Raw genomic sequence first — 140,712 nt, 5'->3', positions numbered from 1 at the left:
TTAGCAAGCTTTGTAACGCCCCTTGATAACTCTCCCTTAGATGACCCTCTAAGTGAACAATTCTCACCTATTTGGTTCAGGCTTTGATCTTCTGGAGTTATAAGAGTTTGCTTTATATATAAGCCACTCCCTTCTCCCACTCTCTTGAACTGTTTTCCTCCACAAGGCAAATGCACAGTTGGTTGGCAACTGCCAGCAAATGACACCAATTGCCACCAAATTTCTAGCTCCTCAGAGCAGCTACCAGATCGCAAGAAAATTGTTCACATTTTCCAACCGTGTAGCTTCTGCTGCAGGCACGATCTTCACTGGTTCATGACCAGGCTCACTACTTTAAAATGGCAGCCTGTGGGGCACCTGGGTGGCTCAGTCAGTTAAGCGTCCCACTTCAGCTCAGGTCGTGATCTCATGGTTCGTGGGTTCAAGCCCCGGGTCGGGCTCTGTGCTGACAGCTCGGAGCCTGGAGCCTGCTTCCGATTGTGTGTCTCCCTCGCTTTCTGCCCCTGCCCCGCTGGTGCTCTGTCCCCCCTCTCTCTCAAATATAAATAAACAAAAAATTAAAAATAAATAAAAATAAAATGGCAGCCTGTAGAATGAAGGGAGTTGATCCTAGGCTCTGGATGATTTGAGATCAGGTGATGTCAGCAGTGGAGGTAGATCTCCATCTAGGGTTTCAGGAAAATGGCTGACACCTGACTACTTCATCATCAACCTTTTAAAGTTTTATCTGGGGAATTTATTTTCTTTTTTTTAAATAAAACATTGCCTTATGTTTAATTTTTTTTTTTTTTTTATGATTTTCTTTATTTTTGAGACAGAGAGAGACAGAGCATGAGCAGGGGAGGGGCAGAGAGAGAGACACAGAATCCCAAGCAGGCTCCAGGCTCTGAGCTGTCAGCACAGAGCCCGACACGGGGCTCGAACTCACGGACTGTGAGATCATAACCTGAGCCGAAGTCGGACGCTTAACCGACCGAGCCACCCAGGCGCCCCAAAACATTGCCTTATGTTTAAATGGACATATGACTTGTTTTATAGAAACATTTTGCATTTAGTAAGAACCGAATAACAACTTGCTGAAGGTTTGCTTAGATGAACACCCAACATGCAATATTTTTGAGGGATTTTGTCAAAATATAGTAAATTTAAACATAGTTTTAGAAATTCAAGTGCAGTAGAATCATCAAGAGACACTGTGAACTAATGTACATAGGTGTCTTTGTCCACTCAGTGATTATTATTGACAATACCTGAAATAATAAGATTTTAATTATGGTGCTAATTGTACTTTCTGGCTTACTGTTTTATTAGCATCAGTCTGGATGTCAGTATTAAAGACGTGTTTCATTTAAGTTCATAATGTCAGATTATTATGGGTTGTCTCAAAGTTAAAAACATTTCACCTATGATAGTATTTCCTTAGTAATTATTTTAAGAAGATATTTGTTTTTACTTTTGGGGAGTGAGAGAGCAGTTATTCATGTATACTGATCCTGTTGGGTAGTTTGTGGAAAAGAGTTATGTGGACAAGTAAGTTTGGGGGTGTATGCGTCTTTATTTTGGAAATACACGTGGTTTAATTTAGCATATCAGTCACAGAACTAAGTCTTAAAACATGTATCAGGTAGTTTCCCTGAATTATTCTACCCGGTTTTTAAGATATTTATCCTCCCCTGTCCTCCAGGAACTCCATGTTTTAGGTATATTTTAAGGATAGAATCCAATCTCATTCATCTTTTTCTTTTAATTAGTACCTGGTAGAAGGACCTAGTAAAAATTCCTGTGCATAAATCCTGTTTTGTAAATTAGTATCTATTTAGCATCTTTATGAAAACATCTCTTCTTTGTTACAATCTAATTTGCTCTCAAGTATACATTTAATCCAATGAATACTGAGTCATTTAGATGTTAGTTCACTAGAAATGATTTGAAGTGTCTAGTGGTAAAATTAAGAACTAATATAATTAGAGAGGGTGGAAAATGCCGGATCAGGAATCAGGATCTGGGTCCCAGCTCCCTGGGTTACTCACTTGGGGTAAGTGGCTTAACTTTCCAAAACAGCAATTTCTTCATTCTGGCTCTAAGAATATATGCATCAGGTTTGAATTTTAATATACAATATGGGTGTAAGGAATGTCACATTCTTTTGTTTCGCTAAATAAAATTTAATTTGTTCCAAGACCCCTTCCCCCAAGACAAGCAGGGAAGTAAACCACCACCATTACAGGGGGATCCCCACCTCCCAGTCCTCCAAGTTGTACAAAAGCCTGGAGTTCTTATGCAATCCATAAGATTAGCAGGGAGAAGCCTCTGTCTGTGCCCACAGTGGTCAGTGATGAAATGGTCATTGTCCAAGCTGGCTAATCCTTTGAAGGCTTGTTTGTGGTAGGTAGGAGTAGAGCATAGGAGTTTTTGCCCTGGCTGGACACCCTCCTACTTCAGGTCTCGCTTTCCTCAAGGCACGGCACCGCCTTGTCCCCTGAGAATGTGCCATATCCGGGAGCTTGGCAATCAGAGAGTTGAATGGATACAATTGCCCTGAGCCGTTCGTGTCGCACAGACCACAGTGGGCTGTACTGATGGATGCTAGGCGTGGATGTCGGGAAGGATGTAGATGGTTCCCTCCTCCCTGCTTTCCGCGCCCCACACAACCAGAGTGGAGGGAGAGGACATGTAAGCATTACTGGTTGGGCACTGGGTAGCTTCCATGTGCCTCCTGATGCCCTTTTCCATTCCCTGGTGGCCTGGAGCATAAGGTCGGGGAGCAAAGTAGTTTTTGAGGGAGGCTCGGTGTCTGTTGGCATTCTCTGCCTTCAATATGACATTTAGTTGTTTTGCTGTACTTGAAAGTAGCCCTGACTGTCAGACTCAGGCCAAGGAAAACCGCAGGCAAACACACTCCCACCTGGTATTTGTAAAAGGGACTAGAGTCTTTTGAAGAGAAAGTTGGGCATGTGTTGAATATTCAGTATTGACACGTCAAGGTCCTGCCGCGTTCCGAGAAGTACTCGTGGTCTCTTCGTTCCTCTGACATGCCTTCAGGAAGTTCCCCGGGGACACACAGCCTTAGGTTTGGGACAGCCCTCGCCTCTCCTCGCAGAAGCCGGGGGAGGAGCCCTCCAATGGTTTACTGGAGATTTGCTCTTGGGCTTTTAGGTCTGAAAGTTAGGCTTGTTATATTCACCACTTCGTTAAAAATGATTATAATTTCCTGTCGGTTTGCATTTACTTATTCTTTACCTAGCGTCAGATTATCTTCCGTGTCTTTAATGTTATTCATTTAAATACCCTTTAGAAGGCATGGTTGAGTGACAGGGACATATGATTTAATTTCATATCCCACCGTTAAAAAAAATCAACTATGTTACCATATACACACGTTTTATTCAAATGTCACCTTTTTACTGTGATAGTTTATGATATGAGACACTTTCCTTGAATGTGAAGGACCATCGTGGTAAGAATTTATATAATTGTGTATAGGGGTATATATCTCACGTGCTGATATTTCATACTTTCACAGTTCTTTCCTTAAAAATAAAAAAATATATATTTGTAATTATATAAATATAAGTTATATCATATGAATGTAAATTAAATTCAATTTTATTTTAGGGGCACCTGGGTGGGTCAGTCATGCACCTGACTCTTGATTTAGACTCAGGTCATGTTCTCATGGTTCATGAGTTTGAGCCCTGGGTTGGCGTTGCACTCTGCCCTGAGAGCACAGAGCCTGCTTGGGATTCTCTCTCTCTCCTCTCTGTCCCACCCCTGCTCACTCTCTCTCCCTCCCTCTCTCTCTCTCTCTCTCAAAATAAATAAACTTTGAATATACGTATGTATATTAAAGTTTTATTTCATAATTTTCCAGTTCTTAAAAATGTATTTCCGATTATGTAAATATAAGTTATGTAAACTGATTCATCTGTAGAAAGAACCGTGTAGTCCGACAGCTCCCAGCATGATCCCTGCCACTTGGTATTCGTGGTCTAGAGTGATCCCCTCCAAATGAGTGTGGACTGGACCTACTGACTTGCCCCTGAATGAAAAGAATAAGGCAAAACTGAGATGTTCCTTCTATACTTCAGTCATAAAAGACAGTGGCTTCTATTTTGCCGGTAGATTCTCTTCCTTGCTAGCTTGGATGAAGCAAGCTGGCACGTTCAAGAGGCCCATCTAAGGGCAACCTCCGTCCAGCAGCCTACAAGGAACTGGATCCTGTCGACGACCGATAGATGAGCTTGCAAGCAGGTCCTTTGTCTGTTGACCCCTGAGTCGACGGTGAACTTCCACCAAACACTTGACCGCAGCCTTGTGAAAGCTGCTGAGCTGGAGAACGAGTCCGGACTCCTAGAAACCGTGAGATACTAAGGCTGTGCTGTTTTATGCCGCTAAACTTTAGCATGATTTGTTACGCACCGGTTGATAACTGATACAGACTATATCTTCACCATCTGCTTACTCAGTTATAGTTTGCTTTGGACTTCCTGGAAGTGGTGGGACTAAGAGATACAGTCCTCCCAAACCCGGAGTCTTAACCCACAGACAGGGGCGTATGTCACTTGGGGGTATACTCGTACTGTCTTCACACTGATGTTCATAATGATAACACTGAATTATAGAAGTAAATACCGAAATCAGTGATGAGTGTAATTGAGAAGTAAGATCCATTTGAACTGCTTGAAATTCTGCTTAAAGGAGGAACATGTTATTTTTTTCATTTCAATTATTGTTTATGTAGATGCCAACAGAAAAATACTGTATTAATGAAATTTCAAAGATTATCTTTGTCTTAAACTTTCTTAAATACATCTTTGTCTTTACTATCACCCTTATTAGAGTTTTTGTTTGTTTTTAAGTTGTTAGTTAAATTCCAGTACAGTTAACACAACAGTGTCATATTATATTCTGGTGTATAATATAGTGATTCAGCACTTCCGTACGTTACCTGGCGCTCATCTCGACAAGAACACTTCTTAACCCCCATCGCCTGTTTTCCCCCTCCCCCCTCCCCCCCCCCCCGCCCACCTCCCCTCTGGTGACCATCAGTGTGTTCTCTATAGTTAAGAGTGTGTTTCTTAGTTTGCCTCTCTCTCTCTCTCTCTCCCCGCCCCCCCCACCTCTCCTCTTCCCCAACCCTTCTGCTCATTTGTTTTATTTCACAAATTCTACATATGAGTGAAATCACATGGATTTGTCTTTCTTTGACGGACTTATTTACCTTAGTGTAATACGCTCTAGCTCCATCCACAGTTCCGTTTTGCAAATGGCAAGATTTCATTCTTTTTCGTGGCTGAGTAATATTCCATTGTATATATCCACCACATTTTTATCCATTCATCAGTCGGTGGGCACCTGGGCTGCTTCCATACACTGGTCATCGTATGTAATGCTGCGGTAAACATCAGGGTACGTGTATACCTTCAAATCAGTAGTTTTCAATCCTTTGGGTAAATGCCGAGTAGTGTGATTACTGGATCATAGGGTAGTTATATTTTTACCTTTTGAGGAACCTCCGTACTGTTTTCCAGAGTGGCTGCACCAGTTGGCAAAAGGGGGAGCATTTTAGTTAATTATATATTCACATAAGTGGAATATTTTATATCCTGCCAGGTCTCCCTGATATATTTTGTTTTTCATAATTCTTAAATGAGAAATTCCTGAGAATATTCTTGCCAGTAGCAATATCGTGAGATGATACCAGAGGCAGTGAGAATGACATTCTTTTGTGACATGTCTAGTTATTTCTGGAAATAATTCAGTATTTGTGGCCTCATAAACCTTAAATTATGATACTTGGCAACTCCAGTATGATCTTAACCTATTAGCCCATGATATTTGGTTAAACTGAATTAAATAACTGCCAGGTATGGAGAATGTCTGACAAAACTGAACATGAATATGTAGGCACAAGAATATATAGGTCTGAAGAAAGAGTTACTTGCAGTGTCTCTTTACCTTTTAGAACAGATGTAAAGTTAACCTTGCATTTGGTGAAAAAAAAAAATGCAGTAAGAGTAAAGTGTTATAGAGAAGGCAGGGTTATTTACAAGAGACAAAAACTAATTAGCAAGGAATAAAAATGCATTAGGGTCATGGGGGATCAATTCAGAAGCAAATTTACCATTTGTGTGAATGTCTCTTTGGTGGCCAGCATTCCATAAATGCCGCACATAAACACATTCATTTTTAATGTTAAACAGTTCCAGAGTTATTTTAAAAAGATACTTTCTCAACACATGAAGAAGTTTAAAGTTACAGCGCTATGAAAATATCTCTTGGTAGATTCATGTGTTTATCATTTACTTTAAGGATGTTTGTGCCTACAGTTCTGTCTTTGTGAGCAGTATTTAGGTGGTCCAGACTGAGCATTCCATATCTATGGGAAATTCTCATGTGCTGAGGAAAATTCTCAAAAACGTTGACGTTAACCCAATCTTGGCATTTCTCCTTTCTGTGTAATTGAGCCGTTTTAGGGAATGAGTAGTCAGAATATCTTCTACTGTAATAAATGACATATCATACGATTATAGCTATAAATGGCAAGTAAAATTAATAAAACTGCCTTCTTTTTCTCTGAAAAGATTGGAGTTTATAGCAGTTCAGATTTTCTGTTTTCACACCACCCTCCTTTTCCTATTATTCTCTTACCATGTATGTTAGAAGTAACTTCTGTAATTTTTTGTTTAGTTTGAATAATTTCAATTTACCCGAAAGTTCTAAGAATTTTAAAAAAATTAAATTTTTTTTTTAACGTTTGCTTTTCAAGAGAGAAAGAGACAGCGCATGAGTGGGAGAGGGGCAGAGAGAGAGACACACACAGAATCCGAAGCAGGCTCCAGGCTGCAAGCTGTCAGCACAGAGCCCAGTGCGGGGCTCAAACCCACGAACTGTGAGATCATGACCTGAGCTGAAGTTGGACGCTTAACTGAGCCACCTAAGTGCCCCCGAAGAATTGAAAAAGTTCTTTTAATTGAGTATTAACATACTCAATTAACATGTTAATACAGTTAACATACAGTGTTATATTAGTTTCTGTGGATGGTATAGTAATTCACAGTTCTGTACATTTCTCAGAGCTCATCAAGTTACAAGAATTTTGAGAGCAAATTGTAGCTATGATACCAAATCACATCTGAAAACTTCAGTGTTTCCGCTGAATCATTTCACTAAATCAACGACACTCTTCAACATAGCCCAGCGTCACTATCCAAATCAAGAGATCAACGCTGATCCAGTACCACTGTCTAATCCACAGACCTCATTCAAATTTTTCCAACTATACCAACGATCTCTCCTTTCTGTTTTGGTGTATAGCCTAGTTCAGGGACTCACTGTGCATTTAATTGTCATATCGCTTTAGTGCCCTTCAGTCTGGAACGATTTCTCTCTTTCCCTGTTTTTCATGACCTGGCAGTTTTAAAGAGTGCAGGCCTTTCATTCTGGAGGAGCGTCTTCAGAGTGGCCCAGCCAATGTTTCTTTCATACCGGACTTGAGCTGTCCTGTTTTGGCAGTAAAACAGCATTAGTTACTTCTGCTCGTTAGTGGCTTGTATCAGGGGGCACACACTGGTAACCCTTCACTCCACTAGTCGTCATTAACCTTGATTCACTGGTCAAGTTGGTGTTAGCCATGTTTCCCCACCCAAGGTCATCATTCAGTTCCTTTGTAACTAGTAAGTATTTTGTAAGGATATGCTCTGAAATGATAATAATATCCATTGTCACCAATGTGCTGCATCAAAATCTGCCCACCAGCCTTGGCATCCATGGATGAGACCTGCCTGAATTAGCCACAATTTAATAGGTTCCAAATGGGCACCTTTCTATTTCTACTATTCCTTCCACATTAATTACTTGGCATTCTACTCTAAGGAAGAACTTTCTTTTCTTTCCCACTTTGTTTTTTTTCTCATTTGGTTATATTTGATGCTCAGATAATCTCAGATCTCTTTAGTGGAAATCTCTGCAAGCTGATTCTTGGGTTCTCTTGACCTATTCCCATCCTTCTTTGAGCATTAAAAAAAAAAAAAATCTGGGTGAAGATATCCCAGGATCATCCTCTATGTTCCCTACTCCAGCTTTGGGATCAGCCATTTCTCCAAGGTGTTTAGAAATAAAGGTCTGGGGGAAAAATGTGCTCACTGCTACTGAGATCTTCTTGCTTTTAATATTCTCAGTGGAGAGAGTGAAGGTATGAGTGTGTACACACACACAAACACACACACACACACACTCATATTTCTACTATGTCATATATATTGGAAAAAAATGCAAGTTCACATGGATGCCTTCAGTTGCATTTGAGAACCTTGGGGTTCTTTCTAGTCTTATCCTCTTCCATATTTATAAGCCCTGTGTCCAACAGTGAGAAAGGTGATTACCCCACATAGTTGTTTATTTGCTCACTTGCTTTCACAGTAACCAGTCTCCCTAATCTGCCAGTCACTGCTTCCTCGTCTGTCATCCCTGGGCTCTCGTGGTTTGTCCTCGATGACATCACCATGTCTGCGGCCACCACAGCTCTATAGCTTTCTAACTGATACGATTTAATGTGTATTATTTAAAAATAGAGTGTTGGGGCACCTGGGTGGCTCAGTTAAGTGTCCAACTCTTGATTTTGACTCAAGTCATGATCTCATAGTTTGTGGGTTCAAGCCCCTCATCGGGTTCCATGCTGTCAGTGCAGGTTCTCTCTCTCCCTCTGTGTGTCTCTGCACCTCCCCTGCTCTCTTGCATGTACTCTCTCAAATAAATACACTTAAAAAAAAAAAAAGTATTGGAAAATCACTGTAGATTTCCAAAGAATGATAAAACTGTCTTGGTTGGATGCCTGGCTAAATACCAAAAAAGCGTTTGATGATAGTGTATTCAACATCAACTTTCATAATCTCCCTAACAGATTTACTCTTATGAGCCAGAAAATATTCTACCTCGCTAATCAGATATTCTGTCATCCCCCCCCCCCCCATTTTTCTGTTTTGGGCTCTCAGGAGATAGATAGATAGATAGATAGATAGATAGATAGATAGAGATAGAGATATAAATGTGCTTAGAGTACTTCCGTCAGTCCTTCAAAATTCTTAAGGCTCCAAGACACCTTTGACTTCCATTCTTTATGTCAAATGAATCCTAATTTCTACCATGTTTCCTCATGGGAGGTATTTATACCATTCGTGTTGTTTGAAGGACTGTAAAACCCAAAAGAAAACCTAGAAATCAATTGGTCCAAACTATTAATGTATATAATACATAAATAATATATATAAACTACCAACTCCAGACGCTTCATAGTTACTGGAAATATAGTGAGGAGGCAAAGATAAAATGATTCTGAAGCGTGAATGTTTGGCCCCATGTTTCATAACAGGGTATGTCCAGTGGCCCTGGGTTTTCCAATTAACTCAATTCTCCCTCTGTCCACTGTACCGTCTGCTTTTATGCTTTTCTTGGATTCTCTCTGGTTTCTTAACCAGAGGTCATAAGCGAGTAGCCTGTGGCCATGTCAGGGCAGGAGACTTGTTTTGTTTGGTCTACACGTGCTCAGAGTTGTGCTTTGAATCATTTGCCAAAATCCGTAGATTTTACACGAAACTCAGAATGCGAGCTCCCCAAAATTAGATCAAGCGACGCTGGTCCTCCATCGGTGCATGACCACACCCAGCTGGAATCGATAACTGCTCACCACCTTCAGGTAGGTTGTAAAGTCTGCATTTAATTGCAGGCCCCACCACCACCTACGGCTTTATAGCCAGTCTGCTTTACTAACCTGGTGCTCCCTGCCCAGCCTTCTCTGGGGGCATCAGTTTGCAACTTCTGCTTTATACTCTTAAATCACCATGTTCCACACATTAGCTGCCGAACGGACTGCCAATACTTATGTGCTGTACAGCTTGTGAGAAATCTGTGAACTAATGTGTAACAACTTTTTAAATGTGAATCTTCCATAATAATCTATATAGTGATGGCAAAAATTGGATGGCAGTACTTGTAATAGTAAATTAAGTTATTAGTAGCAAGGCAGGTGTGATTCGTAATTAGCTTTGGTCCCTGGGAATTCCGTGTTTTGACTTACCTAGGTGCAATGCATGCTTTTCTCCCGTGTTTTCATGGGATTTGATTTTGCCACTCAAACTGTGTAATATTCGTGCATTTTGATTCCAGCCGTGTTCTCAGTCACATTTTCTGCTGGCCATTGGACTTCCTTTTGTATTACATTTTGCACAGTGTGTGAGATTCTCTGCTCAAACAAACCTAGTCAGAGTGCTTCAGTACGCTCCAAAGTGGTCTTTGTCTTTAAGGAGCTTTGAGTCCACTATTAACATTGAGTCCATCATTGCATTTTTTTTTTTTTTTTGGATAAGGGTCTCAAGGCTTCCTCTTGAAAGTTAGTTGTTTTCCAGACATCACAGGTAAATAGGTTTTAAAAGGGGCTCTCAGGTGATCTCTAGGATAACCTTAAATTAATGATGCATAGCCCAGATATTTTGTTACCTGCATTTATGTATGAACGAGCATGATACTCTGGAAGTTCACTTAAAATGAATCATGATATGAGCTGTTATTGAAGATTCTATCTGGAAGAACTGAGTATATAGCTCTCATCTACATGATCCATTTTTTTCTAAGCAAAAGGGGTTTTCGTAGATAAACCTCCACTGGATGGAATTTATTTGCATGTCTGCAGACAAGAATTAATTTTGTATTGCATCCAGTTTGCTACAATATGTAGAGTTGTAAAGTAGCTCCCATGGATAATGCATAGCTTTCCAGGGAATCACAAAATTTTCATTACAGTACTTACATTAACAAAGTACTATCTGCATTTTTCCCACTCTGTCCCTTTGCTTTCTTTCTAGGGATATTCAGAAAGTAACATTAACTTAATCAGTATCCTTTCCAAACTTTTCCTAAAAATGTGACTTTTCGAATGATAAGAATACATGTGGAGATAGAGACATTTCAGTTTTGAAATGTGGTGTGTGTTTCACTTGGTTTTACTTCATGAGGTTTTATCTAAACTCAAAACAAAATTTTTTTAAAAAGTGTTTATGAGTGATTTCTTATTATTTGGGTATGGATAATGCCAATGAAGGAAAAAAGAGCAAGATACATTTGCTTATTAGAGATCTAATTAAAAAAGAATTAACCACCTCTTACAAAGTTGAAACAATATGGAAATCCCCTTCTGCCAAAATATACTTGGCTCTTGCTAGTGGGGAATGCCTAAATATTTGAGTTTAAATATTTAAATTCCCTTTGGGCTTTGTCTTATGATAAAATCATATTGTCTGTTCATTGTGTTTCTCTATCTGTTGGTTTCTTCTCCTTCCAAACCCAAAGGGCATGTCTGTAAGGGTCTTGCCTCGTCCCTGAATGAATAACACATTTGTAATAAAAGGTTCTTTGTTAGAGGGTGGAGTCATTTCACAATGAAGGCATTGACATTAAGATGGTAGAATTTGTGAGCTTTTACATGAACAGAGACTTGCAGTGATTTTTAAAATCTCTGTAAAAATCTCTATAAAGTCCATGTAAATGCATTAGGGAATTTGACCAGGACAGTCTTATCGAAATGGTGATACCCGCTGAAATTACCTGGGAAACTTTCTAGTTTTGAGGCTTTCCTCCCTTGAAGCATTCATTTTATTTACAGCCTCGTCCAAGGGCCAACTGTATTTGAGCTCTGTTACTAGAATTTCATACTCCAGGGCCTGTTTTGTTGGGGTGCAAGCCCTCCGCTTTCCGTTATCTCCAAGAGCGTACCCTCTCCTTCATTATTCCACCCCATTACACACAGTAATTTGTCGTGTCTACGTTTTACCTCTTCAGAGTCAGATTCTTCCGCTCTGGACCTTCAGTAGCATCGACTAGATAAATCTTCCTTGCTTTTGTTTCTGCTAAGATCAGTAATTGTATTCGCTAGCTTAAATAGGCTGTTTGTTTTGTGGCATTCTGTCTGTGCTGCTTATATTTCTGTCCTGCTTTATTTTGCAAATCCCTAAAAATAAGAGAAACTAACTGGTAACCACATCATGTTAATATACTAAGACTAGAGGATTACTTTTCTTATTTCATAAGTGGATAAAATATATATATTATAGAAATAAATATACATGTATCTTAAAGTCTGTATATCCATCCATCCATCTAGTACATACATGTGAGTGTGTGTATACAAGTATTCATACATGTCATTTTACATGCCCTTTTGGAGATCACATCTTTGGCTATTTTCTTTTTCTAAAAATTGCTTTTTCTTACTATTACAATTCTGGAATCGACATTCTTGCAGGTATACATTTAGTAACATCATTAAACTAGTTCTTTGTTACAAGATTATCTCATGGGCTCTGATTCAAGTAAATAACTTTATAGCTGCTGTGAATGATTAAAAATGATGCTGCTTTGTAGTTGTAATTTGTAAGCATCGATGACAGTCGTATTCCGTAGCTCCTTTCCTAGAAAGAATTGACGAAGCACCTCTTTTGTCCTTTGCATCATGCTAGCATTGAGGTTTTCAGAGAGCTCTTTAAATTGTGATCTAAATAATCCATAGGCTCTGAAAAGACTTTTGTTGGTTTTCACCACTGCCCTGAGCCTTAGATGGCCCCCATGACCACTGTATAACTCAGCGATGAATCGTGAGAAAAGACAAGAAATCACAAAGTGTGATTTTAAGAGGAATCACCTTAAATTTCAACCTTAAACCTGAGCAGCCAGTGGATGGTGTTGGCTGCTTTCTTGTTCCTCAAATGTGCGTGGAACGCTTGTGCCTCAGGGCCTTTGCACTTTCTTCTCTTTCTCATATCTCATTTCCTCATGTTGTTCAGTCTTCAGCAAAATGTCAGAGTTTCCGTAGAGCCTTTCCTTGAACAATGGGTTTAAAATTACGTTCGCTCCTAATCACCTCTTATCACCATCCAACGTGTACTTTTTTTATTGGTTGGTCCTGTTTGTTTTCTGGCTCCCCTACTTGACTACAGGCTTCACAAGGCCAAGGACTGTTTGTATTTGGTTCATTTCTGGTTCTTCAGAGTCCAGAACAGAGCGTGGCATATAGTAAGCACTCAGTAAATACTTGTTAAGTAAATGAATCCTTCTTGAACTTTGTAGCTGTCAATCCGTACCAAAAATCACACCCAACTAAAAAGGACTAGACCAGTTCTTATGCCCATTTGGGGAATCTTTCTTCCTTCCATAAGAGAAACCCCAGTTCAACCTCAGGTTCTCAGTGGTGATCCAGAGAGTGAACTCTTCCCGGTGTTTCAAAAACCTGGTAGGAAATAGTTTGTAAACCATTGCAAAGATTAAATCTTCCCTCTTGCCCTACAGATCAGTATGAGTTTGAGGGGGAAGGTGTGGAATGGGATGTTGCAGGAAAGGTTTGTCAGACATAAATAGCTTTGGTTAATTAAAAATGGGAAAACAAATTGTATAACGGATGCCATTTATTTGACTTGAAACCACGTCTTTCAAACATTTGTCTGTGGCAAACACATTAAAAGCGTTTTTAGTGGTAAATATCTGAGAACTCTCATTTTATCTGTTCAATTCAAAATTTACATAGCAAGTATCTAACATGCCCCTCATGCAGTCTTAAAGTGCCATGGATCAATGATTCATTGGTTCTAGATTTCAAGTGGTTTACGATCTATTTAGAACAATAGAAGATATATACTGATAACATGTGATAAATACAAATACTACATCATAATTTCTTAAGTTTATTTATTTATCATGAGAGAGAGTGAGTGGGGGAGGCACAGGGGGAGAGGGAGAGAGAATCCCAAGCAAGCTCTGTACTGTCAGCACAAAGCCTGACATGGGGCTCGATCTCACAAACCAGGAGATCATGACCTGAGCCGAAGTCAAGAGTCAGACGCTTAACTGATTGAACTACCCAGGTGCCCCACTACCTCATAAATTTTACTTATTTTTTTATGTTGCATAAATATACATATATTTCATGTTGAGGTCATATATAAATATGTAAATTGTATATGTAATAAAATGCATCTCTGAACTATGATAGTACATAAAACCATGCACAGCAAATAGGGATGGATGAACAAGCATTTGGCTAATTTAAGTTTCTACCAGAGCATTCATCAACCAAACCAGTTTTCAAAGACCTTGCATATAATTTATTCTCTCTTTTGATCGTTCGGAATAGCCTCAGAACATTTTGACGCGCAGATTTGTATTTGTGAAGATAAACATCTAGTACGGTGAGCAAAGATCATTCTAGCGATTCTCACCTTGTGGTGACTTCAGTTCTGATAAGTGGAAGAGCACTGTAGAAACGCACTGCTAATCCTTCAGGTGAACCCCCTTTCTCCAAGTCAGCCAGGAATGTGTATCATCATGAGCAGATCTCTCAAAATCAGGCTCCCTGCCAAATTCCTACTCAGATAATTACATTTTATCTGTCTAAATCCCCTATGTTACTGCATTGGGATAAAGGCTTAATTTCCCATCCATTAATTTTCTTTCATTTTGTCTAAGAGGTGTTTGCATTTTTGTCATTCAGAAAACAATTCCAAGGAGTCCTTCTGAGCTTCCGGTGTGATCTTACAGACGGAAGCTTATGCAGATGGACATCTGTTCCCCTCGGGCCTTCCAGCATCCATAGCCCCCTTTCCTGGTGACGGCCCGAGAGCCCTAGAGAAACCTGCCATCCCCTCTCTCAGCCTGTGCTCTCAGGGGAGCCCGATCTGGGTGGTCATATGCACTGCTCGGCATTTTCCATCCCCCTGGCCTCAGTGATCGGCTCGGGGAACACAAGTGGCCTGATTCGGCTGGGTCTGACCTCAGCCATTCACTCAGTCCACCTTGAGCAATGGTGTGACAGTCACACAGGCTCTGGGGATGCAGTGGTGAACACAGAGTTGTCGCCCTCGTGGATCTCACAGCCTAGTGGGAAACGTTTTCTTTGGTGCAGAAGGTATTTCTCCGGGGCGAGAGGCGTTCTTTCCTTCTGCCTGACTTGGGGTGTGGGAAGCCAAGTCTGGAGTGGCTGGGACCAAACAGAGGGCGACACAAGGCAGAGGGGACAGAGAGACTTGAGTTCTGGACGCGTCACGTCCCCACGTCTGTTGTCATCTTTTGGGCCCTTGGAAGCCACAAGCCTGGATTTTCAGTGAGAGGATCTACTCAGTCCTCCTTTGAGGTTAACTAGGTTGTGACGGAATTTCTGCCACTCATAGCTGAAAACGTGCTCCTTGGCCACCTTCCAGTAATGTGATCAGGTACCCAGTCGTGGCAGGTGCGGCTCCCTGGGTCTCCGTGTGACAACAGTGAGGCAGACGCGAAAAGTCCATTCGTGGCTCCCAAACGGACTCTTGATGAGCGTGCCTGGCCTGAAAAAGAAAAGTTCCAGAGGACTTGTTTTAGGGTCGGCACCAGTAAATTTTGCTAGAATGAGTCAGGGACGCTCTGGGGTAGGTTACAACCCTTTACGACAGTTTTTGTTTGCCTACTTTGTTTTAAATTTCAAGCTACTTTTATTTTGGAGTTTTTGTTATGAGGCAATAGATAATTAATACCTATCTAGATAGGATTCATGTAAACTGCAATCTATATGTTCAACATTTTTTTTTAACGTTTATTCAGTTTTGAGAGACAGTGAACTAGTCGGGGAGGGGCAGAGAGAGAGGGAGACACAGAATCGGAAGCAGGCTCTAGGCTCTGAGATGTCAGCACAGAGCCCGACTCGGAACTCACGAACCGTGAGAGCATGACCTGAGCCGAAGTGGGACAGTCAACCGACTGAGCCACCGAGGCGCCCCCTCAACATTTTGAAACAGGTTGGCTCATGAAATCCAAATGAAACCTGAAGATACGCTGCTACAGGTGAAAAAGGCAAGTTGCAGTTGCAGACAATATAAGTAGACAGAGGTGGGTTTCAGTATTTTTTAAATAATTCATGACCAGTTTGAGCGTCTGACCAAAGCTGCGGCTGTCCGCTATTTAAACACCAATGCTGTCACGCGTTTCTATAAATTTGTAAGAATTCCAAAGTCTTCTCAAACCGGTCACGGCAGAGGGGAGAGAGAGACTGAGTTCTGGATGCCTCAGTAGCTGTAGGTGTTGTTCTTGTATCCTCTGTCTTTCCGTGTAGTTTTCTGTTCTGAACTGTGTCCACCATTCGCTCAACGTCCAGATACTTTGACGAGACGGCACAGCTTTCCTGCACCTGCTGCCGTCTCTCACATCTTCACTCTCACTGCCCTTCACATCTGTGCGGTCCCGCGCTTCCCGTCTCTTGCTCGCGTCCATACTGCTTCTGTGTCGTGTCAAACAGTAGCTAGTAAGCGAGCTGTAGGACCATCTCCTTCCAGCGTCCCAGCAGCCCTAACAGGCACGTGCCGCTGTTGCCCCCGTTTGACATCTAAGGAAACTGACCCTCAGGCGTCAGGTTACCCGTCGAAGCTCGGTTAATTAGGAAGCAGAAAAACGGGGTCTGGAACGTTTCTGCCCACTCCCGGGGTTTATCCTTCCATGGTTTTTGGATTCCAGCTTGGGCACTTTTCCTCCATTCCGTCCGTGGGCTTCTCAGTTCCCCGCTGGTGTCTGCTTCCATCCCCACGCGGACTCGGCCGTCGTGTCACCCTGCTTTTGAGCGTGCCCCCTGTGTCGTCGGCCTCCCCGGGAGAGGCTGCACACGCGCCACGGTCAGTTCTGCGACTGATTGTTGACTTGTGCCGCTTGACCGTGGAAAACACTCCTGCCCACGGGAAACTGCTGTGGAGGTCAGAGAGTACTGCCTTCCTGGGAGTGTCCAGGAGAAGAACATGCTGATGAGGAATGAAATCAGCTTTCCTGTCGTAAGGCTTTCTGTTCTCTAATGTGGCCACAAATACAGCAAAATGGGCAGATTTGAAAGACTGGCAGGGAGTGCTACCAGTTTTTGAAGCTCTTTTCCCCTGCTTACTGCGGGCTTACACCTGAGTGGTTGCGCTGGTTATCAGCAGACTGGCCGTCACTTGAAAAGAATTACTGCAAGGTCATAGAATTTTGAAGTTCAAAAATATGTTACAGATCAGCATTTCACTACTTAATGAGCGCTCTCTTAACGGCCATGACCGACTCTTTTGCATTCAACAGCCCAACATTTGAGTATTCAGAATATTCTATTACCATAAAGGAAAGGAGGACAACACTGTTACTAGGTCGTCAACTCCTCCTTCAATGCAGAACGACTCACAAAACTGTAGGGTCTTAGGGGCAGTTTGTTCCCAGGGCCCCTGGGCTCGTAATCCATGTGATCACCCCGTGGCCACGGTCAGGCCTAGAAGTAGGTATGAAGTGAGGTATCTCCTAAAGTCTCATGTCCTCTCAGACACCTCCCTCTCCAGTGGTTAGTTAGACCCGGTCTCCTTCCAGTCTCGCCCCAAATTAACTGCATTGTCCTTTTCTGTCCTAAATCCTGGCTTTAGTCCTTTCTCATTAATAAAGGATCAATACCTTCCTCAAATAAAAGTAGATAAGTTGCGGAGAGAGTGGGGAACCTGATGAATGGGGTGTTAGGGATTATGGAACACCTGTGCATCGAAGAAAGGTACCAAGTACCCAGAAAAGAAAAAGTCAAACACAAAATTCTCCGACCTTTCAGTGTTGCTTACTGTCCAGTCCTGGGCTTTTACTACACAGAGGAGGTGGTGGCCCATGCTGTCTCATTTGGCAAACCCTGATCGCTCTTTTTCTAGAGCTATGCTGTCCAGTATGGTAGCCACTTGCCATATGCGGCTGGTTATACGTAATCGAAATAAAACATTAATTCCCGGGGCGCTGGGTGGCGCAGTCGGTTAAGTGCCCGACTTCAGCCAGGTCACGATCTCGCGGTCCGTGAGTTCGAGCCCCGCGTCAGGCTCTGGGCTGATGGCTCGGAGCCTGGAGCCTGTTTCCGATTCTGTGTCTCCCTCTCTCTCTGCCCCTCCCCCGTTCATGCTCTGTCTCTCTCTGTCCCAAAAATAAATAAAAAACGTTGAAAACATTAATTCCCTCTGTTGCACTAGCCACGTTTCAAGTGCTCAGCAGCCACATATGATTAGTGGCTACCGTATTGGACGGCATGAGTCTGGGGTATTACCAGCATCTCCACAATTTCCATTATACAATGCTGTTCCAGTGTTTCTTTAGACCAGTGCTTCCCAGCTTTTAACATGCATAAAAATCACTTGGGGATCTTGTGAAAAGGAAGATTCCAGTTCAGTAGGTCTGCAGCATGGTTTGAGATTTTTTATTTCTGACGAGGTCCCCATGTTATAATGCTTTCGGTTCAGAGATCATAATTTGAGGAGCAGCTTTTTACATTACGCTGTAAGATCATCGTTCTTACACTCCTGCACACTTAAATCACCAGAAGCTTTAAAATCCTAATTGTCAGGGGCTCCTGGGTGGCTCAGTCAGTTATGTGTCTGACTTTGGCTCAGGTCTTGATCTTGTGGTTCACGAGTTCAAGCCCTACATCAGGCTGTGTGCTGACAGCTCGGAACCTGGAGCCTGGTTCAGATTCTGTGTCTGCCTCTCTCTCTGCCCCTCCCCCACGAGCACTGTCTGTCTCTCTCTCTCAAAGACAAACATTTAAAAATTAAAAAAAAAATCATAATGATCAGGCAGCATCTGAGATGAATTAAATCAGTCCCTGTGGATGGGAACCAGGCATCTACACTTTTGATGAGAACTCCCCAGATGAATCTGATGCGCAGCCCAGATTGAGAAGCAGGGTACTCAGCCTGCATCAGAATTACTGGAAGGGCTTGTTGAAACAAAGTTCCTACTTCCCGTCCCAAGTCCCTTTCAGTAGGTCCAGGAGGGAGCCAGATAATTTGCGTTTCTAATAAATGCACATGTGATACTTGTGCCGCTGGTCTGGGGCCGCTCTGGAGCCACAGCCTTGGTAACCGCAGCGTGGGCATTTCCTGGGAAGTCCTTAGAGGCACCAGATCTGCAGTCCTACCCCAGACCTATTCAAGTAGAATCTGCATTTCAGCCAAATTCTCCGGGTGATCTGAACACACGTTACTATTTGGGAGGCGCCGCTGTGAGGCACTAGGGAATGTCTTTAATTGCTAACTCAACTGATCAAGGCGTTTTGTACTTGCGGTAGAAGTCCTTAGTGAAGAGGCCGGATATAACGTAGTTCACCTGGCACGAGGCTACCTTGTGTGGTAGTTCCTAAAGTGCGCAGCGTCGCATGCCCAGGGTGCTTGGGAGAAACGTAAATCCTCAGGCCCCGTCACAGACGGTCTGGATCGGATCCACTGGGGCTGTGTGTCTTCCGAGCCCTCCAGATGTTTCTTATGTATGCTCGAGGATAAGGACCACTGGTGTAGCCACAAGGGTGGGCTTTGGAGCCAGATGGCCCTGGTTCAGATCCCAGAACCACTGCTGAAAAGTGGTGCCCTCTGATATGTTAATTATCTCCGGCTTCTCTTAGGAATGAGGATGAGGATAATAGGAGTACATCCCTTACAAGGTTATTCTATGCATTAAATGAGAAAATACATGAAAAGCTCCCTCTAGTGACTAGAAAACGTTAGCAGTTGTGGTGGCACGTGACCGGCTGTAGATATGTCTACCAGAGCCCCCAGACCGCCTTCAGAGGGAGGTGTTTGCGATTTTGATGCTGGCTCATGCCTGGAATGGTCATCAGCTCCTACGACCTTAGCTCAGGAGAACGAAGCCAACCTGACGGCTGTTGACATTTTCTGGGCTCTACTGCAAGGATGTGACATAGCTGCGAAGACAAAATCTTGCAGGACCCGGGGCCTGCACACTGCCCTTCTCCACCTGCAGGACCAGCCCCCCACCTCAGGCTGGCTTAGCTCTGCGTCATGGGCGGAGCTGTGTCGGGCTCCCAGGACGTGCCTCTTAGGTGCAGGGGTTGGGTTGTCCCCGCCTAACCTGAAGAACCAATGCTCCCTTTCCTCTAAGCCCACCCACCCAGGCAGTCTTGAAGTCCTGTACCATGAGCCGGCATTGGAGGACTGGTTGTGTGTGTGTGTGTGTGTGTGTGTGTGTGTGTCCTCCTCTTCCCACAACCGCCTTCTGTAAGGACAGGAAATACATTTGAGCTGAAAGAACATCTCCCTTCCTCTACCTGTCTTCCTCTTCCAGCTGTTCACTAAAGATGTTCAGTTTTTCCGGCTAGCTGCATAGCTGATTGAAAGCCTCCTGACAAAACTATTAAAATAATCCGCTCCTCTCTTTAGAGCATTTCTGTGGCCTGTTGCTCACTCCAGTTTTGGCTAAAAACCTTAAACTTGAATGAACTAAGTACACTGTCTTCTATTGTTTTCTAGCTACTCAGTTTGACAGAAATATGTCCTCCCCGCTGCCCCCCCCCCCCCAATAAAAGAACCATGGTAATATGCTTTTCTTTTCAGGCTTTTAAGCAAGTAAATCAAATGACCTCTACTCTTCTGAGTCTTTGTCAGTTGCATAACCTTCCCCATCCTTGATGTTATGTTTCTTTCTGTAGGGGTTTGAGTGATATTGTCCATTTGAGCATTCGAGCAGTGTCTCAAGAGCTCAAGAATGCATCTCATAAACTAAGTTAAACACTCCCAAGAAAGACTCACCACCACATGATAGATTAGAATTATGGAATTAAAAAAAAAGAATTATGGAATTTAGTTGGAATGTCAGAGCTTGGGATCCCAGGGAACCTTGTAAAATTGTCCATTTCATTAGTTCTCAAACTTTGGTGTGAGTCACCTAGGAGGTTTGTAAAAACACATGTTGCTAGATCACACTTCGGAATTCTTGATTTGGTAGGTCTGAGCTGATGGTTGAGAATTTGCGTTTCTACCAGATTCCCAGGGCTGCGGCTGGTGGTTCTGGGACCCCGCTTCAAGAACACTGACCTAGTTCAGTCTTCTTTCTTTAAGGAAAATACTTCTAGCCCCATTTTGCATATAAGACTGTGGAAGTAGAGAAAACACTACATATGCAATTTAACCAGAATGTAGAAGAAAAGGGGAATTTTTAGGTCTTGATTATCTCTTTGGGTTAGCTAGACAAACATCTGTAATGTCAGGGTCCTGGATTAAGTGTCTGGGGAAAATGAACCACTGTGAAAATTTCGACTTAACCTCAGCTGTGACTTAACCACTGGGAGGCATGCATTTGTTACTGAATTTCCTGAAAAAAAACTCATTTGATGGTTTTGCTTTAAATCGTCTCCAAAATGCTTTCGTTGATACTATTTTTTGTTAGATGGCACTAAAATCCTGTTCGCAGGACCTGTATAAGGAAACCAACGATCAGAGATGTTAAGTGATACTCTCCTAAACCACACAGTATGTAACGTCCTGAGGCAGAAAGAATACACAGGCTTCTTGACTGCGTTAAACAGCACTATTCAAGATGTATCTTGTAAACCAAATATGTCATTTTAAATTTCTAGGAGTGACTTCAAAAAGTAAAAACAAACAAGTGAAACGAATTTAGCAGTATATCTTATTTTAACCTGACATATGCAAAATATGACACCCCAAGTACGTAGCTCTATATGTGATTAGTAGGTCCTGTATCATACAGAATAGCTTGAGCAGGCTTGTTGGGAGACTCAGGTCAGGGAGGTTATTGCTCAAGGTCAAGATTGTAAGGGTCAGCGGCAGGTCTCGTTTCTTTAGAAATGTCCATGACTATTATGGTCTGTGGAGTATGTTTGTAACTCCCTTGTCAGATGGCCCGTGGTCTAGAGCTGGACTCTCCCGTACGTGCGACAGCTTGAATTCAAGTTAACTAAAATTAAATAAAATTAAAAATGCGTGTCTTCGGGGCGCCTGGGTGGCTCATTCAGTTAGTGTTCAACTTCAGCTCAGGTCATGATCTCACAGTTTGTGAGTTCAAGCCCTGCGTCGGGCTCTGTGCTGACAGCTCAGAGCCTGGAGCCTGCTTTGGATTCTGTGTCTCCCTCTCTCTCTGCCCCTCCCTTGCTCATACTCTGTATCTCTCTCTGTCTTGCAAAAATAAATAAAATGTTAATTTTTTTTTTTTTTTAAGGAAGTGTTTCTTCAATCACACTAGCCACTTTGCATGAGCTGCATAGCTCCGCATAGCTAGGGCCTACACACTGGACAGCCCAACTGTGGACTTCGTCTCACTGTTCTCTTTGAACATTCAAACAATTTGGAGATACATGGTTTTTCTTCCACTGACAGTCTCCATTTACAGCCCTGGTTCAGTCTTCCCTCTACTTTCTATAGAGAAGCCCTGTCAACAATTTGATATATATTCTTCCAGTTTTTGTCTATGTACTTTGTACATATGAATATTCATACATACTACTCTCTGGCTGTTTATATGGATGGTATCATTCTTTTGTATTTAGAAATTTGCTTTTATTCACATGATATTTCCTGAGAGATTTCATCTTTATACATATATGCCTCTACCTGTTATTTTAATTGTGTCACGGTACTCTGTTATGCTTACAGTATACATATTTTTAAGACATCTCCCTTTGTGTGTATAGTCTGTTGTCAGTATTCTGTTGCAAACAATGAAACAATGAATCACATTTTGCATATCTTTTTTGTGCATTTATATAAATTTTCTTTTGAACAATTTTCTACAGGTACATGCATTTCATCCAAGTAAATCCGTGTTTTAAATTCTTGTAGATATGTCCAGTCTGCCTTTCCAACACCCCCCCCCCCCATTTGAAATGCCACCTTTATCTGAAACTACATTTCCAATATAAAGGATGAGTTTCTTACGTGTTTTTCAATGGTCAATTTTTCTGTGCCTGCGTAAATATTTTCTTGGTTACCAAGCATCGTGGTATGTTTTAATACCTGCTAGAGAAGTCTGATTACATTTTTCATTCGTTCATCCAATGGCTTTGTTATTCCTGAACGTTCTCTCTTTCATATGAACTTCAGGATCAGTAACTTCGTCAGCCAAGACTCCAAGGCCAAGCCCACCTGAAATACGATAATATATTTAGAAGCATTTGGATATACTTCTTTTGAATTTGTCATAACTCAAAAGTACAATCTGCATTGGGCAGCACATGTATTTACTAGATATAACAAACCTGTTTCACCTAGAAATGACAAGTTATTACCCAGTAATACACTTGCATATTTTAGGCAGTTGTAAAGTCTTTATTGAATGTGTAAGATCAGACCATACTGTTAGCTCTTAAATCATGTAAGGACAAATGGCCTCCTGGCAATTAGCAGTTGCATTAGAATTTTGATTTATTATGTTTCTGTGCTGATTCACCTGCAAAATGATTTAACTCCAAAGTTCTTTAACACAACTAAATCTATGTTTTAGGAGTTCCTTTCTGAAATAAGGGAAAGTGCATATTTTAACCATCTTTTTATGTCGTGGTTGCCTTCCGCTCAGAATTCATGTAAAAATGACAATTCTATTTAAAAACCTCTAGGAATGTAAGTGCCACGAAATGTTTATGAAAATCAGCTTGTGTTACATATCTATCCATTTCAAATTAAGGGAGAAAGCGGATGAAAAAAAGCTTTCAAACCTTCTAGCTGTTTCCCTAATAACACCTTTTAAGTTTGAAACATTTTGAGGAAAACTTTTGCAGTTCTAAGAAAAAGCTGTGAAATGCAAGCCTTCCAAATGAAAATCCGAAGTAAGAGAAAGAAAAGCTTCTTTCTTTTTTAACAAATTATATTCAAGGGAGGTGCTTTTTTTTTCTCCCTAAATTCCCTTCTGTTTACTGTGTGCTTAGAGAAAATTTGGCAGGTAGAGAAGTGTTGGTAAGCACACGTCAGGGCTATTTGAAACTGAAACCAAACTGGGGAAAAGTCCTAGGCATTGATGCGGACTGCCAAAGTAGACATGTCTCCCCATGTGCAGTTTTACAGATTTAAAGATATTTCTTGAAGTTCTATAAAAAGCAAATAAATGAGAAAATTACATGAGGGTGAATAAATGTCTAAGCTGATGTAGCAATATGTATTTCATTTAATCCTCTGTATTTTTAGGGTATTTTTGTGACGTTGTGCTGAAGAACATTTTTGCAATTCAGTCATCTGTGTGATGAATTCAAAATTACAAATTCTTGCAATTGGAACGTGCTGTGTAAATTTGTTTCAGTTTCACACCACTGAGATACAGGATGTGACACTTCTAGACAAGTCAAAATAGCAACAGAAACCCAGAGAATGTGAAAGTCTGCTGAGGAGTTTCGTATTCTAGAACAATCAGATGTGTTTGATTTCGTTTGTTTCCATTCCTTACCAAAAAACAAGCACTTGTAGAACAGTTTGAGAACTGGAATAATTTCGTTTGTGCTAAATGTATGTTTCATAAAAATCTTCTTGTTTATGAAAACAGCAGGTCCCAGTGGTAATACAGAGAGTATTTCCAAAGGCCTTGCTATGAACCACGAAGGCCCCGTCAGTCACGGCTTCCCGCTGTGTGACCTTCGTGGTGGTCACAGACGTGGATCTCCACAAGTGGAAATGGTGGAGCCTTCACGCAGGTGACTTGTTCAACCGTCACTTGACAAGTGGAAATCACACGTGAAAGGACGGCACTTCCTGCGTGATCCGAGTCTGGTTCTCCCCAAGCCACGGAGTTAGCTCAGAGAAACCTGTGGATCCTTCAGAAGCAGGAAGGGAGTAGAAAAGAGTGATTTAAAATCTGGTGAATTCAATCATATTTCCAAGGAAATACATCAAGTTGAAGGTTGTGCTGTGGAAGGGGAGGAGGAGGGGATGGTTGGCCACTGTCTTGCTCTCTCTGTCTTGTTAATGTACTCCAAGTACATGTCTTAACTTTGCTGGCGATATGTCTGCACCAGAGTTTCTGAACGTTGGCACTACTGATGTGTGGAGCTGGTCATTCTTCCTGTGTGGAGCTGTCTGTGTGTTGTAGGGTGTTTAGCACATCCCTGGCCTCTACCCACTAGATGCCAAGATAGCACCGCCCACCCCACACACGTTCGCACACCGTTGTGCCAACCCAACATGTCTCCAGTCCTTGCCACATGTCCCCTGGGATGCAAAATGTCCTAGCCTGTGTCTTTGCTTGTTTTCCAAGTGAAAGATACTTTGCTGATGAGTTTTGTTAAATTGTTGGTTAAATTAAATGAGTTAAGTTGTTTTGGTTGAGGGAAGTCTCCCCTTATGAAATCAGAAGGATATAATGCCATCAACACACCATCAAGTAGGGTAAATAGATATTTTTGTGGAGAGAGAAAGTGTTTGACAGGTTCAGCTGGGGTAAAATGATTGAATCGGTAAGTGCCTTGAGCCAGCAAATAAATGTTACCATGATTTGAAGGTGTATAGGCAAAGACTGGTGTCGGTATTCCTACAGAAATACTAGAATTCTATAGAATTGTTGCTTCTTTTGGATGGCCTTACATAGGGGAGAATGGGAGGGGGAGAGAAAGCTGTCTGCATTAATAGCTGATAAATAGAGCTGACGTTTGTGGTGTGCACGTCGCGTGCCAGACGCAGTACTCTGCGCTTAGCATATGTGACTCTACCTGTTAGGAAGGTGCCGCTACTGTTCTCATTATACAAAAGCAGAAAGTGATGTTTAATGAGAGTAAATGGTGCCCCCAGTTCCACATCCGGAAGGAACTGTGACTGGGCTGGAACCAGACTCACTCAGCTCCTAGACTGTGGCAACATGATGGACTATTTGGGCTTACTTTAAGTTACTGCATTGTTCATTGAAAATGTTTATCTCCCAGACCTTTTAAAGATACTCATTGACCCCTCAATTTCATCAGTGTATATTCAAGTAAATAGAAACTTATTTTATTACTAATGAATCCAAGCATCTTTATTTTTTCTTAACGTTTATTCATTTTTGAGAGAGCGAGAGAGAGAGAGACAGAACATGAGTTGGGGAGGGGCATAGAGAGAGGGAGACACAGAATCTGAAGCAGGCTCCAGGCTCTGAGCTGTCAGCACAGAGCCCAGTGCGGGCTCACGAAGCATGAGATCATGACGTGATGACCTGAGCTGAAGTCAGATGCTTAACTGACTTAGTTACCCAGGTGCCCCCAAACATCTTTCGATCAGTTACTATGACATCTGAGTGTCCATGTAAGGGGGAAAATAACATAATGCCTTCCAAATCAAAATACATATATTTCCTTTAATGACCGCTGAGATCTTTTTGTGTTATAATTGCCATTGCTGTGTAAAAGTAAATCTTCAGGGACCCACAGCTACAGAACCCCCCCGGGGCGTTTTGTGTCACGTAACATAAAGCAAGTGCATCTCATTTTGTCAATTAGATGCATGCCTAGGGGTTTCCGGCCGTCACATTTTCGGAGGTTGTAAGCGGTGGTGACTAAGACCATAGGTGTTCGTGTTGGAAATCCTTAAGTTCAAATTCCATTTTCACTGCATACTCTCTGTAACGTTAAGCTTCAGCTTTTTTTTTTTTTTAATCTATCAAAGGAACAAAAATAGTACTCCTAAGTTTGTGTGCATATTAGATGGTCATATAAGTAGAATGTCCATAAAGCAAGAGTGCCTTCCCCTTTGCAGTAAATTCTAACTAAATGGGAGTGTATCTCTATCCCTGTTATGTGTGTGCTTAGGTCCAGTGACTTTTTGTGAGGAGAGCATGAAGTCCAGTCATATTTCTAGAGGTAGGTTATGCTCCTGGTGCTGGTTGCCTTACGTGGAGTCCCTTGAGAACTCTTTCTGTTATGGCCATAACCCAATCATTGGCAATGCCAGGAAAGCTGTGGCTGTGTGTGTGACCCTGGAGGCTCATGGAACTCCTAAACATGGTGCCGGTGACAGTTACAAGGGGACAAGTGGTTAGTGGGGGCAAGTGATCCTGTAGCAGGGAAGGAAGAGACTGGCTTCATATCCTCAGTCATAGACTCCTCTTCCCTTGCAGTCAACATCCATGTTGGGCAGGGTCTCTAGGGACCCCCTCCCTCCAGCCACTCTCAGGATGGCTTCCTGCTGTGAAGACATTACCATTGCCTGTCCAGCACCCATCTTCCTCCCTTTGGATGACACAACCCTGATTTCTTCCAGAAGCCACCTCTCTGTCCTCAGCCATTTGTTTTGGTTTCCCAAACCCAAGGGCTGGGCCCTGATCAGCCTAAAGCAATTAAAATACCAGAACTACTGGTCCAAATTATTGGTTTGGGATTGGGCACTGAAGGCAGTCCAGGGGATGGAAGGAGATCCTGCTGGAGGGGTCCGTGAAACAGAATCTTCTTTTCTAGATTGTGGGGTAAGCACGTGTGAGCTGTGGAACATTTATAGCCACGTTGCTACTGTAAGGCAGGATCATGGGGATTCAGGGTAGCCACTGGGGGAAAACATTTCGGTTGTTGGAAGAAGCCTGGCTTACAACTAGATCTGCATTTGAACTCTGTGGTTAAGGAAGTCAGTAAATACTCCTTTCCCTCTTTCCTCCTCTTCCTCCTCCTTCCTCTTTGTGTGAGTCGGTTTTCATTTATAACTAAAGATCTCCTGATTCACCGACATTTTATTTTCATAACATTTTCATATTTTCTTATAGAACGTATACTATGCTGTGCATTATGGGTATTTATGGACACATGCCTGTGTCTTGCACGATGCTTAGGGTAGGGTCTGGTGGGAAGGATAATCTAGGTGACTTTCTTCTTTCTCTCCCCTTGGGACATGGTGATATTTTTGCATGCAGTCAGTCCTCAAGAGGGATAATTGTTGAATGAATGATAATAGCTGTAATAATTATGTATTTCTCAGGCTTGGCAAAGTGATATTATTTGCAATTTACTTTCTAAATCGCAACAACTAATGAGTTAGTTATTATTTAAGTGATTTCTATTTAAGAAAAAAAAAGGCAGGTAAAGCAAAGATAAAGGGTTCTGAACCATTGCTCTGATCTGGGGCAACAATTGTGTGGACTCAGGCTGGAGACTGGAAACCAGCCCATCCGTTACTTATAGTCCTTTTTTCTTCCTAAGAAAGTAGTGTGTGATGAAGGTAATAAGTGTCTGTGGATAGTGGCCTCATTTTTAGATACACTGGTAACAGGTGCCCTCATCTGGTGAATTCACTGGAAAGGCAAGAATGACAGTCCACGGGGCGCCTGGGTGGCTCAGTTGGTTGAGCGTCCGACTTTGGCTCAGGTCATGATCTCGCAATTTGTGAGTTTGAGTCCCACGTCGGGCTCTGTGCTGACAGCTCCGAGCCTGGAGCCTGCTTCGGATTCTGTGTCTCCTCTCTCTGCCCCTCCCTGCTTGTGCTCTGTCTCTCTCTATCAAAAATAAATAAAATAAAATAAATTAAAAAAAGAAAAGAATGACAGTCTAACAGCCACAGATCCACAGGTGGATGTCTCCAAGGGTGTGGGGGTAGTGAATTCTGAGCCAGCCTGCAGAAGGTCATGGTCCTCCATGGTTTGTTTTTAATTTTTATTAATTTATTAATTTTAATTTTTTAAAAAAATTTACATCCAAGTTAGCATATGGTGCAACAGGGATTTCAGGAGTAGAGGCCTTAGTGCCCCTTATCCATTTATCCCATCCCCCTCCCACAACCCCTCCCATAACCCTCAGTTTGTTCTCCGTATTTATGAGTCTCTTCTGTTTTTTCCCCTCCCTGTTTTTATATTATTTCTGTTTCCCTTCCCTTATGTTCATCTGTTTTGTCTCTTAAAGTCCTCATATGAGTGAAGTCATATGATAGTTGTCTTTCTCTGACTCATTTCACTTAGCATAATACCCTCCAGTTCCATCCATCCATGTAGTGCAAATGGCATAATTTCATTCTTTTTTGATTGCCGAGTAATACTCCACTGTATATATCTAGCACATCTTCTTTGTCCATTCATCCATCGATGGACATTTGGGCTCTTTCCATACTTTGGGTACTGTTGAAAGTGCTGCTATAAACATGGGGGTGCATGTGTCCCTTCGAAACAGCACACCTGTATCCCGTGGAGAAATGCCTAGTTGTGCAGCTGCTGGGTCGTAGGGTCGTTCTATTTTTTCGTTTTTTGAGGAACCTCCATACTGCTTTCCAGAGTGGCTGCACCAGCTTGCATTCCCATCCACGGTTTTTATTTATTTCAGTTTCTTTTTTCATGAGGGTGATTTGTTACCTGCGTGAGAATCCCGAGGCCAAGAACCGTAAACCATTTTTAGAATGATTTAGTTGGATCGAGTTGGGGCTGGAGCTGGTTCGCTCTCATACGTGTTGCAGTTGCGGGTTTGGGCCAAGCAGCACCGTCCTCACGTGGTGACGGGAGTGGAGGACAACGTGTGGAGGGAGGCTCAGTGCAAGGACCTCTTCTCATGCGCGCTGAGCACAGTGAGGCCGGACGACTGGAGCGACAGCTGGACAGAACAGCGGCGGCCGTGGTTCCCCCTTTAAAGTGAGGGCCCTGGTCCCAGCCCCGTGAGGGCAGCTGGTGTGACTGCCCCGAGCCCGAGGGCACAGAGACCAGCTGCTGCTTTGCGCAGCCCAAGCTACGGTTTTCACTGTGTCACAGCCCGGCGTCCCTTGATCCCAGGAGCCCCTGGTCCTTCACTCGTTATTTTCTATTGTGGCCGGTATCTGATATTGACTTAAACCCCATCAGATTGGTGGGTTTGATTGCTGAGTGTGTTCCAACGAGAGGACCTGATCCCCCAAGAAGAGGCACGCGGCCTCCGGTAAAAGATCACGGCCGTGGTCCTGGGGCCGTCGGTGAGGTGTCCGGAAGCAGACTGCGGTGTCCCCTCGAGCCGCTGTCCTTCGCGCTCAGCTCTGCGAGCGTGCACACGCTATGCCCTTTCTCCGTGTCCCGATTCCTTCCCTGAAAATGAGACAAAAACAGCACCTCCTTCACTAGGTCAGACAGATTAAGCGATGGGCCGGGACACGCGTAGCCTGGCACTGTCCTGGCACGCGGGAGGAGCACAGAACATGCTCACACCGTGCGCCCATCGCACCGAATCCGTGAAGACAGGAGGACAGAAAGGGTACGTCAGAGCTCAGGTTTATGGGTGGAAGTTCCTTTGAGGTGAAATTGAATTTCTGCCTCACGTATCGACCACCTAGGACTCTCACTGCTGCTGTCAAGATAAAAACCACCCACAAGCCCCCCTCGTGAAGTGTTGGGCCGGTGGGTGGGCACACACACAGGTCCGCCGTGAAGCAGTAAGAACAGAAGGTGCCGGGACGCCCACCTCCTCACTCGAGCCTTTGCAGGCAGCTCTTTGGGTCCTGATACTGGATCCAGGGGACCGTCACAGGCTGAACCTTTCTCTGTTGCTTTTCGTATAAACAAGGGAAACTTTTTTTTTTTTTAATTAAAAACATCTGAGGTCAGTTAGGAATGTCCTTGTGACTGCTGTGTGGTGTAAAACAGACCCTCTGGGGAAATGAATCATGCTAGTATCTGCTTCGCTGCTCATGCTGGGAACCGTCCAGTAACATCCCGACTTTCAAGTGCTCCCCCGCACCCTCCTCGCGCTCCTTCCCTCTCCTCCCCACCAGGCTGCCAGAGCCTGTAGTCGCTGGCTCCCCCACTGTCGGTCCTCCCTGCCAAGCGACCAGTTCCAGGAGGACAGGGATGGTCTCCCTTCCCTCCGCATTGTACCCTCAGAGACTGGTATGGTTCCTGACTCGTAGTACTCTACCGAGGAGCTATTTGCTAAATTAGTAAACGGATATCCAAATGCTAGCTGGAAAAATAAAGCCTGTTGAATACCAGCATCAGCTGACTTGGCAGTGTGGCTCAGCCATTGCCAGAGAGCGACACAAACACGCTCCCTGAGGAACCTATTGGTGAACCTTTGTGGCTTGTTTAAATGTGTGTTGACCGATGAATGACAGTTAATGAGCGGTATTTTGTGGTAGCAAATTACATCTATTTTAAATTAGAGTTTATATAGGGGCGCCTGGGTGGCTCAGTCAGGTAAGCGTCCGACTTCGGCTCAGGTCACGATCTCGCCGTCCGTGGGTTCGAGCCCCACGCCGGGCTCTGTGCTGACAGCTCAGAGCCTGGAGCCTGCTTTGGATTTTGTGTCTCCCTCTCTCTCTCTGCTCCTCCCTTGCTCACACTCTGTCTCTCTCTCTCTCAAAAATAAACATTAAAAAAATTTAAATGAGAGTTTATACAGATGTTAACGGATAACTTCAATTTGCTTCTTATTATGCATGTAATAATACCCACTGATTGTGAAATGCTGATAAATGCAAATACATTCCTCCCAAAGGGGAAGAAGTACTTTCTGTTTATTTTCAACCAGAGATAACTCAGACTAACCACTGATTAACAATTGAGAAAATATCCTATTTTAAATGTATAGAAATTTGCTAAATTTATTTTATTGAAATTAACATTACTTTTTCTATCTTCTCTTTATTTTTTTAATTTTTTCCCTTAAAGATTTTTTTTTATGTTTATTTAGAGAGACAGAGAGACAGAGAGAGAGCCGAGTGTACAAGCAGGGGAGGGGCAGAAAGAGAGATTCCTAAGCAGGGTCCACACTGTCAGTGTGGAGCTCGATGTGGGACTCGAACCCACAAACTGTGAGACCATGACTGGAGCTGAAGTCAAGAGTCAGACGCTTAACCAACTGAGCCACCCAGGTGCCCCTCCTTTTTTTAATTTTTAATTTAAATTTTATTTAAAAAAAATTTTTTTTTAACGTTTATTTTTGAGACAGAGAGAGAGACAGAGCATGAATGGGGGAGGGTCAGAGAGAGGGAGACACAGAATCTGAAATAGGCTCCAGGCTCTGAGCTTGTCAACACAGAGCCTGACGCGGGTCCCAAACCCACGGACCGCGAGATCATGTCCTGAGCTGAGGTTGGACGCTTAACCGACTGAGCCACCCAGGCGCCCCTACTATCTTCTCCTTATTATAAAAACAAATACTGGATTGAACATCACACCATATGAAATATTAAGAAAATGAAAGTTTCATGTAATCTCATACCCCAGAGCCATTCTACTCAAGATGCGAATGTGGTCTCTAGCCTGCAGTGTTCTGCCTCAGACTGTTACTGGTCTGCTAGGAAGGAAGCAAGGAAAATACACAGTTAAAAAACTTGAACAGGAATTTCAATATTAATTATATTATATAAAACTTCTGTTTCCCAAAGGATTAGAAAAAAATAACAGTAGCAAGTTTTCAAAATCTGGTTCTTAACTACTATCGACTGAGAAGCAGTGGATTAGAGAGAGTTTGCCTTATGTTAGCTCGTCGTTTTCAGTACCCATGCTACTCTGTGTCTCTTTGTATGTATAGCTACCTGTCAGTGTATGCAGACACGCCCACCCGTACATGTATTTATTCACCAGGTCTGTGCGTAGAGATAAACGCCCATGCAAAGATGTACAGGCATATATAACAAAAGTGAAATTTTAATAAATACGAAATTCCAGGAATAGAGTACAAATAAGTTTTCCTGTTTAATCTTTAAAATGGCAACAGGAATTTGCTACCAGGATTGTCCCTGCTTCCCAAAGAGATGACTGTTCTGTACACACGGTAGTAAATTTTCAGCAGAAGTAAGCTGCTCAACAAAATGTCTTGTTTTAATGTTTATTGGAGAGGGAGAGAGAGAACGCAGGGGCAGATAGGGAAAGAGAGAATCCCAAGCAGGCTCTGCACTGTCAGCACAGAGCCCAACATGGGGCTCGATCTCACAAACCATGAGATCATGACCTGAGCCGAAATCAAGAGTCGGAAGCTTACCAAACTGAGACACTCAGGTGCCCTAGGGAAATTTCAAACTGAGGTGTGCATCTGGAACTTTTGAAAAGACAACAAAAAAACCCCACAATGTTTTGAAATAACTCAGAATTAGAGCCAAGCATCCAGAGAGTGAACTCAACCAACAAAATCTGGCCACTGTATTTGGCAGGTGAGATCTATGGTAAGTAATGACGTTATGTTGTCATTGTAGGACATGCTTACGTGTCGACGTTGTTCGGTCCATGACTAGATCCCAAGTCTCTGGGGTCCTCTGTTCTACTGGCTGATGGTGGAGCATCTCTTAACTGCGTGTGTTGCCGCCTCGCCCCTCCTTCTGCGACAGTAGGCGTTGGTTGGCAGATGGACGTCAGGGATGGAGTCAAGGGTAGGTCGTCCTTAGAGGCCATCACGAGCCATCCTCTGCGCCGACTGGTCTGCTTGGGCAGGTGCACGCAGCAAAAAGTCCCAGGAAATTCTCAGGAAACCTGAGCAAAGTCACATGGCCACATAAGATAACGCAAGCATGGGAGAACATCTTGCCAATACTTTATTTGGCACTTCTTTAGCTCTATGTAAGCACATTTTAATTTCTGCATTTGAGCAAAGATCTGGGTCCCTCTGGGCTTATTTTGTAGAGGAAAAAAGCTTTACCTCATAAAAAGCCCATTTGCAAGCTTCTCTCTCTCCATTTTTTTCCTAGGTGTAGGTTCATGACAGTTTATCCTTTTTTCTCTCTTTCCCCTTTCCTCTGAAAGAAAACCTAACATCTACTTTATGTATAATTGATGACAGTTCTGGTACAGGAGTTTGACATATGTTCCTACTGAAAGGGTCATGGCTTTACTTTATTTTCGATCTGCAGTAAGCACTCAAATCGTTAGTCAAGGAGTTCTTTTTGTTTTTGTTTTTCTCTATGAGACAGTGAGTCCTAAGGATGAGACCAAGCCAGTTTGTTTCCGTTCTGAGGGGCTTCTAGCATCATCCTGTCTGAAATACTTCACATTAAGTCTGACTGCAGTAGGGTCAGCTACCTGATACACATAAGTAATCTCAGAGTTCAAAAGAAGGGAGAATTTCGGTGGGAAGTTTTCACATCTGGCATTCTCCTTGCTGATTTTTGCAATCCAAGTCCTGATAGTTGATTGCCAAACCTCTATCATCATAAACTGGGCCCAGCACAAGGAAAATAAAGGTTTTTATTAGGGCACGGGTGGATCACTTTGTCACAGGATAGATAGTACTGATTATATCTCCTTAAAAAAAGCAACATATAACCATTCATATAAAAAGTCAGAAGGATATATAAACTAAGTGACAAAAGGGAACTATTTATGAAAGAGAAGATTTTGGTTTTTATTTTCTTTTTTCAGTTTGGTTTTTATAATTTTTTTCTGCAATACCTATTATTGTTGAATTAAAAGTAAGTTTTTAAAAGTAGAGTGTTATACGTAATTCAGTTAGTTAAAGGTAGACATTTTAATGAGAAGATTATTTTCATTTAAGGAGAAAATTATTGTGCTTGATTATTGTTAAGCATGTGTTAATTACAATAAGGAAGGAATGAAATGCACTTGACCTTCGTGTCCAACAAACCTGAGTTTCAAAGCCTGGAGGTATGTCACTGATAGTGACTGCCAGAGAAAATACAGCGCATCAAGTGAAATTTGAACTTCCGATCCCAGTGGATTTTTTTTTTAAATATAAATATGTTCCAGATATCTTATGGAACACATAAAAAAATCATTGGTTGTCCATCTGAAATTCAGAGTTAATTTGAATTTTTTTTATGTTTATTTACAGAAACTAGTAACCCCAATAACTGGGTAGGTTAATCTCTGTCTGGGTCTTAGTGTCCTCATATGTCACGTGAATGGAGTCACCTACATCATTGGCTCTACTCTGAGGATTACAGGGAAAAAAACATCAGGGAGAGATTTTCTGTGACGTTAATGAAGCTTAGGCTCCTCCTTACTGGAGCTGACTGTGTGCACGATCCTGTGCCTGATTTTATAGTCATAATTTTCTTAAAGCCCACCCCCCACCCCAATTATATAAGCCGTGGGGCGCTGTGCGTTTTCATCTTCACTTGGCGAAATATTCACGTCTACGCAGCAGCTTGCACAGAGTAGGCGTTCAGTGAGAGGCAGTCTCTGTTCCTCATGACAGGCAGGCTATGAAACGGAGTCCTCTGTTGTAAATAGGACAGGTGACCGCCAACGACTGAGCTCAAATTGCCCTTCTGTGCCTCTGAGTTGCAAAGCGCCATCCTCTGGAAGTCAAGGACAAACCTCCTCGTCTCCCCACATCCCTGACCCCTTCTCATATCGGTCCGAATGAGGAAGCGTGGAAGTTTCCAGAAATCCAGGCACCTGGGGCTCCTATTGGCCGGCAGCTCTGGAGGGCTTGTGGACAGTAAGCGGTGAGCCGACTGGTTGGTGCACTCGGGATTCCTCTGAAGGGTGTGCAGCCCGGGTGGGCCGGGGCCCCTGGCAGAAAACGCCACTCCCTGTGGCGCACGGACCGCCGGTCTCCATCCAGCTCACCGGACCCGAGCGTATGCACTCAGAGCTGGCACCTCAGGGTCGCAAATCGCCGCAAGCGCATGTCAAATACCATAAAGACATCTTCCCCCCCCCCCCCCCCCCCGGCCTTCAACGCTGTCATTTGTCTCACCTGCTCACAAGTCCCCATCCCCACTCACAGACCACCAAGCACTCGGTGTCCGCGTGGCTCGTCCCGTGCCCTCCGTGGCCCGAGCGTGCTTTTGAGCTGTGCTTGCCTGGATTATAAGGATGATCTGTTTGCGACTTGCTACCCACACGTGGCACGTCTGGGAAGACCCCAGGACCAGCGTCGTGGGCACCAGCCTCGCCTCACCTGACTGTTCCTTCCCCGGCTTATCTGTCTCTCCCCTTGCTTGAGTTTCCACAGATTGGTCTGTTTTTCTTCCGTTGATATGTATATAGTTCTGGAAACCACCTCAAGTTCTGTCTTCAAAGGAGAAGTGTTACATAAATGCATCACTAAACAAACATTTATTTAGTGGCACTGAGGGAACATTCTGGTTAAACCTTTGGTCAGGACTTATGTGAATCAAGACCGTTAAAGCCCTCGCTTTCTTAATGTTTTTTATTCCCTCCTATTCTGCGGGGTCGCGAATGGTCAGTGACATATTTGCACGAACTCTAATATGAGAAGACTATGGTCTGCAGCTGTGTAGGAGGTAAACAAGAAGGTAAAATTTGGCTGGATTCAGCTTGGCACTCGTGAACAAGATGGAATTTGAGTCTTATTTGAAGGGATGAATTTTGGTTTATGAGGTATGAAGTAGGTAAAGAAAATGTTTTCTTTTCGGCTGTCGGCACCCGCAGGCACAGGCCAGCCCCGAAGTGGGGTGTGCAGGGACACAGCGGACGGCTCCCTGCGCGTGCCCATGGGGGGAGAATTATATGGATTCTGGGAGCCTCGTGACCCTCCTCGGTTGGCAGCCGGGTAAGTCAACAGAGACTCCGGAGAGAGCCCGCTCCTGATTTGGGCAAGAACTTAGACCAAGAAATGAATCACAGTAAGGAGAGACTGGAGAGGGACTTCTTTGCCTTGCCCTCCCCCAAAAGAAGGAGTTTTCAGTACCCTGCTGGAAAAACATAGGATCCTCTGGGCCCATATGTACCTTTTCTCCTCCCTTCCTCAGTTACTCTGGAGATCTCTCACAGAAGAACACTGAAAAGCACAATTGCTGCAAATTTTATTTAATAATGACCCCTCAAGGGGTGCCTGGGTGGCTCAGTCGGTTGAGCGTCTGACTCCTGATTTCGGCTCAGGTCGTGGTCCCAGGGTGGTGGGATCGAGCCCTGCCGTGGGCTCTGTACCAAGCATGGAGCCTGCATGAGATCTTCTCCCTCTACTGCTTGCTTGCTCTCTCTCCAAAAAAAAAAAAAAAAAAAAAAAAAAAAAGATCTCTCGATACTTAACCAAAATTGACCAAAACCAAAATTTCCTACTATTTTTACTGTAAAATAAATTTTAAGCTTTATAAAATTTTTAAAAAAGGTGCATTTTGGAATTATTTTTTCAACACAGTTAAGGAACAACACAAATTATGACACTGTTCATATTATGTTGACAATTATCTAAAGTTGCAGTAGAGGGACAGAGTGGATCATCATTAGCCTTGAGGCAGTTAGCTGAAAATAAGTCTTGCCGGAATAAAGAAAAGAAATGGGCATCTTTGAACCTGAGCATGTAACCACTCAGTATTGCATCATTTCTCTCATGAAAAGGGTTATTTTTAATGGATTAGTTTTTGAAACTACATTGAGAGGAAAGGAAATTCACAACAAAACATTCTTAAAAGTAAGCCAGGAGACTATTGATCTGTGAAGGATATTTGCTCAAGAGGGTGACAAAAATCAACATGAGTTTTGAAGCCGGGACCTGTTTCCAGCTTTCCACAACAGGTGCCTTGAGGGTCCCAGTGGAGGCCGAGCCGCAGACCCAGGCTGACGGCCCTGCATTCAGGTGCTGGTGTAGGTGACCCATTCGTGCGGGAGCGGCCCAGCCCGTTCAGTCGTGAACTGCCATCCCAGGTTGTACCATCCTCCTTTTCCACTGTTACTTACAAGTAGACGTGGACGTTGCCATATGCCTCGCCAGAATTTATGTGCCACCATGTTTTGTGTTGCAGAGACCGAACAGAGACGTAATAGGAAAGTGCAGGATCTTACTGTACTTTCCTAGCAGTCTTGAGAAGCATAGGACAGTGGAGATTCTGTTGTTGCTAAGTCGAGGCTGAAGGTTAAGGTCCCGGAAGTGCCATCAGACTGCCTGAAGTCTGAATAGCAGGGTGATGTTGCAGATTAACATCTGTGACTCACCGCAGTCTCTGCCCTGGGACGCTCATCGGTGCTTTCAGTGCACGTCTCCGCGGACCCCCTTCTCCAGTTTCCAAGCCAGAACTTGAGAATTTCTGGCACATATCACAATCTCGGTTTCGGGGCAAGTGAGAATGAGCGCCCATGTGAAAGAAAAATCTCCCCTCCGGTGCCAAAATTGTGTTCCTTAATATATGGGTCCATACAGCATGCTTCCTTCTTTTTTTTTTTTTTTTTATTTTTTTAAGTAGGCTTCACGTCTAGCACTGAGCCCAACACAGGGTTTGAACTCACGACCCACCCTGAGATTAAGACCCGGCACGTAACCAACTGAGCCACCCAGGTGCCTCAAGCGTGCTTCTTGTTTTGATTGTTCAGACTCATTAGTGTAATTCGGCTGCTAACAGGAGGTCTGTAGGCTCTGGTGACATCACATAGCCACATCTCCCAAGACAGAGTAGATTTGTCGGCAGAGAGCTGTCTACGAATCTGTTTCGCCGCGGTAGATCCTCACAATCTCTCTGTAACGTCGAATGATGGCCTGAAGCGGCAGGTTACATCAGATGGCGGCACTGTGAGTCTCTGATCGTTTCCATGACTTGCGTGGGTCACGCGCCCTCCTGGGCGCTCCCCGCCTTCAAACATCACACACCTTCATCTGTACCAGGAAACCTCGTCTTCCTGCAAAGACAGGACAGCCCAAATGGTTAATAGCTAGTTGCTGCGGTTTTGCCAATTCTGCATCTTGGCCACAAGTTAATGTTTCTCGAGTAACGAAACCGAAGTTTGAGCGCTATCTGTTAAAAGTGTTCACACTGATACATATCCTCGGAGAGGTCACTTAGCCATCTGATTACCCTGAGCTACTTTAACTTTTCTACCTTTTCCTCATGTTGTGCTTCAACATCAGGAGCTCACAGGGATATCAAGAGGGCAAATCTAATCAAATATTGAAGGGTGTTTCAAGGGCCACTGAAGAAGTCTCCTTGTTTTATGACAATTGTCCGAGTTCTCCTGGAGTCTCAGTGGTGGTCCCATGGCCAGTGTTTATGAGTCGGAGTCAGCTGCGTTCCTGAAATACGGCGATTCGAGCATCCTGGGAGGTCGGAGGGGAGGGGTTCTTATTCTAACTTTGGCTGCTCCCAAGGATGCTGGATTGTTTTCCTAAGGATAGTGGCTTTAGGAAAATGAGACAAAGCATATTAAAAATTTCCCTTAGTGCACGGTCATTTTCACAAACCCCTTGGCATTAGGAGTGTATTTAATGCTCCTTTGAAAATCTTGGATGTTATGAATAACTGAAGGAAAATACATATCTGAAAAAAAGATGCCCAAGTTTATGATTCTAGGGAAAATAGTCTGTTTTTTTTTTATTTCTTTATTTTATTTTATTTTATTTTATTTTATTTTATTTTATTTTATTTTATTTTATATTTTTAAAAATTTTTTAACATTTATTTATTTTTGAGACAGAGAGAGAGCATGAACAGGGGACGGGCAGAGAGAGAGGGAGACACAGAATCTGAAACAGGCTCCAGGCTCTGAGCTGTCAGCACAGAGCCCGATGCGGGGCTCGAACCCACAGACCGTGAGATCATGACCTGAGCCGAAGTCGGCCGCTCAACCGACTGAGCCACCCAGGTGCCCCTTATTTCTTTATTTTAGAGAGAGAGCGAGCAGGAGTGGGGGGATGGGGCCGAGGGAGAGGTAGAGACAGAATCCCAAGTAGGCTCCACGCTGGCACGGAGCCTATCACGGGGCTCAATCCCATGACCCTGGGATCATGACCTGAGCCGAAATCAAGAGTCGGAAGCTCAACCAGTTGAGCCCCCCCACCCAGGCGCCCGAGAATCGTCCATTTTTATTTCTTTAAACCGTTCTTCGGTAGGACTCAAGACTTTGACTAAGATTGGTCATCGTACCCTTAGAATTTGAAAGCATATTTTCTTCATTTACATAAAAGATAAAGCCTGCCACCAAGAATCTTGTCTTTTTTTATAAATAAGCTAGTCTTTTGCTAAACCATACAGTTTGTCCATTTGATTTCTTGTTTTGGGGTTGTATGGCTTATATGAAAGACGTGATTTCTAAGCAGTATAAAGTCAGTGATGTTCTGTACATAATTTCTATTCTCTCATCTCTCAGTGTCTCCAAAAAACATCTTTTTGGACATAGGCTAATAGAATATGTGTCAAGGCAAGGAACTTTACTTAATGAACAAATGGAATGATGCATTTAAAAAAAATTTTTATTTAGAGAGACTTAATGGTGCACGTGTCTATTTAAGACATACCAAGTATGAAATTAGATTTGTAGTCTAAATTTTCAACCCTTCAGAAAATACTAATTTTCCCACATGGGAAGATGCATTTTGCTCAAAGCTGTAGGTACTACGGTGTCATTTAAATTTAAAATCATTTTTACCTTTGTAACTTAAACTTTAATATGATCTCAAAAGACTGGTTGTTAAGGACGAACATAGCTCCATCCACTGGTTTTTGAAATGAGAGTTGTAATGGGGAGAGGATAGCTGTGAGTAACATAAAAAAAATTAAACTGCAGAATCCCCTTGTTCTCCTATGGCACAATAAAGTAAAAGTCTCTTATTCTCAACCACCCCCTTCTGAAAAAAGTGTATAATTCTACCATTTGTTCTCAAAAGAAAGGTTTGTGCTGGAGAGAGACAGCTTGAACAGTCTCATTTGCTTGCTCAGCTTCTCAAGCAGGTAATTGCAGAGAGAAAAGACAATTCTTTGATCTCAGTGAGGTGCTAATTTGTAAGATTTTGGAGCTGTTTGGGCCTTAGGAAGCAGGGATCAGTACGTAAACAATGGCATTTATCTGGCAGCCTATTACTGACACATTACTATCTCAGTGCTTATTCATTTACACTGGTGTTTGAAGACAGGACCATGTGTCAATAAAGGAATTAGACCAGACACCTCTGTCCATCAGCTTTATCTCAGTTTGCTGACAGGAACAGTAGGTGACGGTAAGCAGCAGAAAACACTTCAAAGTTTCCTCGACTTGGGTTTGCAGCTAAGACCAACAACATTTACTGCCTTAGCAGCAGCAAACAATGGGCGTAAGACAGCAGAGGAACATGAAAGTGTGGGCCAGGCCATCAAACGCAGAGCCTGCCCACACCCCACGCCTAGTCCTTCCCTCAACTTCATTAGGGAGATTTTCCAGAAGAGATTTCTCCGATAAGTGGACCTCCCAAAAGGAAACCCTCTTGAGAAGGACGCTAGGAAAAGAGTGGATGAGAACGTTCTACTTGACCATTCACCAGCTACTCTTCACTCAAGAGTTCAACATTAGCTCGCTCAGTCAGTAAACAACCAAAGCGCCTTCCCTGTGCTGGGACTCGTGTGAAGACAGTGCCATTTTTATTACAGATGCCCGGAACTTTGAAAATTAGCACAGGGCCCTCGTACAGCATGGTTCTTAGGTGGATGGAAGGCCATATTGGAGGGCATGTGCAAGTGCGGTCTTCCACATGGTGAACCATGCCTTGGATGGGTGGAGAAACGTTTCTATTTTTAGCACCATTGCAATTGAAAATAACTCGAAAAACTCCTTCATCATACTATCGCATGAAAGTGTATCCCAGCTTTCTTCCTCTGTACTTCTAGGTTGGGATTGCTTATTAGAGTATTGTATCCCAGTTTTGTTAATCTACTGAAATATAGATGAATTAGTTTATTTAGCAACTTTTTACTGAACACCTGCATCAGTCCATGTTCTAGTCTGGGATAAAACAGAACAAGACAGGGGTGCCTGGGTGGCTTTTTGGTTGAGCGTCCGACTCTTGATTTTGGCTCAGGTCATGATCACGGGGTCGTAGGACGGAGTCCCATGTTGGGGTCCACACTTAGCACGGAACCTGTTTAAGATCCTCCCTCCCTCCCTCCCTCCCTCCCTCCCATCCTCTCCCTCTTCCTCTCCCTCCCCCTCCCTCTCCCACTCTCTCCCACTCTCTCCCTCTCTCTCCCTCTCTCTCCCTCTCTCTCCCTCTCTCTCCCTCTCTCTCCCTCTCTCTCCCTCTCTCCCTCTCTCTCCTTCTCTCTCCTTCTCTTTCTCCCTCTCTTTCTCCCTCTCTTTCTCCCTCTCTCTCTCCCTCTCTCTCTATCCCTCTCTCTCTCCCTCTCTCTCTCCCTCTCTCTCTCCCTCTCTCTCTCCCTCTCTCTCTCCCTCTCTCTCTCCCTCTCTCTCTCCCTCTCTCTCTCCCCACCCCGACTCGTGCATGCTTGCTCTCTCTCTCTCTCTCTCGAAAATTAAAAAAATTAAAAAGAAACCACAAGGCAGACTAGATCTTTGCTCTCATGTGAGGAAATCAATAAAAAGCTGGTAATTTTGGAGTGTCAAAAAATCCTATACAGTGAGGAGAATAAAGTAGTGAGATACAGAGTAAATGGGGGGATCTGGAGAGAATATTGGCGATGTTGGGATCTTAGAGTGCATGGTCATGAAAACAGACTGTATTGATAAAAAGTAATAAAGAGGAGAAAGCATTCTGTGCAGGGAACCCAGTGTCGAGGTGCTGCGGCCACAGAGAGCAGAGCAGCTGGGGCTGAGGGAGAGTGCTAGAGGGTGAGACGGGCGAGCAGAACCAGGCAGGTGGACGGGGGCTCCGTCCTGCTGAAGGAGGGATGGTCCCAGATGAAGTCAGAGTTGATGGCGATCATGCCATGTGGGTGCGTTCCCGTCTTGGGAAGACCTTCCAAGTCTACTCAACCCCCATGCAGCATTTGGCCCAGTTAATTGGTCCTTCCTCATGGAAGCCTGTCTCCCCTCAGCTTCTCCGACAGGACACCCTCCTGCTTTACCTCCGCCTCTGCTGACCACTCCTCCCCAGCCAGCTGGTCCTGTTCTGTGCAAGAATGGCCAACAAACATGTATCTCTTGCCTCTTCCTCTCTGCCCACCCAGCTGCCTGCTTGACATCGCTGATGGGATGTCTTCTGTGCATCTCAGAGGCATCCTGAGCAAAACCAAGCTCCTAATAAGTACCCCAAATCCCTCTTCCCCGCAGACTTCCCATCCTGGGTGATGGTAGCTCTGATCTTCAGTTGATCAGACTGAAAACTAGGCAGTCACTCTGGGTTCTTCGCTGTCCCGCCTCACAGAAGCTGAGCATCTTTTGGCTCAATCCTAACATTGCCCCACAAATACTGCGGTAGAGTTCTCGCTGGTCCCACGGGGGCCCTTGCTCCCCTGCAGAAGGTCCCCATCACCCACGGCGGCCCCTGTCCTCTCCAGCCTAAGAGCACTGGTCTTTCCTGCCATGCACCTCGTCCAGGGTCTGCAAGGGTGCCACAACCCTGCCTGTCATCTCTCTGACCCCTCTGATTTCTCTCTCCCTCCCTCACGGTTTCCTCTCTGCTCCTTGGCACCTGGTCTTTCCTCTCCCTGCAAGGCTGTTCCCAGCAGACTCCACCTGCTTGGCGCCTCCTCTCTTTCAGGTCCTTACTCAAAGGGCACCTTCACAATGGGGACCTATCCCTGAGCATCCTATTTAAAGTCGCAACTCTTTCTTCCAAACTCCTTTACACCTCCGTGATTTATTTTTTTTCCAGAGCATTTCTCGTTTATCATAACATGCTACATAATTTTCTTTTTGTCCCCCTGCTTTGCTTATTATCGATTTCCCCTCTTTAGAATGTGGCTTACGTTTGGCAGGACTTTTGTCCATCTAGGTTGCTGCCAAGTTCCCAGCAATGTGAACGGTACCAGAAACATGAACAGATCATAAGAGATGCCAAATTAATAGGTGGGAAGCTATGGAAAAGCTTAAACAAGGAATGACAGAACCTAGTTTGTGTTTCAGATGATCATTTTGCCTCTGGAGAGAGTGGGTTGGAGGGGTAAGCTAGGGGTGAAACACCAGCTAGGAAGCAAGAGTAGTTCAGGTAAGACACGGGCGTGGCTTGGACCAAGGTGGAAGGACCTTGTACCCCAAATCAAGGTGACAGTGATGGAAGTGGAAGGAGGTGGCTGTGTTCAAGATCTGTTTGGGTGGGCTCCTTTGTAACACTTATAATCGCTTGTATAACGAGAACACTTTTGATTACTTCTGTGTCTAATACAGCTCTAAAGATTCTCAACCTCCTTGAATGCTCTCTTATTTGCTGTACGAGAGGTATTCAAACCGATGCTGATGGCTTGATAGTGTGGAGGAGGCTTACGGGAATGATCTAGGATAGCTCCTAGATTTCTGGCTTGAATGCATGGGTGAGTGAAGGTGTCGTTTACCGAGAAGACGACGATCAGGATGGGTGACAATTTTAGGAATTGTTTCATTCGAGGTACCTCTTAGACATCAAAGGGTAAATGATGAGAACAAAGCTGAAGTAGATACAAAAATATATCCGAGAGCGGAGAGAAAAAGTTGGAAGTTATCATGCGTAGATGGTTTTTAAAACCATTCGGCTAGATAAGCTGATGCTTAAATTGAGCAGAGGAATTGACTTCCAGCAAAAGAGATTAGAAGGAACATTCCAGAAGCATGACACTTACGGTGGGTAAAAAAGACTTTTGGAATTCCTAGATCCTAGAACATTGCTGCAGCCAGTGCAGAAAAGCTGCCCTCTTGCTGGTTTTACTATTGCCTGTGAGCTAAAAATGGTTTTCACAAAAGATATCTGCAGTTGAATTGATAAGGAATGCTGACTTTGAACTCCAGGAAAGCAAAATGTTTTCCCAAAAAGGGGATTCCCTTCTTCTCATTAGTAAGCCTGTGTTACCAGTTTATATATATTTATAGATATGCAATTATTTTATTATATTTTGCATTTGGTCACTTAAAACACATTTGTGGAAATTTGTTTCCTCTTGATTTTACCTTTTGTTCCACAAAGGGTAAGAGCCTAAAATATTTACTCTTTGGCCCTTCTTGAATAAATGTGCCCTATTTTCGATGAATTCTTGCATAGTGAGGAAAGATAGGCTGGGACCTGGATATTTTAGGTTACTCTTCAGGGTTACCCTGAGGAAGAGCAGGACTCCCACCCACGCCTGAACTTCTGGTTGCATTTCTGTCCCAAAGTACCGTACTACTCCTCTGTGTAGACTAGCAGATATTTACATCACAGAATAGGAAGGAAACTCGATCATGTCACGGACCTGTTTTGTCAGTTAAAAAGTGAAATCAATGCAACCAATTACCAATAGCTGAATACATCCAACCGGAAGGACTTTACTGTGTTAATTCAAAGGAAATCACTGTACCTGTTGAAATGAAACCTATGTGAGAGAAAGCTATCTAGGTGATGGACTTTTCCATTCTTAAGATAGTGTGAAGGGTTATGGAAATTACCCAACTAATTTGTGTCAAATAATGGTATGAAATGCCAAATGTTCCTGTAAGCATTTTGCTTGCTTGTTTCCCTGAACAGAGATGTAAGAACACGTGCTTAGATGAGGTTCTTCCCCTCATCCTCATTTTGGGCTTGGGTTGGTACCACTGTTTTCTGTTAGTCTGTATTCTTCAAACGTCTTTCACTTCTCACGCACTGAAATCTTAGAAATTTAGCAGAACTACATTTCTCATACATTTACCATTGCTTTTTAAAAAACGTGGTAAGACACACATAATATGACGTTTACCGTCTTAACCATTTCTAAATGCACAGTTCAGTGGTGTTATGTATGTTCACATGGTTGTGCAGCTAATATCCAGCATTTTTCATCTTGTGAAACTCAAGCTCCACACCCCTTAACAACTCCCTGTTTTCCCGTCCCCGCAGCCCCTCGTGGCAACATTCTGCTTTCTATTTCTATGAATGTGACTACTCTCATTACTCACAGCAAGGCAATCAGTATTTGTCTTTTTGTGACTGGTTTACATCATGTGCACCATGTCGTCAAGGCTTACCTGTGATGCAGCCCGCTTCAAAATCCCCTTCCTTACCAGTGTATGTATAATCCACAGTTTGTTTATCTGTTCATCTGTTGATGGATGGTTGGATTACTTCCACTCCTTTGGTATTGTGAATAATCCTGTTAGGAACGTGGGTGTTCAACCATTGCTTTTATAACCCAAGTAGCATGTCCAAACTCCAACTGCTTTTCTCCTCATGCAGGGACTATTTTTTATGAGATGGGTGACACATGACAGCGATCTTGGAACAGATGAAGAGAAGATATCTCTTCCTGAGCAAGTGTAGGAAACCCTCCCGGAAAATGTCTTCTCTGCCCTTGTTGATTCAGATTGGGTGTCCATCCGTAGGCCAAGCATCCTGGCCATACGATATTATTGGAAAAAAGATGGGGGAAGAGAAAGGGTCTGGGGTCAGGAGACCAGTGTTTAAGCTAATTGGGCAGATTTACATCCAGGCTCCCAGGAGAGGACCCCTGAGGAGCCTCTGATAAATATTCCCTGTGTAGGGTGGTTAGCCAGAGGAAGGCACCGTCCTGAGCCCATGGCAGGGTGTCAAAAGTTGGACTCAAGTACACAGAGAAGAACAAAACTTTAAACCTTTATTTATTTTTGTTAGTGTTTGTTTATTTTTGAGAGAGAAGGGAAGACAGAGCATGAGCAGGGGAAGGGCAGAGAGAGGGAGACACAGAATCCCAACCAGGCTCCAGGATCTGAGCTGTCAGCACAGAGCCCGACCCGGGGTTTGAACCCACAAACTGTGAGATCATGACCTGAGCTAAAGTCGGACGCTTAACTGATCTGAGCCACCCGGGTGCCCCGGGACACTCTTCTTTTTCACATGGGACCACAAAAATTATCAGTGGGAAGGAACTTCAGTATTTTAGCAAAAATGGAAGTGTTTATAACTTAACATACATGTATGTGGCACCCATATATTTGACAAAATGTGTCCACTGTGGATGTCCTTTCCTAAGAAACTTGAGATGCTAAACATAGGTACTCCCTAAAAAATACACATATTCCAGGTTGATGAGTAATTCAGTATTTATAAAGCTGGTGTTTAGACATGAGTGCCATTTGGAGAAATCGTAGGTTTCATTCTGTCTGTGCCTGGATTAATGTTACACATCAGAGTCTAAGAATCCCCTAAATAAATACCATATGTCTCTGAATGTTGACTTTTTGATTCTGTAGCCAGTCCTTTTAATACATTTCAATGCACAACCTAGAGTCAGCATCCTCCTCCCTTAAAGGCACATAGTCGAGTGGTGGACAGAGAGGTGCCCCAAAGTGTTGGGTGTCATCGGTTGGCACATATACACTCTAATACTTCCTCCGTTCATTAATTCCTCATCTCTCCTGCTCAAGAATGCAGATCACTCAAAAAGCATTTTCATTTTTTTCGAGACAGAGAAAGAAAGAGAAGAGGTTGCAAGTGGGGGAGAGAGAGGGAGAGAGAGAGAGAATGAGAATGAGAGAGAGAGTATCTTAAGGAGACTCCACACAGGGCTGGATCGATCCCACAACCTTGAGATCCTGACCTGAGCCGAAATCAAGAGTTGGGCACTTAACTGATGCAGCCCCCCGGTCACCCCAGAGTATGATTAAAATAGTTGTAAATACAAGGGTACCTGGGTGGCTCAGTCGGTAGAATGGCCGACTCTTGATCTCAGCTCAGATCATGATCTCACAGTTTGTGAGTTTGAACCCCACATCAGGCTCTTCACTGATGGCATAGAACCTGCTTGGGGTTCTGTCTCTGCTTCTCTGTGCTGCTCCCCTGCTTGTGCGCACTCTCTTTCTCTCTCTCTGTCTCTCTCTCCCAAAAATAAATAAATTTAAAAAAATAAAAAGAGAGAAGAGTAAATACAGCCATGAGATGAGGTTCCCTGGACCCACTGCCCATGTCTCCCCTGCTGTGTTTCTTGCCACCAAAGCTCTAACGTGAGGAGACACGGAATGAGCACGAATAACCACTCCCATTCTCATCAAGAGCGGAGGTGTTCTTTTTCTTTTAAATTTTTAAATGTTTTTATTTATTTTTGAGACAGAGACAGAGCATGAGCAGGGGAGGGGCAGAGAGAGAGGGAGACACAGAATCCGAAGCAGGCTCCAGGCTCCCAGCTGTCAGCACAGAGCCCGACGTGGGGCTCGAACTCATGGACCATGAGATCATGACCTGAGCCAAAGTCGGACGCTTAACCCCACTGAGTCCCCCAGGCGCCCCAAGAGCAGAGGTGTTCTTGTAGGGGACACTGTGTTACACACTTCAGGTCCCATTAGTCTTTCCATCCACATCGTGAAGCAAGGTGGGGAAGGTGCTGAGATCATCAGTAAATGATGGTCTTTCACAGCATTCTGCAAAGATGCTGGAAAGTGCACGGGGGGACTTATCCCCGCCCCCATCACAAGGTTTACTCCACACAGATGTGTCCACCATATGCATGTGTTCCCCGCTGTGCTGAGACGTTGACAGAGTCCCTTCCTGAGGCCCCGCTGCACTAGGGAGGGGAAGGTGTGCGCAATACAGGCTTCCCCTCACCCTGAGCACTTAGGTGTATTCACCCATCTGCTTCCCAGAAACCTTGTGGGGTTGCTACTGCCCGTCCTCCCTTCCCCATAATACCGGGACACCAAAGATTAGTCCCTGTTCCACGTCACATAAATAGCCCAGAGTCAAGTCTCAGGAAATTTGACCCTGAGAACATAGTGATTCTTCTACACAGACACACGCACTCCCCCACACATGCATTGGGGTACAAGGTGATGGGCGTCAGGACACGGGCAGATGTAGTGCAGTGCGGGTTCAGGAAAGGCTTCGGGACAGCCAGCGTCCACGCAGAGCTCCGAGGATCGGATAGGGTTTGGATGTGAGAGGAGGAACGCAGGGCACCTGAGGAATACCGGTGATCGGGGTCTGCGCCGATCTGTTCTGCGTGTGCGATTGTTGGTGGCCCGGGGCAAATCAACACAAGATGACATTGTCATCACTTTATGTGGCAGGCAATAAGCAGCCCGTGAAAAGTTCTAAGCAGAAAATGGACAGTTCTGTAGGACGTTGAGCAGTAGGTGTTCTCAGAGGGATGGGTGGGCACTGAGCGAAGGAGGGATAAGTTTGTGTGCTATTGCTACGGTCTGTGCGGCATCCCGGGGTCTCTCTGAAGGGCAATAAAGGCTCAGGTGGCACCTCGTCAGGGGAGACAGAAAAGACGTGGGTTTGAGAAAAGGTGGACATGGAATCAACAGGATGGAGCAAAGGGGTAGATTTCCGAGGAAGGAGACAGCGGTTCTGAAACGAGCCTGGCGAGGCACATGGAGTGTTTGTGAGGTAGGACAGAGAGAAGAAACGTTCTGAGTGGGGACTTGATGTCTGCTTCTGCCACGTCAGTCTTGACCCGCCCGAAAGATAACCGGATAGATGGTGTGTGACCATGAAATTCTTGAGGATTTTCACATGAAGGGAAGACACGGGAATGATTGGAAATGATACATGCCTGTCTCCTCCCTCACTGGGAATGGTTTCCAGGGCTGAATCGATGTTTTTATCCTACATTTTCTTTCTTTCTTTCTTTTTTGTTTATTAAAATCAGAAAAGTCTTTCAGAATGACTACCGATTCAGGAACTTGAAGGCATTAAAAAATGTTGCGTCTTCTCTCCGGTTAACACCATTCTACTGTTCGAAGTTAAAATAAGTCATGTAATTGTGGATAATATTTATCCTACACAGATTGCCGTTATGAAGGCATCTTTGTATACACAAAAATGCTCGTAATTGGGAAAACACACGGTAGCCAACCTGGTCAGAGTCCAGAATATGTATGCATATAAAAACTATTTTATGTATTTTACTTTTTTTTTTTTATAGCATCTATTACTTGTGGTTAGTGATCTTCCATTGCCTTTAATTTGTGGACACTTTCTAACCACCCCCTTGTGGGTCCTCAGGGAGCAAACTCCTTCACAGAAACATTTATTTGCTACCACAAAGGCCGTGAGGATGGAGAGACAATTCAGTATTTATTCTGTGTTTAACAGCATCCTTTGAGAGTTGGAGCAAGGCTTTCAAAGTGTAAAACCGAAGGAAAAATAATCTCCCAATCCAGCCACGCCCCTGGAGTTCTGTGGAGAAGGGCACACGTAGAGCTGTTTCTAATCCATGTAGTCTGGGAGGTACTTCGCAGTATATTTGGCCAAATAACGGCACTGGAAAAGTGCAACGCAAGGAAAATGGAGCAAAGCTCCAAAGTGCGCCCTAAAGACCATTGCGACGTTTGCTTCTGTTGTTCGCCGAGTCTTTCGGTGGCTTCTCGGTGCAAAGCCACGGACGAGCTGGCAAAGCTGGCTCTTCGATGTGTTCCGTGCAGAACACAGGCAGCCCCTCCACTTTTCTGATTCTGGGCCTCGCGTTTGTAAATTGAAGAAAATGACACTGACTGACTCACGTACGTCGGAGGGTGCGGCGAAGGTCGGAACCAAAAAATGATTTATGCGGAAGTGTTTATAAACTGATATGTATTACGCGTTGTTATCTTCAGAGACGGGATTCCCCTTCCTTTTCTACTTGGATAGGATGTTGTAGAGAGAAATAACATAATCAAGCAGTGAGGGCTTGGAAAGAAATATATGTAAATAAAGGGTATTATTATCTTATAATTAATTATATGAACTTAAAATTTTTTTATGTTTATTTTTGACAGAGGGACAGTGCAAGCAAGGGAGAGGCAGAGAGAGAGAGAGACAGACAGAGAGAGAGACAGAGAGAGAAACACAGAATCTGAAGCAGGGTCCAGGCTCTGAGCTGTCAGCACAGAGCCTGATATGGGGCTCTAACCCATGAGCTGTGAGATCATGACCGGAGCTGAAGTCGGGTGCTTAACTGACTGAGCCAACTAGGTGCCCCTAATTATATGAAGTTTTAATGATAACCTAGAAAACACATGTGTTTGCGCTCTGAATCTGGAGGGGGGGGATACAAAAATAAGAGTACTGGATTGATTTTCTTTTGACTCAAATAGTTGGCTAAAATAAAAAAAAAAATACCTTAGCAAGTTGAGGGTCAACCTGAATTATTGCCGAGATGTATGTACAAGAAGGGGTGTTTATTCGTATATTCTTTGGGTATCTTTCTGACTTAAAAAATCTGAAGACATCTGAAGAAAATCTTCTTCAAATGGAAAGCCAGAAATTAGACCTTCCTTCCTGAACTTGTTAAAGACAAGCTTCTGCTAACTGTAGTGCTTTGATGAATATGAAGAATATTCAAATATTTAATAATGAAGGCAGAGTTTGTTCTTATGATCTGTGCTTTAAAATTCTGCCCTCCTTCCTGAAGAAACAGGTTCAGTGCCAAGTAAGAGATTCAGACAGAGCAAAGCAATTTTAAATCCAAGGAGGGGGGAAATAATTACGTTTTTCATATTTTTAGTTATTCTCATATTAAAAGAAATTAGCTGGATTGGATGCTGTCAAGTTTGGCAACTCCTCGAATTTTCAGACCAAGGCAAAGCTCTGTGTTTCAGGGAGGAATATTGGCTGTTTTTCCTTTACCTTCTCAGTTGAGTTAACTCAAAAAAAAAAAAAAAAATGGCATCATGTAGGTGTTCAAAGGCTCCTGGGATTCCTAAGGGATATAAAATGGGCTCAAAACACAGATAATGCACTGTCTCTAACATATAGGGTCAACGCAGACCATTCTGTTGACCCACTCTTTATCAGACTATCAGAAGAGACAGAGGAAGTTAATTGCACACATATTTTTGAGTTATAAAAGAGTGTCACTAAAACATTTTGGCCAAAGAAAACACTGTTACTGAATCTTTGGCCAAAGAAAGCACTATTACCCTCTCTAATTTTCTAAAATATTAAGCGTGTAATAATAAAACGTTGGCTGTTGGATTGTGATGAGATATCGCTAAGTCTTCCCCAATACCATAAATTAATAATAATTATTAATTATTATTATACCCCTCCCCCCCCCCCCCCAAAATCAAGGCAGAGGCTAGTTTCCCGGAAACTCATGAAAGAATTCAGGTAAAACACAATCAAATTCCAACCTTGAATCTAAGGCCTAGCCATGGCTGTAAGACAAAAGACTGAAAAGAAGGCCAGAGAGCCTGGGGGGGACTCTGTTGCCTCTAGGAAGAAGGGCCCAGTTCCCCCCCCCCCCCCGCCCCAGAGGTCCCTGCACATAGGCTTGAGGTCAAAGTAGTAGAATGATTCCACGAGGCCAAGAGCAACAAGGAACGTGAAGTGTCTTAGAGGCCCTCAGCTCCGAGTGAAGGAGAAGTAGCAGAAAACCCAGTACCACTGAGACCTGGTGGACTCGAATAGGTCTTTGTATTCAGAACAGGGTAGGGCATCCCCCACCCCCCTCTCAGAATCCTTCCGTGCTGAGCTGGCCTTCCAGCTCTGAGTGCACCTGCCGAGCGGGGTAGGGATCGAGGGAGATCACCTGGAAGGGTAGAGGCTTGCAGTGCTGTGGAAACTAGAGTTTGTGGAGCTGGTCCTCACTCCCGATGTACACAGAAAATGGGATTTCTCAGAGTGACTAGAGAATGTGTAAGCCCTATGCCTTTCTGGAACCACTCCTCAGGCCTCCTTCGTAAGTCTGTGTTCTCCTTGGACCGGGTTCTCTGCCAGATCGCCCTCCCTTTTCTGCCATCGGAAGTCTGTGTAGCTCAAGCGAGGGCACCCCCAGTACCCACCCCTTTCCCCTGCGTGCTGGCTTCCGTTCTAGCTTCCCTTTGGCCCCACCCACTCAGGAGCAACTTGCACTGTTGTTTAATAGTCCAGTGCTTTTTCCAAGGCACCGTATTACCTTTATCGCATGGAGGAATCAGATCCGTGGATGGAGACTGTCATCATTTGTCAGCATATTTAAATACTTTGCACTCCCTGCCCTCGGCCCTTTCTCTACGTTGGTTAGCTGGGTTCGTGCCCAAGCGTGTCAAGTGGCCCTCCACACTCCAGCGTGTCTCGAAGGAACATGTTTCCTTGCCTCTTCCTCCTCGCTCGACCCACAAACCCGAGCCTGTTACCGCCCACCCAGCCCGGCAACACGCCAGCACTTCAGCTTGCCTTCTTCGGAAATGAGCCTTCCTTATTCAGCTTCTGTGTGAGAAGACCTGAGGTCTCTTTGTTGATCAACACAATGTTGATTTTTGTTAACTGTTCATCGCAGCTCTCCGGCTGGGAAGAATCCTCTTAGAAAAGGTCTTATGGCAAAAATAAAGCCTCAGTCCCATAGGATGAGAGCTACAGTGTTCCCTTGAGCCCCCGGATCGTGCCCGTTAACCAAAAGTGTCCTCTCCGACGTTTAAGTGGTCAGTTTAAACCACACCCTGTGAAAGGGACCGCGCTGTGAAGCTTGACTCAACTTCGAGAGCGGCGTCTATAATTAGAACGCTGTACTGACACAGCTTGCTGGCATCTTGTCATGTGTGCATACTGAATACATTCCCGTAAAATCGTTCCAGTTAATCCTCCTTTGGGGTCCGTCGTGGGGGGTCCGCAAGTCCCTGCTCCTTGCATTTCTTCCTAGCGCGGGGCCTCTGTGAGCACAAGCGTGTGACTGTGCTCTTAGGAGATACTGAGCAGTCTGCCCATGCTTTTCCCCCTGTGTGTGCGGAGGAGATATCCAAAAAAGCAAGAAGGAAATCTAAACGTTATTTTAAGTATTAGAGCTGAGCTCCAGACACAGCTCTTCCTCGCTGCGGAAGGATTTACAACCAAGGATGCTGGAGCATTTAAAAAGGCAGCTCGGGGTGGCGGGTGGGGCGCGGGGGGAAGCACGTCCTCATTTTTAAAGTTTTCCACTCGTTACTTCACATTTGCCCCAGCCCTTGGCGACCCTGGCCACTGCTTCAGCACAGGGGTTGAAAAACTGCCTGGAAGCAGTACACACTTCAGGCTTTGCAGGCCTCACGGCCTCTCCACAGGCTAGTCGACTGTGCGTTTGCAGCCTGAAACCAGCCAGGGGCCACATGTAAGCGGACGGGTGTGGCCGGGTTCCAATAAAACTTTATTCGTGGGCACTGAAGTTGGAATTTCATATCATGTTCGTGGGTCACAAAGTATTTTGGTCTTTTTTTTTTTTTCCTCAACTGTTTAAAAATAGAGAAAAACCCTCCTGAGCTTGCGGGGTGCACAGAACTGGGTGGCGGCCAGGCTGGGCTCACAGGTCCTAATGTACGCACCTGTTTTATCATCATCCAGATAGAGTCGCTTCCTGAGCTCGGGACCAGAAAACGACTGTTTGTTGTAGAACTTCAACTTGACTACGCCTCCTTCTGGCCGCAGCCAAACTGTCATGTAGGAGCAGGAGTTTCCATTCAGTGTCTCCAGTGTTTCCGCTTGTGAAGCCGCCAGCTTCTATGCACAGCAGGGAAAGTATGAAGCTCCTTACAGGCCACACATGTGTCTCTGGGGTGTCCCAGACGCCAGATCCGATCGCCGCCACACGCTGCAATGTCACACGTGCCGGCCAGTTCGCTGTGGCCATCTAAAGAAAGCCTCCTGCGCCTGTCGCTGTGGCTAAGTTCAGTAGCAGAAACAGGCAGGCCTTTGCTCCCGGGAAACGAGCCCAGAGGGCACTTTGGCCACCGGCTCTTGCTCAGGGTGCCAAGCCACAGCCGCGGGAGGGGTCCCGGCTGTCAGCCCCGGAGACAGCCCAGCTGGAGGAGGAGGTCAGGACACGAGGCGGCTTCGGAGCCGCCCCGGCCTCCGAGAAGCAAGCGTGAGCGGTCCGCCGTTCTTCGCACTTGCGTGTCACCTGAGATGCCGTGGTTCCGCAGCTTCCCCCGAGCCCACTTTCCTTCCTCGGGGGGCCGTTGCACCGTTCGCCCTCCTAGCATCCTCCAGTTCCCCCAGGGAAATGCGGGGCTCCAGGCCACAGCGCTCTCCCCCTCGTGGTCCTGGAGAAGGGAGCGCTCGTCCTGCGAGACGAGAAGGGTCTTGAATCTGACATGCTGCGAGCATCGGCAGCCTTCCACATCACTTCGCCCCAGAAACCTTCTCCTCCTGCTTCCCTCTCCCTGCACCCGCGGGCGCTGTATCTCTTCAGCCTTTGCATTCAAAGACTGTGGGGCAAGAACAGTGATCTATAATTCTTGTATCATATAGTTCCCCGCACACGGCGAGTCCGCCGTTAACACACGTTGTCGATTAAATGTGGAGAGAAGCATCTTAGAAGGTGCCTGTGCCGGGCGGCCATGGCTTTCACTCACGTCCCCTTTCGTCTTGTACCTTTCCCGATGCAGTGCCGTTCATTGCCGGAAGGCTGGGCCCTGGCTACGCCCATCAACCCACGGATCTCCAGGCATCCATTTAATGGATGTGGCTGCATTGTGCCTTTTCGTTCACCCACTGTCTCTATCTACAATGCATTAGACACACGCACCTATAGACACATAGGGACATGCATGCTCTATTCGTGTAAATCGCCAATTCCCGTTATAGAACCATAACAAGTAAAATTGTCCATAATTGCACCACAAGAAATAATCACTGCTAACGTTCTGACACCAAATTCTTTATTCTCAGGCAGCCATTATTTTTATTTTTTTTCCCTCAAGGTATTTATTACTGTGCTTTTTGGGAAGAGATTAATAGATTCACATTCAGATAGGAAGTCAGCTACTCCAGAATTCCTACTGGTGATACGTGAAATGATTTTAGGTGGAACACGGATGGATTTGTCTTCTTGTCAGTGCTTTTATTTTACTTATAGCAAGGAATACTGGCTTCTCATCTATATTAGTGCTATAAAATTTCCTTACTAAAGATATTAACTTGGGGCACCTGGGTGGCTCAGTTGGTTGAGCATGTGACTCTTGATTTCTGCTCAGGTCATGATCTCGTGGTTCATGGGTTTGAGCCCCACATCAGGCTCTGTGCTGACAGCGCAGAGCCTGCTTGGGATTCTCTGTCTCTCTCTGTCTCTCTCTCTCTCTTTCTCTTTCTTAAATAAACATCGAGAAAAAAGATACTAACTTAAGTAAAAGAAGGGTGTTGACGTCTGTGGACTTTTGGGTCTGTAACTGACTTTTGGGTCTGTAACTGACTTTGACGAGTGTCAAAGCTGAGAGCGCGCGGACCCACCTAGTAAAGCGCTCGTGAAATTCCTCAGTAAGATGTTGGAGAACAGGGGCACACTGTGCTTTCTGTGGATCATGTTTCCTCTCTGCCACGAGACAGCAGGACGCGAGCCAGACGTCACAACAGTAATCAGCGTAGCGTAAAGGTAGTAAGTGGGCCAGGTCTCTGAGGCTGGTCTCGTGGGCCGATGGAACAGCTCACGTGCGGTTCCTGAGCGATTCCGTCTGCCATTCGGAGGACGCCGTTCTGGCGGGGGGTGGTAGTGGTCCAGACGCTACGCTTCCCTAAGACCTGCGGTGTCCGTGGCGGTGTGGCTCACCCACGTCGGGGAGGCAGGGAGGCCCGGGACTGGGTTGGGTTGAGGGGACAAATGACAGAGACGGCCATCACGTGAGGAACAGCCTGCAGCCCCTACGGGGTGCTTGGCCTTTGTGAGGAAGTGGCGGAAAGGTAGAGAAATGGAACTCGTTAGCTGGCTTTAAAAGCGATTTCCCGGAAAATGCTGCGGCCTCGACAGAAAGCAGTATGGTGTTTTTCTCCAAAAACCAAAACCAAACAAGTGCAGTCCGACGGAGCAGCGGCACGTCTGGGTGGACCCCCCGGCTGCCGGGGAGAGCGGCTTGGACACGCAGCGGGACGTCCGCGTGCAGGGCGGGGGACGCACGGCCGCTAACAGCAGCCGTGACCCAGGCGCCCACCCTCGGGCGGGCTGGTGGAACGCAGAGCATCAGTCCGGGCGTCGGGCCCGAGGACACGGACGGTGGAAGGGGGGCCGCCGGGGCCGCGGGAAGGGAGGGAGGAGCAGGCGGGATTCTGGGGACGCCCATGGCGATGCCACACGGCGTGAGATGGGCCCCGTGCCACCGCACCGCACCCGAACATCGGTTAACACCATCGCTCCGGGTGGCACGTTTCTCCACGAGTTTTCAAAAGGATAAAACAACCGACTTCGTGTCTCCTCCTTTCTACGCTTCGAGGAGGCCTCTCCCCTGACAGTGGCCCGCCCTGGGGGCCGGCCCGGGCAACACGCGTGTGCGACTGAATCCAGGGCTCTGTTTCTGTTTGTTTTTTCGTTTTCTTTTTCATAGTTTACAGCAACCTCATCGCAAGCCCCGGGCCTCCAGGCAGCCTCAGTCCTGCCGGAATGCTCTTCCTTCGGGTGGAAAGTTCCACCCAGCACAGCGGCACATTTTGTGTTTGCTCATTTTGTGTTGCACGTTTTGTGAAGCGTCTAGGCCGGTTGTAACAGCGGACGGTGGTGAGGTTCAATGACATAATCCTTGGGCGGAGGGTGGGCCTCGGTTTCCCTGTCCGTGAAATGGGCCGAGCCACCCCAGAAGTTCAGGGTAGAAATCGGTTCGTCCAGACCGGACCCCAAGGGTCAGGAAGTGTACGGGCAGGCCGGTTGGTCGGGAAGACGATGACGACGGTCCCTCCACCCCTGCGTGTTGTCTGTAGTTTGCCCTGAGGCTAACCTAGCCCCGAAGGATTCTGGCCCTCGCCTGCTGACATAACCTGCGAGCGTATGTTGGCTCACTGCTCAGCGTGGTGGCGAGGCACACGCACTCTGAAGCCAGTCTGCCCGTGTCCCAGTGTTTTCACGAGCTGTGAGGCCTTGGGCCAAGTGACGCGACCTCTTATCGGTCAACTGGGATGATGATAACGGTGTTTATTTCATAAGCTTGCTGCACAATGAACGAGTTAGTGTTTGCAAAACACACAGAGGGGATTCGGTGTCTAGCCTGGGCTACATGAATATTCACTGACTTAGGGTACAATGGCATCCCCTGTAGGGCCGGCCAGTGATACAGGAAGCTGCCTCTGTCAGTCTCTTGATTGTCTACCTGTAAGCTTGATGTCATCATGAACTTTTAAGGGCTGTAATGTTTTTACTATAACTATTATTAAAGCTTCCGTCTTCTCTCCCTTGACCTCTGAATCTGAATTAAGGCAGGAAGAAATCTTTCCATTAAAAAGTAACGGTTATTTTATTTTTTAATCAATTAAAAAAAATTTTTTTTTCCATATATGAAGTTTATTGTCAAATTGGTTTCCATACAACACCCAGTGCTCATCCCAAAAGGTGCCCTCCTCAATACCCTCATCACCCACCCTCCCCTCCCTCCCACCCCCCATTAAAAAACATTTTTAACATTTTTTCATTTTTGAGAGACAAGAGACAGAGTGTGGGTGGGGGAGGGGCGGAGGGAGAGGGAGACACAGAATCCGAAGGAGCCTCCACGCCCTGAGCTGTCGGCACAGAGCCCGACACGGGGCTCGAACTCAGACTGTGAGATCATGACCTGAGCCAAAGTCGGATGCTTAACCACTGAGCCTCCCAGTCACCCCAGTAGTGGCTATTTTAAATGATAAAAGTGGTATATGTTTAATGTAGAAAATATGAGACATAAAATTATTTTAAGATTCATCATGGTATCTACCCCCTTAGAGAAAGCCACTACTAACATTATACTCTTTCTTAGTTACTATCAAATATCTTAATGCTTACAGTTTCTCTGTAGCTTTTTTTTCTCTTTTCCTGGGCAAGATCTCAGCTGGGAAGACCTATGCATTGAAAAAATTAAATAACCTTCAGGCTTTTATGCTTGATTTTGTATAAGAAAACTGAACTTTCTAAATGTTTAGATTTTATTGCCACGTAAAAGAATTATAATTTGGCTATGTTTACAAGGTCATTTGAAAAGAACATTCAAATAGGCATATTTCCTAATATGCCACAGTATTAAAAATGGCTTTCATTCGATGTATTACAGTAAATTAGATTGACTACTGCTGTGTAAAGGAGGGCAAGGTGGATAACAAATTATAAATTCCAAAAGTGTTTCAATGAATGACGCTCACAACTGTAGACAGCACAGGAGTTTTGCTAACAGAGAGTTAGGGTATTTCTGTACATGAAAGCAGTCAGTCACAGTTTTTAGTTCTGAGGAAGTAATGTGCTCATGTGAGGAGTGGGTTTGGGTAGCGACTGTGCGTGCGACACCCTCAGGGCCCAGGGCTCAGCCTCAGCCCCGTGGGCGAGAAGGCCTCCCGGAAAGCAGAAAGGCTGGAAGGTGCCAGGTGACTTCTTCTCCCGTTCACATGTTGTCTCTTCTTGGAAACCTTGGTAATTCACGCCTGCTGCCTTTGGTTGCCCCTCAGCCCTTCAACCCTCTTTCCGTCCGTCGTCTCTTCCCTCATCCCGTCCCCCATTTGCCGGAAGCCATGAAAGGAGTTTCATGCATTGGGGTTCTCCTCAGTAGAGAGAAGTAGTAAGCACGTTGATGAAAGAGCCATTAATCTCTGGCGTTCTTTTTATCGGAAATTAAAAGCATTCCCGACAGTGGGAAATGAGGATGTGATTCCAAGTAAGCGGTGAGTTACGTGGCCTTCCCTGTCTTCTGCAGAATGGCCTGACTGATGGTGGTTAAGTGAAACGTCTCGTTGGCCTGTCCAGCGGTAGGGTTCCTTTACTGAGCTGCAGCGGTGGGGAAGGGAGAGGCAGGCAGGCCACCCATGGGCCTCACGGGATGCACTTACCCCGAACACCTCCCTTCTCTGGCCAGCAGTATTCCAAAGGCTGTGAAATGAAGGCTCTGCTAACATAAATGCTACACGTTTCATGGAGGCAGTGGGTTGACCCGACATAGGTCTCCGAGAACCTTCCCAGCAGCGAACAAACACAGAGACCTGCTTTGCCCGTCCCCAACCATCCATCTCCTGGAAACCCTCGCTCAGTTCAGCTGGAGCACTCAGGTCAAACAAACACAAGTAAGAAAACATTCAAAGAAATGGGAGGAGGCAGGGCAGTTGGAAGGACTGGAAAGGAGCTCGGTATTTGCTTTATTTCCTCTGAGCTCCTTACTTGCTCCGAGCAGGTTAGCCAGGAAGGGAAGGTAAACACTGTCTGGTTAATCATTCCCGTAAGAGCCCCACGGAACGTCTTTTCTGATTTGCCATCGTGTGGTTGGAGAAAGCACAGCGTCCTCATTGCGTGTGTTTTCCCCCCGATCAGGTTGGAAGTCATGGGCGAACTTGGCGTGTGGGTGAACAGTGACCGCTTGTGTTTTCACATCTTTCTCAGCTTAAGGATGTGAAATTTGTGCGAGACACATTTGCGAAAAGAGAATATTACCTGGGCCTCGTCTCTTAATGAAATTTTGGATCAGATGGAAATGTTTCCTGACTCGGCATTTGCCGCCTCACCCTGATTTTCTTATTTCCAGCTCGGGGAGTTAAAAGGCAGGAAGGAAGGTGTCTATATTTTTTGGTACCACGGTGCCCTCGATTGACCTTCGTGATTCATTCACCAGCTTTGGTTCCTACCAGACAAATAAAATCTCTCTAAGAGCTGGTTGAATGCAGGACTCGGACTGGCAGATTCTCCTCCTGTGGCTGAGCAGTGGGGCGTCCTGTGTTTATGTGCCTAGATGCAGACCTTCAGATTGAATTATTCTTAAAACATATATGCAGCCGTGGAGGTGGGTGAGGAGGGGAGGGACAGGGGAAAAAGAAGGGAGATCGAGGAAGAAGATACTGGTAGGGTTTTCATTTAAAATTAATAAACGAAAATTTAAAATAACTGTCCCAGGGGAATAAACAGTAAACCATAAGTCACGAGTCTAAAATAAGTTTTATGCAGTGTGGAGGTTCCTCAAAAAATTAAAAATAGATCTATCCTATGACCCAGCCATAGCACTGCTAGGAATTGACCCAAGGGATACAGGAGTGCTGATGCATAGAGGCAGTTGTACCCAATGTTTATAGCAGCACTTTCAACAATAGCCAAATTATGGAAAGAGACTAAATGTCCATCAACTGATGAGTGGATAAAGAAATTATGGTTTATATATACAATGGAACACTACTTGGCAGTGAGAAAGAATGAAATCTGGCCTTTTGTAGCAACATGGATGGAACTGGAGAGTGTTATGCTGAATGAAATAAGCCAGAGAAGGACAGATATCATATGTTTTCACTCATATGTGGATCTTGAGAAACTTAACAGAAGTCCATGGGGGAGGGGAAGGGGAAAAAAATAGTTACAAACAGAGAGGGAGGGAGGCAAACCATAAGAGACTCTTCAATACAGAGAACAAACTGAGGGTTGATGGGGGGTGGGAGGGAGGGGAGGGTGGGTGATGGGCATTGAGGAGGGCACCTGTTGGGATGAGCACTGGGTGTTGTATGTAAGCCGGTTTGACAATAAATTATGTTAAAAAATAAATAAGGAAATAAAGTGAGTTTTATGTTATATCACAAAGAGGGAATTACTGTGCACATTGTCTGTGCGGCATTATAAAAGGCACACTGAAATCTGTCTGTTCGAGACATCTGAACCCCCCTGCCCGGGTCCCCACGTTGACCATACGCATGGGTAGAACGGATGGTAAAGCTTAAAGGCAATAAAGTGAAATTATCTCTATGTGGAAGTGTCCTATCCATATGGAGCCTATTTCTGTGTGAGCACAATTGAAAATAAGTGAAATTTTAAAATACGAGCCTCGGCCTAAGAATTCTATTGTCTGAGTTACTGCTGGTGAGTGACTAATGGATGTACTGTCTCCACAATAGGACAAAGTCACCAGTGATTGTAGCCGACTCTAAGGAAATGTTTACGTGTCAGTACGATTTTGTCGTGAGTGCCCGTTTCACCAATTAGAGGGCTGGTATTAAAACCCCGTTCCTTTGGAAAGTATTGAACTTTGGGATATCAGACGAAAGTATACAGAAGTTGGAAAGAAACATGGCATTTTCTTGTTGATTTTTCCCCCCAGTTCATTGTACCTCTCAAGTGTGCAACATGGTTAACGGGGCAGCCCTGTGGCAAATATTACACTGGAGGAACAAGAGTTCCCCAAAGAGTGGGGAAGGTTAGGGGAAGTGAGAATCAACCGTTTTGCTGTTATTTCAGGCATAAAGTAAAGTTTTACAGAAAGGTTTGTTTATGTTAATGGGAAGTGTCATGGTGCCATGTTTCTGCCTAATGGCTTGCTGGTAGGGTTTTCATTTAAACTCAGATCCCAAAAAGCTAACAAAGAAGCAAAACTCATTTAAAAACACACGGAATGCTTATGTTAGGGAGCAGTTATAGCATAAAGGAAATGTAAGTTATTCTTGGAAGGCCAGTTACCAGCAGGTGCACCTGGGAGACATTGTTGCCAAAGCTTTGGTGCTTAAGAAGAACCTGAAGCTGTTGTAAATGTTTCGGCAACATCCTGTAAACGGTCTTGTGAACATCTGCAAATAATAGTAGGGGTCCTGATGCAGTGAGGTGAAATGCACCAGCCAGCCTGTGAGGGCAGTCACGCGGACACAGGAAAAGCGAGAAGGGAGCTGCAGAAAAAAAAACAAACAAAACTTTTCTTAAATATTTTTTTTAATGTTTATTTATTTTTGAGAGAGAGAGAGAAAGGGTGGGTGAAAAAGGAGCACAGAACATCCGAAGCAGGCTCCACGTTGACAGCAGGTAGCCCGACGCGGGGTTCGAACTCACGAACTGTGAAATCATGACCTGAGCCGAAGTCGGACACTCAACTGACTGAGCCACCCAGGTGCCCCAGACACCTGCCTTTTCATCACATCTGAGTAGTCTGTAAATTTTCTTGCAAAGATAAAGTTCAAAACTCCTATCAACACCTAATACATATTATAATTTGCTATACACAGACAGTAGGTAATTGCACAATAATTAGGTGAATAGCACACCCTTGATGCTCATGTGGAATCTGTGCCCAAACCTTCAAGAATATCTACATTTTTAAGTAGAAAAATATCTGTAGAAGCTCCTGGCTCCTACAGAAGCCAAAATTATGTGACATTGTATTAAAGAATTATGTGACATTGTATCCTATGCAAATTATAGTTTCCATTTTCAGTGTACTTGTAGCGTTCATTTTGTCACACCGTGGGATTTTTGTGAATGGACCAATAGGTAATAAACCACAAAACCAATTTGAAGAGTCGGTGTTGGGACCCTTGACTGAGTCTCGCATTCGTTCTTTGCAGGGTGTGCTGTTCAAATCATACCCCAGCAAAATCAGATGGCCACCTCATGAAAACTCACGCTGCTAGTCGTAAATGATTTCAGGGTTCAATTCCAAAATGCCAGAGACTCCCGGTGCTTTGGAGATGACAGTGTGAGGGCAGTCCTCAGAAAATCATTGTTGTCTTTATAATGTTCTACTTTGAAGAATGTGGATTTTAAAAAGAAAAACAAAAAAGAATGAATGTAGATGTTATTGCCTCTAGATGGCAATTTGGCAATAATCTCCCAACTCTAAGATTTTTCATTGAACCTGAGAATTTATCCTCATGGATATGGTCAATATTTAACTCTATGCTTTTAATATTGTTAAAAGTCATACAGAAAAATCAGAGGGCAACAAATACCTGTCTCACATGGTCATGGGATCATGCTAACGTTTGTTCAATGGAATAGATACAATCTTCCATATGTGAATTTTTAAATAAAACTTAACATACTGGAAAATGTTCATGAATGATACAGTTATCTTTGAGCGTTGGGTTTATTGGAGACAATTACTTACTGCCTACGTGATTTTCCACACGATCCATGATAAACATGTATCAGTGTGCAGGTAAAAGATGAAAGAGACTAACAGAAATTCTAGTTGTGCAGAATGTGCAGACCAGCAGAGACAGAATCTGTCTCCACAGGGCATCATCTCCTCTGCGTGTAACACGCGCTGCTCGCGCATCCCGCGGTGTGGAATACAGATGCCCAGGCACCCCGAATCAGCACCTCCAGAGGCAGGGCCTGGGCCCCAGAGCGTTAGCACTCGCCGACCAGTAGAATCAGCTCAGGCAAAGAGCTCGTGCAATGCAACACAGGCTCGGTGACACTGGGATTGCTGTATGAGGAAGGTCGTGTCTGAAGTAAATTACGAGGAATTTGAAAAGAAGGACGAAGGAAGCTTCTGAGAGACCAGCATGGAAGCAAAACTGGGCGATCATCTGCCCTCCGTTTCTTTCCACGTTCCGTGCGTTCTTTCAAATCCCAGTGTCACGGAATCCTCTGCTGTGTGTGCGTCTGATGTCAGCAACTTATAACTTACTGTGAATGTAATTCTAGCTTTTACTCCTATCAGGAAGATTTGTATGTTAAACCTCCTCCCTACTCAGGAAATGCGAGCATTTTTCTCCTTCTAGAAGACTGCAGGATTGGCTGAGGAGTGGGGGCAGAAGGCTCTATCGGAGAATCATGGCCTACGTGACCTGCCAGCGAGGAAGGCAGCTAGAGAACTTCTAGCTTTCTTGGCAGTTCCAGCTTCAAATGGACAGATGCGAGATCAGTTCAGTGATGGAATGTTTGGGGGCATTCGGGTCTTTAAACACTTGTATATTTGGCTGATTTGAAGCTGTCCAGGAGGTCGGTGAGGTGTAGAAATTTGTATCTGTGTGGAGGCACTCATCTGAACATTGAGCTGTAAGACTGTTTCACGGGAGCAATCCCTTGGGGTAGACTCGCTCATCAGCCAGAATGCACGTTTCACTGCGACCTTGTGTTTTCTTGTCATCCTTAAACGTGCAGCACTTCTCAGGAAATTGTGTTCCTTGGGGGAATTGCCACCAACTGGAAGGTTTAAGAAGCATAATTTAAAACTTGGCAGGATATTCCTTTCTGGATTGCCTAAACCACCCCCCCACCCCCCGCTTTGAACTGAGTTCCCACTACTATTTCCTAACAGAACTTCTGTTTCATGAACATTTATGTAGCACTCACTGTGTGTCACTCCCTGTCCTCAAAAGTTCGCCAACAGTCACGTGCGTAATCCTCCCCACAATGCTCTGCGTTAAGTGCGGGATCATCCCGTGGGACACCGAGGCAGAGATGTTGGGCACATTTTCCAAGGCAGGTTTTCTAGTAAATGGGAGAGATGGGCTTTGAGTTCCTGCAATCTGGCTGCAGAGGCTTTGCTGTATTCTTCTTCTTCTTCTTTATTTTTATCATTATATTATTATTATTATGGGGCCGCTCACACCATTACATGTTTATTTATTTATTTTTATGTGAAAGCGAAGTCACTGAATCATCAGCGTAAGGCAGAATGTGCTGTGGTAACTAGTGACCGCACAAATCTCGGTGGCTTCCAACCTCACGAGTGACTTCAGCCTCTTGTTCCTCTGACACTGCAGGGTGACAGCAAGTGAGCTCCATGCCTTCTCCACCTTGGGAGCTAGGCTGACACAGCGACTTTTTCTCTCTAGGAAATAAAGTGCGGGTCGTTGTGGCAGAAAGGAAAGACACACAGCAAACCACGTTGGCTGGTGCTTAGAGTTCTTCTGGGACATAATTTACGCTACTCTCTCCCACAGTTGGCTGGCCGTAATGTCCCAGGACAAAACTGACCGTTAATGGGACTGGGAGTGAAGTCTTCTTCCTAAGGAAGGGTATCAACATTTGTGAGAAATCTAGCACAGTGTCAATTACTTACGATAACTTTCGTGATCTATTTATTGTTATGCCCGAATTCTGGTTTAAGCCCCACGACGTCCTACTCAGTGCCCTCATGTAGTATTTGGCACCTGCGAGGGCCCCACATGTGTGTTCACTGGATGAATAAATGCACATCCTTACTGATAACCAGGACTGAGGTTGGCAAAAGTCAAACTTCGGTATCGAACGGTGCACTCCAGTCCCCGTTGTGCCCTTAAATTAGTGTGGAATCTGGCAAGTCAGCCTTAATATACCTCAGCCTTCTCATCTTTAAAATAGGGGCAATAGACTACTTATATTCTAGGGCTATCACAAGGAGTAAGTGAGATAATGTTTGCCAACAGTGACCAAGGTAACCGCTCTTTGCGTATTACCTCATCTAATACTCCATCAGAAACAAGGTGTGCTAGTATTTTGTGGACCACAAAGAAGAGAGTGCCAATTAAAAATGTACATGACACCGTTAAGGTGGACTCAATTTTGGAGATGCTAACACGCCCCCAAATGTGCATTTTTAGAATTAGTGACGTTTTTGTGTTAGAAATTAAGAAGCTTACACCAATATTTTGTTTCGATGAAGTTGATGATTCATGAATGTCCAGATTATACTAGCGATAGGGATTTTTCTCTCCCTCTGATGCGTCAGACCCTGTGAGTTTCTTATGCAATAGCCATGCGCCTACCCTCAACACCACCCCCCCTTTCCGGAATAATCCTGATTATGTTTTGGGGTTTACACTTCACCCAGGGAAAGAGATAAACTCTAGCCTCAGGGAGTTAATCATAAATTTCATTCAATTATGGTCTCATTCCCTTTATTAGTGGTTGGTTTCAAAACAGTTTTGCGACCTAATTCTAGCAAATCGGACCTCAGAGAAAGTCTCCCTTACACCCTCTGGGAAAATTTTTCTTCCTAATTAAAGACCCTCGTCTGAGGAAAGACCTGCTTGCTTTTCCGGCACAGCCACATGCATCCGTGGTGTCAGGAACCACGGCAGCCGTGTGGCCACCCGGACCTACAGGTCAAAGCTTCCAACTCAAAATCCCATCCCTCCCCTCGTGTTTGCCCATCAGTGTATAACATTATTACTGTTTCTTGTCCGAATCATTACCGTCGTGGTTGCCAAATGGCGATTTTCTACTGTCATCATTTCTTCTACATTTATTATTAGTTGGCCTTCTATGAGAAGGAAGAGCTTCCTCATTTATCCATTTATTCGTTTGTGTATCGGTCTTTTCTTTACTTACGTACGTCCCTGTGGACTCGGGTTCCTATTATTATTCAGTGCGTTATAATTTACTACTATCGTGATTTATTTTGATGATCATAATTATCCTGCATGTGACCAGTTAGATCCCTTCAACCTAGTCGTCTCTTCTTTTCAGAAGTCTCCCATCATTCTTTGAGTGTTTCCTTACCTTCTGGCACAAGACAAAGTTCTAGGCTCGTTCTATTCATTTCCTAACTCGGCCTCAGAATCACTCATTTCTCTAAGGAGCCCTGGTTCTTTACCACGGAGAACGCTGTGTGGACACCGACATCTGGACAGTAGATGTGCTCATTGCTACTGTGACATTGCTTTCCCGGGCTCCTTCAGGGCACTGAGCTGGGAAATCTATCCATACACATATATGCACTGTCTGAGTGTTTGGGCTGTTATGGCAAAATACCGTGGACTGGGTGGCTTATAAACAGCAGAATATTCTTCCTCACAGGCTGGAGGCTGGAAGTCTGAGACCAGGGTGCCAGCGTGGCCACGTGAGGGCCCTCGTCCCGATCACAGACCCTCATTGTGTCCTCACCTGGTGGAGGGATGAGGGAGCTCTGTGGGTTCTCTTATATAAGGGCAAGAATCCCGTTCGTGGGGGCTCTACCCTTATGAGCTGATCACCTCCCGAAGGCCCACCTCCTAACACCGTCACATTGGGGATTAGGTTTCAGCGTATGAAACCTATGTATATAGGAATACGTCCGTATATGTATGCATGTCTCTATCTGTGGGTACCGCGTTCAGAAGGCTGAGTGTCTGCTGGTACTTCCAGCTCCGTCGGAATGCCACGCGGTTCTTCTGGCTTCCCCGCTTGCACATTTGCACCTCCCTCCTCTGACAGTGGGGGACCCAGCCAATTTCCTGCTACCACCCGCCTGCCACTCCCTGTGCACACTGGCTCCAACCGTCCTGAGGCTGACAGCTCCGGGCCACCCACTCTATTTGGGCTTTTCTAGGAAAGAGAAAAGGCAATAAATCTTTATCTGAAGAAGTTAAGAGAAAGGGAGGAAAGGGGGGTGGGGAAGACGAGTTCAGGAGAAATCTTGACGTGTATCATGCCATGTAAGCCTTACTGTCGTCTTATGAGAAAAGCACAGTTACTATCTCCCATTTCATGGAGGTCGAGATCTTGATCGGGTCCCGCAGCTAGTAATTGATGAATGTGGGATTAGACCCAGGGAGTTGACCCCTGGTCCGCAGACCCCAACACAATAGTCTGCAGCCTTTTATCCGCCTGTCCCTGCCATTATCTGCATCCTGCATTCAACGCGTTTATTAGTCTACGTGCCTCCCCTGGTTGAAGTCGCTTAGCACCTAACGCAAGAAGAGTTTGCTCCAAGTGCTAGAACTAATGTAAACAGGGCATTACATGATTACAGCTACATGTGGCGCCATAATTACATCAGAATGCAGGTCAGTCACTGGCGCGTCCCATGCGCCACACTGTCGCCATATGCACAGATGTTCAGGCTTACTTTTATTAAGCATGACAATGCCCAGCAGGATCCATTTTGTCTGATTATCCTCAAATGGAGAAGAATATTAAAAGGCAGGATAATTAAAAATATATGCCCAAACAAAGGATGTGTCTACAATTCCTTTCCTAGCGCTTTGAAATAGTTCACATTTCTCAGCTGGCTCTCGTGCACAGAATGCTAAAAGGATGTCTTAAATTTAGACATATGTCTTCATTCTGTTTAATGTGCCAGAACAAAAACATAGCTGGAGACCACCATGAATCGATGTGTAAGTGCTGGAACACTAGGACACTCATATTTCCACGGGGCTAATGTCATCGTAGAGTTTGTGATTGCACTTTCCCCTGTGAGAACACAGCCTTCTATTTTTAAGACTGGCTTCTTCCAATTCTCTGCCCGTATTCTTCCCCGAGTCCACATAATGGTTTTCTTTTATTTGATGCAACTTCAGAGAATTCAAATCATACTCCCATTAGTGGTGATGCTTTTACTGAGGGCAAGGAAAAACTCCCAACGCTTCCATACAAGGCAGTGGTCCTAGTAGACATGTTTAAAGGATGAAAAAGTTAGGTGAATTTACTAGAATGTTTTCCGGTTTCTGTGTACTTAGGAAGCCTTTAAAGAAAGTGAGCACATGAGTTTGTATTGGACAAATATGTGGTTTTCTACATATGGCACGCTAAATTGTTCTAGTGGATTGGTGGTTAGTAGGGTGATGAAATCGTGTGGTGGCAAGAATATTAGTGAGGAAGTCCCACCGCTCAGTCTTAGCAGCTTGAGGTGATACTAATCACCAGGTCCCTGCTGGACTATGAGATTCTCAGAACTTAGGAAGGTTTCTTTTGGGGGTGGAGTCAGACTGGAATGTCTTCAGGGGAGAAGAAACTTGGAATTATGTGATATGCTGAAGTAGTTAAGTGGATGTACCTATTTTAAAATAGAAGAAAGAATATGGGGACTTGATATTTATCTTAACATATTTGAAAGAATGTCATGTAACCAAAAGATTAAATGTTGGGCTGACCCAAGCAGGTCTAAGTAGGAACTTGGACCCACAAGTTAAGTTCACAGAGACATAAAATTAATTTCAGTGTAATGGAGACATAAAATTAAATTTCAGCATAAGGAAGGTCTTTTTTTTAATGTTTACTTATTTTGACGGGTTGGGGAGGGGCAGAGAGAGGGGCAGACACAGAATCTGAAGCAGGCTCCAGGCTCTGAGCTGTCAGCACAGAGCTCGACGCAGGGCTCGAACCCACGAACTGTGAGTTCATGAGCCAAAGCCAGATGGTTAACTGATTGAGCCACCTAGGTGCCCTGGAAGGTCTTTTTTATGATGGAAGCCACCCCAAAATAAAATAATCACTAAAGGTATTCAAGAAGATATTACCATTGTGAGTGACATCATAGAGTAGTGCTTCTCAAAAGGTAATGTGCACATACATCACCTCCGGTTTTATTAACATGTGGATTCTGCTTCTGTAGGAAGCAGCCAGGGCCTGGATTCTTCTCCCAGGTGATGCATACACCACTGAATCACAGTTCTCTGGGTAGCAAGGTCATAGAGGAAATTAAAAGAAAGAAAAACGTATTCCGAACATGCCATGGATCTAAGGCTTAGCACATCATCGTAGAATGGTTGTAAGCTTGACCTGATAGGAATAGGAGGGAAATTAAAAGAAAAAGAAGAAAGTCTAGAAATCATCAAGTTGCTACAGTTGAGAGTTCCAGAATAAACCTGGGCAACAATGAAAAGAAATCTTCCTAGGACCGAAACACGCTAAAGGCAGGCGGAAGCCATCCCAAAGCGGGAGATGTTTGGCGAGAGCAAGGGAACTGTGCAGCACAGAGAGCCACGCACGATTTAGGGAGAGCTGATGGGCTAGTCCGCGCGCTCGCTCATGTGCCAGAAAGGCGGCGGAGACGGTCCAATGGAGTGGATGCTAAAATAAGGGGGTGAGGTTCAAAAGCGGGTTTCTCCGGGGAGCGTTCTGTCCTCCGTAAGGATGAATGGACATAATGTGGAGTTCTGAAAACCCCAGCATGAGGCTGCAGAAATCCTGGCCACATCATCATTTGGCCACTTGGTGGCATTCGGTGCTGGTCCAAGAGGCATAGGTGCAAAGTATCCACCCCGACAACAAGTGCAGATTGCTGGGGAACCTTACAGCGGTGCGTTAGAACCGAGAAGCCTTAGGAACGCACATGCCTTTGATTAGCCGGAGAATCCTCAGTTGCTCATGATTAGTGAGTCTACCAGAAATCCAATTCGGACATTTATAGATGATGATCATGTAACAGGTGCTTTCCAGAAGCTAGTGCTCTTTCCAGAACTCAGCTTTTATCCAAACTGGGGATTCCTGTGTTTGTGTATATGCTCTTCTGTATTTATTTTTCCAATTTCACATTTCAGTATGAGCTTCCACAAAAATGTGTGTTAACTTTAAAAGGATGACTGAGTAACTCATTACATTAGGGGTTTTCACAGATCCCCAGTGCCTCATTGAGGTTGAACTTGGCCATCTGTTCTGTCCACAGCGGAGCCTCAATCTCTTGGCATTAACACAAACCTCCTTCCTTTCTTTCTCTTTTCCTTTAAAGCGGCGTTTGAAATTTACAAGTTCAAAGCAAAGTCATCAAGCTTTTCATTACAAATAAGTGATAATAAAAAGTAGAGGAAAATTATGTAGCTTCCTTACACCATCATCTTTTCAGAGAAGCAACATATTGATAGATTTGATGTAATTCTTTATTATTTTTTTTTTTAAGATTTCCTTTAAAGTAATCTCCACACCAGCCTGGGGCTCAAACTCACAACCTGGAGATCCAGAGTGTCGTGCCCCACCCGCCGAGCCAGCCAGGTGCCCGGTGCCACCCCTGACGACTAGACTAAAGTCAACAGCAATGCTGGCTATTTTCTCGCAAACAGCGGACTTGTTACAGAGATGTCAACTCATACTGGATTGTGTTTCAAAAGTATAGTCAAGAGGTGTGGACAGGTGTGTGTTAAGTTTGGAGAGGGTTCAAAAAATAGTAGTGAAGATGAATAAGGTTGGACACTGAGTCTGATAAGAAAGACTTGAGGTTGAGGGGCGCCTGGCTGGCTCGGTCCGTGGAGTGCCCAGGTCTTCCTCTCTGGGTTGTAGGTTTGAGCCCCACCTTGGGTGTAGAGGTTACTTAAAAAATAAAATCTCAAAAAAAAAAAAAAAAAAATTAGGGCAGAATCAACTTGCAGAAAAAGCATGAGAACAATTTAAAATATTTAAGATATTTTCTATATTGCTATATGACTATTGTAGAAAATTTGAAAGATCCTGAAAAGTATAAATGTAAAAAAAAATTCTACTCACAAGCCAACTAAATCAAGGAAATCAAGGAAGTTTTTTAAAGGAGCTGGTGTGTGTGTGTGTGTGTGTATAATGCTGTGAAAGAACAAAACGGTGTGAGCTGACTACTCAGCAGAGTGATACAGGTTAGTTACAAGAAAAATATCTCCTATGATAAATATCTTTGTTTGATTTTTGTTGTTTGACATTGAGGTGTATGAAGTGTAACTAAAGTGTAGCTAAAGTGTATGAAGTTATTCTTTTATTTTTTTAATGTTTATTTATTTATTTTTGAGAGAGAGAGAGAGACAGAGCACGATCAGGGGAGGGGCAGAGAGAGGGAGACACAGAATCTGAAGCAGGCTCCAGGTTCTGAGCCGTCAGCACAGAGCCCAATGCGGGGCTCAAACTCCCGGACCGTGAGATCATGACCTGAGCTGAAGTCAGATGCTTAACTGACTGAGCCACCCAGGGGCCCCTGAATGAAATTATCTTTAAAAGAAGATAATAAGGATGATGTTTTAACCTGAAACCTACAGAGACCTGATTAATTAAAATTTATATATATATACGTATGTACATATATGGGAATCCCCATTATCAGCGATCTGGTCCTAGTTCAGTTACCAGTATATCTATAGAAAGACCATGTGCCTGAGTTAGTTTGGCTTTTTTCCACCAAATCTTGCTATTTCAATCTGCTTTGGGGTGGGGAGGGGTGATAAAGTTACAATTCTTTATTTTTTTGAGGTGTGATCCCAAAGTTCCCCGGCTTACTTGCTTCTGGCAAAGTTTGAAAGGACTTTACAGAGGTTTTCCCTCTCTGTGCTCTGCCATTGTATCGACTTTAGCAAGTGACTCTAATAAACAGAATGCAGTGTTCTGGCACTCAGCAGATCTGACGCCAAGGGAAGAGGGCAGGAATGTGTTAATAATTAAGCTGGCAAATGCATGCATTTTCTAGCAAGCCTGTTGTAAAAATACTCACTTTCAGAGGTGATAGATTATACCGAAGTTCAAAAAAGGTGATATGCTTCGTATGCGTAATCCATCGCCCGGTAGGATGGATTTTTTTGAATTGTGTACGTTATCTATAGTTCCAGAATATATGTCAGTTTTAGACATTTTTATCAGCTACAGCATTCGTCTGAAATGAGGATAGCACGGATTCACACATTAAACTTAAACCTCAGACGTGTTTGGGTAATGTGTAGGTGTGTACCAATGTATGCTAGTCACTTCTTTGAGAAATTATTTTAGAGTCAACTGGCAGGAATAAAAATACAAAATGTTCAGTGGTTCAGTTAAAACTGAGCTAATTATGGTGACCTGATGTCTAAAAAAAATATGTTTTTATTTGTACAAGGTTAAAGTTTGTATAGATCATCATTTACAATAGCTTTCTTGGACAATTTTTTTTCACCTGAATTCAGTTTAGAGTCCTGTAATTGTCCTGTAAGAGACTGACAGATTGTGGGGCTTCAAGGGCCTTATAACATAATCAGGGAAGCAGAACAGCCAGAGAAAACGTAATTAATACTGTCAACCAGTGGATAGGGAGTGATGGAATGGAGATGGGATCAGTACGTTCTAAGGATTTACTATTTGGGGCACCAAGTTATGTTTTAAGAGGACAATGAGGGGGGAAAATAGACCTTTGCGGGGAGCAGAAGGATGATACTGATGGTTTTTTCTTTTAATTTTTTTTTTTTTTGAAACAGAGACAGAGCATGAGCAGGGGAGGGGCAGAGAGAGGGGGAGACACAGAATCTGAAGCAGGCTTTAGGCTCTGAGCTGTCAGCACAGAGCCCGACGTGGGGCTTGAACCCACGGAGTGTGAGATCATGACCTGAGCTGAAGCCGGACGCTTAACCGACTGAGCCACCCAGGTGCCCCGATACTGATGTTTTGAGAAGAAACTAATTCTATGTAACTTAGGAAAACAGAAGCATAGAAAGACTGAAGTAAATATAGGTAGGATTTCTTCCCAGCAGGGCCTCCTTACCTGGGAAATTATTATGTCCAGTTTTTTCCTGAAGGATAGTCAGTTAGGGGTATATGTTTCTATCATGGGATGCCCACTCTGCAAACTGTAGCTGATTGGATGATGCGTCAGCAGCTTGGAATCTGTCAGGTTAGGAACAAAGTGTGTTTCCCCAGACTTAGGTGCAGGTTACTCATTTCCAAGAGCTAGGATCCGATTTGCTGTCTCCTTTTTCTTGCGTGGCTTTGCTGCTAAGCAGACCTGGGGGCTGGCGTGCCTGGCGAGCCCTGTGCCCCCAGGTCCCATGTCCCAGCCCTATGCCCCAGCTACTCTAGCATTTCCTACCTTCTCCCCGTAATTAGAACAGAGATTCTGTTTGCTTCCAGTTTCCCAGGCTGTTTGATCTTCTACAGAAACGTCAGTATGCATCAGAAAAACCCAGAGGGCTTGTTTAGAACACACACGAGTTCCTGGGCTCCAGCTTCAGTTCTGATTCAGCGGGTCTGCAGCGGGGCTGGAAAGTTTGGGGCTCCCAGTGGGGCCGACGCTGCTGACGCAGGGAAAACGCTTCGAAACTATGGTCATCTGTCCGGACTATCTTCTGCAATTCTCCCAATGGCCCTGTGAGAGAGGAATAATTACATCCTCCATTTTCTAGATGAGGAAACAAGTACTCAGATGTTGAAAAGAAATGTGCTTCGAAACGCACGGGTTGGAGGGGGCAGAGCTGAGGTCAGTTCACAGTAGTCTGATTCCAGAAACAGTGTTCCTGACACAGCAGAGAACCTGCCTCGCAGCCCGGCCCACGCTCTCGGAACCCTCCAGAATGAGGCAGCACCGTGCACCAATAGACTTTTGGATCTGGCCTGGCTCTTTGTAACCAGGTTTTGCGACTCCTATCATAAACCCTCGTTTTACGGTTCTGGTACCTGAGCCATGTTTAATTCTGTTGCAGTTCCTGAGACACTTTGCTAGGGGCCTTCCAGCTGCCTTCACCAAGCCTGCTTAGCGTCGTCCACATTTTCCTGGCCCTGCGTTTGCTCTGCCTGCTGCGTAGTTGCTGAGGTACTGACAACCCCGAGGTGTCCCGATTGCACGCCATGCATTGTGTTGGTTTGATTTGTTTGGAAAATGGAACAAACCCCTTCATCATCTGCAGCCTGTCACAGGTGGGTCTGTGATTATGAAATGAAAACAACGAGTGAGAGTCCAAAAATATTAGTGTTCTTTGGCCATATCCAGGAAGAGGGGGCTTGACTGATGGACAGAGCTATTTCGGTCTATAAAACCAACCCTTTTAGCAAAGACAGATCCCTCAGACCATCATACTTAGGTTGGCACCATTGTCCCTGAAGATTATTTATTTATTGTCCTTCCTTGGGTTTCTACATGCAACAAATTATCTGAGTTTAGATCTGGATTTGGTTTTCTCAGTGTTTTTGTTGCTTCTGAGTTGTGAATGACTGCATGGCTATCTACTTTGGGAAGGTCTGTTTGGCTAATAGAATTAGCCCGGATGGTGGCCCATATAGGACTTTCTTTCCTCAAAGTAAGTTACTGTATTGACTTTCTATTTTAATTTTTTTTTGATATTTATTTACTTTTGAGAGAGAGAGAGAAAAAGAGAGTTTGAGCAGGGAAGGGGCAGAGAGAAGGGGGACACAGAACCCAAAGCAGGCTCCAGGCTCCAGGCTCCGAGCTGTCAGCAGAGAGCCATGCGGGGCTCAAACTCACGAACGGTGAGATCATGACCTGAGCCGAAGCCAGACACTCAACTGACTGAACCCCCCAGGTGCCCCTTGACTTTCTACTTTCTAAGTGCTAATGTTATGACTGTGTCATCATAAATCAGTTCTCTAGAACCTGATTTGTTACTGGAAACCTACTACATTGAGAACCAGATGCAGTTCTCAGTGATAACCCCATCCAGAAATCTGCAACCCCCGTTAAGAACCACCTCTCTGTCTCTGGCTGCACGCCTCAACCCTGCTTGTACATGAGAGTTATCTGGGAAGTTGGTTTGTTGTTTTTGTTTAAATATGGATGCCTCAGCCTCAGCCTAGGAAATTCTGGGGTGCGATCTGGACATTGCTAAAGCTCTCAAGGTTTCTAATGTGTAGACAGGGTTGGAGAAACACGCATGTGGAAGATCACGACTGCCTTGTCTGAAAATGGTAGTGGTGCTTAGTAATGGTTCTGGTAAAATTTTGGTTAGAAAACTTGTAAGCAGATTTTATGTTTACTGTTTTTTTTTTTTTTTTTTCTGGAGAGGGACTTGATTGATGCATTTGCGTGTGTGTGTGTGAGAGAGAGAGAGAGAGAGAGAAACAACTCAATAGTTTTGTGATACTGTAGTTTAAAAAAAATGTACTTTTAGTTTGAACCCTAGATCCTAGAAAAATGGGCAGCACTCATGACTCTCTATCGCCACCTGGTGTCAGAAACAGTCTACAGAAAATAAAGTAATAGGAAGAGACGATTTTAAATCTCCACAAAGTAGCAATGTTGGCCACAGAGCTGACAAGTGTTTACACGTGTCCTGTCTGGCTGGGGTTAACAGAAATCCACAAGCCAGGCCGAGTACTGATCATCCCCTTTTCTGATCCTGTTCCAAGACTAATTTTTATTTTACTTTTGAGCTTAAAGCTGTCAACTCGGTAAAATAGGAAATGGTCTTCTCTTTCCCATTGGAAGTTTTCCTTTCTGCACGAAGCATTTTTGAAGTTTGGCTAAAGTCAGTTGGCAATGATCTGGAGGGATTTGGATTAGGTAAGAGTAACTGTCCTTTTCAGTTATTAAAAAGGGATTGCAATAACCAGATGCTAAAACGGGCATTAAATATTATTAACTTCGAAATTATTTGTCTCCAGTGATCGCTTACCTGTTACCAGTTACCAGGTTACTTACCAGTAATGATGCCACCAGTGGTGGTTACTTCGTGATTATCCACCAGGGGAGACAGGATTGGAAAGGCAGAAGTGGCCATATTTGAATGCTTATGTATTCAGTTCACAGGCTGTGTGACTTTAATTGAATAATTTAAACATCCTGAGTTGCTCTGAATGTCAAACGGGGAGACTGCTTATATGAACTACATAGCCAATGCCTAGCCCGTGGTACATGGTGAATGAATCCATTACTACTGATACAAGTAATGGAAGTTGCCCACATTTGGGATGTGAATTTGACAGGTAACATGAGCATCTAAACAATTTATATTTTGCTTGGGTTATACTGTTATACATGATTACCTAAGAGCATAGGCTTTGAAGCTAGGCTGCTGTGTCCAGATCCCGGCTGCTCTGTGCCTCAGTGGTTTTTTATTTCATCTGTAAAATGGGTATACTAATTATACTTGCCTCACTGTGTAATTATGGCTATTAAATGAGCTATTTTACATCAGATTGCTTAAACGGGGCCTAATACATGGAACATTTTCAGTACATGTTAGCTGTTGTGGTCGTTTTTCCTACAGTTCTTATTACTTACAAGGTAGTGTGTTAGGTTCCAAGACACTGACATTGTTTCAACTTGTAAATAGCTTAGTAATATAGTACAGAGGGAACATACTGAAAACATTAAATTGAATTTAAGTGTACGAACAAAAATAAGCAAGACAGTTTAACTGCATTCCAATTTAACTTTATTTTGACGAGAGTTTGGGCAGTCTTGCATTAGTTTATGGTGCCCTGCTTTTAGATATGACACATGGGGGGGGTGTGTGCCTGGGTGGCTCAATATGTTAAGCGTCTGACTTCGGCTCAGGTCATGATCTCGTGGTTCATCAGTTCAAGCCCCGCATTGGGCTCTGTGCTGACCGCTCAGAGCCTGGAGCCTGCTTTGGATTCTGTGTCTCCCTCTCTCTCTGCCCCTCCCTGACTTGAGCTCGCTTGTGCGTTCTCTCTCTCTCTCTCGACACAGGGGTCTCACACTGAGGCCACTTTTTGGGGGTCTGCCTGTGCCACCATTTCTTTCTGTCGCTCCCTGTCCCACATTATCTGCTGATGAATGGTTTTACGCATAGTGGAGGGAGAATAAGACTGACAGCTTTCTGGAGAAAGGGATATTTAGGCCATGAGAAACTCATAATTATGCATCAGTAGTCTCCTTCTCTTGGTTGACATTTAATACCCAGTGACTAACAATCTAGAAAACCATTTAATATTTAATTAATCTCTATTAGTTTTCAAATTCTCTTAAGATCAATCTCAATCATTGTTGCATGTTGTTGATACACCCAGAAAACATTTCCTTGCCTAATGGGACCTCCTTCAAATATGTGACCTTTAAATTTGTATATTCACCTAATTAAAACAAAGCATGCATAAAATTGTCTGCTTACAGGTTCCAATTTAAAAATCTGTGCTAAGTGAATAAAGGCAGGAATTTCACTTAAGATCGTGGGCACAGTGTTTTGTAATAATCTTCACATGTTCTCGAACACAGGAACACCATAATCAAAGAACTGGTAAGTGGAAAGGAAATGTTCTTGTTGAATGCATTCCACTACCTTTGATCAAAACAGCACTCATAGTTTCCAGAGTCAGCTCACTGTCTTCAGGGAGGATTTTCGTGGATCATCCCAGAAGCGTGGTCAGTTCAGGACCTTGAGGATTCAGTCACCAAATAAGAATTTGTGCTTTTAAAAAAAAAATTTTTTTTAACGTTTATTTTTGAGACAGAGAGAGACAGAGCATGAACGGGGGAGGGTCAGAGAGAGGGAGACACAGAATCTGAAACAGGCTCCAGGTTCTGAGCCGTCAGCACAGAGCCCGACGCGGGGCTCGAACTCACAGACCGCGAGAGCGTGACCTGAGCCGAAGTCGGACGCTCAACCGACTGAGCCACCCGGGCGCCCCAGAGTGTGTGCTTATTAACTCTTCCTCTTCTTGGCATCTAGTAGCTCATTGTCACTATGCCTAGTCCGAGGGAAGACACACGTAGAGGTTCATGAATGCAGAAAATAACCTTTTCTTTCCTTGCCTTGGACACAAAAATATTAAAATATGAAAAGCTACATACTCCCGTCATGAGCTAAAGCCTGGAACTCATATTTTTCACATGACTGAAAGAGATGAAAAAGGAAACTGGGTATTATATTCTAATGGTAAAATAGCTGCTGTTATTTTCAAAGTACCTTCATATCTCTATGACTTCATCCTCCTAAGCGTATGTTAGCAAAGAGCTCTTTAATTTTTTTTTTAATGTTTTTCTACTTCTTGAGAGAGACAGAGACAGAATGCGAGTGGGTTAGGGGCAGAGAGAGAGAGAGAGACACAGATCCCGAGTAGGATCCAGGCTCCAAGCTGTCAGCACAGAGCCCAACGTGGGGCTTGAACTCATGAGCCGTGAGATCATGACCTGAGCTGAAGTTGGACGCCTAACCAACTGAACCACTCAGGTGCCCCAGCAAAGAGCTCTTTAAACCCCAATGCTGTATTTTTTTTCCTATAAAGCAGTCAAAGAACGTTGTGACAGTTATTCATGCGTGCACTGTAAGAAATAGTAACGTAGACAATGCATTAGTTACAAGTTCATTGTTAATGATATTTTAAAGGTGATAGTATATTACGTTGTACAAATGTCTCGTGCAAAATGACCCAGGGGTGGGTTGCGTACTTCTTACCACTTGACTAATGCGTGTATTTTTTTTATATCAGATGTTATGCTTCTTATTTCATCCAGATAAGTAGATGTTCAGAGCTAAATATAACGCTCACAGTGCTTACGTTAGCCTAGATATTTGCTTCTGGTTGATTTAAGAACATGTTACGTTTTGGAGCACCTGGGTGGCTCAGTCGGTTAAACGTCTGCCTCTTGATTTCAGCTCAGGTCATGACCCCAGGGTCGTGGGATCGAGCCCCGCATCTTACTCTCGCCCCGACAGTGTGCCATCAGCTTGGGATGCTCTCTCTTTTCTCTCTCTCTGACCCTTCCCCACTCTCTCAAGATAAGTAAACATTTTAAGTTTTGATTTCTATTTTAGCAGTTCCACTCTATGGGTTTTAGAAAGTGGAGGAGGGGAGGAGGAGGGGACAAACCATCATCTCTAATTCTCCTGGAAGCAGAGGTAGATAATAGAATGGAACTATTGCTTAGAACGGCCGCAGTGGTCCTGTGTGTAGGACAGCAAACATCTTGGGGAGGTTTAGGTAATGCAAGCTGACACACACAATAACTTCTTGCCAAGAGACTGAATTGTATTAGAAAAACATGTGTTTTCACCCATCTTTCCCACTCCACCCAGGAAAATAAATTAATTTGTGACCAATCAAAAGGGCTGAAATAAATAGTGGTTCTCAATTCTCATTTTTCCATTGGTCTCCAGACCGACTGGCATATAGTGTGAGACCTTAATTATCTTCCCTTTGAAGTGAATGATTTGTAATGAGCATAAGAGTCAGCTGTCCTGTGAAGAAATAATCTAAAAAGTGGGTTAGATCTTCAGCACATTCCACAGAGTCTCACCCTTCTTGACTCTGCTGTATTAAGTAGATATTCATTAATTATAGAAATATTCAAATATATCGACCCTGGTTATTACGAATTCTGGATTCTTAGGTTTTAGAAATGGAAAATATTTTAGCAATATTGTTGTCTGGCAGATACTTAGAAAAACAAGGAGTCTTACCTGTCGTTCTTCATGTTTGTGACTCAGACCCTCTTGAACTTCTAGTCCAGCATCCTGGGATAGCACAGTGGTTGAATGTGGGCTCCAGGGCAAACTGTGTCCTGTCCTCGAGCTTTAGTTTCCTCATCTGTGAAATGGAGGCATCATATCTACGTTACGGGGCTATAATGAGGTAATGTATGGAAACTGCTTTGGACATAACTGGCATAGGGTAAGCACAAAATAAGTTTCTTAATATTTAAAAAAACACATTTCTGATATCTTTTCCTAAAGTCAGAAATTACAGCAGGCCATTCGCTCTCTGCGGTCAGATGTGCGCAGGTCCCTGGAGCACAGATTTCTTGTTCTGGATTAATAATTTGATATCTTGAAGGCAACAAGGACAGGTACTTCCGTATTATTTATGAACTATTTTGAGAAAAGCAAAGATGAAATACCTTCATTATGCTACCTTGATTTCTCACACTCCAGGTGGATAAGCCAAAACAGGTTCAAAATCCACCCCGATATTTTGACATGAAAAATAAATAATTATTACGACTGTCCCGGATCCTGTTTTACCTGGCAGGTGTAATGCTGCTGGGTCTCCTGTTTCTTCAACTATAAAATAAAGAAGCTGGTCAGCCAAGGTCCTCCCGTTCAGTTCTCAGACCGAGGTGTTCTAGTCAGATGGTTGGGTGAGAATGATTCCTCCCAGGAATCTGGCCTCACACCTCCTGGCATGCTCCCATCTACTGTTTCAGGTCAATAGCGATAATACCTTTTACAACTCAGCAGTGGCCTGGGACACACTTTCCACGTCACACAGCCGGGGTAGGATTTGAACTTCAGCCCTAAGGAGGGAGTGAGACAGTCGCTGCATTGAACACTCAGTGTGCAAGAGGTATCAGGGGACTCACGAGAGCCGGGAACAGCTGTAGTCGTTGGGATTCTTGACACTCGCCTGGCTGTTGGGGTGAAGAAGCCAATCACCCCCCTCCGTCTCTCTTTTCCTGTCTCTCCTCTGCCCAGCCTCCAGCCTATAAGCCTGGTCAGATAGTCCACACTTCTAGGACGTCAGCCCCTTGTATACCAGAACTACACACAGCGTAGTTACCCTAAGAGTTACGTTTACCGAGGACATGTTGTGTCGCAGATGCTCTGTGAACACTTTACACACATTCTAGTGCAGTCTCATGTTCCCTGCGGTAAATGAGCATGTGACCCAGCTTGTCACAGGCACCTCTATTTAACCCTACTGTCCTAAAATCATCAATGATTGTGCCCCCCTTTTATTCTCCAAAATGATCCAGTTAGAATAACAGTGTTATGGCCAGTGTGCATATATATCGTATCAGTTTCCTAGGCATGTCCTAACAGACGAGCACAGACCTGGGACTTAAAGCAGCAGACGCCTTTTCTCTCACGGTTCTGGAAGCCGGAAGTCTGAAATCAAGGTGTCAGGGTGAAGCGGGACCGTGCTTTCCCAGACGTGCAGAGGGAAGGACTGTTCCTCACCTCTTCCAGCTTCTGGCGGTGCCTGGATTTGTGGTGGCGTCGCTCTGTCTTCACACGGTCTTTGTCTCTGTGTCTCTGCCCTTGTCTTTGTCTCTTATAAGGACACTTGCCTTGGACTTAGGGCCCACCCGAGTCCAAAGTGATCTTATTTCAAGATCCTTACCTTAATTATATTGCAAAGACCCTTATTGCAAATTAAGTCACCTTCTGAGGTTTTGGGTGGACATATCTTTTGCAGACTAAAATTCAACCCTCTGCATAGACACACACAATATATATACATATATATACGTATGTACATCTGTATGTATGTATACATATAGATGTACATATGTATATGTATACATGTATATATACATATAGAATTATAATAACATCATATAAACCTATAATATATGATAAATATATATTGTATCATAATATATATTTTATAAGCGAATTAAAAACCTGTTACATACCTACACATTCATAATAGATTTTTAGTTAGCATATAAAAAGAAAATAATGTCCCTAAATTACCCATAAAGCATAGCATGCATAATATTATGTGTACATCTCTCTAGTGTAATGTTTAGTCACATTAAGGTTTGAAATTGCCTGGTGAAACTAAAAGAAAGATAATAAAGAAAAGTGTTAGAAACGTAGAAAATTTAAATAATTTATTTTGCCTGTAAGGGAATGATCAAATTCGAGGTGCTGAATGGGGGAGGTTTGGAGAATTAAAATGACTCTTTCTCGTCTCCAGGGTATACTGTTCTAATAAGCCTTTGAAAGCTTAATACACATTAAATAAATTCTTGTTAGGACAATTAAGTAAAACAGATCATTCTTTCTCAGTTGGGTCTCATTTAAGCCTCATTCTGCTTCATCAGTTCTCCTTACATCACAGAAAAGAAATGTTTGGCTCAGAGATGTTAAGTGTTCAGTCAGAGTCCACATCTAGAAAGCTGCAGACGATCCTGGTCCTCTTGGCAAAACAACAGATCCTCTGAAATATAATGTCGTGGATAATAATTAATAATTAGATCATCATATTAGATACGATAATTATATATAACACAGATACAATATAGCAATATAGGTATAATGACAGCAGATATATATATAGATATATATATATATCTATATATATATATATAATTAGATTAGACTTTCAATAACAAAAGCAGTGACTTTAAAATTAGTTTACATGTTTAAAAAGTAATGTACATTCATGGTTTTGAAAAAGTGGAACTATCTCTAAAGTTGTAAAGGAGAAAGTAATTCTTCTAGGTTCCCAGTTTGTCTAAAAAAAGCACAATGATTCTTACACGTTAGACTTTTTCTGTGCATATATAAACACATAATGTAAAATACAAATACCCTTTTAATTTTACACAAATGAGATCAAACTTGGCATAATGTTCTGTAATTGATTGTACTTGATAATGACATGGCCTGCCTGATCTCCCTTATTCTTAGCAGCTGTCACCTACCATGCCTGTGTATGGATTTCTGAAAGTAACGTATTTTGATGGCTTTTATAAACAGTGCTTCAAACTGTGTATTGGTGCACATGTCTTTGAAAATGTGTGTCGGGGCGCCTGGGTGGCTCTGTCAGTTAGGCCTCCGACTCTTGATTTCAGTTCAGGTCATGACCTCACCGTTCGTGGGATTGAGCCCCACGTCAGGCGGAGCCTGCTGACAGCGTGGAGCCTGCTTGGGATTCTCTCTCTCCCTGTCTCTGCCTCTCCCCCACTCGTGTGCTGTCTCTGTAAATAAATAAATGAACTTTAAAAAATTAAAAAAAAAAAGAAAATGTGTGTGTTAAAGCTTGAGCATGAATTCTCTGAGGTAGAAATCCTTTGTTGGGGCACCTGGGTGGCTCAGTCTGTTGAGCGACCGACTTCAGCTCATGTCATGATCTCACGGTTTGTGAGTTCGAGCCCCGTGTCGGGCTCTGTGCTGACAGCTCGGAGCCTGGAGCCCGCTTCGGATTCTGTGTCTTCCTCTCTCTCTGACCCTCCCCCTGTCATGCTCTGTCTCTCTGTCTCAGAAATAAATAAACATTAAAAAAAAGTTTTTTAAAGAAATCCTTTGTGAAAGGCATGCTTATTTTGAACACTGAAATATTGAAAGACTGTCAAAGGATATGATATAATTTTGAAGCAAAAAAAAAAATCAATTGTTGAGTATTTACAATTGTTATAAATTCTTTCTCATATCGGACCTGAATCAGTGCTATCGTAAATTCCAACTACTGGTCCTGTTTATGCCCTTTGGAAGAGCAAAACATAAGCATTTTCCTTCATCAATGTAACATACGTTCAAATAGTTTTTAAAAGCTCCATCTAAATATTTTCCTTTGCATGTAAAACATTTTCAGTTATTACAGCTAGTCGTCTTTGAAATAGTTTCCAGAACCTTTCCCTTCCTGCCCATAATCCTCTTCAGTTTATTATTGTCTTTGCTTTAACTTTTTTATTTTTTACTTTAACTTTTATACTAAGCCTTGCCTTTCTTTTAAGTGTGAGGCTTTCTCCAAGTACAGTCTTGTGGAAAACAACTAGAGACCCCACTTAGGATTCATGTGGTACAAGAAACAGCCCCCCTGTGTCCTCACCTCATCTGTCAACAAGATGCTGTTTCATTTGATGGATTTGTTATTTGTTGAATTGGAATGAATTGAAGATACTTTCTGTCATGGCCCAGACACATCTTTGTCTTACTTAGTATGAGATGAAACTGAGATAGTTTTAGACAGAAATTGTTAATGAGTATATGCTACATTTTAATAACATTTTTTCTAAAATGGTCACAGACCCCATTGAGCAGTTGGTTCCAGTATTTCTGGGGTAAAAACATTGTTCTTGCTTCTCCATAGTTTCCATAATTTATCTGTTCCCTTTTCAGAAGATTAGAAAATTTTCCTCCATTTTTCTCCACTGTCTCTCAGAGATTTCTCCCAGATTACCAAGATCTCCAAGACCGTATCAAGCAAGTACCCTGAGATGAACTAATTTGGACTCTACCCTCAATGTTTTGGGGTGACTAGGCATTCTATCATTTTTTCTGCTAACGTGGCTTTCAATGACCTCTGAATGATGTTTTCTAAACCCTTTTGGATTTGAGGATCCTTCTCGTGAGTAGTCAGAAAGTTCTGTCATTCACTCCCCCCTACCCCCCCCCCCCCAGCCTCTTTTGTATACTAATATATACCACCTTCTGGAGGGGAGTTGGCTCCTATGGTTACGGTATGAGTTTATTTGAATTTTTTAAATTCTGCTTTTATAAAACCTAGGACTTCATAGAATCACGGTAGTGTTCCCATCAAGAAGGTTACACATTCTTCATATGAAACATCTGACTAAAATCAGAAATTCCTGATGAATCCCTATGTTCCTGATTATTCAGCTGGATCAGGAGGACTCATTATGGCCTCCACAGTGTCAGCTGAGTATTTCAAGAGTTTCCTCACATTTGACCTGTGATTCTTTAGGGAAAAAAAATATTGGGGACAAAAATATAGGTATCTCTCCCCATGTCCAAAGATTGTACAGCTCTTGTAGCATGAGGGAGACTTCCTCTGCTTACTCCGTGGATTGTAAATGACCAGCACTCCTAAATAGAAATAGGCAAGATGTCCATGATGTGAGAAGATGCACCGGTTGAACTAAAACCACAGGAAACAGGGAGGCAGTGGTATGTTAGAGGTGTTGGGGACTTTCTACATCTGTTGTATGACCTTGTGAACCCCTTGGAAGCACTGTTTCAGACTTTACCACCAGACTCTGCAAACTTCAGAGAAGAGTGAAAATAACCAGATTCTGGGGTATCTGAAGGGGTTAGCTAGACCTAGCCCACTGTAAGCGTTCAATTTTGACATCTCGTTTTCATCTTGAGAAGGGATGCAGTTTTACTTTATATATTATGGTATTTTTGTTGTTTTCATATTTTTAAAAAGTCTAATCAAGCCCTTGCGTTTCCCTTTTGAGCCTCTTGATAAAAGTCATACCCCTTGGGGTGCCTGGGTGGCTCAGTCGGTTTAAGTGTCTGACTTCGGCTCAGGTCATGATTTCGCATCAGGCTCTGTGCTGATGCCTTGGAGCCTGGAGCCTGCTTCGGATTCTGTGTCTCCCCCTCTCTCTGCCCCTCCCCTGCTCATGCTCTGCCTCTCTCTGTTTCTAAAAAATAGATGTTAAAAAAAAAATTTTAAAAGTCATACTCCAGGAAGCTGTTCCATCCTTTTAGAACAGATTTATTAATGTATAATCAACAGAAAACTGCACCCATTTTAAGTGTAGAGTTTGATGGTTTGACTTACGTATGTATTTGCGAAACCATCCTCACGATCAATATAGTCGACCTGTCCATCACTCAGGAATGTCCATGTGCCCTTCGTAATCCCTCCCTTCCGCCCCTGGGCACCTCTCCCCACAAGCAACCACTGTTCCACTTTCCGTCACCTTGGATTAGTCAGTATTTCTAGAGTTGTATATAAGTAAAAGCAAACGGTATGTGCTCTTTTCTTCTTTTTCACCCTACATGATGATTTTGAGATTCACCCATGTTAGAGCATGAATAGTTCATTCCTTTTTGTTGCTGAGTATTATTCCATTGTATGGATATACCATATAGTAGAGTGATACACATTCTAATGATAGACATTTGGGTTACAGTTTGGGGATATTATAAATAAAGCTTCTGTGAACACGCATGTGCAAGTCTTTATACGAACGTATGTTTCATATTTATACTGTGACTTTGTAGCAACCAGCATACACATACCCTTGATGAGAATCATGGCCTTAAGATACTCCCTAGGATATACTTCCTACAGGATGGGCTTTGCACATGGGCTGTGCTCAGTCATATATTTTTTAAATGGATAAATATATGAATGAGGACTTTGGGAAAAAACAGAAATGTGCATCATGCAATGAAAAGGACCCTTGATGAAGTCAGGACATTTTAACACTAACTTTGATCTCACCATGTAATAGGAAGCAAGTTACTCAATGTCTTACACCTTAGCTCACTCACCTGTAGAAACGAGATAATATGATCCTTTTGGCACAATACTAAAGTCCTCAAATCTCGGAAAAGTAAAAGGTTTTTGATATTCATTTGGTGGTGGAACTTGACCAAATCTGTACTGATTTATGTGCAAAATCAGTCATGAAGTGATGAGAACCTATTATAGTTTTATTTATCCCATTCAACATAAATGTTCTGATATGTTGCTGAAAACATATGAATGAGGTTGGTTATGGGAACCTGCGTCGGGTGCCATTGGTGTGTCACATAATGTACATCTTCTGCATTGTATTTTTCCTGTGTAGGGATTGTGAACTTTCCACCCATCTGTATTGGAATTATATTTGGTTTCGGTTGACAGAAAACACACGCAAAAATGGCTCAAATGAGAAGTTTATGTCTCTCTCCTGCAAAAGGCCAGAAAGTAAGCAGTTCTGAGCTTTTATGATGGCTGCATGATGTCAGGAGTCAAGGCTGCTTCTATCTCATGACTCCGTCTTACATGATGTATTTTTAATTTTTTTTTAATGTTTATTTATTTTTGAGAGAGACAGAGACAGAATGCGAGTGGGTTAGGGGTAGAGAGAGAGGGAGACACAGAATCCAAAGCAGGCTCCAGGCTCCGAGCTATCAGCGCAGAGCCCAACACGGGGCTCAAACTCACGAGCTGTGAGATCATGACCTGAGCCCAAGTCGGTCGCTCAACCCAGCCTGAGCCACCCAGCCGCCCCTGTCTTATGTGATTTTTGATCCCAAGGTCATGATGGATCAAAGATAAGATGGCTGCTTGAGCACTAGCCATTCCATTTGCTGTTCAGTCAGCAAGAAGAAAGGGGAGGAGATAACTAGATCATGGCATTCAAGGACACTTCCCAGAAAGCGTACACACTACATTGGTCAGGCCTTATGTGCCTGGGCATATCTGACTCAAAGGAATACAGGAAATGGGGTCTTCATTTTAGACTGCAGTAAGTCCAGCTAAAAATGGAAGGTCCTGTTATGACAGGAGAAGAGAATAAATATGGTGGATAGTGTAGTCTTTGCACCCCTGCCCTTCTACCTTGTTGGGCAGCTGTGGTCATAGTGAGAGATAATGGACATGAAAACACCTTGAATCAAAAACTCTGCAAAACTATAGGTTTGATAACAAGGATCTTAAATAGGGGATTTTTAAATTCTTAGAGGATTGGGGCGCCTGGGTGGCTCAGTCGGTTAAGCGTCTGACTTCGGCTCAGGTCATGATCTCGCGGTCCGTGAGTTTGAGTCCCGCGTCGGGCTCTGTGCTGACAGCTCGGAGCCTGGAGCCTGCTTCCGATTCTGTGTCTCCCTCTCTCTCTCTGCCCCTCCCCCACTCATGCCCTGTCTCTGTCTGTCTCAAAAATAAATAAATGTTATAAAAAATTTTTTTAAATTCTTACAGGGTCGGGGCACCTGGGTGGCTCAGTCGGTTAAGCGTCCGACTTCAGCTCAGGTCACGATCTCACGGTCCGTGAGTTCGAGCCCCGCGTCGGGCTCTGGGCTGATGGCTCAGAGCCTGGAGCCTGCTTCTGATTCTGTGTCTCCCTCTCTCTCTGCCCCTCCCCCGTTCATGCTCTGTCTCTCTCTGTCTCAAAAATAAATAAACGTTAAAAAAAAATTAAAAAAAAAAATTCTTACAGGGTTTTGATATGCCACTTTGGTGGCTTCTCAGCATATTATTGGAAATATGTTGTAAATGATGGGTGAATGCCAATTTCTACTATTACTCAAAGACTTTCTCAATTATTATTTTCATCTACCAGGAAATCTAGTAGTTTCCTTTTTTTTCTTTTTTTTAATGACACTTGAACTTTTTGCCTGTTTCCAGAAAGCTATAACACAAAGTTGAAACAGCTGTAACTTCAAACATAGTTTTGTTCCTTTTTTTTCCCCCCCTCTACATTTTTCTGGATCTTTTTTTCGAACTGTGAGCCTGGTTACAACTCTGTGGCTAGTAAATCTCATTCTCGCCTACTTGTGCAAATTCTATTATTATTTTCTAAATATCTCTTATATTTTCACAGGATGACTTTTCAGTTCTTGTGGCTGAATTGAAACAATGAAAGGCACAAGGCAATGTAATCTAGGAAGAATAGAAGAGGAAGAACTAAATGCAGTCTTAGGTAGGTGATTGGTGGGAGGTCCATTTCTGCAAGGTGGATATGATTGTGATAAATGGGTAAGCATCCTGGACACATTTCTGCCCCTCCCCACACAGTGAAGAGCTGGCATTCTGCTTCTCTGCCTCTACCTGATTCCATGAGTTTAAGGGGCAGGGATTAAGATATCTAACTTGTTGTGTTCAAGCCACATTTTTCAGTTCTATCTTGACTCCAGTAAAGGTGATACCACATTTTACTCCCCATTGAGTGCTGTACCCCTTAACAAACTAGCTTAGAATTTGAAGAGGGGGGATGGGGTGACTTAGGCCCAAATCCCTAGCAATAAGTCAACAGCAATTATCTGATAAATGGATGAATGAAATTTAAACGTGAAATTTAAATTGGTTGACTGAATAAGTAAACCAGAGTGGTAGGAAATGATGGGAAAGTTAAACTGTAGATGTGTGATGAGTGTTTGTAGGTTCCAAGAAATGATATCTGAGCTGTGTGTCAGAAAAGGAAGGGTGTTTCTGTTCCACCGAGGAAAGAGCAGTTGGCTTTGTGTAAATATTGGCATGCAGTGTCCTGATGAGTCTCTTTTAGGAGAGAGTGAGCTGGTGGCTGGTATGTTAGGAGAAGCTCTGTAATTCGATGCACAGGAGTCTTCCCAGGACTTCAGCATCTCTAGGATAGCACACACTTAGCAGCCTTCTAGGCTCCACGATGAATCTGAATCTTCTTTTATAATAATGGCGGTAAATGTTTATGTTGGTTTAAAAAATTTAAGAGATAAATGCAAGCTGGGGTTGATTCCACACAACAAACATGCCATTAGCAGAGCCCCAACGGGGATAGACTCTGGACGGTTCTTTGGAAGCATCATTGCTGTGGGATCGTGTCCAAGGGCTATCAGTGACCGTATGTGTGTTTTCAGCACGATTTACCCCTCGACGTCGCTTTCTTCCACTGAGAGCTCGTCACTCGGGACCAAATGAGCATTTTGCTGATGGGTTTGGGGAACTCAGCCTTCGTGGCTCCACAATGTCCGCACAGCTGCTCTGCTTAGAAAAGAAGAAAGGCTCTGGGTTGGTGCCTTTATTTTATTCTCTATATTACTACTTTCCACCCACTGAAAGGGAAATATAACATTTCAGTTTTCCCTTTGGTTTTCATCACGAACAGACACATTCAGAACTTTTACCAAGGCCAGTCCTTGACAGTGTGGTGCTCCAGCTGGTTTCCATTCTAGCTCCTAGGTGGCCCTGTTGAAATACAAGTTTTCTCTTCAGACGCATAGATATTTGGTCGGAAAGTGGAAGTAAATCGAAGGGCTTCTAGTTCGCCTGAGTAAATCGGTATTAGTTTAAAACATTAGAAACTTACAACTCCATCCATCAGACTACAGAAGGAAGATAAGCTTAATGTATTTTCGACCCACAATTTCCTAAATTTTCTCTTAGAGACTTTAGAGATAATCTAATGAATGTCTTTATCCTCCAGGCAAGGAAACTAGGTTGCAGGGATGTTAAACCATATGCTTAATATCATAGGGTTCTCTAGCATCAGAACTAAGATTCGAACCCAGCTCTCTGACAGTCCAGCCCAAGACTCCTTCCTTCATGCTGTGCTCTTGTCTTTAAAAACAAATAGTGTGATTGCTCCTTGAAAGTCAACTGGCCGATGCAAATAAGGAAGTCTGTTATGCTAAATGTCACTCCAGGTTGTGCTGTTAGAGGTGAAGGGGCATCTCTCAGATTGTGACTGTTCCTGGGGTCCAGGAAGCAAGCTTTTTCACTCTCTTTCTAAACCCTTCCTATGCAGTGGGTCCCCAGCTTCTTTCCAGGGAAGCCTCCTTTTCGCCACAGAAGAGATGGTCATAAAGATGTTAGTAAAAATGAATAAGCCAGTCCAGTCGCTGAATGTTTGTGAACCTTGCTTTTCTCAGCAACAACAACAGTAAAGTTTGTCTTGTAGAAGGGACCTACCTCATCTTCTCTGATCTCAGAGCTGATACAGGCTCAAGTTGCCCGTGCAAACCTGTGTCCTTTCTTCCAAAGATAATAAGTAACAGACCCTCGCAGTGTCTGCTGGAAGGAGGAGAAAAGCGGCTGTCTGCCTTTGTGTTCCCCGGGGAGGGGGAGTTATTGTGAGTAAGCAGACAGGCTGTGTGCGGCCGCCCCGCTCACAATGGCGCATGCCAGTGACAAGAGACACAGCATCGGGGCTGTGGCTCCTGAGTGGCTGCAACCATCGATACAAGTTGTGTTGTTATTAGGACTTCAGTCAGGTCGCCGCATTCCAAATGGTAATGAGTCCCATACAAGCGTGGCCGGCGTGCACCCCTCGCCCCAACTGCACAGGATGTGAGAGCAAGGCACGCGTTGGAAAGCAAGTCCCTGTCCTTTCGATGGCTTCTGTGGTCTTCTTTCTTAGGTTAGCCTGACACCGGACTAGAGTCATTGGAGGGAAAAGCAACCTTTAGTCTTAATTGCTGATGGGCAGCGAGCATCGTAACATCCACAGATGAGGTTGATGGGGAATGTCTTTCATTCCATGTGCAGAGCTTTGCAGTCTAGTGTGTTTAAATTCTGTGCATGTGTGGGTGTGCCTGTGTGTGCGCGGGCGTGCGTGCACGTGCGTGTGTTTGTGGGTGCGTGTGTGTGTGCATGTGAGCACACGTGTGTGTGTGTACACGTGTGTGCGTGTGTGTCTTCGGGGGTGTGCGTGCACCTGTGTGCGTGTGTGGGTGTGTGTCCATGTGCATGTGTGTGTATGTGCATCTGTGTGCAGGCGTGTGTGCATGTGCATGTGTGTGCACGTGTGTACAGGTGTGTGGGTGCATGTGCGGGCATGTGTGGGCATGTGTGTGTGTGTGTGTGTGTGTGTATACACTTGCACCTGTACAAAACAGAAAGGCAGTGAGATTAGAGTTTTAAACTAGCAGGAAATTTAAATGCACCCTAATCAACAATTCCATTTTACAGTTATAGAAATTGGGACATAGTATTAAGGGTTCGTGTGTTGGTGTCAGAAAAGAACAAAAGTCCAAATTCTGTTGGTTTTTCATTCCCGTGTGTTGGTCTAGATTTCAAATTACGTGAAAGTTTACGAAACAAATTTTTTAAACGCAATGATAATGGGAAAACTTGTTCATATGCATAAAATAGCTTGAATTATACTCTGAATCATCAAGACATGTATTGGATTTTAATACGGTGTTAATGTGAAATGTATTTTGTGGGATTTAAAATTGTGATCTTTTAAAAATTTCTCTCAACTGATGAGAATTTTAATCAACTAGAACACCTTCAGTGAGTTCCTTCGTTAACAGAAAACTCTGAAATTTAGTTCTGTTTTAACTCCATTTATACAGGGAAACCAGAGTGAGGTACTATGCCATAACCTGCTTAACTTAGTCATTTTTACTCTTCATCTGAGGAAGAAGAAAGCAAGTTTATTTGTTTATCAAACAAATCAGTCCAGAGTTTTTGAATGGATAAAATTCTTTAGATGATTCATCTCTCCCTTTACTGGTATGGACATAAATGGTGCTGTTTTCCACGAGCAGGAAAGTTTTTCTGTAACGTTTCTAGCAAATTCTATGTGTAGAAGACTTCCTATTACCAGTGAAGCATTAACCGCAAGCTGGAGACGGACAAAGGTAAAGAAGGATGTCTTGCCAGAGGCTAATATGAAAGTGCAGGATCCCAGGTAGCCTGTGAAAAGCAGAGTCAGGTAAAAGGAAGAGACTTCCTATCAGCCTCCGAGTATTTAAAAGTTTATTGTACTGGTGATGACAACTGTTAAGAAGAAGAAGACTTAAATCTTCAGTTCTGCAACTTCAACATGATAATTGGGCACTAGCTTAAAGTAGATTCTTGGGCTCTATCTCAGAGACTCTTGCATTCTGGGTGAAGGACAAAAATCCGCAGTTTTAACAAGGAGCCGTGGGATGCTGATACAGGTAATCTGGGGCCACACTCAACAAACTTCAAGTGATAGCATGAGGAATTTAGGTTATTTAGAAGAAAAAAATTGCACTCCAACTTGTACCAGAATGAATTCCCATGTGAAAAGTGGAGTTCTAAAATTCGAGCAGTATTTTATAATAATTGTAATAAGCTGCTTCTCATACAGATGCTGTCCTAACAAATAATCTGAGGAAATCTGTAAACTATAATCAAAATTTAGATATCCATGGCATATGTTTAGATATGAGAGGTGCTGCACTACAAAAGCCTCTCTTGCTCTTTTTTAAGCCCGTTTCCTAAACTTAATCACACCATCTGTTATTGCTTCAGCAGAGCTCTTATTTATATGTCATCGAGTCTATGGTCAGCAACACCACTTAAAGAAACAATAGAGTAATAGAAAAGTTTTAGCTGTTTGGGTTGATGTGCAAGGGCCATTATCAAAAGCCCAGAATGCCTACCAAGAAATCCCTTTACCTGTGAAGGAGGTTGGCCGGGCCTTTGGGGGATTTCTACCGGGATATTTTACCGTTATCATTGCTGTCGCTTTGACTATATTATTGCTTGAAAAGTCTCCTCCATGACTAGGAAGACCTATTTGTATTTGATTAGTTTATCTCCTCTATGATTACAAGTCCTCTTAATTACAGAAGCTGGTGGAGAGGTATCCAACTTAACTATTTCATGCCTGTTTATATAATTATTTACAATCATTTGATTACCACTTTTGGACAAGGACAAAGTGACAATAGATAGGACAAAGAGTTTTCTGAATAATTCCAAAAGAAATTTAATGTTTTCTCATTATGCTGTGGGGTTCCATTCGCACCGTGGGATGAACGAACCATCTTCTGTCTCCGTATCTGCTTCTGATAAGCAGTTGGCTTCTGCTGCACAAAGTCACAGAAATGGAGATGGTTTCCACCACGAATTCGTGATCGCCAGCCTCAAAAAGCCCTTCGTCATGACCAGCGTATTGTACCGTATTATCTCTTACACACCCACCGATGACCATTGCAAACATCGTCTCCTTCTAACCAGCTCCCTCTCTTTCCCCTCACTGAGGTCCGAGCCCCAATGTCATGACTCACTTAATGAAAAAACAGAAGCCATGTATTAGAAACTTAACAAAGCATAGAAATACTCCTACATCTGCCCCCATACTGTCATGTTCCTTTTTATTACAATATAAAGGCTTTCCTTCTTCCTCTAAAAGCTAATCCTTCCACATACACACTGAATTCCTTCCTATCCCAGCTCTTAAGGTATCTTACACAGTCATGCCTTACTTTCTTTATTTTGTATCTACTGCGAACAAGACAATATTTTAGATTCTAGAGATCTGTAGGCAGATTAGACAAAGATCCTTGCCTTTTAAAAAGTCCTATTCTAGTGAAATATTTTTGTTTACATTATAGATAATCCCTTCTTTTATTTATGCATGCACCCTCTCCTCTCATATGGATTTGTCCTATTGTTTTTTCTCATTAAGAAAAGCAAAACCAGGGGCGCCTGGCTGGCTCAGTCGGTTGAGCGTCCAACTTCAGCTGAGGTCTTGATCTCACGGTTCCTGAGTTCGAGCCCTACGTCGGGCTCTGTGCTGACAGCTCAGAGCCTGGAGCCTGTTTTGTATTCTGTGTCTCCTTCTCTCTCTGCCCCTCCCCCACTCGTGTGCATGCTCTCTTTCCAAAATAAACATTAAAAAAAAAAAAGAGAAAACCCAAACCAAATAAAAATCTCACCTCTGCAGATATGGCCCTGCCTCACTCCTCCTTCCACAGCCACATTTCCTGAACGAACTGCTTCTACCCTCTTTCATCGACTCGTCCACCTTCTATTTGCTCCCTATTCACTAAACTCCCATTTCCGCCCCCATCATTTCACATGACCGGGTTTTTTTTTTTTTTTTAATTTATTCATGTATTTTGAGAGGGAGGGTGAAGGAGAGGGAGAGAGAATCCCAAGCAGGTTCTGTGCTTTCAGCACAGAGGACAATGCAGGGCTCTGTGTCATCAACCGTGAGGTCATGACCCAAGCTGAAATCAAGAGTCAGATGCTCAACCGCCTGGCCCCCCCCAGGCCCCGCATGCGTGGTTTTTCTTGAAGGCAGTAATGGCTCTAATGTTGTTGGGTTCCACGGACACCTTCCAGTCTTCGTTTTCCTTACTTGTCAATAGCACTTGCCTCTGTCAGCTACTCCCTGAAACACTCATTATCCGTTGGCTTCTTTGATCATCGTCTCCGGGTTTCCTTTCTAGGCACTTACGTTCTTTCTCTTTTTTTGGGCACATGTCCTTCTGCCCGGTCATTATGTTGGAATCCTTTGTGGTTCACTTTGGCCTCAGGGCTCTTCTCCTTTGACTTTATCACCGCTTCTAGGAGTCTCATTCAGATCGTTAGTTTTAAATGCCACCTTTACACCGGTGCCGTGCACACTTCTGTCTAGTTCCTTCTGAGCTCTGTCTATATTTATATATCTCTATCAACCCATCCACGTATAGATTTTGATAGGTATATATGTATGTCTTCTCCAACTGAACATGTCTCAGTCTGAAACTCATAACTCTTAGGACGTCCTTAATCGTGTTTTTCCTCCATTGTTCTCTGCCTTCCCCAAGTCAGCACACTGGCATCACCCAGCACACCTCCCTCTGCCTCACCCCCACATGGAATGCATCGCCAGGCCCTATTATTTGACCTCCTAAATATTTCTAGATCCATCTACCCGGCCTCTTCTCCACCATCGCCCCGGTCAAGGTGTCCTTTCTCACCTGGGACTTTATAATAGCCTTCGGAATGGATCACCAGTCTCTCCCCTCGTCTCCCTCCACTCTGTTCTCGCTCTGAAGCAAGAATGCTCCTTTGAAAGGAAAAGCTGGTCGCACCACCTTCTTATTAAAAATCATCCGTTACCCTCTCCTGGCCTGCAAGGCTGCCCCTCGGCCTTGGGTGGGCTCCACTCCCTTGTTCTCCCCTCCAGCTGGGCCGCCTCCTTCTCCTCCCTCCGTCCCTCACCAGTTCTTACTTCTTTCTGCCCCGGGCCTTTGCCGATGCTATTTCCACACCACCTGGAATCCCTGTCTCTCCCCGCTTAGCGTGATGAGCTCCTCTTGGTTTCCCACATATTAGCTCAATGTTCACTTCTTCAGGGAAGCTTTCTGCATGCCTGAGTTAGGTCAGATCCCTTTTTATTGTTGCATGTGTTTTTCTTCTGTGAGTACTTGTCATGGTAGGTCTAGTCACGTGATTGTGGGGTTCATGTCTCTCACTAAGTCATAAGCTCTGTAAAGTCAAGAACTATGCATGTTTTGCTCGCCAGTTGTCAGCAGTGGCTCGTACACCCTTGACACTTTGAATATATATAAAATGATTGTCACGCTCGTGAAGTGCGCAAGATAATTGGCCAGCAAAGTAGGATACCAAAATATGCCCAGTGTTCTAGGAACTCAAAGTTCAGTGGCTTGAACACGTGCCAGAGGATTGCTATGGTTTGTGTTAGGAGATGACTCAGGACAATCCTGTAACCTCCACATACATCCCCTGCCCGACACAGACCATTTGAAAATTTCTATTTTCCATTCTTTGAATTATAGCCTACATTTAGATATATAAGTGTAATATATAAAAATGTAAAAGTCTATAGCTATGTATGTTTCTATAAATATAGATTATAGCCTATGTTTATAGTCTATAGTCTAGTATTTTCAAAAACATTGTGGGGTTTACAGGTGTCAAATACGTTTTTCAAGATGAATCTTAGTGGTGGCACCTGGGTGGCTCAGTCGGTTGAGCGACCGCCTTCAGCTCAGGTCATGATCTCACGGTTTGTGAGTTCAAGTCCCGTGTCGGGCTCTGTGCTGACAGCTCAGAGCCTGGAGCCTGCTTCGAATTCTGTCTCCCTCTCTCTCTGCCTCTTCCCCACTTATACTCTGTCTCTCTCAAAAATAAACTAAAAAATTTAATAAAAACAAAAGATGATTCTTAGGGGAAGTCTATGACATTTCCCAAGGTAAACGTGGAGTTGTTGGAGAAAGTGCCCCCAGGGCTCCAAAGGGTCCAGATATACAATAATTGCTCTACTCAGTTCGTTTCTTTAGATCCTCATCATTTAAAATTTTCCCTCCATATTGTTGGAATGATAAATTCTTCCTGGACTAAAGAGCTGCCTTAATAAGTCTTGCCACACCCCAATATGGTATGTGATATACTTATAAATGTCTGACGTAATTATGTGGGAGAACTTAACCAGTAAGTAGGGAACCCTGAGCTACAATTTCTAGCTGAAATCTCAATACTGTGTTTGCTTTTGGGGATAAGAACAGCATGTACAAGACATTCTTACTATTCTGTAGAGTTAAGCGTGTATACATAGTAATCACAAAACAAGCCACTTGCCATAGCAGAGGCGCTGTGTGCCATGGGGGCTTGGGTTAGAGAGTGCTCACAGCTACCTGTCAAAGATCCAGTAAAAGCAGAGGAATTGATTTTAATATTGAATATTTGCCATGATTTGTAAAAAAGTAGAACTTTTTTTCTGCCACTGAACCAACATAAACTCCTTGCAGGCAAAAACAAACACGCATGTGCACTTCTACTAGATCAAAGTAACCGATGATGACGTTTTTGTATATTTCTTTACCAAAAGGGGTAATAGAGAATATATTGTTTTATTACCTGGAAGCATAGAGTGAAATGTTGTCCAGGTCAGTTCTTCTAGAATACGCTCTTCAGTGGCTATACCCCTTTGGCAGACGAGCCGTGAGTTATTTAAATAATCATATAACGACGGGCACTGGGTGCTATTGTCAATGATAACTGATAAACTACGAGTCAAAAATTTGGGGGACCACGGCAGGGGGGAAAGGCAGGGATGTTCACAATGTTTGTGCCGTGCTGCAAAGCACGAGCTGAGCTGGGAAACATAGGTAACTGTATCTTGGCCCACTTTGCAAAGGAAAATGAAACACCATGGCACAGAGCAAAAGCCAGGTGAGTCAGACTGGATTCAATATGGGTTGAATACCGTGTGTCAGCAGATGCCCCAGCTACAAGGAGGCTGTGCAGGAGTAGTAATTAACAACGGTAGTTGTACATTCAGACTCTGCGGATACAACCTCTAACTTGGTCACTCTGTCACTTGATCCAGGGCAAATCATTTCATTCTTGTGAGTGTCAGCTTCCTCGGATACAAAATGGGAATAATTACACCTGTAGCTAGAAAGGTTGTTGCAAACATGGGGATGCTGTCTCTTAGCATGGTGCGTTGAACATAGTAAATGCTCAGCAAATACTGTCTCTTGGTATTGTAATTTTGAGAGCCTTTGAAAAAATGTAAAACCAAAGTTTCGAAGTGCAAATGCAAAAATCCTGGTAAACGTAGGTCTGTACAGACTTCCAGGAACGGGGTAGCTTTTGTATGTTTGGACACTTAAGATGACTATTTTTTTTTTTTTCCACTTACTGTGGCTCCTTTCCTCCTTTGGACACTTAAGATGACTATTTTTTTTTTTTTCCCACTTACTGTGGCTCCTTTCCTCCTTTGGACACTTAAGATGACTATTTTTTTTTTTTTTCCCACTTACTGTGGCTCCTTTCCTCCAAGGGCTGTTAAAGTCCTCTCTACTGTCTTTGCTTATCCACACACTCAGAGGCTGTGAATTGTTAGGCAGCGCCCACTCCACCCTCCACAAGCATTTAATGAAAATCGAAAACACATAGCCCTTGGCTGGCCATCCCGTATTTCTTTCAAGGACAAACAAATGAAGAGAGATTTGGCCAAATGGCAACACTTTAAAAAAAAATAAATTCTCCATGTTTTTCTTTTTTGAGATTTTTTTTCCCCCTCATGAGAAAGGTATATATGCTTTGTGAATATATGAATATATGTTGAACATTTGTGTGTGTGTGTGTGTGATTGAGAGATAATTGACATTGTGCATTAGTTTTAGGTGCACAGCATTTATGACTTGACAAATGTATGTATTGCAAAATGACCACCATAATAAGTCTAGTTAACATCCGTCACCACACATAATTACAGGTTTTTTCTTGTGACGAAAACTTTTAGGATCTGCCCTCTCAGCGACTTTCAAATATGCAATTCAGTACTATCACCTATAGTCACCATGCTGTACATTACGTCTCCAGGACTTAGTCATATATAATTGGAAGTGTCACCAAAAGGTGCAAAAGGCAATGTGTGTACTTGACCCCAAATCTATCTTTGGAAATACCTGTACTTCAATTAAAAACGTACTTTTACTCTTCTAAAGTTAACACCATAAGGGATAAGTCTACATGAAGAGCAGAACAATGGAATGTTCAAAGTCCTGCTGTATTTTCTTTAGTTTTTTTTTTTTTTTTTTAAATCTTTCTTTATTTTTGAGAGAGAGAGGAAGAGAGAGACAGAGCAGGAGCCGGGGAAGGGCAGAGAGAGAGGGAGGCACAGAATCCAAAATAGGTTCTAGGCTCTGAGCTGTCAGCACAGAGCCCAGCACAGGGCTGAAACTCACGAATTGCAAGATCATGACCGAAGCCGAGGTCGGATGCTTAACCAACTGAGTCACCCAGGCACCCTCAAAGTCCTGCTGTATTGAAGGCATATTCAATCTAGTGAAAGATACACACACACACACACACGCCTAATTATTGCATAAGGAATTTCTACAAGAACTTACAGTTCAGAGGCGACTCAAGGTATAAATCATGGTGTGTGTTAGCATAGCCCTACTTCTGACCTAATATAAATTCCTGCTAAGGAATATTGGCAATGTAATTGGAAATAGAAGCAGACCCTTTTAGTGCAAAAAGCACTGGCTGTTTCTGTCCCTAGTAGCTTGGATATTCCTTAGCGTCTCTGAACTTCAACGTTCTCATCTGTAGAAAGGAAATAATATAAGTTAGATTTCGAGGTTTTGTTTTGTTTGAGAATTAAACAATGTGAATGGAACCCCTGGAATAGTTCCCTACATACTACTAATACTACATTCTTATCCATTTCTGCTTAATCACACCATCAAGGCTAATCCTAGGGCTAGTATTTATAGCGGTGATTTGCCTGCCTTGCCCCTTTTGGGGCCCTTGGCTTAAGGTGAGCCCGTGAGACCAATGCATAATTGGAACACAGCCACTCTTCAGTGTCTCGTGTGGGGCCCTTCACCTGGGGGAGCACAGATCATGCAGGGTGAGGTTACACCATGTTCAAGTACAGGAAGTCGGCCTGTGGAAGGGAAAGAAGGAAGGGTTGTCCCGGGAGAAGCTGAGATGAGGAGAAACCATGAGGCTCTTGACAGCCTGAGGAGCAGACAGGTTCCTCAAGTTACTGTTCATGCCATGGCCGCTGGTGAACTTGAGCTCTGTGCTTACGGGGTGTTGCTCGTGTTTCCATGCAGGTGTTACTGCATCACCCCCACTCAGCAAAGAGTGATGAATAAGGCAGATGTGGTCCTCATGGAACCTACGGAGATAACCTGTGTTTTAGTAACATCTCTTTCCTGATGACATCTTACATGTTTCTTAAACCAAAAAGCTTATTTTATTTTTGAGAGAGAGAGAGAGAGAGAGAGAGAGAGAGAGCGAGCTTGCACACGCAGGGGAGGAGCAGAGAGAGAGAGAATCTGAAGCAGGGTCCATGCCCAGTGCAGAACCCACTGTGGGGCTCGATCCCAAGACCCTATCATGACTGGAGCCAAAATCAAGAGTTAGAAGCTTAACTGACTGAGCCACTGACTCCTAAACAAAAATGATTAAAACCCAGGTTAACTTTACAAAGTAGGTGATATCTGTCTCATCCTCATAGAAGTTCATACTGAGGGCCTCATCATTTAGCATCTAAATGTGGACTTCTCAGTGTTTCTTTTCAGTGACGCACCTCTAGGACATCTTTCTGGGTCTTTCTGGATACTGGCATTTCCTGTCCTTGGTGGTCCCTTACGTTTCCCTACCAGCTCTCCCCCTGACCCCTCACAATCCTTTGTGGTACATTCATGGGTTAGAGTCGAGATAGAATTCGTATAAAAATACATACATTACTTCTCTGGTCAGCCCTATAAGTCACTATGAATATTCCCTGTGGTTCAAAGAGGGAATGAAAAGGCCGGAGAGTTCAAGAAAAGCATTGGGATCTAGAGTTTGTGGTCTGATATTACAGCCAGTGGCCACAGATGGCTGTTCAATATTAAATTTAATTAAAAGTAAATACAGTTATGGGGCCCCTGGGTGGCTCACTAGGTTATCTGGATTTTGGCTCAGGCCGTGATCTCACAGTTCATGAGATCGAGCCCCACATCAGGCTCTTTGCTGGTGGCATGGAGCCTGCTTGGGATTCTCTTTCTCCCTATCTCTCTGCCCCTCTCTCACTCGAGCTTTCTTTCTCTCTAAAAAATAAATAAACGTTAAAAAAAAGGTAAGTATAGTCGGCAAATAATTTCTTCAGTCACACCAATTGCGCTTTATGTGCTTAGTACCACATATGGCCAACGGCTACCATATAGGACAGTGTAGAGCAGAGAACATTTCTCTCACTATAACATGTTCTATCAGAGAGTGCTGCTACGGAGCAAATACTATAAACACACCCTTCCTTTGCACTTGTGTTCTGATTCATTTGAAGAATATTACAACACTGTCAGAAAATGGAGTATCAAAATATCATTATAATTACAGATAAAGGTGGAACTGGAGGACATGGGTTAGGTCCATGGTTAAGCACGCTCATCTATCCAGAGTTATCCATACAAATATGGCTGAGCCAGACTGAGGTGGCTTTCCCTGTGTGGTGGAGAGATCCTACCATGGAAGAACAGCTGAGACCTGACAAAAGGCAAATCCAATAAGGAAGAAAGGTCAGTGGAATTCATCGATGGCTAGTTCACTCCCCTTCGCTAGAGTAGTTTAGTCTTTGGCCTTCTTTTTGTAGAAGAAAATAGGTATGTAGAGATTATCTCCCTTAAGTAGAAAATAAAAATAATGTCTCTAGCCTTTCCTAATCTACTATGAAGCATAAGGTCCCATGGGGTGCCTGGGTGGCTCAGTCAGGTGAGCGTCCAACTTTAGCTCAGGTCATGATCTCACGGTTCGTGGGTTCGAGCCTTGCATCGGGCTCTGTGCTGACAGCTCAGAACCTGGAGCCTGCTTCAGATTCTGTCTCTCTCTCTCTCTCTCTCAGCCCCTCCCTTGCTCGCGCTGTGTCTCTCTCTGTCTCTCAAAAGTAAATAAGTGTAAAAAAAAAAAACAACAACAACTGAATTGTAAGGTCCCTGGGTCTCTAGGACCAGAGTTTCCCATGCTTTGTGTCTTGAGATCATTATCCCCTTAGTTCTCAGAGTAGAACATGAAGAATCCACGCCTCCTTGCTGATTGTTAATTGCTATCTCTATGTAAGCTATCTCTCTCTTTCTCTCTCTCTCTGTCTCTGTCTCTGTCTCTCCCCATCCATCCATCCATCCATCCATCCATCCATCCATCTATCCTATCCTAAAATAGGTTCTTTCCCTAAAAGGGATTCTGCCTTTCTCCTAAAACAACTGGCTCAAATTTGCTTCCTTTCAAGAACAATTTCTCTCACTTTTCTACATTATCATTGTTATTAACTGAATGCTACTAATGTACTAAATATTTAATTACTCTATGAGATAGGTGCCCATGTTACTGATGAAAAAAATAATTTCTCTCCCCCAAATCCAATCATTTTTAACTACTTCCCCCAAGATCATGTAGCTAGTTAGGGGCAGTGTTTACTATGTGAAAATCTGTGCTCTTGACTACTTAGGTGTATGCTCTACCATGAGACTCTATACTAGGGGGAAGCAAACTGTATTGTGTTTATTTGCATCTCTGTTATCCTACATAGGATTTGGGACATAGTAACTGCTCTATAAATATTTGTTGCTAAGTTATGAAAAACTCCTAGCGTTGTAAACATGTCTGTAATGTATTGAAAACAAGTGATAAAAATGAAGAAATAACTCTACTAATCAGTAAGACACAATGCTTTAGCCAGATAAGAAGAAGTTAAACACATGTCACACAGATATGTGAAATCTATTCATGGTTTCTTATTTTCCAAGTCATTTTACAGGCAGAGTAACTTTGGAGAAAGAACAAATTGAAATGGTCCACTTAGTTTTAGTTTACATTATGGAAAATGAATCAGATGAAATCAGCAATTGTCTGTTTTCACTGAGTAATAAGAAAGAGCAGTCCTTCTTCTAAGTCGTAAACAATGAAAAGTTGCTAATTAAAAGTGTTAAAAAATCCCCAACTCTCCTCATTTAGCAGTTGGACATGTTTTCTACACCTTGTTTCATTACATGGAACGCGGCAGCATTATGTCCTTAGACCCGGTATGTCAAGATGCCTCTGACTGAGATGCCAGCTGCCCTTATAACACTGTCCCTAGTGTGTTCATTCATTTTTAAGCTCAGACATATTTTTCTAGCAGAGATAAAGAATGAAAGAAAGAGAAAGAAAGAAATAGAAAGAAATAAAAAAGAAAATCATTAGCACATTATGATAAAGACAAACTCAAGACTAAAAACAGTATTTTTTTTAAACTTGACCATAAAACACATTTTTCCAAGGAGGAAAAATCCCCAACTAAGGGGATAAGTGTTTTAAAAGTCATTTCTTTTAGATGAGAATTCAGGGAGATTGTTATAATTGTTTTTGTGTATCTTTCTCATGTTTTCATTCTTAGTGTTTTTTTTTAAAAAATGCTGATCTCTGTATGTATTTATCCATTTATTCAACCAAGAGTGATCGAATATCTTCTGTATATCCATCACTGACTATGAAAAAGGAAAAGGTGCAGCATTAAACAAGGAAGACAAAGCTTCTTCCTAAGGGAGCTCACATCTGATGGGGTGAAGTAGACAGTAATAATAGAAATACATTACATATCTAGATAGGTAGGTAGGTAGGTAGGTAGGTAGAATGATAGATAGGTAAGAAGAGCCAGGAAAAAAATCAAACAGAATTTTGAGTTAGAAATGCTTTAGATAGAACGGTCACAAACTTCGCTCTCAAATGGTGAAACTTAGGTTGAGATGTAAAGTATAAGAAGGGCTCAGTCTTACAATAGCTGGTAGAAGAACACTGTAGGCAGAGGGAGTAGCAAGTTCAAAGGACTTGATGTAGGAAAGACCTGGGTGTGTGGGGAATGGATAAGGCCCATGTGTGGTTAAGGAGAAAGTTCAGAGTTCATATCAAGTGGGAGCCAGATCTTGCAGGATTTTATAGGCTATGGTGAAGTGTTTTGATTTAAGAGTTTTGAGAAGCCCCTGGGGGATTTCAGTAGAGGAGTGACATGACAGACTATACATTCTTAAAAAAAAGAAAAAAAAAGCATGGTATCAATTTGGTAGCAGTAGAGAGAACAGGTTTTTCGGGGAGACTGTCATCGTCCAGGCCACCAGTGATGATGGCGTGGGCCAGTGAGGAGGGTGGCAAAGCCAGTGAGTGGATTCAAGAAAATCTTATAAGAACTGGCCGTGTTTGCCAATGGACTGGACACGGTCCAGGGAGAGAGCTGCACGTGGGAAGGGACTGGGGCTGGCATGGCATTTACCCGGGTGGGGGAGCCGGAGGAGGTGCCTCTCCTTGCACAGGTGTTTGAGCAACCCCTGCTGTTTTCTTTCATGACAGATGAGGTCACAGGTCTTGGCTTTGTCTTCATTCTGCTTCTGAAGAACCTTTGACTTTGGCAAAACAATTTATTTGATTCCTAGTGTCCCTACCTGTAAATTATAATATGTGGCCAGAATGATTATTAACAGCCTACATTTAATAATTTCATTGTTTTGCCTTAAACCTCTCCTTGCCTCCACTGTACAGGCATGGCTTCTTCCTATGTCTTCCTCACCTCCATAATCTCTGGATCTTTCTTGTATTTCTAGCTTCACGTTCTCACCCTCTCTGCCTCCTGACAGCGAGACTTCTTCCAGCCCCTCGTTCTCACCAACCTCCTTCTGCTGGGTGCGTGCACCTGCTGCTTTTCCTTCTCAGAAAGCTGAACTTGCCCTCCTTGGACTCGTGGACTTTCATCCATTTTCAGACTGTGGATTAAATGGTCACCTCCTCAGGGGAACATTGTTGCCTTGCCTAGATCAAACGGGCCTTTTTTCTGTTCTCGTAGCCCTGTGTTCCACCCCAGCATTACAAACTTCACGTTTGTTTGTATGATTGTTTTACTAACTTGGTTTCCTCCGTGAGGACAGGAGTTCTGCCTTTCTTCCTCAGTATTATAGCCTCTGCACTTAGGTAGGTCCCAACCTTGTGATAATGTTATCAGGTGAACGAATTGTTGAATGAAAAGTTGAGTCAGGGGGCTATATCCCATTACCGTTCACGGTGTTCTGAGCACCGAAAACACTACTTCCAAGCAACAAAGCGATTCTTTTAAGTGCATGTGATTTGTGTCGCTGTGCCATTTTTCAGATGCAGTTCGTCTGACCTGGAATGCTCTGTGCTGGTAAAAGTTCTCTCCCTGGCTTCTTTAAAGTGGTCATCTTCACCACTAGCAGCGTTCAGAGCCTTTTTCAGGGATTTGAATGATGTCATTATTCTGGGATGAATTGCGTTTCCCAGAAAATCATGTGTTGAAGTCCTAACACTGGTATCTGTGAATGTGGCCTTATTAGGAAATAAATTCGTACAGATTTTTTTATTAACTTGTTTTATTTTTTTAAATTCACATCCAAATTAGTTAGCATCTAGTGCAACAATGATTTCAGGAGGAGATTCCTTAGTGCCCCTTCCCCATTTAGCCCATCCCCCCTCCCACAAGCCCTCCCGTAACCCTCAGTTTGTTCTCCATATTTATGACTCTCTTCTGTTTTGTCCTCCTCCCTGTTTTTATATTATTTTTGTTTCCCTTCCCTTATGTTCATCTGTTTTGTCTCTTAAAGTCCTCATATGAGTGAAGTCATATGATTTTTGTCTTTTTCTGACTAATTTCACTTAGCATAATACCCTCTAGTTCCATCCACGTAGTTGCAAATGGCAAGATTTCATTCTTTTTGATTGCCGAGTGATACTCCATTGTGTGTGTGTGTATATATATATATATATATATATATATATATATACACACACACACATATATATACCCCATCTTCTTTATCCATTCATCCATCAAGGGACATTTGGTCTCTTTCCATACTTTGGCTATTGTTGATAGTGCTGCTATAAACATGGGGGTGCATGTGTCCCTTCAAAACAGCACACCTGTATCCCGTGGATAAATGCCTAGTAGTGCAATTTCTGGGTCGTAGGGTAGTTCTGTTTTTAGTTTTTTGAGGAACCTCCATACTGTTTTCCAGAGTGGCTGCACCAGTTTGTATTCCAATAAATTCTTACAGATTTAATCAAGCTAAGATGAGATCATCAGATTGGCTTTACTCCAATATGACTGGTACCTTTGTAAAATGAGAGAGATTTGGACACCGACAAAGACATGTGAAGATGGAAGCAGAGAGGGGGTAGCGTAATCATCTTCAGGAAGGGCCAGCCCGCCCCCTGAAGTTAGGGAGGGAGGCCCGGAACAGAGCCTCCTTTGGAGCGTTCAGAAGGAACCAACTCTGATCTTGGACTCTGAACATACATTTGCATTGTTTTGAGCTACTTTGTGGTGCTTTTTTACGGCATCCTAGGAGACCAATGCAGTCATCATGCAATTGCTTTTGGTCTCTGCTTGCATATCTTCTATCCCCAGCGAAAGTCTTCATCCACTGTGTCATACGTAACACAGTGTACGTACCTATACGATACTGACATACGTGATTTGCTCTGTATTGGATGTTCAGGATAATGAACGAGGCTTATATTTTCTTAAGGCTTAAAAAAGTCTCTACTTTGGTTAATCCCTTTTCTCCAACTGGTAAGACGTGATTTCTTCATTTAAACAGAGTAATTGAAGTTTTGTTTATTGTGGAATCTGGCATGAATTTGAGGTATTTAAAGAGTAAATTAATAAAAATGACTCAAGAAGTTAGCAAAACATCAGCAATTGTATTCTCCTGAGATATTTAAAGAGGTCTTATTTAAATACGTAAGAATTGGTCTGAGGTAACAACTGTGTGAGTGATGGTGACAGTTGGAATCTGTTCAGTTTTTGGTCTAATGGTCCAAAATTCTCTCTTAAATGTTTTCTGTAGAATTTTCAAATATATATATTATATTGTCACATATTATGCAACTGGCTTTTTTCAATAAATATTTTTTGAGGTCTAATCACTTTGAGATAGAGAAATCTAGTTCACTTCTATAATCATAATGTGCTATTACTTAGAAAATTTTATTTATGCTCTTCCCCTACTGATGATATTTAGGTTATTTCCAGTATTTTACTATTAAAAACATTGCTGCAGTAAATGCTTTCCACAGGTTACAAACTAAGAAGCAGAACTTCTGGCCCAGAGGGAATATATATTTTCAGTCATACTAGATTCTGACTAATTGTCCACATTTTTCTAACAAATTGCATTCCCACCCACCTAAGTCCCCTTCGCCCCATATTCTCCTCTACCTTTGCTATTAATCAGACTTACTAATCGTAATAGTCTTATGAGTGTGTGAAGTGATATCTCACTGTGCATGTGTATGAATACATGCTTTAAGCATATTTTGGGAATTCACCTTTGTCTTCTGCATATCTGGTAAATGTGGGCTCCTGACCAAGAGCTTACCTCTTACACTTTATCTTTAAATGTGTCTTTCAAGTTAAATGAACATGAAATTATGTACCTTTTCTTAAAGGTTGAGAGTTTTGCATCTTGTTTCAGAAATTCTTTCTTATTTAAGGTGATAAGGTTATTTTCTGTGTTTCCCCCTAACTTCCTGGAGTTCACATTCTTGCCATTGAAGAAAGAGTAGCCATAAACATAGGATTTTTTTTTCTTACTAAGTCTCAGCCCATTTTTTACATTTCTTCTCAAAATTTTGTCTACAATCTAAATCTTATAAATACACTTCATTTGTTTCAGTCAAAAAATGGATAAATGTTGAGGAGAGAGGAAGATGGTGGACCCTAGCCTCATCTTGTCCCATTAACACAAGTAGATAACTATCAAATTATCCTAAATACCCCGGAAATTGACCCCAAAAGTGGCAGAACAAACTCCACAAGTAAAGGGAGAGAAGAGGTGACATTGGAGAATGTAGGAAATGTGAGACATGATTCAGGGGAGAAAGGATCACAGGTGTTGCAGAGGGGAGAGAGAAGGGCATGAGGGAGAGAGGAGGACGCAGGGGGATGTACACAGAGTACATTTCCCCATAGCCATTGGCTTGGAAAGCAAGAGGGGATGAATTTCATGAGTTCTTGCAACCGTTGGAGAGTAAAGCCTGGAGTTATATTATTTTTTAATTATTATTTTTTTAAAGCCTGGAGTTTTAAAGGTCAGTGGGCTTAGCTGGTGTAACACCCAGAGGGCAGTGCACTGCTCCTGGAGAGAAGGCAGGCAAACAACCTGGGGCACACAGTAGAAACAGAAATCTGAAGAAAACCTAGGGCACACAGGGGAGAGAGGATTCTCCCTTCTCAGAAGGCATCCCTGTGAGGCAGTATTCATGGAGACATCTCTCCAGAACAAAGGAGCTGGCTAGCAGCAATTCCCTCCCCCACTCCTCAGCATAAACACAGGGCCACCTATAGGAAGCAATGCAGTGCCAACACGGGTGGCCTAACTTGCTTACACCAAGCCCCAGCCCCCTGTGCTCTGGTGGAACTGCACTTCTCAATTAAACTTGCCTCAGCTCTAGTGCCACAGGCCCTCCCCAAGAAGACCAGCACAAACCCCTGCCCACACCATGTCCCTCAAACAGAGAGTTCTGCAGGGCCTCAGTTCTGGTGGAGGTGGTGTCAGGTCTCATTTCATGAGCAGACTAGAGCACACCTAGTTAAAACTTGCCACATTCAGGCCAGGGACCAAACACTGCCCACAGCAGGCAAGGAGAGCCTCTGCAGACCACCTGCCTGGAGGACAGAGCAGCCAAAACACAAGAGCAGAGTTCTTGCAGCACACACTGGAGAGCACCAGTCCTGGGGACTACATCACCTTTTTTCTCATAAGGCCATTATTTTTAGGATCAGGAGACATAACTGGCTTTTCTAACACACAGAAGGCAGAGACTTAGACAATGAAGAAACAGAGAAATTTATCCCAAATAAAAGAATAGGATAAGGCCATGACCAGAGGTCTAAGTGAAACAGATATAAGTAACATGCCTGATGGAGACTTTAAAGCAACAATCATAAAGATACTCACTGAGCATTGGAAAAGAATGGAAGACATCAGGGAGACCCTTACCACAAAGATAAAGGGGTTAAAAAATAATCAGAGATGAAGAATGCAATAAACAACTTTGGAAACAGGCTTGATGCAATGAACAGTGGACTGGAAGAAGCAGAGATATGAATTAGTGACCTAGAAGACAAAACAATGGAAAATAATAATGCTAAACAAAAGAGAGAAAGAACTATGCAGCACAAGAATAGACTTAGGGAACTCAGTGACTCCATCAAATGGAAAACATTTGTATTTTAGGAGTCCAAGAAGAAGAAGAAGAAGGAGAAGGAGGAGGAGGAGAAGGCGGGGGAGGAGGACGGAGAAAAAGGGGCAGAAAATTTATTTGAAGAAATAACAGCCCAAAACTAACCTAATCTGAGAAAAGAAACAGACATCCAGATCCAGGAGGCACAGAGAGCTCCCATAAAAATCAACAAAAGCAGACCAACACCAAGACATATTGTAATTAAATTTGCAAAATAAAGTGATAAAGAAAAAATTTTTTAAAGAAACAAGACAAAAGGAGTCATTAACTTGCAAGGGAAAACCCATAAGGCTAGCTGGAGATTTTTCAAAAGAATCTTGGCAAGCCAGAAGGGATTGGCAGGATACATTCAATGTGTTGAATGGGAAAAATCTGCCACCAAGAATATTCTGTCCAGCAAGGCTGTCATTCAGAATAGGAGAGATGAAGAGCTTCCCAGACAAGCAAAAACCAAACAAATTCATGACCACTAAACCAGCCCTGCAGGAAAGATTAAATAAAGGGGACACGTTAAGTGGAAAGGAGAGACCAATAATGACAGAAAAGGCAGGAAACAAAAGCAGTAACAATGAATATTTCTGCAAAAATCAGTCAAGGAATTCACACACAAAAAAGATATGAAATATAAAAGCATATGCCGAAAACATGGGGAGGAGAGGAGAAAACAATGGGTTCAAATTTGAATGATGATCAACTTAAATAGACTATTTGCAGAAGATGTTATATACAAACCTATTGGTAACCATATATTGAAAAAAACATTAATAAACATGCAAAGAATAAAGGGAAAGAAACCCAAATATGTCACTAAAGCAAATCAGCAAAACATGAAAGAAAGACAAGAAAGGATCAGAGACAATCTCCAGAAACAATGACGAAACAAGTAATAAAGTGGCAATAAATACATATCTTATCTAATTATTTTGAATTTAAATGGATTAAGCACTCCAATCAAAAGACACAGGGTGTCAGAAAACAAGGCCTACTTATGCTACCTTCAAGAGACTCATTTTAGACCTGAAGACACCTGCAGATTGAAAGTGAGGGGATGGAGAACATCTATCATGCAAATGGATTTCAGAAGAAAGCCAGTGTAGCAATACTTGTATTAGAAAATAGACTTTAATGAAGATTGCAACAAGAGGCAAAGAAGGGAACTATATAATAATAAAGGGGACAATCCAACAAGAAGATATAACAATTATAAATATTTCTGTATCCCAAATGGAGGCATCAAAATAAATAAAAAGTTAATAACAAACATAAAGAAACTCACTGATAATAACACAATAAGTAGAGGACTTTAACACCCAATTTACATCAATGGAAAGATCATCTAAACAGAAAAGCAACAAGGAAACGATGACTGTGGATGACACACTGGACCAGATGGACTTACAGATATATTCAGAACATTCCATCCTAAAACAGAAAAATACACATTCTTCTCAAGTGGACATGGAACATTCTCTAGTATAGATCACACATTAGGTCACAAAACAGGCCTCAACAAATATAAAAAACACTGAAGTCATATCATGAACCTTTTCTGACTGCAACACTTTGAAACTAAAAGGCAAACACATTAAAAAGTCTAGAAAGACCACACATACTTGGAGGTTAAACAACATGCTACTAAATGATGAATGGATCAACCACGAAACCGAGGAAGAAATTTTAAAAAGTGCATGGAAACAAATGAAAATGAAAACACAAAAGTCCAAAGCCTTTGGGATGCAGCAAAAGTGGTCCTAAGAGGAAAGTATACAGCAATACAGGTGTACCTCAAGAAGCAAGAAAAATCTCAAATAACCTAACCTTACACCTAAAGGAGCTAGAAAAAGAACAAATAAAACCCCAAACCAACAGAAGGAGTGAAAGATAAAAGCAGAAATAAATGATATAGAAACCAAAATAATAATAGAACAGATCAATGAAACCGGAAGCTGGTTCTTTGAAAAAAATTGATAAAATTCACGTACCTAGGCCAGGCTTACCAAAAAGAGAAAGGACTCAAATAAATAAAATCATAAATGAGAGAAGAGAAATAACAAGCAACATAACAGGAATACAAAGAATTAGATTATTATGAAAACCTATATAGCAACTCACTGGACAACCAGGTAAAAATGGATAAATTCCTAGAAACACATAAACTGCCAACATTGAAACAGGAAGCAATAGAAAACTTGAACAGACCAAAAACCAGCAATGAAGTAGAATCCGTAATCAAAAAACTTCCAAAAAACAAAAGTCCAGGACCAGACGGCTTAACAGGTGAATTCTATACAACAATTATTTTATTTTTTAAAGTTTATTTATAAATTTTTAGAGAGAGAGAGAAGGTAAGAGTGCATGAGGGGCAGAAAGAGAGGAGAGCAAGAATCCCAAGCAAGCTGCACACTGCCAGTGAAGAGCCTGGTGCAGGGCTTGAACTCACAAGCTGTGAGATCATGACTTGAGCTGAAATCAGATGTCTAACTCACTGAGTCACCCAGGCGCCCCTACCCAACATTTAAAGAAGAGTTAATACCTATTCTTGTCAAACTATTCCAAAAAATAGAAAAGGCAGGAAAGTTTCCAAATTTATTCTGTGAGGCCAGCATCACCCTGATAGCAAAACCAGATAAAGACTCCACTAAAAAAGAGAACTACAGGCCAATATCCCTGATAAACACTGATGAAAAAATCCCCAATGAAATATTAGCAAAACAAATCCAACAATACATTAAAAAAATAATTCACCATGATCAAGTGGGATTTATGCCTGGGTTGAAATATGATTCAGTATTCACAAATAGGTCAATGTGATACACCATATTAATAAAAGAAAGGATAAGAACCATATGATCATTTCAAGAGATGGAGAAAATGCCTTCGACAAAGCACAACATCCATTCATGATAAAAACCCTCAAAAAAGAAGGTTTAGATGGAACATACCTCAACATAATAAAGGCCATATGTGAAAAATCCACAGCTAATATCATTCTCAATGAGGAAAAACTGACAGCTTCTCCACAGTCAGGAATGGGACAGCGATGTCCCCTCTCACCACTTTCAGTCAACACCGTGCTGGAAGTCCTAGCCACGGCAATTAGACAACAAAAGAAATAAAAGGGATCCAAATCAGCAAGAAAGGAGTGAAATGATCACTATTTGCAGATGGCATGATACTTATGTACAGAAAGCCCTAAAGACTCCCCCCAAAACCTGCTAGAACTGATCAACGAATTCAGTAAAGTCACAGGATACAAAAATCAATGTAGAGAAATCTGTTGCATTGTAATACACCAGTAATGAAGCAGCAGAAAGAGGAATTAGGGAATCAATCCCATTTACAACACCAAAAACACTAAGATACCTAGGAATAAACCCAGCCAAAGAGGTGAAAACCTGTATGCTGAAAAGTATAAAACACTGATGAAAGAAATTGAAGACGCTAACAAATGGAAACTCATTCCATGCCCATGGAATGGAAGAACAAATATTGCCGAAGTGTCTACACTACCCAAAGCAATCTACGGATTCGATGCAATCCCTATCAAAATACCAACAGCATTTTTTTCACAGAGCTAGAATAAACAATCCTAAAATTCATATGGGACCACAAAAGACCCTGAATAGTCAAAGTAATCTTGAAGAAGGCAAGCAAAGCTGGAGGCACTGCAGTTCCAGACTTCATACTGCAAAGCCGTAATCATCAAAACAGTACGGTGCTGGCACAAAACAGACACATAGATCAACAGAACAGAACAGAAAACCCGGAAATGAACCCACAAATATGTGGCCAGTTAATCTTCAGCTAAGCAGTACAGAATATCTAATGAGTAAAGGAATGTCCCCTCAACAAAGGGTGTTGGAAACACTGGACAGCAGTATGCAAAAAAAATGAAACTGGACCGCTTTCTTACACCATACACAAAAAATAAATTCAAAATGGATTAAAGACCTAAACGTGAGACCTGAAACCATAAAAATCCTAGAAGAGAACACTGGCGGTAACTTCTTTAACATTAGCTGTAGCAACTTCTTCTAGATACATCTCCTGAGGCAAGGGAAACAAAAGCAAAAGTGAGCTATTGGGACTTCATCAAAATGAAAAGCTTTTGCACACTGAAGGAACCAACAAAACTAAAAGGCAACGTAATTAATGGGAGAAGGTATTTACAAATGACATATCTGATGAAGGGTTGGCGTCCAAAATGTTTAAAGAACTTACACAACTCAATACCCAAAAAATGAATAGTCCAATTAAAAAGTGGGCAGAAGACAAACAGACATTTTTCCAAAGGAGACATACTGATGGCTAACGGACACGTGAAAATATGGTCAACATCACTTATCATCAGGGAAAACAGAAAAATCTACAATGAGATATCATCTCACACCTGTCAGAATGGCTAAAATCAACAACACAAGAAACAACAGGTGTTGGCGAGGTTGAGGAGAAAGGAGAACCCTTGTGCACTGTTGGTGGGGATGCAAACTGGAAAACAGTACGGAGGTTCCTCAAAAAGTTAAAAATAGAACTACAGTATGGTCCATCAATTGCCCTAATAGGTATTTACCCAAAGAAAACAAAAAATACTAATGGAAAGGGATACATGCACCCTGATGTTTAAAGCAGCATTATCTACAGTAGCCAAATTAGGGAAACCGACCGTGTTCATCGAGTCATGAATGGATAGAGAAGATGTGTATATATGAAATGGAATGTTACTCAGCAATAATAGAATGAAATCTTGCCATTGGCAACAACATGGATGGAGCTAGAGAGTATTATGCTAAGCAAAATAAGTCAGAGAAAGACAAATATGATTTCACTCAGGTGGGATTTAAGAAATAAACAGGGCACCTGGGTGGTTCAGTCGGTTAAGCGGCCGACTTCGGCTCAGGTCATGATCTCACAGTTTGTGAGTTCGAACCCTGCCTCGGGCTCTGTGCTGACAGCCTGCTTTGGCTTCTCTCTCTCTCTCTCTCTCTCTCTCTCTCTCTCTCTCTCTCTGTCCCTCCCCACTTGTGTGCGCGTGCACTCTCTCTTTCTCTCTCAATAAATAAACATTAAAAAAAAAGAAAACAATCAAGCAGTGGGGAAAAAAGAGAGAGAGGCAAACAATAAACAGACTCTTAACTCTAGAGAACAAACCTCTGGTCACCAGAGGGGAGGTGGGGGGTGGGGATGGGTGAAATAGGTGATGGGGATGAAGGAGGCACTCGTCGTGATGAGCACCGTGTGATTCGTGGAAGTGTTGAATCACTCTTTTGTACAGCTGAAACTAATATTACACAGTATGTTAACTAACTGGAATTTAAATCAAAAACTTTTAAAAATGGTTGTTTGTTCCCACTTGAAAATGGCAGGAGACATTTCTAAACAGGGTCCTAAGTCTGCTTTTCCTAGTACATCTTGTGACTGTTTCAAAAAGCCTGAGAGAGAGGCTATTTCGTCTTTTTCTTTTATTGTGTTAGAATTTTAAGCGGCTCAGTACGACTCTACACACGGCAGGCTGCCTCACCTCGCACCCTGTGCCCTGCTCTCTCCTCTGCTGTGGGGTAGCACACGCCTACTTCTTCACGGCTGCGGATGCGCGTGCCTCCAAGCCAGAACACCTTCCCTTGGCTGATTTGTCCGGTGTTTTCTCAGGCTGCAGTGATACGGCGGACAGTTGTTCGATGGGGTCATGCGTCAGAGTGGCCAACACCAGGAGCTAGGCTTACCTTTAAGAAGCAAAAGGCATTAGGCGGCCCCTGGGGGGGGGCTCAGTCGGTTAAGCGTCTCTTTGTTTCAGCTCAGGTCGTGGTCTCAGGGTTCGTGGGTTCGAGCCCCGGGTCGGGCTCTGCACCGACATCGCAGAGCCTGCTTGGGATGGTCTCTCTCTTCCTCTCTTTCTGCCCTTCCCCTGCTTGTGCTGTCTCTCTCTCAAAATAAAGAAACTTTACACAAAAAAGAAACAAAAGGCCCTAGGTGTCCATCTGCCTTGATGAGGGCTCTACAGATTTCAGGAGTCACACATTTCTCTTGGCTGACCGTGTCATTTTGATTCTCTAAAACACTTCATATTTCTGTGACAGCTATTTCTTTCTTCTCTCCAATATTGTACATACCTCCCTCCATTTCGCATATGGTACTCTTCTCTTCAAAGGCATTTGAAATACTTTCATAATGATTATAAATGTGGGTCCTCAACCTTAAGTATACAGTCTGTCTTTCTATATCACAACCCAACTCTGATACCAAAACTCTGCAGGAATGCTAAGAAGTTGTTTGGAGGCTTATGTGGCACCCGGATATTGTGGCGATCGGGCCCTGGGGTCCTCTACCTCAGCGGGGATGCTCGGAGACCTCCTGTGCCCTATTTAGTCCCTGCCATTCGGCCATAAAGATCCCCCCTGAGATAACCCAGGTTCCTGTCCTCAAGGCCCCTTCAAGTCTGTTGGCATCCACTTCCACGCCACAGCCAAACTGGAGACATGGGCGTCATCCCGTGGCTTCCGCCCCGTGATGTGGCAGTGGAAACTCTCCGTGTCCAGGGCTCTGTCTGGCTGGATCCATTTCACGGATGTCCCTTACTTTCACTGGTCGTTTGCCGCCCTCCCCGAGCCCACTCTGAGCGTCGCGTTCCGGCATCAGGGCACAGGACCCCTCTCGCAGAGACTCTACGGTTTCTCTTCCTTATTATTTCCTTACCGTCTCGTCTCTTCTCTTCTCCCCCCAGCAGATTGTTTTTCCAGTCTGAGTGGGAGTTGGCACGAGACACTCCTCTTTTCCCTTTGCTTTTCCCATACATTTCATTCTAAATCCTTACAGTTCTCCCAAGGAATTTAATCTTTGGGAGTACAAAAGGCAGAGACCGAGCGGCTCCTTCTGCTTTGTGCCTGGTCGCATCCCTTTGCTGAAGTGATGAATGCAGACCAGTATTTGCCCACATGGGGCATCAAATAGGGAAAATGCCTGGAATTTTTTTTTTTTAAAGGAAAACAGTAGTTAACTTCATTAAAACATTATCCTGCTATGCTTACACTTTATAACGTTAGTTTAGTTTTGATTTCTGTGCTTTTCAGTTACTATTGTAATTTGGCGTATGTACGATTGCCTCCGGTGATCCCTTTCAGGAGAGGTAATACTGTGATTCCTCAGTTCTTTTCAGTCTGTCTGAGCGCTTGCTGTCCGCTGGCTGCCAGACCCATGCCTATTAGAATCCACATTTATTAATGCTCACGGCTCACGGTTCGCTTTGAGCCCTTCTAATCACACTGTCCTTCCTGTCTTAGTTTTCTTTTAAATCACTTTGAATCACGTCTCCATTTCCTACCATCAATTATTGGTTAAGCCTTGATTTGTTAAAACCTCCATCGAAAGCGTGACGTCGGCAAAATGATCGGACCTCAGGTCCGTGTCTCCTGTCATTAGCTGGATTTCTGCATCTGATCCCCCCGGTGATCCTAGTGAAGAATTGTCTTCCTTGAGCTGTCGTGGGGAAGGTCGTTGTGACAGAAGAGTCTCGCCTGATTTATATGGTGAGGCACGCTCACTAATTCTGGCGTCAGAGCTCTGAGCACTTACCAATTGATTCCTATCAGTGTTGTGTGAGATGATAAATTCTAATCAGAGCTTTTTGGTCTGTGTTAGTCTGGCTTTCTTTTTTATAATGGATTTCTCTCATTCATGCTTTCCCTAGTCTGCATTTTTATGACTGTGATGTGCTTTGATTTACTTCATTCCGAGCACCACGCTCTGGCTTCAATTACTCCATTTAACTTTAAATAGACATTGTAGGAGCCTCACTGATACAAAGAACATCTGGTGTCAATAAAGTGCAGCGGGAGGTGCCGTGTGGGAAGGAACCCAAGAACCGAACGCATCTCTGGGCACATCCGTCAGGACACGAGCGTACGTATCGTGGCGCCCCGCCGCTTAAATGCTCTCGGAGCGGAGCTCGCTCTGGGTGTTCAAGTCAGGAGGGCACCATTTTGATCTGCCTTGTGGCAACGCTTGACTCACTGACCTAAATAAAGCTCCAGACACAAAACATTCCGTTCAGTTGATAACATCTTTGAGGATGACTTTTGCCAAACAGGAAAGGCACAGGCAGCGAGGGGACAGTTTTTTCTAGGTCGTGTACAGAGTGTTTGATGAAGGATGTTGTAAAGAAGTCAGAGTAAGGAACTTTGTTCTTCACACCCCTCCCCAGCAAGCACACCAGAACACGAAGTCCGGAAGTTTTCACGGGGAGGTACAGTTCCTCAGTGCCACTGAGGTGATCCCAACGAGAAATTTTAACAATTTCCTAAGACCAAATCCAGATAGTAGGATGTCAAATGATTAAATAAAGAGAAGCTTTTGCCTGCTCTTAGGCCCCGAAAGAAATAAACTATCTTTCACTGCCAAAGTAAGGACCAAACCGAAACAATTTACCAGATAAAACATTTACGTTCAGATTTTATTCCGTACGCAAAATCTCTGAATCACTCAGGCACTGACAGTCTGACCCTTGTGAACAAGGATGTTCCTAATCATAGGTTTTATTTAAATGTTCTCAATAAAATTATTTATGGGTTACGTACCGGGAAGCATACTTCTGCTTCTCACAGTATCAAAGTATTCTGAGACTCCGGTCCTCATGCCTGAGGATCGGGAACCCCTCCCCACCTCACCAGACTCTGTTCGTCTCCACTGTGTGTTTTCCTCTGCAGCACAGGCCGTCTTTCTGTGCCAGACAAGCAGGTGATCAGGACCAACAGACACCATGCCCTCCCAGCTTAACAGAAGGAGAGTGTGGCTTCTCCCCGTGGTCCCAGGAAGACCCTCACTGGCCCTGTTTTGTGATGTGCTCATGCTCAGTTCCATCACAGCTTCCGGGAAGGAAGAAGACAGGACGTGCCAAGAACTGAATCTGTCGGGAGAACAGGTTGTGTTCCCAGAAGGAAGGTGAGGAAACTCACGGTGCAAAAAAAACCAAACCAAAAAGGCAAACCAAATTGATAGTAGTGACTACCCTCCGTGTTGCTTCACAATCCAGCTCTGGTCAGGGGCTTGGAGGATGAGTCTGGGGACGGCATGCATTTCAGATTCCGACAGGAGGCGCTTTCTGTTTCCTGTCCACCCAGAGCCGAAAGGGCCTCCTAAGACAGTCTGTCGTATCCCGCCACCAGGTGGGAACACACAGACGTCTTGTCTACATTTTGGAAGAATAGTAGTAAAGAGAGAACGTTCTCTGCGGTGCAGCTGTCGGAGAAGGGTTAGATTAGTTCAGCACTCCTCCCAGCGTGACCTCACGGGATGGTTAAAGATGGGATGTGTCAAGTGAGCAGACAGGAGGAGATTCGGGAACCAAGTCGGAACGCTTTCTTTATTGAAACATTTCACGAAAACCATAGCATTCCAGAATACTTAGGAGAACTTGGGGCTGCTATGGCATGCAGAATTTCCGAAACAAATTTATTCAGAGAAATCTATTTTTATTCATTAGGGAAGCTCAAAGATAAGGTGATTTCTTAATAACTCGCTTATCCTGATGTTCTCCCAATTTTATTGTTTTAAGAGAGCAGTGTAACACCGGGATTCCAAATCCAGACCTTCTGTTAAGACATTGGATGTCTCTGGGGTCAGAAAGCCCAGTCACAAGTTCAGGAAACTTTCTGTGCCCTGTGCTAGTCTCCGTGCGATCACCGCCAGATCCCATAAGGAGGGTCATTGGAGGCATGTCACCTGTATAAATCCAATATGGTGCAACCAGCCTGATGAAATAGGAAGAAAGCCCTACCACGAAAAATATTGCAGCATCTGCTGTATAACAAAACATCCCTTAATAAGTCATTAAACTTTGGGGTTCAAATTCTAGTACATAAAACATCTACGTCGCTTCTCAGGAGCAGATTCTTACCATCTGTACTAGATGTTATCTGACATAGAAGCTGAAGGAAACGAGAGTGAAACCTGCTTCACCCGTTTCTGCATTCCCCGATTCTGCCACAGCTCCATCTCGTGCCAGAATTTCTTGGAGTCTTCTACACTGATTCCGAAGAAATGGTGTACATAGCGAAGCTCTGTAGGTTAAGGGAAAGAATTGCTCAGAACAGATGAAGATCTACCTTTCTATACCAGCGTTTCTGTGCAGAAACCAGCCGTTTGACTCTCACAGACTAATGAATATCACCTCGTTTTAAATCCTAAGACATTACCTGGGCAGAGTATTTTTTCAGTATTTTTGTTTACTTAGTTCTGTGATTTTTAAAGCAACTGTGTTTGTAATGTTGGTTAGTTGACGAGATGGGAGAATTTGGGAGAAGACATGTTTGGTGAGGCACATTGAGGGAGGACAACACATGCCCCTTCAAAACCTGAGGTCAAGTGCAGTGGGTGTTTTAATAGCCAGGGAAAGGCAGAGAGTCCCCCTGTTAGAATTTTGCATCCCCTCACCGATCAGATTTCATAGACGCAACACCTAAGTTTTATGTCCTCTGGGATGACAATTAAGCAGCTTTTGTAGAATGAACATGCTTTTAGTTTTGGGTTGCCACAACTTCGTTACCGTGCCATTGCTCGTATGTGTATGTCCTTGCATCCTAGTTCATTTCTGATTTCACCGATAACTTTGCAGGAATTGGTGCACATTTTCACATTCGCCACCTGTGCCCTGAAGGCTCTCATTGCCGCAGTGCAATTACTTTAGAGCTTGCGTCTCACCCGCGTGAAAAGAGTATATATCATTTATAACGGGAAGATCTAGAATCAAACTCCTGTTACCATTTTTTAATCTGTCTCTTTGCAGGCTACTTATTTCGCCTCCCTGGGTCTCAGGCTCCTCGTTTGCAAACCGAGGCACCAATGGTCACATTTATTCTGCCTGTTGGTAAAAACGTTGTGGTGATCAAGTGCGTACTGTCCGTTTTGAAATCTGTCGGGAAGTTTTGGGCTGGGGACTGAGGCTGCAATGATGAGTGGGTGACCCCTGATCACAGGGTCCTTGCAGATGAGCAAGTACAGCATTTTAGGGGACGTGCATCTGAGAGAGCCTCAGAGACCCCCCCCCCCCGGGGGCGGGGGGAGGTGACAACTGGACCAGTTGAATGACAACCAGGTAAATGAAGAGGCGAGATTTTTCAGAGGGAGAATATGCACAGATCAGGAAAAAAAAAGAGCTTGGCATATTTTGTAAATAAAAATGAGTTCACTTTTGTTTTGGAGCATTAAATTTGGGGAACTGGGCCAGAGAATGGAAAGATAAGGAGAGAAGTAAGTGGAGGCCAGATGATTTTAAACCACGTGCAGGAGTCTGGACTTTCACATGGCTGCAGCGGACAGTCCAAATAAATAGTATTTGAAAAGCTTTATACAGGGGATGGCATAAGCTATTTTGCAAATATTGGTTATTATTGGATTTTTGTTAATTTTTTTGGTAATATGCAGACAGCAACTCTTACCTAGCTTAATCTGCGAACATTTGAGGTAACACTTTGAGATCGTGTCTTAAGAATGCTACCTAGCAGTCCACATGGCCTCTGCCCCTTTAGATGGGTCTGGTCTTTCTTATTTAAGCATGAAAACACATTTCTTTTTTTAATATTTATTTATATTGAGAGATAGAGAGAGAACCAGGGAGGGGCAGAGAGAGGGGGAGAGAAAGAATCCCAGGCAGGCTCCACACTCAGCAAGGAGCCCAGTGGAGGGCTTGGTCTCACTAACCATGAGATCATGACCCGAGCTGAGATCAAGACTCAGAGGCTCAACCGACTGACTGAGCCACCCAGGCCCCCGTGAACACACATTTCTGATAGACTACTCAGTCATTAAAGGAAGTTGGAAAAATAATGGCAAAGCGGAAAATAATTTGGAAATATAGAAGAAATACGGGCATTTCTAGAATTTCAGTTGAACCGTTTGGCAATGGTAACATTTCCCCTAAAAGGTTAGTTCTCTTGACATTAATGAGTGTATAATGCATCACAATTAGCGTGAATTGCAATCCAACTGAAGCGCCATCAGACAAAGACAAATCATTCTCCCAGACATGACCGTCCGGCTGATTGCGTTTAAACTTCACAACCTAACTGCGGGATCCAGGACTAGAACTATATCATCTACCTTGTTTTCGTTTTGTGTGCCCTTGGCCTGCATGAACTTACAGCGTTGCCTTAAGGACGTTGCTTGCCTTGCTGCTGGAACTCTCCTCACTTGTCGATGATGTTCTTTAGACCGAAGAAGTTGTCCCTATCAACTTGAGGAAAGAGCCTGTCCCCGTTAGCCTCGCTCCCTGAGCACAGATGGAAACGCTTCTCCGGCAGACCGTCCCCATTGCCCCTTGGTGATCTTGCAGCACTCAGCTGTGTGAGGTGATTCCATTCATGGTGTCGTGACATAAAGCTAGGGCCAGGACCCGGTGTTCTGAAATAGATGTCCTCGTTAGGCTCTCCTTTTGAGACAGAGACACCATTTATCCATAATTCGCGTTCCCTCTTAGCTTTGACCAACTCGCTTAAATCTGCACAAAGGTGAAATGGACATACTTGCATCCAATGTATGTGGCTATCTAACTGGGGAGAGACGTCGTTCGTGAGATTTCTGAGCAAACACCCCCGTCGAAATGGGAAGGGTGGGGGGAATAAGGGAATGTTTGTATGTTAATGAAATGATCCAGGAAAGGGTGAGGAGGAAAGAGAGAGAGAGAGAGAGAGAATTACTGAGGCAGGAGAGAAGGCGGTGGATTGGCGTCTCTAGGACAGGAGACGGGGTCTCATGCACGACTGGTGGTGTCGGCAGTTTGGGTGACTAGGGCCAGTTCTGTGGGGGAGTAACAGGCGAGAAGGCAGAGTACGTGTGTCCTAATGCTGGCAGACAGGTAGCTGCAGGTGTGGGGATTTGTAGAAATCTCTTTCTGAATGCTTCTACTTTTTTTTTTTAATGTGTATTAAAAGAGAGCAAGCAGGGGAGGGCAGAGAGAGAGGGAGAGAGAAAATCCCAGGCAGGTTCCTCACTGTCAGCTCAGAGCCCGATGCGGGGCTCGAACACACCAACTGTGAGATCATGACCTGAGCCGAAATCGAGAGTCAGACATTCATTCAGCTGAGTCAGCCAGGCGCCCCCTGAATGCTTCTACTTTGTGAGGAAAATGAGTCACGAGCTGAGACTGAGCGTGGGAGAGAAGGTGTTGCAGGTTGGAGGAGACAGCAGGCTCTCGTTACCGAGGAGTCTGGCAGGGCAAATGGGACAGGGAAATAAAACATGGCTGCCGGTGTTATTAAAAGCTCTCCTGGGATTTGCAGTCATTGAAATTCAAGTGTTCGGCAAGTCGGTGTTTTTCTACAGCTGGGCAGAGTAGTGAGGTCATTGGATTGAGCTACACACTGGGTTTTGGCAAATGAATCTTTAAGAGATGGAGAAGGAGTTAGGCTGCGTGCAAAGAAGCGGTAAGAATGATCCACCATGAAATTTAATGGATGGATGTGGTGTCAGTAGGTTGTAGGGGCCAGTGTGGCAAAAGGGTCATTGGACTTTGGGTGCCAAGTAAAGGCAGGACGCTGGACGTGTAGAAAGTGGTGGTCGGAGAATAAGACACTCGAAATTGAGATTGTGGAGAATTTGTAGTGATTGATAAAGACAGGGCAGGGGGTGGCCATGAGGCATCACTGGAGGAGAGGCAGGAAAGAAGCTCATGGACCAGGTCTCCAGTCATCCAAGTATACATGGAAGTCGGCCAGTATTAATGATAGTAATGCCTGAGGACACACCAGTAAGGAGCTAAGGTCTTCGAGGCATAAGGGGTGTTTCCCAGAAGTCAGTAAAAAGTCGGATCCTAATGGGGGGGGGATAACAAACAAGGTTCGTTTGCCATTTCCAAGTACGTGTGGGTGCCTTAAGAAAAACTATTGTGATTTTTTGTTTTTAATTTTGTCAGGGAGTTATTATGAGGTGCTACAGTGTAGGCAGAAGAAATGAAAATGTGTAGAAAGCTATGTTTCTGAGTAGTGATTTGATAAGGATTTTTTTATGGGGGGACTGAAAATAATTGTCTCAAAAGCACTGAAAATATTGTGTTATGAATAGGCTCAGCTTTCATTTATCACTAAAAAATGAAAACTGTGGATTATCTAGTCAAGTGTACTTTTCACAGTGTCTGGTATATATCTTGTTTTGTTTCCAAGTGTTCCCGATTGTCATTTATGCATTTAGTAGAATATGGCAGAATTGAACTTACAGATTGGAGGTTTTTGCAGAAAAACTTCTTTAATGTTCATTTATTTATTTTTGAAAGAAAGAAAGAGATAGTTGGGGAGGAGCAGAGAGAGAGAGAGAGAGAGAGAGAGGGAGAGAGAGAATCCCAAGCAGGCTCTGCACTGTCAGCATGGAGCCCTGATGCAGGGCTCAAACCCATGAACCGTGAGATCATGACCTGAGCCGAAATCAAGAAATGGACGCTCAACTGACTGAGCCACCCGGGCGCCCCTACATTTGCAAAAAATTTCAGATCTCACAGGTTCTTATTTCTTTCACATTTGAGATCTCTTCAATCAAAAGCGAAATTCAAGCTAACATACAGAAATTAAACATTTCTATTAAATTCTGTTTTCTGTTTCAGGTAAGTCTGTGCTCTTGATTCATTAGTTGAATAATTTCCTCATTGCAGTATTTTATTAACTGATGTGTACAGATAAGCCTTTTCCATTTTATATTTTGTTCTAAATGGACCACTTTTACTAACAATAGAGCTAAAGGAAATACATGTTCTGTTCAATTGATAATCTGTTGATTATTAAATAATCAGCATTTTCTAAATGTCGTCAGAAAATCATGGCAAATTGAATTATTAGTGTTAAATATTCAGCAGAAACTTTATGAAAAGAAAAATAAATCCAGCATGCTATTGAAAGCTAAAGTAAAAAAAAAAAAATCAAGCAGTCTTTTTAAAAACAACGAGTTTACTGTGAAGAGGGACATTTACTCATTATGATATCCAGAGAGAGGCTGATGAGTACGGTGTTGACGAGCCCGGTCCTGGAATCGGGAATCCTGGCTTTGAGTCCTGGCCCCGGGCCTTGTTGGATTTATCCTGGGCATGTGGCTCCAATTCTCTAGGCCTAAGCTTCTGCTGCAACACAGCAGTAATAAAATAACCATTTTGTAGAGGCTTCGATTATAATTAAATCACCTATACCAAGCACTTAGGACAATTCCGGGCATTAATAATTGTATTTTATCTTACCCTCTGTCAACTTTAAGACTTCTCTCAAGCCACATCCCACACCTAGGACATACTATTCCCTACTCTGTATACCAAACCACTCTCTAACTCAGAAGGAGCTCCCGGAAAGATTAAATTAACCTATTCGAAACAGAGTGATTCCTCTAGCGATGATAGAAAGTATACATTCGTGTCCATTTAATCCCCTGTCCCTTTTCCGGTGCACAGCCACCAGGGAAAAGCCTTATGAGGACAACCAGGCAGGGGGCCCTCACCGAGGAGCCGACCGTGCCGGCACGGGATTCCCAGCCTTCAGAGAAGTAAATGTTTGTTGTTTAAGCCACCCAGTCTGTGGAGGTTCGTGATAGCAGCCCACACTCCACACTAAGATAGTCACTCAGTGGTATTCTGTACACCCGGTGATTGTGTTGACACGCCCATTTCGATGGCGATGTCAGAAATCAGTATGGTGCTAGGTCCCCTTAAAGATGCTTGAATTCCTACACGAGACGAGTGTTCACACTTAAGACAGGCCACGTGCGCCTCCGATGTTCATTGCCGGAGTGTTTGCAATGGGAGGTGTAAATTCGGCATGAGAGTAGGGGACGTCTGTGGTCATCCAGGAGACCATGACTTAGAAGGCTTCGGGAGTAAACGTTCTCTAGAAGTTTGTACCCAGTGGAAGCTGCCGTTTACTAGAAAGTTAAAAGTTGTGATCTCTTAGAAGAAGAGAGAGTTATTGATATTGCAGCCAAGTCTGACTAGTTAATAACGGCTTAATGACACATGGTGCCATTTACACAACACCTGTATTCAATGTGAGACAGTACGGCTGCTGGAAAGGACAGTGGCCCGGGAGTGCGACCCGGGCGGGTGGCCCCTTCCCTCGACTCCTGGATGCGTGCCCCGCAGTCTCCCCCCACCCCCTGCCTTCCTGGGCGCGTTGGCTCATCTGCCAAATGAAGCGGTGGGAGCCCTGGAACCCTTCCTGCCTCAGTGGTGGGTGATTCTCCTTTGGTAACCGTGGACTTTGAAGCTTCTGCGGCATTTGTTTTTCTCCGATTGCCTGTTGTTCGGCTGAGGGAGGTATTTGAGTTATCTCGTGGGTTTTGTGGCCCAAACTGCTCGACCTGGGGCGGGGCCTTTGAGCATCTGCATCAGATTTGCAGTCAAATTGTATTCAGTTTACCCCTCCCGCAAACTTCATTTCCCACCTCTTTCCATGACTTCTTAGTCTGTCCTAGTTTTACGAGATTGTTACACACACACACACACACACACACACACACACACACACACACAAACACGCAGTGTGGAGGATTTAAAGGAAATGATGAGATCGTCGGTTGCTGGGCAACTGCTCTTTAACTGTGATTCAGTGTTTAGTAAGATTGTTTTATCTGGTTCCAGGGTCTTCCCAGAATTTCGCTGTTGCTGATTTTGTGTTCTTTTAGGGAAAAGGGGGAAAAAAAAAAACAGTAAGCTTAGAAGTGTTTTTTTTTTTTTTCTCTGAGGTTTCCAAAATTTGTACTTTTGATTTTAAATTGGTACTTTTTTTTATCAAAGAATATCACAGCCTGATCGGTCCTATCCTCTGTTCTCTCGATAGAAAGGTGTTTTCAAGACAAACACTTCAAATAATATATATTCGTTCTCTCAGAGCAGTTCCAAAAACCAAATGTAAAAAAAAAAAATAACGGACTCCCTAGAGTCTATTTAAATAGGTTTCAAAGCTCAGAAACAAACCTTTTAACGCAGCCGCACCATTCCTCAATTCTTGATTCATAGATTGTTTCTTAAGTGGCTAGAATTTATTGTTGAGCAGTGTTTCAAGAGGGATCATGAGTGCTGTGTTTCCCGAGTTCTTTGAGTTTTATGAGTACCTGCCTGCTGCCTTTATAATAATGTGGTGGCTGGATGTAATCCTTGGGGCACAACCTCTTTACCTTGAAAATCCTGTGACAATTGCTCAGTTTTCTTCTGTGTTAAAATTTGCTCTGGACAAGGCTGAAACCAGACTGAGTTTTTCCCTCTGGTAGAAAAATATCTGCTGCCTCGATGCCTGTAAAAATTGTCTATAGCTTTAGATTAGACAAGGGAATATCTTGGTGTTAATTGACGTGTATGAAATATTCTGCTAGATGGCATTATATAGCCATCTCAAGATGCAGAATTCATCAATCTTAACAATTTCCTGAATCATATCAATGAATACTTTTGGGGTATCTATGGAGTTTTTCATATTTTAGTGGTTCTAATGATCTCTGCCCTCTTGCTCACTCATATTAAGATTGTCCTATTTCTAGGGGTGCCTAGGGGAGCTTAAGTGTCCGACTTAAGCTCAGGTCATGATCTCACAGTTCATGAGTTCGAGCCCCACGTCAGGCTCTGTGCTGACAGCTCAGAGCCTGGGGCCTGCTTCGGATTCTGTATCTCCCTCTCTCTGCCCCTCCCAACTCATGCTCTGGCTCTCTCTCAAAAATAAACAAACATTAAAAAAAAAAAAGGTTGTCCTATTTACAAAAGGGCTGAAGACAAGTCCTAAGCACTGAAATTAAATGGTGCTCCCTCAATCTCCCGTCCTCTGCTGTGATCCCAGTACCCTCATTTCCACTGCAAGGGTCAGAGGGCGCCCAACCTTCACGTCACCCTCACCTCCCAACTGTCGTGACTGTGAATCCACCAGGGCAAATACCGTAGCTTTTTATCCCTGTCTATGAAGCCATCAGAACGCAGTCTCCCAGATCTTCCTGTGTCTACCTCGTTTTGACTTCACTAAGATTCCACACGAGCCCGTTTCTGCCCTACGTCTCACCTGCTCCCATCTACTGGATGATTGCATGGCGCTTCCCTCAAATTCATCATCGGCAAAACCTCTTCCAACCTCAAACTCGCCTCTGAACATCTGCTTCACGTCAACACGCTCACGTCAACCTGGCCTTCCCTTGATGATCTTTCTCCTACCGCAGCTCTCTCAAGTGGTGGGTTTTTATTTATTTGTCTGTTTGCTCATAGCCTCTGAACCACAAATTTACTTAAATCATTCTTTTGGGGATATGTGTTCCGAGTGGATCCAGTGCCATTCCTAACTCCTTGTGGGTGGAGCTCTCTTGTTGGCATTAGCTGACACCTTTAAAGATTTACATTTCTGTTGTCCCTTGGGTGGCCCATGCTTGCTGTTTACAGGTTTGTGCACTCTGTTCCCTCTGGGCCAACGGTAGGCATTGCGGACACTGAAGCCATACCTCTCTGGGGGGCTTTGTACGTAAGTGGGCAGGACCCCAAGGCCCTCACACTCTTACGTCCAAAAATAGAAGCATATATGTTTTTCCAGTCTTGGGAAAGCCACGCAGTATCCCTGTAATATTTTGAGTTTTGCCTTTTGCCCCTCTGTTCCATGTTCTTCAAGGTCCATATCCTCTTCCAACAATCCCATTATAGAGCCATTTTTAGCCTAGGTCAGGGAGCAAACTCAAGTGCGTGAAGAGTCTAGACAGGTGAAGTCCACAGTGGATGTCGTCCAGGTGTGAACTTGAAGCCAGGATACATAGCACTAATGTGTTCCTCAGACACCTAACATTCCGTGTGTTTTCAGGCAGCCCTGGGCTGGAAGTGTTCTTTACAGCAGCACACACGGATCCTCTAAAGGAGCACCTGTTTGTCCCAACCAACAAAGGGTCCATGCACATAAAGTCACAAGAAATATGCGCTCACGTTTTTAAATCACCAAACTTCTAAAGAAGCAATCTCATATGAGTAGGACATACAAAACAGCATAAGCAGTCCCTGGAGGGACGGGAGATACTGGATGTGAATTTTTAAAGAAGTGTATTTAATGACCACCAAGCAATAAAAGTAGGAAAAATTCTGACTACGTAAGAGCGTATAACAAAATCTAACAGACAGGTTTGTGAAAGAGCCACATATGATTTCCAGATACAAGATGTATCACTGAAATTAGAATTCAATACAAGATAAAAGAGTAAATTTAAAGATTCATCTGATAAACAATTACCTTTATGAAGCATGGAGAAAGTGATAGAAAATATCAAAGAGCTTATAAAAGATACACAGAATGAGAGTCTAATCATGATTTCAGAAGGAGAACACAGAGACAGGAAAAAATTGAAGAGATATTCCAACAAAACTGGTATAAATATATAATATCAGGCAAAATAGATTTGAAAGCAAAAAAGCATTAACATAAACATTGTTAATACATACTCATAAAAAGTTTTATTTACCAGAAAGATTTAGTCATTCCAAATTTGGTTGAACATGCTTCAAATATCTCCTGATAAAAGTGTAAGGAGGAATCAAGAAGGTCATCATTGTAATGGGAGATTTTTATACACCTCCATCAGTCATTAATAGATAAATCAGATTAAAAAACAAACAATAATCCCTAAGATTCAAACAACAAAACTCACAAGAGTAACCTAATGATATTGTTAATACTATACCAATAGAGTGACACATGGGAAACATTATTTCACAACACAGAGCAAACATTTAAAAAATGATATTTGAAATAAAACTTTTACATGGCAAATAGAAAAAGCAAAGACCTTGTTAAAAGATTTTTTGAAGTTTTTTACAAAGTGTCAGAAGATATTTTACATTCTATGTAAGTAAACAAAGGGGTAATGTCTACTTAAAGTGCTCGTAGGGGCACCTGCGTGGCTCAGTTGGTTGAGCATCTGACTCTTGATTTCGGCTCAGGTCATGAGTTCCAGCCCCACATCGGGCTCTGCTCTGACAGCAAGGAACCTGCTTGGGATTCTCTGTCTGCCTCTCTCTCTGCCCCTTCCCTGCTAACACATGCACGCTCTCTCTCAAAAAACAGTAGAGGAAAACGCTGCCGTTTCCCTGGAGTGCTGTGGGAAAAGACAAAGCCTGCCTGTGTCCGCCACCCCGGGGGCTTGCAGCAAGGGCAGTGGCCAGTCCGCAGTAGGAGAAGGCGGTCGTCCCCGAAGTGCAAGGGCACGGACAAAGCCAGCCGGACCACACATCTCCACACTGAGAGGTGCTTCCCCAGCGCCTGAGTGCACGGAGTGGGACTTTGAATCCTAGCCAAGCGCAGGGTCAGGGGAGTTGGTGGAGTGAGAAGGACCGCCCTGTCTGCGCCCGGGGCACAGTGAGGACGACTCCAACTGAGTCTACCTTTCCGGCTCCGTGGAGAAGAGACTGAGGGATCACCATCCCCTGCCCCCCCTCCCCCACCAAGGCAGGACCTCAGGGATGGCTCCTGGGGCCCACAGTGGAGGTGGGTCCAGATCACCCCAAAGCTCACCCCTTGCACTGGGTAACTGCGTATGCACCGGATCGGCACAGACCCTGCAAAGAGCTACTCCCAACCGGCGATGCAGCATTTCCTGGATTAACTCTAGGTCAGCTCTGGATATATAGGTATATTCTTCCCCAACCCCCATTTCTCCTCCTTATCTCTTCCCGCCCCTAGGCTGGTTACTCTGGCTATTGGTCTGTCTAAACAGACGTATTTAATCCACTGTCTTGACACATGTTCTACACCTCCTTTACACTCTTTTCTGTCCCTCTGGAATAATCAAGCCATATAGTTTCTCTGTCTGGGTAACTGTACCTTCGTTTCGTTTTCCCCGCCTCCTTCTTCATTTTCCGTTCTCTCTGGATTAAGCCTTTTAGTCTCTCTGCCTAGTCAGTGTTTATTTTCTCTCCCCGCCCCCCCGCCCCACCCCCGCTGCTGTCATTCTGTCTTTGTGCTTTTCCTTCACCACCACCTCCACCCTCTTCCTTACGGAGTTGGTGTTTTGGGTATTTTGTTTTTAGTTTTTAGTTTTTTGCTTTTGTTTGTTTCTTTGTTGTGTTATTTGTGTGTTTGTGTGTTTTCGTCTCCTGTTTGTCTGTTTTCCTTTCCAGGGCTACTCCAAGGAACAAATCAAAGCACACCTGGGGGAGGGTCCAAAATACCACTAGGAGTAGGGTAATAAAGTAACCAAAGTCACAACCATAGAGAGCAACTAACAATCACCGAAAGAACACTTCTGAAGGGCCAGGCCCTGGACAATGTATGACCCCTCTTCAGTATAGCAGTGCTCGCAGGTCAGAGCACACAACAAGCTTTTAAAATGCATAAGGGACAGAAAACTAGCCAAAATGACGAAACAGAAGAATTCTCCTCAAAAGAAATTCCAGGAAGTAGCAACAGCTAACGAATTGATCAAAACCGATTTAAGCAACATAATGGAACAAGAATTTAGAATAATAGTCATAAAATTAATCGCTGGGCTTGAGAAAGCATAGAGGACAGCAGAGAATCTATTGCTACAGAGATCAAGGGACTAAGACACGAGGAACTAAAAAGTGCTCTAAATGAGGTGCAAAATAAAATTGAGGTGACCACAGCTCGGACTGAAGAGGCAGAGGAAAGAATAGGTGACTTAGAAGATAAAATTATGGAAAAAGAGGAAGCTGAGAAAAAGAGACATAAAAAAATCCAGGAGAATGAGGGGAGAATTAGAGAACTAAGTGATGCAATCAAACAGAAAAATATCTGTGTCATACGAGTTCTAGAAGAAAGAGAGAGAGAGAAAGGGGGTGAAGGTGTACTTGAAAAAACCATAGCTGAGAACTTCCCCGATCTGGGGAAGGAAACAGGCATTGCAATCAAAGAGGCACAGAGAACTCCCTTCAGATGTAATTTGAATTGATCTTCTGCACGACGTATCATAGTGAAACTGGCAAAATACAAGGATAAAGAGAGAATTCTGAAAGTAGCTAGGGATAAACAGGCCTTAACATACAAAGGTAGACACATATGAGTAGTGCAGACCTATCTACTGAAACTTAGCAGGCCAGAAAGGAATGGCAGGAAATCTTCAATGTGATGGACAGGAAAAATGTGCAGCCGAGAATCCTTTACCCAGCAAGTCTTTCATTCAGAATAGAAGGAGAAATAAAGGTTTTCTCAAACAAACAAAAGATGAAGGAATTCATCACCACTAAACCAGCCCTACAAGAGATCCTAAGGGGGATTCTGTGAGTGAAATGTTGCAAGGACCACAAAGTACCAGAGACATCACTACAAGCATGAAACCTACAGACATCACAATGACTCTAAACCCATATCTTTCAATAATAACACGGAATGTAAATGGACTAAAAGCTTCAACAAGACAGGGTATCAGAATGGATTTAAAAAAACAAAAAAACAAAAAAACAAGACCCGTACATTTGCTATCTACAAGACACTCATTTTAGACCTGAGGACACCTTCAGAATGAAAGTGAGGGGATGGAGAACTATCTATCATGCTACTGGAAGTCAAAAGAAAGCTGGAGTAGCCATACTTTTATCAGACAAACTAGACTTTAAATGAAAGGCTGTAACAAGAGATGAAGAAGGGCATTATATAATAATTACAGGGTCTATCCATCAAGAAGAGCTAACAATTATAATTGTCTGTGTGCCAAATATGGGAGCCCACAAATACATAAAACAATCACAAACATAAGCAACCTTATTGATAAGAATGTGGTAATTGCAGGGGACTTGAATATCCCACTTACAACAGTGGATAGATCATCTAGACACAGGATCAATAAAGAAACAAGGGCCCTGAGTGATACATTGGATCAGATGGACTTGACAGATATATTTAGAACTCTGCACCCCAGAGTAACAGAATATGCTTTCTTCTCGAGTGCACATGGAACATTCTCCAAGATCACATACTGGGTCACAAAACAGCCCTTCATAAGTATAAAATAAATGAGATCATACCAGGCACACTTTCAGATCACAATGCTACGAAACTTGAAATCAACCACAGGAAAAAGTCTGGAAAACCTCCAAAAGCATGGAGGTTAAAGAACACCCTACTAAAGAATTAATGGGTCTGGGGCCCCTGGGTTGCTCAGTTGGTTGGGCCAATGACTTCGGCTCAGGTCATGATCTTGCAGTTTGTGGGTTCGAGCCCCTCATGGTGCTCTGTGCTGACAGCTCGGACCCTGGGGCCTACTTCGGATTCTATGTCTCCCCCTCTCTCTACCCCTACCCTGCTCACGCTCTGTATCTCTCTGTCTCGCAATAATAAATAAATGTTTAAAAAAAATTAAAAAAAAGAATGGGTCAAGCAGGCAATTAGAGAAGAAATTTAAAAATATATGGAAACAAATGAAAATGAAAAGACAACAATCCAAAAAGCTTTGGGATGCAGCAAAGGCAGTCCTGAGAGGAAAATACATTGCAATCCAGGCCTATCTCAAGAAACAAGAAAAATCCTAAATACAAAATCTAACAGCAAACCTAAAGGAAATAGAAGCAGAACAGCAAAGGCACCCCAAACCCAGCAGAAGAAGAGAAATAATAAAGATCAGAGCAGAAATAAACAGTATAGAATCTAAAAATACAGTAGAGCAGATCAATGAAACCAAGAGTTAGGTTTTTGAAAAAATAAACAAAATTGATAAATCTCTAGCCAGACTTCTCAAAAAGAAAGGGATATGACCCAAATAGATAAATTCACAAATGGAAATGGAATTATTATAACCAATCCATCAGAAATATAAGCAATCATCAGGGAATACTATGAAAAATTATGTGCCAACAAACTGGACAACCTGGAAGAAATGGACAAATTCCTAAGCACCCACACACTTCCAAAACTCCAACAGGAAGAAATAGAAAATCTGAACATACCTATAACCAGTGAAGAAATTGAATCAGTTATCAAAAATCTCCCAACAAATAAGAGTCCAGGACCAGATGGCTTCCCTGGGAATTCTACCAGACATTTAAAGCAGAGATAATACCTATCCTTCTCAAGCTGTTCCAAAAAATACAAAGGGAAGGAAAACTTCCAGACTCATTCTATGAAGCCAACATTACTCTGATTCCCAAACCAGACAGAGACCCAGCCAAAAAAGAGAACTACAGGCCAATATCCCTGATGAATATGGAGGCAAAAATTCTCAACAAGATACTAGTAAATCGAATTCAACAGCATATAAAAAGAATTATTCACCATGATCAAGTGGGATTCATTCCTGGGCTGCAGGGCTGGTTAAGCATCCGCAAATCAATCAATGTGATACATCACATTAAAAAAAGAAAAGATAAGAACTATATGATCCTGTCAATAGGTGCAGAAAAAGCATTTGACAAAATTCAGCATCCTTTCTTAACAAAAACCCTCAAGAAAGTTGGAATAGAAGGAACATACTTAAACATCATAAGAGCCATTTATGAAAAGCCCACTGCTAACATCATCCTCAATGGGGAAAAACTGAGAGCTTTCCCCCTGAGATCAGGAACACGACAGGGATGTCCACTGTCACTGCTGTTGTTTAACATAGTGTTGGAAGTGCTAGCATCAGCAATCAGACAACAAAAGGAAATCAAAGGCATCAAAATTGGCAAAGATGAAGTCAAGCTTTCACTTTTTGCAAAGATGACATGATACTTTACATGGAAAATCCCATAGACTCCACCAAAAGTCTGCTAGAACTGATCCATGAATTCAGGAAAGTTGAAGGGTACAAAATTAATGTACAGAAATCAGTTGCATTTTTATACACCAATAATGAAGCAACAGAAAGAGAAATAAACTGATCCCATTCATAATTGCACCAAGAATCATAAAATACCTAGAAATAAACCTAACCAAAGATGTAAAAGATCTGTATGCTGAAAACTATAGAAAGTTTATGAAGGAAATTGAAGAAGATACAAAGAAATGGAAAAACATTCCATGCTCATGGATCAAAAGAATACATACTGTTAAAATGTCAGTACTACCCAAAGCTATCTACACATTCAATGCAATCCCAATCAAAATTGCACTAGCATTCTTCTCAAAGCTAGAACATGCAATCCTAAAATTTGTATGGAACCACAAAAGACCCCGAATAGCCAAAGCAATTTTGAAGAAGAAGACCAAAGCGGGAGGCATCACAATCCCAGACTTTAGCCTCTACTACAAAGCTATAATCATCAAGACAGCATTGTATTGGCACAAAAACAGACACATAGACCAAAGGAATAGAACAGAGACTCCAGAATTGGACCCACAAAAGTATGGCCAACTAATCTCTGGCAAAGCAGAAAAGAATATCTAGTGGAAAAAAAGACAGTCTCTTTAACAAATGGTGCTGGGAGAACTGGACAGCAATGTGCAGAAGAATGAAACTAGACCACTTTCTTACAGCATTCACCAAAGTAAACTCAAAATGGATGAAGGACCTGAATGTGAGACAGGAAACCATCAAAACCCTAAAGGAGAAAGCAGGAAAAAACCTCTCTGAACTCAGCCGCAGAAATTTCTTACATAACACATCTCCAAATGCAAGGGAATTAAAAGAAAAAATTAACTATTGGGACCTCATCAACATAAAAACCTTCTGCACTGTGAAGGAAACAGTCAACAAAACTAAAAGGCAACCAACGGAATGGGAAAAGATATTTGCAAATGACATATCAAACAAAGGGATAGTATCCAAAATCTATAAAGAACTAACCAAACTCCACACCCGAAAAACAAATAATCCAGTGAAGAAATGGGCAGAAAACATGAATAGACACTTCTCTAAAGAAGACATCCAGATGGCCAACAGGCACATGAAAAGATGCTCAGCGTCACTTCTTATCAGGGAAATTCAAATCAAAACCACACTGAGATATCACCTCATGCCACTCAGAGTGGCTAAAATGAACAAATCAGGAGACTATAGATGCTGGAGAGGATATGGAGAAACGGGAACCCTCTTGCACTGTTGGTGGAATGCAAACTGGTGCAGCCGCTCTGAAAAACAGTGTGGAGGTTCCTCAGAAAATTAAAAATAGATCTACCCTATGACCCAGCAATAGCACTGCTAGGAATTTACCCAAGGGATACAGGAGTGCTGATGCATAGGGGCACTTTTACCCCAATGATTATAGCTGCACTTTCAACAATAGCCAAATTATGGAAAGAGCCTAAATGTCCATCAACTGATGAATGGATAAAGAAGATGTGGTTTATATATACAATGGAATATTACTTGGCAATGAGAAAGAGTGAAATCTGGCCATTTGTAGCAATGTGGTTGGAACTGGAGAGTATTATGCTAAGTGAAATAAGTCAGGCAGAGAAAGATACCATATGTTTTCACTCTTATGTGGATCCTGAGAAACTTACCAGAAGACCAGGGGGGAGGGGAAGGGGGGGAAGTTACAGAGAGGGAAGGAGGCAAACCATAAGAGATTCTTAAATACTGAGAACAAACTGAGGGTGGATGGGGGGTGGGGCAGAGGGGAAAGTGGGTGATGGGCATAGAGGAGGGCACCTCTTTGGATGAGCACTAGGTGTTGTATGGAAAACAATTTGACAATAAATTATATATATATATAAACAAAGTAAAATGCTTCTATATATTAATAAAAAGAACCCAACAGAAAGTGGGCAAAGACTATGAGCATGTAAATGACAAGAGATAAACACTAGTGACCAATAAACATAGGGAAAGATGCTCAGCCTAACTGGCAATAAGGAAAATACAAACCCAAAGAAGGAGATACTCTGTCCTATCCATCCCATCATCCATCACATCCAAACACATTAGTGCATCTAGTAATGGCAAGTGGTGGAGAGAACATGGAGAAGAGGTGGGACAGAACTGGTGGGAGTGCAAACTGGGGCATTCGCTTAAGGGAACAACTTGATAACTAATAAAACTTAAGACACACATGCTCTTTGCGTTAGCGATTCTACTCCTCAGGTTCTACCCTGGAGAAATTCTTATACACAGAGACATGTACAAAGATTATGATTTCAGGACTGTGTGTTGTTGCAAAAAAAGAGGGAAAAAACGAATTTTCATGGGGTAGAGAAATGAATAAATCTTGATGTATACAGCAGATATAAGGAATAGAGTTCAGTTACATGTGTAAATGTGGCTAATTTTAAAACCCATAATATCATTAAAAAGCATGTTACAGAAAGAGGTGCAGAATTTGGTAAGAGTCATGCAAATATTAAGGCATAGTGTACATTGTTTATGAATACACATGCAGTAAATGTACAAAACTATGCATGGAAATGATGTACACGTTCCTTTGGGGAAGTGAGAGGGGGGGAAAAGGTTCTGGTTAGGGCTCTGGCTGTGAATCATTTTCTTCTTATTCTGGTAGAAAGGTGAATTTTGAGTTTAATATGACAAAATGTTAACATCTGTTTTAGTGCTGAGTCCATGAGAGATCTGTTATATTATTTTCTATCTCTGTTAAGTATGTTGCATAATATAAAATTTTCAAAATGAAAGGAGACTGAGAAAATGTCTTTAAAAACTTGCCATTTTCTGGAAATCAAATGAGGGCAAAGTTGTTAGAACAGGCTCATTTTAAAAATGAGGACTGGGAAAAGTATTAGATTTTGTAATAACTTTCAAGAGAGTGGCTTCGTTAAATGTTGAGCTGGAAGTGAGGGAGCCAGAGGCTCTTCAGAAAGTTGGAAGAAGGTAAAAAGTGGATGGATGGCATACCACAGAGCATCAGAGAGCCAACAAAAGAAGCTTTAGAATAAGAGCTCGCTGAATATTTACCAATATGACATTATGGGAGAAAGAGTAGGTAAATACCTAAACTACATAAGATGGGCTGAGTAAGCACCGTTAGATCAACTTTAGAGGCTTTCCGTTTATAGGAAATCGATCGTTGTCTCTGAGAATTCCTTAACATTACCAAAATATGTAAAGATAGATGCATATGCAAACAGATTTAGTAATTGGTAGACATACTGAGTATTTATGAAGCAGTTTTAAAGAATAGTTTCCATTTCTTATATTAAGGATGGCATCCAAAATATTCATCTCTTCATGCACAAATGCATTGAATTATTAATTGGAAATGCATTTCCTCTTTAGCCTAAAGAAAAGGACTAAATTAGGATCATGTGTGAAAACTTGTGGGCCCACTATTGCTAAACTTAATGCTCGTTTCTTGGCAACATCAAAACAACATTTTCTGAGTATTTTTTTAAAAATCATACGTATATGACATACGTGTTTTTGAAGCGATAACTGCTTAAACTTATGCTTGTGATTTTTAAGATAGTACCATAAAGAGGGGTGACTCTTAAAAGCAGGTGAAATTTATAAAAAAAAATTAATGTTCATTTATTTTTGAGAGAGAGATAGAGCATGAGCGGAGTAAGAGCAGAGAGGGAGACACAATCTGAAGCCGGCTCCAGGCTCTGGGCTGTTAGCACAGAGCCCTCCGTGGGGCTCGAACAGTGAGATCTCAGGAACAGTGAAATCACGACCTGAGATGAAGTCGGATGCTTAACTGACTGAGCCACCCAGGTGCCCCAGAGGCAGATGTATTGTTATCTAATAATCAATGATAATTGAGAGATAAGTATTACAACTACTTGCTAGCTTCATACACATGACCTACACTTAGGACTCTGTGCGGTATAGGCTAGAGTTTGACACTGTGACTTTTGTCCGTAGGACAGGCGAGTATGTTGGAGACACTCAGTGGCAGTTCTCCTCCTAACAGACAGTCAGGTGCCACACTGCCCTCCTCAATCCCAGGGCACAGAAGCGTGGAGGGAAAGGTAAACTGCATTGCGGAGATGGTTCAAGTGCACGCCATGAGAACTCTTTGGAATCTCAGCATCCTATTTCTTCCAATCTTTACCAAACCAAACAACAACAACAACAACAACAAACCCACAACTTTCAATAGTCCAAGTAATAAAAATATACTTTTGATAGATCATTAAGATACTTCGAGTTTATTCCAACAGCAGTTCAGCCCTCTCGCTGGAGAGATTCTTGATGATCCCCTTCGAGACTAGTACTTTACTCCCGATTGTAACCTCTCTGAATTTTCTACCCTCGGTTACATTCCTACATCCTTGCCTTTCACTTCCTAACCTCAGCATCCACCATGTCAGTCCCTTTGGAGTATGTTCTACGAAGGACGTCCCAAGCATTGAGAGCATAGAATTACCGGGCTGTTTGTTAGGAATTCAGATTCTGGAGCACCATCCTAAAAGATTCTGATTTGGAATACACTTTAGTATAGGATTTTCCGTCAATTTGGACTCCCTTTTGTTCTTCAGCCCCACCATTAGCAGTTCCCCAAACTGGTTATTTCCATGATCTGCTTTCTCTTTTCCCTTAGCTGAGCCCTGCATGTTTCCACTACAAATATATGTGGTTAAGCCTATGTGTTTTATAGTCAGAGACATAGGCTGATCCTGTTACATGTTCGGTACGTATTGGAGAAATCAGCAAACTACCTTCAGTTGTAATATCCTTATCTGTAACATAGGAATTCATGTATCTTCATTCACCCATGAATTTAGTTTATTAACTTATATTAATTTGTGTTTATAATACTTGTTGAGTAGATGCTGTTCTAAGTACTGGAGATACAATGAACATTATCTAAAGGTTCCACAGACCTTACAATTTCATTAAATATTAGCATTTAAAGTGTATAGTTGAGAAGATTTAATGAAAGCATTATAGTAGCTAATGCATATACCAGTGTTTAAGTGCCAGACAAGGTTTTAAGCTCTCTACGTAACACACTTATTTATTCCTTATAACAATAGTATGTGGCAGGTACTATTATTATTATTGTTTTATATATGATGAAATCGGGCCACAGAAAGTTTAAGTATTTATTTCAAAGTCACTTAGCTAATAAATGGTAATGCTGGGATTTTTAACCCAGGTCAGTGGGGTCTGGAACCCATCCTCTTAATCTCTGATGTGACACTACCTCTGTTTGAGACATTTAACCTATCAAAATCTTGATGTACGTATCAGATTTCTGAAGAAGTCAACCTAAACTACAGAATGTCTTCAAGACCAAGTCTGTAACTTGATCGGACACTAAGGTTTTTCAAGAAAGAGTGTGTCAACAAGCAGGAATAGTCTCGATGAGTATTGGGAAAAGAGCGCCTTCCCAACAGCAAAAGTTGGCAAGGTCTGTGAAGCATTTACAGAGAAGAAACCTAATGTGACGACAGATATTGAATACTTAGCACTTCGTCATTGTGCTAATTGCTTTTCACAGATTACCCTGATTCGTGTTGATGATCATTTACGAAGCATGTGATACATCTATTCTACAAGATGAAGAACTGATGTTAGTACAAGTTGAGTCACTAGTCCAGGGTCTTGCAGTCAGCAAGCATCTCCAATTCGATGGTTTGACCCCAGAACACGCCTTCCTCATGGCTTCCAAGTGTCATTTTTTAAAATACTAGCTGTCACATTCAATCTGCAGGATACAAAACTTCTGGCACTTAGACTCTTAATTTTTCTCCCAAGTAGCATCAGGGCTGGGAGAGTGTACTTTGAGACCATGTAGCAAAAGGTGAGTTACAATGTGATTTTCTCAGAGGTGCTTCCACTGGCCACACCAGCTGAATCAATTCCTCTATTGTTTTGCAGAATTCCATTTTTATAATTATTGTTTTAATGTTACTGTCCTCTGCTAGGCTCTAAGATAGGAAGTTTACAGTGTACCTCCTTCATTTTTCAGTGCGTGTCCAGTGCTTGGTGTAGTTCCTGGTATGTGAAGGCTTCTGTGTTCACTTAATGTACATTTTTTTATATAAGTTGATTTATTCACTTAGGGAGAGAGAGCAAGCACAAGTGGGGGAGGGGCAGAAAGAGAGAGGGAGGGAGAGAGAATCCCAAGCAGGAGCCCAGTGCAGGGCTAGAATTTATAAGCCGTGAGATCATGACCTGAGCGGAAACCAAGAGTCAGATGCTTAACCGGCTGAACCACTCAGGTGCCCCTATGTACATTTCTAATCCTGTGCCTGGTTTCTGAGGTTCTCTGATAAAGGCAAAAATGCAGACAGATGACTATTAAGCCCTGGAAAAGGATATCCCTAGCGTGAATTAAACAGCACAGGGAGAAGGTGGGCTAGAAATTAGAATATCGGGGTTGTTTGTAACATTTTCACTTCATTAATGCATTTGCTTTTTCACTTACATTAACAGAATCTTGGGAGCCTGTTTACTCCGATTCATCCCCGGGAGACTGAGCAAACAACCCATCACTGTGTGCATTCACTGAGGTGATGCCGTCCCACACGCATGACCTGAGCAAGCCGCCAGCAACAGACTGCATGTGAATTTCGGGCACCAGCGGAACAGAAGCACTGAACGTCATTTCTTTTTAAAGCAAGGCAACAAAAGTTGTTCTTAAGGGAGTATCAGGACTTCATTGAACTTCATTACAAGTAATTTTTTTTTTGTAAATTTTTTTAATGTTTTTATTTATTTTTAAGAGAGAGCAGGACAAAGCGTGAGCAGGAGAGGGGCAGAGAGAGAGGGAGACACAGAATCCGGAGCAGACTCTAGGCTCTTGAGCCGTCAGCACAGAGCCCAATGCGGGGCTCAAACCTACGAACTGTGAGATCATGACCTGAGCCACCCTCAGGCTCTCAACCGACTGAGCCACCCAGGCGCCTCTCAGGTAATTTGTTTTTAATATTATTTTGATTTTGACTGACGCCTAGGGGTGGGGTGGAGGGCATAATCGATTCAGTGTTCCATGTTGCCCAAGTTCTCCCACACTGATCTCCTGGAGCACAACGGCCATCCTCGTACATCACATGGCACTGCCTGCCTTCTCGCACATTATCAATATTAGCGTATTTCGTTTGGGTCATTTGTATTTTGTGTCTGAGAGAGAGGTAGCCAAGCTCTTTGACAAGGTGAACCCTTC

The 140,712-nt window shown here is 43.2% G+C and overlaps 1 long non-coding RNA gene across 1 annotated transcript; it reads left to right on the top strand.

Moving 5' to 3' along the window:
- The first annotated feature begins 73,996 nt into the window (after positions 1–73,996).
- Positions 73,997–140,276, top strand: LOC122202807. Its single transcript, XR_006194891.1, has 4 exons — positions 73,997–74,198; positions 86,479–86,597; positions 88,216–88,314; positions 139,983–140,276. It is a non-coding gene; the product is annotated as an uncharacterized LOC122202807 (long non-coding RNA).
- Positions 140,277–140,712: the final 436 nt, after the last annotated feature.

The sequence above is a fragment of the Panthera leo genome, chromosome D2 (assembly GCF_018350215.1).
Source record: "Panthera leo isolate Ple1 chromosome D2, P.leo_Ple1_pat1.1, whole genome shotgun sequence".
NCBI lineage: Eukaryota > Metazoa > Chordata > Mammalia > Carnivora > Felidae > Panthera > Panthera leo.
The sequence above is the reverse complement of the archived record's forward strand: the minus strand, read 5'-3'. Positions and strand labels throughout refer to the sequence as shown.